A 141514-nucleotide genomic window follows, 5' to 3' on the forward strand; every position below is an offset into this window, starting at 1 on the left:
AGGTTTAGGGTAGTGGTTAGGGTTATTGTACGTGTTAGGGTTAGGGTAGTTATTAAACCTATCCCAGTCTCTAGATACCCCTTAGCACGTAAAGGAATATTATTTGGGGGTCCAGCCATGGAGAAGAGTTTAGACGCTAGGATAAGAAAAGAAACACACCCATTATAAAGAAATCACATTAGGATTCTCTTTTTAAGCTGTTCCTTAAAACACTAGTGCTTTGGAAATCTATTGGAGGCAGAAGCAGTCAAGGGTAGCCTAGGGTTAGGGTTAGGCTTAGGGTTAGGCTTAGGGTACGGCTTAGGGTACGGGTTCGGGGAGGGCTTCGGGTACGGCGTAGGGTATGGGTTAGGGTTAGGGTTAGGGTTAGTGTTAGGGTTAGGGCTCGGTTTAGTTTACGGGTTAGGATTAGGGTACATGTTAGGGTTAGGGTAGGGGTCAGGTTTAGGGTATGTGTTAGGGTTAGGGTAGTTATTAAACCTATCCCACTCTCTAGATACCCCTTAGCACGGAAAGGAATATTATTTGGGGGTCCAGCCATGGAGAAGCGTTTAGACACTAGGATAAGATAAGGAACACACCCATTATTAATAAATCACATTAGGATTCTCTTTTTAAGCTGTGCCTTAAAACACTAGTGCTTAGGAAATCTATTGGAGGCAGAAGCAGTCAAGGGTAGCCTAGGGTTAGGTTTAGGCTTAGGGTTAGGCTTAGGGTACGTCTTCGGGTACGGCGTAGGGTAAGGGTTAGGGTTAGGGTTAGGGTTAGTGTTAGGGTTAGGGCTCGGTTCATTTTACGGGTTAGGATTAGGGTACGTGTTAGGGTTAGGGTAGGGGTTAGGGTTAGGGTACTTGTTAGAGTTAGGGTAATTATTAAACCTATCCCACTCTCTAGATACCCCTTTGCACGTAAAGAATATTATTTGGGGGTCCAGCCATGGAGAAGACTTTAGACACTAGGATAAGATAAGGAACACACCCATTATAAAAAAATCACATTAGGATTCTATTTTTAAGCTGTTCCTTAAAACACTAGTGCTTAGGAAATCTATTGGAGGCAGAAGCACTCAAGGGTAGCCTAGGGTTAGGGTTAGGCTTAGGGTACGGCTTAGGGTACGGGTTCGGGGAGGGCTTCGGGTATGGCGTAGTTTATGGGTTAGGGTTAGGGTTAGGGTTAGTGTTAGGGTTAGGGCTGGGTTTAGGGTACGGGTTAGGATTAGGGTACGTGATAGGTTTAGGGTACTGCTTAGGGTTATTGTACGTGTTAGGGTTAGGGTAGTTATTAAACCTATCCCAGTCTCTAGATACCCCTTAGCACGTAAAGGAATATTATTTGGGGGTCCAGCCATGGAGAAGAGTTTAGACGCTAGGATAAGATAAGGAACACACCCATTATAAAGAAATCACATTAGGATTCTCTTTTTAAGCTGTTCCTTAAAACACTAGTGCTTTGGAAATCTATTGGAGGCAGAAGCAGTCAAGGGTAGCCTAGGGTTAGGGTTAGGCTTAGGGTTAGGCTTAGGGTACGGCTTAGGGTACGGGTTCGGGGAGGGCTTCGGGTATGGCGTAGGGTATGGGTTAGGGTTAGGGTTAGGGTTAGTGTTAGGGTTAGGGCTCGGTTTAGTTTACGGGTTAGGATTAGGGTACGTGTTAGGGTTAGGGTAGGGGTTAGGTTTAGGGTATGTGTTAGGGTTAGGGTAGTTATTAAACCTATCCCACTCTCTAGATACCCCTTAGCACGGAAAGGAATATTATTTGGGGGTCCAGCCATGGAGAAGCGTTTAGACACTAGGATAAGATAAGGAACACACCCATTATTAATAAATCACATTAGGATTCTCTTTTTAAGCTGTTCCTTAAAACACTAGTGCTTAGGAAATCTATTGGAGGCAGAAGCAGTCAAGGGTAGCCTAGGGTTAGGGTTAGGCTTAGGGTTAGGCTTAGGGTACGGCTTAGGGTACGGGTTCGGGGAGGGCTTCGTGTACGGCGTAGGGTAAGGGTTAGGGTTAGGGTTAGGGTTAGTGTTAGGGTTAGGGCTCGGTTTAGTTTACGGGTTAGGATTAGGGTACGTGTTAGGGTTAGGGTAGCGGTTAGGGTTAGGCTACGTGTTAGGGTTAGGGTAGTTATTAAACCTATCCCAGTCTCTAGATACCCCTTAGCACGTAAAGAATATTATTTGGGGGTCCAGCCATGGAGAAGAGTTTAGACGCTAGGATAAGATAAGGAACACACCCATTATAAAGAAATCACATTAGGATTCTCTTTTTAAGCTGTTCCTTAAAACACTAGTGCTTTGGAAATCTATTGGAGGCAGAAGCAGTCAAGGGTAGCCTAGGGTTAGGGTTAGGCTTAGGGTTAGGCTTAGGGTACGGCTTAGGGTACGGGTTCGGGAAGGGCTTCGGGTACGGCGTAGTTTATGGGTTAGGGTTAGGGTTAGGGTTAGTGTTAGGGTTAGGGCTCGGTTTAGGGTACGGGTTAGGATTAGGGTACGTGATAGGTTTAGGGTAGTGGTTAGGGTTATTGTACGTGTTAGGGTTAGGGTAGTTATTAAACCTATCCCAGTCTCTAGATACCCCTTAGCACGTAAAGGAATATTATTTGGGGGTCCAGCCATGGAGAAGCGTTTAGACGCTAGGATAAGATAAGGAACACACCCATTATAAAGAAATCACATTAGGATTCTATTTTTAAGCTGTTCCTTAAAACACTAGTGCTTAGGAAATCTATTGGAGGCAGAAGCAGTCAAGGGTAGCCTAGGGTTAGGGTTAGGCTTAGGGTTAGGCTTAGGGTACGGCTTAGGGTACGGGTTCGAGGAGGGCTTCGTGTACGGCGTAGGGTAAGGGTAAGGGTTAGGGTTAGGGTTAGTGTTAGGGTTAGGGCTCGGTTTAGTTTACGGGTTAGGATTAGGGTACGTGTTAGGGTTAGGGTAGCGGTTAGGGTTAGGCTACGTGTTAGGGTTAGGGTAGTTATTAAACCTATCCCACTCTCTAGATACCCCTTAGCACGTAAAGAATATTATTTGGGGGTCCAGCCATGGAGAAGCGTTTAGACACTAGGATAAGATAAGGAACACACCCATTATTAATAAATCACATTAGGATTCTCTTTTTAAGCTGTTCCTTAAAACACTAGTGCTTAGGAAATCTATTGGAGGCAGAAGCAGTCAAGGGTAGCCTAGGGTTAGGGTTAGGCTTAGGGTTAGGCTTAGGGTACGGCTTAGGGTACGGGTTCGGGGAGGGCTTCAGGTACGGTATAGTTTATGGGTTAGGGTTAGGGTTAGGGTTAGTGTTAGGGTTAGGGCTCGGTTTAGGGTACGGGTTAGGATTAGGGTACGTGATAGGGTTAGGGTAGTGGTTAGGGTTATTGTACGTGTTAGGTTTAGGGTAGTGATTAAACCTATCCCCCTCTCTAGATTCCCCTTAGCACGTAAAGGAATATTATTTGGGGGTCCAACCATGGAGAAGAGTTTAGACACTAGGATAAGATAAGGAACACACCCATTATAAAGAAATCACATTAGGATTCTATTTTTAAGCTGTTCCTTAAAACACTAGTGCTTAGGAAATCTATTGGAGGCAGAAGCAGTCAAGGGTAGCCTAGGGTTAGGGTTAGGCTTAGGGTTAGGCTTAGGGTACGGGTTCGGGGAGGGCTTCGGGTACGGCGTAGTTTATGGGTTAGGGTTAGGGTTAGGGTTAGTGTTAGGGTTAGGGCTCGGTTTAGGGTACGGGTTAGGATTAGGGTACGTGATAGGTTTAGGGTAGTGGTTAGGGTTATTGTACGTGTTAGGGTTAGGGTAGTTATTAAACCTATCCCAGTCTCTAGATACCCCTTAGCACGTAAAGGAATATTATTTGGGGGTCCAGCCATGGAGAAGAGTTTAGACGCTAGGATAAGAAAAGAAACACACCCATTATAAAAAATCACATTAGGATTCTCTTTTTAAGCTGTTCCTTAAAACACTAGTGCTTTGGAAATCTATTGGAGGCAGAAGCAGTCAAGGGTAGCCTAGGGTTAGGGTTAGGCTTAGGGTTAGGCTTAGGGTACGGCTTAGGGTACGGGTTCGGGGAGGGCTTCGGGTACGGCGTAGGGTATGGGTTAGGGTTAGGGTTAGGGTTAGTGTTAGGGTTAGGGCTCGGTTTAGTTTACGGGTTAGGATTAGGGTACGTGTTAGGGTTAGGGTAGGGGTCAGGTTTAGGGTATGTGTTAGGGTTAGGGTTGTTATTAAACCTATCCCACTCTCTAGATACCCCTTAGCACGGAAAGGAATATTATTTGGGGGTCCAGCCATGGAGAAGCGTTTAGACACTAGGATAAGATAAGGAACACACCCATTATTAATAAATCACATTAGGATTCTCTTTTTAAGCTGTGCCTTAAAACACTAGTGCTTAGGAAATCTATTGGAGGCAGAAGCAGTCAAGGGTAGCCTAGGGTTAGGGTTAGGCTTAGGGTTAGGCTTAGGGTACGTCTTCGGGTACGGCGTAGGGTAAGGGTTAGGGTTAGGGTTAGGGTTAGTGTTAGGGTTAGGGCTCGGTTTAGTTTACGGGTTAGGATTAGGGTACGTGTTAGGGTTAGGGTAGGGGTTAGGGTTAGGGTACGTGTTAGAGTTAGGGTAGTTATTAAACCTATCCCACTCTCTAGATACCCCTTAGCACGTAAAGAATATTATTTGGTGGTCCAGCCATGGAGAAGACTTTAGACACTAGGATAAGATAAGGAACACACCCATTATAAAAAAATCACATTAGGATTCTATTTTTAAGCTGTTCCTTAAAACACTAGTGCTTAGGAAATCTATTGGAGGCAGAAGCAGTCAAGGGTAGCCTAGGGTTAGGGTTAGGCTTAGGGTTAGGCTTAGGGTACGGCTTAGGGTACGGGATCGGGGAGGGCTTCGTGTACGGCGTAGGGTAAGGGTTAGGGTTAGGGTTAGGGTTAGTGTTAGGGTTAGGGCTCGGTTTAGTTTACGGGTTAGGATTAGGGTACGTGTTAGGGTTAGGGTAGCGGTTAGGGTTAGGCTACGTGTTAGGGTTAGGGTAGTTATTAAACCTATCCCAGTCTCTAGATACCCCTTAGCACGTAAAGAATATTATTTGGGGGTCCAGCCATGGAGAAGAGTTTAGACACTAGGATAAGATAAGGAACACACCCATTATAAAGAAATCACATTAGGATTCTCTTTTTAAGCTGTTCCTTAAAACACTAGTGCTTTGGAAATCTATTGGAGGCAGAAGCAGTCAAGGGTAGCCTAGGGTTAGGGTTAGGCTTAGGGTTAGGCTTAGGGTACGGCTTAGGGTTCGGGTTCGGGGAGGGCTTCGGGTACGGCGTAGGTTATGGGTTAGGGTTAGGGTTAGGGTTAGTGTTAGGGTTAGGGCTCGGTTTAGTTTACGGGTTAGGATTAGGGTACGTGTTAGGGTGAGGGTAGGGGTTAGGTTTAGGGTATGTGTTAGGGTTAGGGTAGTTATTAAACCTATCCCACTCTCTAGATACCCCTTAGCACGGAAAGGAATATTATTTGGGGGTCCAGCCATGGAGAAGCGTTTAGACACTAGGATAAGATAAGGAACACACCCATTATTAATAAATCACATTAGGATTCTCTTTTTAAGCTGTTCCTTAAAACACTAGTGCTTAGGAAATCTATTGGAGGCAGAAGCAGTCAAGGGTAGCCTAGGGTTAGGGTTAGGCTTAGGGTTAGGCTTAGGGTACGGCTTAGGGTACGGGTTCGAGGAGGGCTTCGTGTACGGCGTAGGGTAAGGGTAAGGGTTAGGGTTAGGGTTAGTGTTAGGGTTAGGGCTCGGTTTAGTTTACGGGTTAGGATTAGGGTACGTGTTAGGGTTAGGGTAGCGGTTAGGGTTAGGCTACGTGTTAGGGTTAGGGTAGTTATTAAACCTATCCCACTCTCTAGATACCCCTTAGCACGTAAAGAATATTATTTGGGGGTCCAGCCATGGAGAAAAGTTTAGACACTAGGATAAGATAAGGAACACACCCATTATAAAGAAATCACATTAGGATTCTATTTTTAAGCTGTTCCTTAAAACACTAGTGCTTAGGAAATCTATTGGAGGCAGAAGCAGTCAAGGGTAGCCTAGGGTTAGGGTTAGGCTTAGGGTTAGGCTTAGGGTACGGGTTCGGGGAGGGCTTCGGGTACGGCGTAGTTTATGGGTTAGGGTTAGGGTTAGGGTTAGTGTTAGGGTTAGGGCTCGGTTTAGGGTACGGGTTAGGATTAGGGTACGTGATAGTTTTAGGGTAGTGGTTAGGGTTATTGTACGTGTTAGGGTTAGGGTAGTTATTAAACCTATCCCAGTCTCTAGATACCCCTTAGCACGTAAAGGAATATTATTTGGGGGTCCAGCCATGGAGAAGAGTTTAGACGCTAGGATAAGAAAAGAAACACACCCATTATAAAGAAATCACATTAGGATTCGCTTTTTAAGCTGTTCCTTAAAACACTAGTGCTTTGGAAATCTATTGGAGGCAGAAGCAGTCAAGGGTAGCCTAGGGTTAGGGTTAGGCTTAGGGTTAGGCTTAGGGTACGGCTTAGGGTACGGGTTCGGGGAGGGCTTCGGGTACGGCGTAGGGTATGGGTTAGGGTTAGGGTTAGGGTTAGTGTTAGGGTTAGGGCTCGGTTTAGTTTACGGGTTAGGATTAGGGTACGTGTTAGGGTTAGGGTAGGGGTCAGGTTTAGGGTATGTGTTAGGGTTAGGGTAGTTATTAAACCTATCCCACTCTCTAGATACCCCTTAGCACGGAAAGGAATATTATTTGGGGGTCCAGCCATGGAGAAGCGTTTAGACTCTAGGATAAGATAAGGAACACACCCATTATTAATAAATCACATTAGGATTCTCTTTTTAAGCTGTGCCTTAAAACACTAGTGCTTAGGAAATCTATTGGAGGCAGAAGCAGTCAAGGGTAGCCTAGGGTTAGGGTTAGGCTTAGGGTTAGGCTTAGGGTACGTCTTCGGGTACGGCGTAGGGTAAGGGTTAGGGTTAGTGTTAGGGTTAGGGCTCGGTTTAGTTTACGGGTTAGGATTAGGGTACGTGTTAGGGTTAGGGTAGGGGTTAGGGTTAGGGTACGTGTTAGAGTTAGGGTAGTTATTAAACCTATCCCACTCTCTAGATACCCCTTAGCACGTAAAGAATATTATTTGGGGGTCCAGCCATGGAGAAGACTTTAGACACTAGGATAAGATAAGGAACACACCCATTATAAAAAAATCACATTAGGATTCTATTTTTAAGCTGTTCCTTAAAACACTAGTGCTTAGGAAATCTATTGGAGGCAGAAGCACTCAAGGGTAGCCTAGGGTTAGGGTTAGGCTTAGGGTACGGCTTAGGGTACGGTTTCGGGGAGGGCTTCGGGTACGGCGTAGTTTATTGGTTAGGGTTAGGGTTAGGGTTAGTGTTAGGGTTAGGGCTGGGTTTAGGGTACGGGTTAGGATTAGGGTACGTGATAGGTTTAGGGTACTGCTTAGGGTTATTGTACGTGTTAGGGTTAGGGTAGTTATTAAACCTATCCCAGTCTCTAGATACCCCTTAGCACGTAAAGGAATATTATTTGGGGGTCCAGCCATGGAGAAGAGTTTAGACGCTAGGATAAGATAAGGAACACACCCATTAGAAAGAAATCACATTAGGATTCTCTTTTTAAGCTGTTCCTTAAAACACTAGTGCTTTGGAAATCTATTGGAGGCAGAAGCAGTCAAGGGTAGCCTAGGGTTAGGGTTAGGCTTAGGGTTAGGCTTAGGGTTCGGCTTCGGGTACGGGTTCGGGGAGGGCTTCGGGTACGGCGTAGGGTATGGGTTAGGGTTAGGGTTAGGGTTAGTGTTAGGGTTAGGGCTCGGTTTAGTTTACGGGTTAGGATTAGGGTACGTGTTAGGGTTAGGGTAGGGGTTAGGTTTAGGGTATGTGTTAGGGTTAGGGTAGTTATTAAACCTATCCCACTCTCTAGATACCCCTTAGCACGGAAAGGAATATTATTTGGGGGTCCAGCCATGGAGAAGCGTTTAGACACTAGGATAAGATAAGGAACACACCCATTATTAATAAATCACATTAGGATTCTCTTTTTAAGCTGTTCCTTAAAACACTAGTGCTTAGGAAATCTATTGGAGGCAGAAGCAGTCAAGGGTAGCCTAGGGTTAGGTTTAGGCTTAGGGTTAGGCTTAGGGTACGGCTTAGGGTACGGGTTCGGGGAGGGCTTCGTGTACGGCGTAGGGTAAGGGTTAGGGTTAGGGTTAGGGTTAGTGTTAGGGTTAGGGCTCGGTTTAGTTTACGGGTTAGGATTAGGATACGTGTTAGGGTTAGGGTAGCGGTTAGGGTTAGGCTACGTGTTAGGGTTAGGGTAGTTATTAAACCTATCCCAGTCTCTAGATACCCCTTAGCACGTAAAGAATATTATTTGGGGGTCCAGCCATGGAGAAGAGTTTAGACGCTAGGATAAGATAAGGAACACACCCATTATAAAGAAATCACATTAGGATTCTCTTTTTAAGCTGTTCCTTAAAACACTAGTGCTTTGGAAATCTATTGGAGGCAGAAGCAGTCAAGGGTAGCCTAGGGTTAGGGTTAGGCTTAGGGTTAGGCTTAGGGTACGGCTTAGGGTACGGGTTCGGGGAGGGCTTCGGGTACGGCGTAGGGTATGGGTTAGGGTTAGGGTTAGGGTTAGTGTTAGGGTTAGGGCTCGGTTTAGTTTACGGGTTAGGATTAGGGTACGTGTTAGGGTTAGGGTAGGGGTTAGGTTTAGGGTATGTGTTAGGGTTAGGGTAGTTATTAAACCTATCCCACTCTCTAGATACCCCTTAGCACGTAAAGAATATTATTTGGGGGTCCAGCCATGGAGAAAAGTTTAGACACTAGGATAAGATAAGGAACACACCCATTATAAAGAAATCACATTAGGATTCTATTTTTAAGCTGTTCCTTAAAACACTAGTGCTTAGGAAATCTATTGGAGGCAGAAGCAGTCAAGGGTAGCCTAGGGTTAGGGTTAGGCTTAGGGTTAGGCTTAGGGTACGGGTTCGGGGAGGGCTTCGGGTACGGCGTAGTTTATGGGTTAGGGTTAGGGTTAGGGTTAGTGTTAGGGTTAGGGCTCGGTTTAGGGTACGGGTTAGGATTAGGGTACGTGATAGGTTTAGGGTAGTGGTTAGGGTTATTGTACGTGTTAGGGTTAGGGTAGTTATTAATCCTATCCCAGACTCTAGATACCCCTTAGCAAGTAAAGGAATATTATTTGGGGGTCCAGCCATGGAGAAGAGTTTAGACGCTAGGATAAGAAAAGAAACACACCCATTATAAAGAAATCACATTAGGATTCTCTTTTTAAGCTGTTCCTTAAAACACTAGTGCTTTGGAAATCTATTGGAGGCAGAAGCAGTCAAGGGTAGCCTAGGGTTAGGGTTAGGCTTAGGGTTAGGCTTAGGGTACGGCTTAGGGTACGGGTTCGGGGAGGGCTTCGGGTACGGCGTAGGGTATGGGTTAGGGTTAGGGTTAGGGTTAGTGTTAGGGTTAGGGCTCGGTTTAGTTTACGGGTTAGGATTAGGGTACGTGTTAGGGTTAGGGTAGGGGTCAGGTTTAGGGTATGTGTTAGGGTTAGGGTAGTTATTAAACCTATCCCACTCTCTAGATACCCCTTAGCACGGAAAGGAATATTATTTGGGGGTCCAGCCATGGAGAAGCGTTTAGACACTAGGATAAGATAAGGAACACACCCATTATTAATAAATCACATTAGGATTCTCTTTTTAAGCTGTGCCTTAAAACACTAGTGCTTAGGAAATCTATTGGAGGCAGAAGCAGTCAAGGGTAGCCTAGGGTTAGGGTTAGGCTTAGGGTTAGGCTTAGGGTACGTCTTCGGGTACGGCGTAGGGTAAGGGTTAGGGTTAGGGTTAGGGTTAGTGTTAGGGTTAGGGCTCGGTTTAGTTTACGGGTTAGGATTAGGGTACGTGTTAGGGTTAGGGTAGGGGTTAGGGTTAGGGTACGTGTTAGAGTTAGGGTAGTTATTAAACCTATCCCACTCTCTAGATACCCCTTAGCACGTAAAGAATATTATTTGGTGGTCCAGCCATGGAGAAGACTTTAGACACTAGGATAAGATAAGGAACACACCCATTATAAAAAAATCACATTAGGATTCTATTTTTAAGCTGTTCCTTAAAACACTAGTGCTTAGGAAATCTATTGGAGGCAGAAGCAGTCAAGGGTAGCCTAGGGTTAGGGTTAGGCTTAGGGTTAGGCTTAGGGTACGGGTTCGGGGAGGGCTTCGGGTACGGCGTAGTTTATGGGTTAGGGTTAGGGTTAGGGTTAGTGTTAGGGTTAGGGCTCGGTTTAGGGTACGGGTTAGGATTAGGGTACGTGATAGTTTTAGGGTAGTGGTTAGGGTTATTGTACGTGTTAGGGTTAGGGTAGTTATTAAACCTATCCCAGTCTCTAGATACCCCTTAGCACGTAAAGGAATATTATTTGGGGGTCCAGCCATGGAGAAGAGTTTAGACGCTAGGATAAGAAAAGAAACACACCCATTATAAAGAAATCACATTAGGATTCGCTTTTTAAGCTGTTCCTTAAAACACTAGTGCTTTGGAAATCTATTGGAGGCAGAAGCAGTCAAGGGTAGCCTAGGGTTAGGGTTAGGCTTAGGGTTAGGCTTAGGGTACGGCTTAGGGTACGGGTTCGGGGAGGGCTTCGGGTACGGCGTAGGGTATGGGTTAGGGTTAGGGTTAGGGTTAGTGTTAGGGTTAGGGCTCGGTTTAGTTTACGGGTTAGGATTAGGGTACGTGTTAGGGTTAGGGTAGGGGTCAGGTTTAGGGTATGTGTTAGGGTTAGGGTAGTTATTAAACCTATCCCACTCTCTAGATACCCCTTAGCACGGAAAGGAATATTATTTGGGGGTCCAGCCATGGAGAAGCGTTTAGATACTAGGATAAGATAAGGAACACACCCATTATTAATAAATCACATTAGGATTCTCTTTTTAAGCTGTGCCTTAAAACACTAGTGCTTAGGAAATCTATTGGAGGCAGAAGCAGTCAAGGGTAGCCTAGGGTTAGGGTTAGGCTTAGGGTTAGGCTTAGGGTACGTCTTCGGGTACGGCGTAGGGTAAGGGTTAGGGTTAGTGTTAGGGTTAGGGCTCGGTTTAGTTTACGGGTTAGGATTAGGGTACGTGTTAGGGTTAGGGTAGGGGTTAGGGTTAGGGTACGTGTTAGAGTTAGGGTAGTTATTAAACCTATCCCACTCTCTAGATACCCCTTAGCACGTAAAGAATATTATTTGGGGGTCCAGCCATGGAGAAGACTTTAGACACTAGGATAAGATAAGGAACACACCCATTATAAAAAAATCACATTAGGATTCTATTTTTAAGCTGTTCCTTAAAACACTAGTGCTTAGGAAATCTATTGGAGGCAGAAGCACTCAAGGGTAGCCTAGGGTTAGGGTTAGGCTTAGGGTACGGCTTAGGGTACGGTTTCGGGGAGGGCTTCGGGTACGGCGTAGTTTATTGGTTAGGGTTAGGGTTAGGGTTAGTGTTAGGGTTAGGGCTGGGTTTAGGGTACGGGTTAGGATTAGGGTACGTGATAGGTTTAGGGTACTGCTTAGGGTTATTGTACGTGTTAGGGTTAGGGTAGTTATTAAACCTATCCCAGTCTCTAGATACCCCTTAGCACGTAAAGGAATATTATTTGGGGGTCCAGCCATGGAGAAGAGTTTAGACGCTAGGATAAGATAAGGAACACACCCATTAGAAAGAAATCACATTAGGATTCTCTTTTTAAGCTGTTCCTTAAAACACTAGTGCTTTGGAAATCTATTGGAGGCAGAAGCAGTCAAGGGTAGCCTAGGGTTAGGGTTAGGCTTAGGGTTAGGCTTAGGGTTCGGCTTCGGGTACGGGTTCGGGGAGGGCTTCGGGTACGGCGTAGGGTATGGGTTAGGGTTAGGGTTAGGGTTAGTGTTAGGGTTAGGGCTCGGTTTAGTTTACGGGTTAGGATTAGGGTACGTGTTAGGGTTAGGGTAGGGGTTAGGTTTAGGGTATGTGTTAGGGTTAGGGTAGTTATTAAACCTATCCCACTCTCTAGATACCCCTTAGCACGGAAAGGAATATTATTTGGGGGTCCAGCCATGGAGAAGCGTTTAGACACTAGGATAAGATAAGGAACACACCCATTATTAATAAATCACATTAGGATTCTCTTTTTAAGCTGTTCCTTAAAACACTAGTGCTTAGGAAATCTATTGGAGGCAGAAGCAGTCAAGGGTAGCCTAGGGTTAGGTTTAGGCTTAGGGTTAGGCTTAGGGTACGGCTTAGGGTACGGGTTCGGGGAGGGCTTCGTGTACGGCGTAGGGTAAGGGTTAGGGTTAGGGTTAGGGTTAGTGTTAGGGTTAGGGCTCGGTTTAGTTTACGGGTTAGGATTAGGATACGTGTTAGGGTTAGGGTAGCGGTTAGGGTTAGGCTACGTGTTAGGGTTAGGGTAGTTATTAAACCTATCCCAGTCTCTAGATACCCCTTAGCACGTAAAGAATATTATTTGGGGGTCCAGCCATGGAGAAGAGTTTAGACGCTAGGATAAGATAAGGAACACACCCATTATAAAGAAATCACATTAGGATTCTCTTTTTAAGCTGTTCCTTAAAACACTAGTGCTTTGGAAATCTATTGGAGGCAGAAGCAGTCAAGGGTAGCCTAGGGTTAGGGTTAGGCTTAGGGTTAGGCTTAGGGTACGGCTTAGGGTACGGGTTCGGGGAGGGCTTCGGGTACGGCGTAGGGTATGGGTTAGGGTTAGGGTTAGGGTTAGTGTTAGGGTTAGGGCTCGGTTTAGTTTACGGGTTAGGATTAGGGTACGTGTTAGGGTTAGGGTAGGGGTTAGGTTTAGGGTATGTGTTAGGGTTAGGGTAGTTATTAAACCTATTCCACTCTCTAGATACCCCTTAGCACGTAAAGAATATTATTTGGGGGTCCAGCCATGGAGAAAAGTTTAGACACTAGGATAAGATAAGGAACACACCCATTATAAAGAAATCACATTAGGATTCTATTTTTAAGCTGTTCCTTAAAACACTAGTGCTTAGGAAATCTATTGGAGGCAGAAGCAGTCAAGGGTAGCCTAGGGTTAGGGTTAGGCTTAGGGTTAGGCTTAGGGTACGGGTTCGGGGAGGGCTTCGGGTACGGCGTAGTTTATGGGTTAGGGTTAGGGTTAGGGTTAGTGTTAGGGTTAGGGCTCGGTTTAGGGTACGGGTTAGGATTAGGGTACGTGATAGGTTTAGGGTAGTGGTTAGGGTTATTGTACGTGTTAGGGTTAGGGTAGTTATTAATCCTATCCCAGACTCTAGATACCCCTTAGCAAGTAAAGGAATATTATTTGGGGGTCCAGCCATGGAGAAGAGTTTAGACGCTAGGATAAGAAAAGAAACACACCCATTATAAAGAAATCACATTAGGATTCTCTTTTTAAGCTGTTCCTTAAAACACTAGTGCTTTGGAAATCTATTGGAGGCAGAAGCAGTCAAGGGTAGCCTAGGGTTAGGGTTAGGCTTAGGGTTAGGCTTAGGGTACGGCTTAGGGTACGGGTTCGGGGAGGGCTTCGGGTACGGCGTAGGGTATGGGTTAGGGTTAGGGTTAGGGTTAGTGTTAGGGTTAGGGCTCGGTTTAGTTTACGGGTTAGGATTAGGGTACGTGTTAGGGTTAGGGTAGGGGTCAGGTTTAGGGTATGTGTTAGGGTTAGGGTAGTTATTAAACCTATCCCACTCTCTAGATACCCCTTAGCACGGAAAGGAATATTATTTGGGGGTCCAGCCATGGAGAAGCGTTTATACACTAGGATAAGATAAGGAACACACCCATTATTAATAAATCACATTAGGATTCTCTTTTTAAGCTGTGCCTTAAAACACTAGTGCTTAGGAAATCTATTGGAGGCAGAAGCAGTCAAGGGTAGCCTAGGGTTAGGGTTAGGCTTAGGGTTAGGCTTAGGGTACGTCTTCAGGTACGGCGTAGGGTAAGGGTTAGGGTTAGGGTTAGGGTTAGTGTTAGGGTTAGGGCTCGGTTTAGTTTACGGGTTAGGATTAGGGTACGTGTTAGGGTTAGGGTAGGGGTTAGGGTTAGGGTACGTGTTAGAGTTAGGGTAGTTATTAAACCTATCCCACTCTCTAGATACCCCTTAGCATGTAAAGAATATTATTTGGGGGTCCAGCCATGGAGAAGACTTTAGACACTAGGATAAGATAAGGAACACACCCATTATAAAAAAATCACATTAGGATTCTATTTTTAAGCTGTTCCTTAAAACACTAGTGCTTAGGAAATCTATTGGAGGCAGAAGCACTCAAGGGTAGCCTAGGGTTAGGGTTAGGCTTAGGGTACGGCTTAGGGTACGGGTTCGGGGAGGGCTTCGGGTACGGCGTAGTTTATGGGTTAGGGTTAGGGTTAGGGTTAGTGTTAGGGTTAGGGCTGGGTTTAGGGTACGGGTTAGGATTAGGGTACGTGATAGGTTTAGGGTACTGCTTAGGGTTATTGTACGTGTTAGGGTTAGGGTAGTTATTAAACCTATCCCAGTCTCTAGATACCCCTTAGCACGTAAAGGAATATTATTTGGGGGTCCAGCCATGGAGAAGAGTTTAGACGCTAGGATAAGATAAGGAACACACCCATTATAAAGAAATCACATTAGGATTCTCTTTTTAAGCTGTTCCTTAAAACACTAGTGCTTTGGAAATCTATTGGAGGCAGAAGCAGTCAAGGGTAGCCTAGGGTTAGGGTTAGGCTTAGGGTTAGGCTTAGGGTACGGCTTAGGGTACGGGTTCGGGGAGGGCTTCGGGTACGGCGTAGGGTATGGGTTAGGTTTAGGTTTAGGGTTAGTGTTAGGGTTAGGGCTAGGTTTAGTTTACGGGTTAGGATTAGGGTACGTGTTAGGGTTAGGGTAGGGGTTAGGTTTAGGGTATGTGTTAGGGTTAGGGTAGTTATTAAACCTATCCCACTCTCTAGATACCCCTTAGCACGGAAAGGAATATTATTTGGGGGTCCAGCCATGGAGAAGCGTTTAGACACTAGGATAAGATAAGGAACACACCCATTATTAATAAATCACATTAGGATTCTCTTTTTAAGCTGTTCCTTAAAACACTAGTGCTTAGGAAATCTATTGGAGGCAGAAGCAGTCAAGGGTAGCCTAGGGTTAGGGTTAGGCTTAGGGTTAGGTTTAGGGTACGGCTTAGGGTACGGGTTCGGGGAGGGCTTCGTGTACGGCGTAGGGTAAGGGTTAGGGTTAGGGTTAGGGTTAGTGTTAGGGTTAGGGCTCGGTTTAGTTTACGGGTTAGGATTAGGGTACGTGTTAGGGTTAGGGTAGCGGTTAGGGTTAGGCTACGTGTTAGGGTTAGGGTAGTTATTAAACCTATCCCAGTCTCTAGATACCCCTTAGCACGTAAAGAATATTATTTGGGGGTCCAGCCATGGAGAAGAGTTTAGACGCTAGGATAAGATAAGGAACACACCCATTATAAAGAAATCACATTAGGATTCTCTTTTTAAGCTGTTCCTTAAAACACTAGTGCTTTGGAAATCTATTGGAGGCAGAAGCAGTCAAGGGTAGCCTAGGGTTAGGGTTAGGCTTAGGGTTAGGCTTAGGGTACGGCTTAGGGTACGGGTTCGGGGAGGGCTTCGGGTACGGCGTAGGGTATGGGTTAGGGTTAGGGTTAGGGTTAGTGTTAGGGTTAGGGCTCGGTTTAGTTTACGGGTTAGGATTAGGGTACGTGTTAGGGTTAGGGTAGGGGTTAGGTTTAGGGTATGTGTTAGGGTTAGGGTAGTTATTAAACCTATCCCACTCTCTAGATACCCCTTAGCACGGAAAGGAATATTATTTGGGGGTCCAGCCATGGAGAAGCGTTTAGACACTAGGATAAGATAAGGAACACACCCACTATAAATAAATCACATTAGGATTCTCTTTTTAAGCTGTTCCTTAAAACACTAGTGCTTAGGAAATCTATTGGAGGCAGAAGCAGTCAAGGGTAGCCTAGGGATAGGGTTAGGCTTAGGGTTAGGCTTAGGCTACGGCTTAGGGTACGGGTTCGGGGAGGGCTTCGTGTACGGCGTAGGGTAAGGGTTAGGGTTAGGGTTAGTGTTAGTGTTAGGGTTAGGGCTCGGTTTAGTTTACGGGTTAGGATTAGGGTACGTGTTAGGGTTAGGGTAGCGGTTAGGGTTAGGCTACGTGTTAGGGTTAGGGTAGTTATTAAACCTATCCCACTCTCTAGATACCCCTTAGCACGTAAAGAATATTATTTGGGGGTCCAGCCATGGAGAAAAGTTTAGACACTAGGATAAGATAAGGAACACACCCATTATAAAGAAATCACATTAGGATTCTATTTTTAAGCTGTTCCTTAAAACACTAGTGCTTAGGAAATCTATTGGAGGCAGAAGCAGTCAAGGGTAGCCTAGGGTTAGGGTTAGGCTTAGGGTTAGGCTTAGGGTACGGGTTCGGGGAGGGCTTCGGGTACGGCGTAGTTTATGGGTTAGGGTTAGGGTTAGGGTTAGTGTTAGGGTTAGGGCTCGGTTTAGGGTACGGGTTAGGATTAGGGTACGTGATAGGTTTAGGGTAGTGGTTAGGGTTATTGTACGTGTTAGGGTTAGGGTAGTTATTAAACCTATCCCAGTCTCTAGATACCCCTTAGCACGTAAAGGAATATTATTTGGGGGTCCAGCCATGGAGAAGAGTTTAGACGCTAGGATAAGAAAAGAAACACACCCATTATAAAGAAATCACATTAGGATTCTCTTTTTAAGCTGTTCCTTAAAACACTAGTGCTTTGGAAATCTATTGGAGGCAGAAGCAGTCAAGGGTAGCCTAGGGTTAGGGTTAGGCTTAGGGTTAGGCTTAGGGTACGGCTTAGGGTACGGGTTCGGGGAGGGCTTCGGGTACGGCGTAGGGTATGGGTTAGGGTTAGGGTTAGGGTTAGTGTTAGGGTTAGGGCTCGGTTTAGTTTACGGGTTAGGATTAGGGTACGTGTTAGGGTTAGGGTAGGGGTCAGGTTTAGGGTATGTGTTAGGGTTAGGTTAGTTATTAAACCTATCCCACTCTCTAGATACCCCTTAGCACGGAAAGGAATATTAATTGGGGGTCCAGCCATGGAGAAGCGTTTAGACACTAGGATAAGATAAGGAACACACCCATTATTAATAAATCACATAAGGATTCTCTTTTTAAGCTGTTCCTTAAAACACTAGTGCTTAGGAAATCTATTGGAGGCAGAAGCAGTCAAGGGTAGCCTAGGGTTAGGGTTAGGCTTAGGGTTAGGCTTAGGGTACGGCTTAGGGTACGGGTTCGGGGAGGGCTTCGTGTACGGCGTAGGGTAAGGGTTAGGGTTAGGGTTAGGGTTAGTGTTAGGGTTAGGGCTCGGTTTAGTTTACGGGTTAGGATTAGGGTACGTGTTAGGGTTAGGGTAGCGGTTAGGGTTAGGCTACGTGTTAGGGTTAGGGTAGTTATTAAACCTATCCCACTCTCTAGATACCCCTTAGCACGTAAAGAATATTATTTGGGGGTCCAGCCATGGAGAAAAGTTTAGACACTAGGATAAGATAAGGAACACACCCATTATAAAGAAATCACATTAGGATTCTCTTTTTAAGCTGTTCCTTAAAACACTAGTGCTTTGGAAATCTATTGGAGGCAGAAGCAGTCAAGGGTAGCCTAGGGTTAGGGTTAGGCTTAGGGTTAGGCTTAGGGTACGGCTTAGGGTACGGGTTCAGGGAGGGCTTCGGGTACGGCGTAGGGTATAGGTTAGGGTTAGGGTTAGGGTTAGTGTTAGGGTTAGGGCTCGGTTTAGTTTACGGGTTAGGATTAGGGTACGTGTTAGGGTTAGGGTAGGGGTTAGGTTTAGGGTATGTGTTAGGGTTAGGGTAGTTATTAAACCTATCCCACTCTCTAGATACCCCTTAGCACGGAAAGGAATATTATTTGGGGGTCCAGCCATGGAGAAGCGTTTAGACACTAGGATAAGATAAGGAACACACCCATTATTAATAAATCACATTAGGATTCTCTTTTTAAGCTGTTCCTTAAAACACTAGTGCTTAGGAAATCTATTGGAGGCAGAAGCAGTCAAGGGTAGCCTAGGGTTAGGGTTAGGCTTAGGGTTAGGCTTAGGGTACGGCTTAGGGTACGGGTTCGGGGAGGGCTTCGGGTACGGCGTAGGGTATGGGTTAGGGTTAGGGTTAGGGTTAGTGTTAGGGTTAGGGCTCGGTTTAGTTTACGGGTTAGGATTAGGGTACGTGTTAGGGTTAGGGTAGGGGTCAGGTTTAGGGTATGTGTTAGGGTTAGGGTAGTTATTAAACCTATCCCAGTCTCTAGATACCCCTTAGCACGGAAAGGAATATTATTTGGGGGTCCAGCCATGGAGAAGCGTTTAGACACTAGGATAAGATAAGGAACACAACCATTATTAATAAATCACATTAGGATTCTCTTTTTAAGCTGTGCCTTAAAACACTAGTGCTTAGGAAATCTATTGGAGGCAGAAGCAGTCAAGGGTAGCCTAGGGTTAGGGTTAGGCTTAGGGTTAGGCTTAGGGTACGTCTTCGGGTACGGCGTAGGGTAAGGGTTAGGGTTAGGGTTAGGGTTAGTGTTAGGGTTAGGGCTCGGTTTAGTTTACGGTTTAGGATTAGGGTACGTGTTAGGGTTAGGGTAGGGGTTAGGGTTAGGGTACGTGTTAGAGTTAGGGTAGTTATTAAACCTATCCCACTCTCTAGATACCCCTTAGCACGTAAAGAATATTATTTGGGGGTCCAGCCATGGAGAAGACTTTAGACACTAGGATAAGATAAGGAACACACCCATTATAAAAAAATCACATTAGGATTCTATTTTTAAGCTGTTCCTTAAAACACTAGTGCTTAGGAAATCTATTGGAGGCAGAAGCAGTCAAGGGTAGCCTAGGGTTAGGGTTAGGCTTAGGGTTAGGCTTAGGGTACGGGTTCGGGGAGGGCTTCGGGTACGGCGTAGTTTATGGGTTAGGGTTAGGGTTAGGGTTAGTGTTAGGGTTAGGGCTCGGTTTAGGGTACGGGTTAGGATTAGGGTACGTGATAGGTTTAGGGTAGTGGTTAGGGTTATTGTACGTGTTAGGGTTAGGGTAGTTATTAAACCTATCCCAGTCTCTAGATACCCCTTAGCACGTAAAGGAATATTATTTGGGGGTCCAGCCATGGAGAAGAGTTTAGACGCTAGGATAAGAAAAGAAACACACCCATTATAAAGAAATCACATTAGGATTCTCTTTTTAAGCTGTTCCTTAAAACACTAGTGCTTTGGAAATCTATTGGAGGCAGAAGCAGTCAAGGGTAGCCTAGGGTTAGGGTTAGGCTTAGGGTTAGGCTTAGGGTACGGCTTAGGGTACGGGTTCGGGGAGGGCTTCGGGTACGGCGTAGGGTATGGGTTAGGGTTAGGGTTAGGGTTAGTGTTAGGGTTAGGGCTCGGTTTAGTTTACGGGTTAGGATTAGGGTACGTGTTAGGGTTAGGGTAGGGGTCAGGTTTAGGGTATGTGTTAGGGTTAGGGTAGTTATTAAACCTATCCCACTCTCTAGATACCCCTTAGCACGGAAAGGAATATTAATTGGGGGTCCAGCCATGGAGAAGCGTTTAGACACTAGGATAAGATAAGGAACACACCCATTATTAATAAATCACATAAGGATTCTCTTTTTAAGCTGTTCCTTAAAACACTAGTGCTTAGGAAATCTATTGGAGGCAGAAGCAGTCAAGGGTAGCCTAGGGTTAGGGTTAGGCTTAGGGTTAGGCTTAGGGTACGGCTTAGGGTACGGGTTCGGGGAGGGCTTCGTGTACGGCGTAGGGTAAGGGTTAGGGTTAGGGTTAGGGTTAGTGTTAGGGTTAGGGCTCGGTTTAGTTTACGGGTTAGGATTAGGGTACGTGTTAGGGTTAGGGTAGCGGTTAGGGTTAGGCTACGTGTTAGGGTTAGGGTAGTTATTAAACCTATCCCACTCTCTAGATACCCCTTAGCACGTAAAGAATATTATTTGGGGGCCCAGCCATGGAGAAAAGTTTAGACACTAGGATAAGATAAGGAACACACCCATTATAAAGAAATCACATTAGGATTCTATTTTTAAGCTGTTCCTTAAAACACTAGTGCTTAGGAAATCTATTGGAGGCAGAAGCAGTCAAGGGTAGCCTAGGGTTAGGGTTAGGCTTAGGGTTAGGCTTAGGGTACGGGTTCGGGGAGGGCTTCGGGTACGGCGTAGTTTATGGGTTAGGGTTAGGGTTAGGGTTAGTGTTAGGGTTAGGGCTCGGTTTAGGGTACGGGTTAGGATTAGGGTACGTGATAGGTTTAGGGTAGTGGTTAGGGTTATTGTACGTGTTAGGGTTAGGGTAGTTATTAAACCTATCCCAGTCTCTAGATACCCCTTAGCACGTAAAGGAATATTATTTGGGGGTCCAGCCATGGAGAAGAGTTTAGACGCTAGGATAAGAAAAGAAACACACCCATTATAAAGAAATCACATTAGGATTCTCTTTTTAAGCTGTTCCTTAAAACACTAGTGCTTTGGAAATCTATTGGAGGCAGAAGCAGTCAAGGGTAGCCTAGGGTTAGGGTTAGGCTTAGGGTTAGGCTTAGGGTACGGCTTAGGGTACGGGTTCGGGGAGGGCTTCGGGTACGGCGTAGGGTATGGGTTAGGGTTAGGGTTAGGGTTAGTGTTAGGGTTAGGGCTCGGTTTAGTTTACGGGTTAGGATTAGGGTACGTGTTAGGGTTAGGGTAGGGGTCAGGTTTAGGGTATGTGTTAGGGTTAGGGTAGTTATTAAACCTATCCCACTCTCTAGATACCCTTTAGCACGGAAAGGAATATTATTTGGGGGTCCAGCCATGGAGAAGCGTTTAGACAGTAGGATAAGATAAGGAACACACCCATTATTAATAAATCACATTAGGATTCACTTTTTAAGCTGTGCCTTAAAACACTAGTGCTTAGGAAATCTATTGGAGGCAGAAGCAGTCAAGGGTAGCCTAGGGTTAGGGTTAGGCTTAGGGTTAGGCTTAGGGTACGTCTTCGGGTACGGCGTAGGGTAAGGGTTAGGGTTAGGGTTAGGGTTAGTGTTAGGGTTAGGGCTCGGTTTAGTTTACGGGTTAGGATTAGGGTACGTGTTAGGGTTAGGGTAGGGGTTAGGGTTAGGGTACGTGTTAGAGTTAGGGTAGTTATTAAACCTATCCCACTCTCTAGATACCCCTTAGCACGTAAAGAATATTATTTGGGGGTCCAGCCATGGAGAAGACTTTAGACACTAGGATAAGATAAGGAACACACCCATTATAAAAAAATCACATTAGGATTCTATTTTTAAGCTGTTCCTTAAAACACTAGTGCTTAGGAAATCTATTGGAGGCAGAAGCACTCAAGGGTAGCCTAGGGTTAGGGTTAGGCTTAGGGTACGGCTTAGGGTACGGGTTCGGGGAGGGCTTCGGGTACGGCGTAGTTTATGGGTTAGGGTTAGGGTTAGGGTTAGTGTTAGGGTTAGGGCTGGGTTTAGGGTACGGGTTAGGATTAGGGTACGTGATAGGTTTAGGGTACTGCTTAGGGTTATTGTACGTGTTAGGGTTAGGGTAGTTATTAAACCTATCCCAGTCTCTAGATACCCCTTAGCACGTAAAGGAATATTATTTGGGGGTCCAGCCATGGAGAAGCGTTTAGACACTAGGATAAGATAAGGAACACACCCATTATTAATAAATCACATTAGGATTCTCTTTTTAAGCTGTTCCTTAAAACACTAGTGCTTAGGAAATCTATTGGAGGCAGAAGCAGTCAAGGGTAGCCTAGGGTTAGGGTTAGGCTTAGGGTTAGGCTTAGGGTACGGCTTAGGGTACGGGTTCGGGGAGGGCTTCCTGTACGGCGTAGGGTAAGGGTTAGGGTTAGGGTTAGGGTTAGTGTTAGGGTTAGGGCTCGGTTTAGTTTACGGGTTAGGATTAGGGTACGTGTTAGGGTTAGGGTAGCGGTTAGGGTTAGGCTACGTGTTAGGGTTAGGGTAGTTATTAAACCTATCCCAGTCTCTAGATACCCCTTAGCACGTAAAGAATATTATTTGGGGGTCCAGCCATGGAGAAGAGTTTAGACGCTAGGATAAGATAAGGAACACACCCATTATAAAGAAATCACATTAGGATTCTCTTTTTAAGCTGTTCCTTAAAACACTAGTGCTTTGGAAATCTATTGGAGGCAGAAGCAGTCAAGGGTAGCCTAGGGTTAGGGTAAGGCTTAGGGTTAGGCTTAGGGTACGGCTTAGGGTACGGGTTCGGGGAGGGCTTCGGGTACGGCGTAGGGTATGGGTTAGGGTTAGGGTTAGGGTTAGTGTTAGGGTTAGGGCTCGGTTTAGTTTACGGGTTAGGATTAGGGTACGTGTTAGGGTTAGGGTAGGGGTTAGGTTTAGGGTATGTGTTAGGGTTAGGGTAGTTATTAAACCTATCCCACTCTCTAGATACCCCTTAGCACGGAAAGGAATATTATTTGGGGGTCCAGCCATGGAGAAGCGTTTAGACACTAGGATAAGATAAGGAACACACCCATTATTAATAAATCACATTAGGATTCTCTTTTTAAGCTGTTCCTTAAAACACTAGTGCTTAGGAAATCTATTGGAGGCAGAAGCAGTCAAGGGTAGCCTAGGGTTAGGGTTAGGCTTAGGGTTAGGCTTAGGGTACGGCTTAGGGTACGGGTTCGGGGAGGGCTTCGTGTACGGCGTAGGGTAAGGGTTAGGGTTAGGGTTAGGGTTAGTGTTAGGGTTAGGGCTCGGTTTAGTTTACGGGTTAGGATTAGGGTACGTGTTAGGGTTAGGGTAGCGGTTAGGGTTAGGCTACGTGTTAGGGTTAGGGTAGTTATTAAACCTATCCCACTCTCTAGATACCCCTTAGCACGTAAAGAATATTATTTGGGGGTCCAGCCATGGAGAAAAGTTTAGACACTAGGATAAGATAAGGAACACACCCATTATAAAGAAATCACATTAGGATTCTATTTTTAAGCTGTTCCTTAAAACACTAGTGCTTAGGAAATCTATTGGAGGCAGAAGCAGTCAAGGGTAGCCTAGGGTTAGGGTTAGGCTTAGGGTTAGGCTTAGGGTACGGGTTCGGGGAGGGCTTCGGGTACGGCGTAGTTTATGGGTTAGGGTTAGGGTTAGGGTTAGTGTTAGGGTTAGGGCTCGGTTTAGGGTACGGGTTAGGATTAGGGTACGTGATAGGTTTAGGGTAGTGGTTAGGGTTATTGTACGTGTTAGGGTTAGGGTAGTTATTAAACCTATCCCAGTCTCTAGATACCCCTTAGCACGTAAAGGAATATTATTTGGGGGTCCAGCCATGGAAAAGAGTTTAGACGCTAGGATAAGAAAAGAAACACACCCATTATAAAGAAATCACATTAGGATTCTCTTTTTAAGCTGTTCCTTAAAACACTAGTGCTTTGGAAATCTATTGGAGGCAGAAGCAGTCAAGGGTAGCCTAGGGTTAGGGTTAGGCTTAGGGTTAGGCTTAGGGTACGGCTTAGGGTACGGGTTCGGGGAGGGCTTCGGGTACGGCGTAGGGTATGGGTTAGGGTTAGGGTTAGGGTTAGTGTTAGGGTTAGGGTTCGGTTTAGTTTACGGGTTAGGATTAGGGTACGTGTTAGGGTTAGGGTAGGGGTCAGGTTTAGGGTATGTGTTAGGGTTAGGGTAGTTATTAAACCTATCCCACTCTCTAGATACCCCTTAGCACGGAAAGGAATATTATTTGGGGGTCGAGCCATGGAGAAGCGTTTAGACACTAGGATAAGATAAGGAACACACCCATTATTAATAAATCACATTAGGATTCTCTTTTTAAGCTGTGCCTTAAAACACTAGTGCTTAGGAAATCTATTGGAGGCAGAAGCAGTCAAGGGTAGCCTAGGGTTAGGGTTAGGCTTAGGGTTAGGCTTAGGGTACATCTTCGGGTACGGCGTAGGGTAAGGGTTAGGGTTAGGGTTAGGGTTAGTGTTAGGGTTAGGGCTCGGTTTAGTTTACGGGTTAGGATTAGGGTACGTGTTAGGGTTAGGGTAGGGGTTAGGGTTAGGGTACGTGTTAGAGTTAGGGTAGTTATTAAACCTATCCCACTCTCTAGATACCCCTTAGCACGTAAAGAATATTATTTGGGGGTCCAGCCATGGAGAAGACTTTAGACACTAGGATAAGATAAGGAACACACCCATTATAAAAAAATCACATTAGGATTCTATTTTTAAGCTGTTCCTTAAAACACTAGTGCTTAGGAAATCTATTGGAGGCAGAAGCACTCAAGGGTAGCCTAGGGTTAGGGTTAGGCTTAGGGTACGGCTTAGGGTACGGGTTCGGGGAGGGCTTCGGGTACGGCGTAGTTTATGGGTTAGGGTTAGGGTTACGGTTAGTGTTAGGGTTAGGGCTGGGTTTAGGGTACGGGTTAGGATTAGGGTACGTGATAGGTTTAGGGTACTGCTTAGGGTTATTGTACGTGTTAGGGTTAGGGTAGTTATTAAACCTATCCCAGTCTCTAGATACCCCTTAGCACGTAAAGGAATATTATTTGGGGGTCCAGCCATGGAGAAGAGTTTAGACGCTAGGATAAGATAAGGAACACACCCATTATAAAGAAATCACATTAGGATTCTCTTTTTAAGCTGTTCCTTAAAACACTAGTGCTTTGGAAATCTATTGGAGGCAGAAGCAGTCAAGGGTAGCCTAGGGTTAGGGTTAGGCTTAGGGTTAGGCTTAGGGTACGGCTTAGGGTACGGGTTCGGGGAGGGCTTCGGGTACGGCGTAGGGTATGGGTTAGGGTTAGGGTTAGGGTTAGTGTTAGGGTTAGGGCTCGGTTTAGTTTACGGGTTAGGATTAGGGTACGTGTTAGGGTTAGGGTAGGGGTTAGGTTTAGGGTATGTGTTAGGGTTAGGGTAGTTATTAAACCTATCCCACTCTCTAGATACCCCTTAGCACGGAAAGGAATATTATTTGGGGGTCCAGCCATGGAGAAGCGTTTAGACACTAGGATAAGATAAGGAACACACCCATTATTAATAAATCACATTAGGATTCTCTTTTTAAGCTGTTCCTTAAAACACTAGTGCTTAGGAAATCTATTGGAGGCAGAAGCAGTCAAGGGTAGCCTAGGGTTAGGGTTAGGCTTAGGGTTAGGCTTAGGGTACGGCTTAGGGTACGGGTTCGGGGAGGGCTTCGTGTACGGCGTAGGGTAAGGTTTAGGGTTAGGGTTAGGGTTAGTGTTAGGGTTAGGGCTCGGTTTAGTTTACGGGTTAGGATTAGGGTACGTGTTAGGGTTAGGGTAGCGGTTAGGGTTAGGCTACGTGTTAGGGTTAGGGTAGTTATTAAACCTATCCCAGTCTCTAGATACCCCTTAGCACGTAAAGAATATTATTTGTGGGTCCAGCCATGGAGAAGAGTTTAGACGCTAGGATAAGATAAGGAACACACCCATTATAAAGAAATCACATTAGGATTCTCTTTTTAAGCTGTTCCTTAAAACACTAGTGCTTTGGAAATCTATTGGAGGCAGAAGCAGTCAAGGGTAGCCTAGGGTTAGGGTTAGGCTTAGGGTTAGGCTTAGGGTACGGCTTAGGGTACGGGTTCGGGGAGGGCTTCGGGTACGGCGTAGGGTATGGGTTAGGGTTAGGGTTAGGGTTAGTGTTAGGGTTAGGGCTCGGTTTAGTTTACGGGTTAGGATTAGGGTACGTGTTAGGGTTAGGGTAGGGGTTAGGTTTAGGGTATGTGTTAGGGTTAGGGTAGTTATTAAACCTATCCCACTCTCTAGATACCCCTTAGCACGGAAAGGAATATTATTTGGGGGTCCAGCCATGGAGAAGCGTTTAGACACTAGGATAAGATAAGGAACACACCCATTATTAATAAATCACATTAGGATTCTCTTTTTAAGCTGTTCCTTAAAACACTAGTGCTTAGGAAATCTATTGGAGGCAGAAGCAGTCAAGGGTAGCCTAGGGTTAGGGTTAGGCTTAGGGTTAGGCTTAGGGTACGGCTTAGGGTACGGGTTCGGGGAGGGCTTCGTGTACGGCGTAGGGTAAGGGTTAGGGTTAGGGTTAGGGTTAGTGTTAGGGTTAGGGCTCGGTTTAGTTTACGGGTTAGGATTAGTGTACGTGTTAGGGTTAGGGTAGCGGTTACGGTTAGGCTACGTGTTAGGGTTAGGGTAGTTATTAAACCTATCCCACTCTCTAGATACCCCTTAGCACGTAAAGAATATTATTTGGGGGTCCTGCCATGGAGAAAAGTTTAGACACTAGGATAAGATAAGGAACACACCCATTATAAAGAAATCACATTAGGATTCTATTTTTAAGCTGTTCCTTAAAACACTAGTGCTTAGGAAATCTATTGGAGGCAGAAGCAGTCAAGGGTAGCCTAGGGTTAGGGTTAGGCTTAGGGTTAGGCTTAGGGTACGGGTTCGGGGAGGGCTTCGGGTACGGCGTAGTTTATGGGTTAGGGTTAGGGTTAGGGTTAGTGTTAGGGTTAGGGCTCGGTTTAGGGTACGGGTTAGGATTAGGGTACGTGATAGGTTTAGGGTAGTGGTTAGGGTTATTGTACGTGTTAGGGTTAGGGTAGTTATTAAACCTATCCCAGTCTCTAGATACCCCTTAGCACGTAAAGGAATATTATTTGGGGGTCCAGCCATGGAGAAGAGTTTAGACGCTAGGATAAGAAAAGAAACACACCCATTATAAAGAAATCACATTAGGATTCTCTTTTTAAGCTGTTCCTTAAAACACTAGTGCTTTGGAAATCTATTGGAGGCAGAAGCAGTCAAGGGTAGCCTAGGGTTAGGGTTAGGCTTAGGGTTAGGCTTATGGTACGGCTTAGGGTACGGGTTCGGGGAGGGCTTCGGGTACGGCGTAGGGTATGGGTTAGGGTTAGGGTTAGGGTTAGTGTTAGGGTTAGGGCTCGGTTTAGTTTACGGGTTAGGATTAGGGTACGTGTTAGGGTTAGGGTAGGGGTCAGGTTTAGGGTATGTGTTAGGGTTAGGGTAGTTATTAAACCTATCCCACTCTCTAGATACCCCTTAGCACGGAAAGGAATATTATTTGGGGGTCCAGCCATGGAGAAGGGTTTAGACACTAGGATAAGATAAGGAACACACCCATTATTAATAAATCACATTAGGATTCTCTTTTTAAGCTGTGCCTTAAAACACTAGTGCTTAGGAAATCTATTGGAGGCAGAAGCAGTCAAGGGTAGCCTAGGGTTAGGGTTAGGCTTAGGGTACGTCTTCGGGTACGTCGTAGGGTAAGGGTTAGGGTTAGGGTTAGGGTTAGTGTTAGGGTTAGGGCTCGGTTTAGTTTACGGGTTAGGATTAGGGTACGTGTTAGGATTAGGGTAGTGGTTAGGGTTAGGGTACGTGTTAGAGTTAGGGTAGTTATTAAACCTATCCCACTCTCTAGATACCCCTTAGCACGTAAAGAATATTATTTGGGGGTCCAGCCATGGAGAAGACTTTAGACACTAGGATAAGATAAGGAACACACCCATTATAAAAAAATCACATTAGGATTCTATTTTTAAGCTGTTCCTTAAAACACTAGTGCTTAGGAAATCTATTGGAGGCAGAAGCACTCAAGGGTAGCCTAGGGTTAGGGTTAGGCTTAGGGTACGGCTTAGGGTACGGGTTCGGGGAGGGCTTCGGGTACGGCGTAGTTTATGGGTTAGGGTTAGGGTTAGGGTTAGTGTTAGGGTTAGGGCTGGGTTTAGGGTACGGGTTAGGATTAGGGTACGTGATAGGTTTAGGGTACTGCTTAGGGTTATTGTACGTGTTAGGGTTAGGGTAGTTATTAAACCTATCCCAGTCTCTAGATACCCCTTAGCACGTAAAGGAATATTATTTGGGGGTCCAGCCATGGAGAAGAGTTTAGACGCTAGGATAAGATAAGGAACACACCCATTATAAAGAAATCACATTAGGATTCTCTTTTTAAGCTGTTCCTTAAAACACTAGTGCTTTGGAAATCTATTGGAGGCAGAAGCAGTCAAGGGTAGCCTAGGGTTAGGGTTAGGCTTAGGGTTAGGCTTAGGGTACGGCTTAGGGTACGGGTTCGGGGAGGGCTTCGGGTACGGCGTAGGGTATGGGTTAGGGTTAGGGTTAGGGTTAGTGTTAGGGTTAGGGCTCGGTTTAGTTTACGGGTTAGGATTAGGTTACGTGTTAGGGTTAGGGTAGGGGTTAGGTTTAGGGTATGTGTTAGGGTTAGGGTAGTTATTAAACCTATCCCACTCTCTAGATACCCCTTAGCACGGAAAGGAATATTATTTGGGGGTCCAGCCATGGAGAAGCGTTTAGACACTAGGATAAGATAAGGAACACACCCATTATTAATAAATCACATTAGGATTCTCTTTTTAAGCTGTTCCTTAAAACACTAGTGCTTAGGAAATCTATTGGAGGCAGAAGCAGTCAAGGGTAGCCTAGGGTTAGGGTTAGGCTTAGGGTTAGGCTTAGGGTACGGCTTAGGGTACGGGTTCGGGGAGGGCTTCGTGTACGGCGTAGGGTAAGGGTTAGGGTTAGGGTTAGGGTTAGTGTTAGGGTTAGGGCTCGGTTTAGTTTACGGGTTAGGATTAGGGTACGTGTTAGGGTTAGGGTAGCGGTTAGGGTTAGGCTACGTGTTAGGGCTAGGGTAGTTATTAAACCTATCCCAGTCTCTAGATACCCCTTAGCACGTAAAGAATATTATTTGGGGGTCCAGCCATGGAGAAGAGTTTAGACGCTAGGATAAGATAAGGAACACACCCATTATAAAGAAATCACATTAGGATTCTCTTTTTAAGCTGTTCCTTAAAACACTAGTGCTTTGGAAATCTATTGGAGGCAGAAGCAGTCAAGGGTAGCCTAGGGTTAGGGTTAGGCTTAGGGTTAGGCTTAGGGTACGGCTTAGGGTACGGGTTCGGGGAGGGCTTCGGGTACGGCGTAGGGTATGGGTTAGGGTTAGGGTTAGGGTTAGTGTTAGGGTTAGGGCTCGGTTTAGTTTACGGGTTAGGATTAGGGTATGTGTTAGGGTTAGGGTAGGGGTTAGGTTTAGGGTATGTGTTAGGGTTAGGGTAGTTATTAAACCTATCCCACTCTCTAGATACCCCTTAGCACGGAAAGGAATATTATTTGGGGGTCCAGCCATGGAGAAGCGTTTAGACACTAGGATAAGGTAAGGAACACACCCATTATTAATAAATCACATTAGGATTCTCTTTTTAAGCTGTTCCTTAAAACACTAGTGCTTAGGAAATCTATTGGAGGCAGAAGCAGTCAAGGGTAGCCTAGGGTTAGGGTTAGGCTTAGGGTTAGGCTTAGGGTACGGCTTAGGGTACGGGTTCGGGGAGGGCTTCGTGTACGGCGTAGGGTAAGGGTTAGTGTTAGGGTTAGGGTTAGTGTTAGGGTTAGGGCTCGGTTTAGTTTACGGGTTAGGATTAGGGTACGTGTTAGGGTTAGGGTAGCGGTTAGGGTTAGGCTACGTGTTAGGGTTAGGGTAGTTATTAAACCTATCCCACTCTCTAGATACCCCTTAGCACGTAAAGAATATTATTTGGGGGTCCAGCCATGGAGAAAAGTTTAGACACTAGGATAAGATAAGGAACACACCCATTATAAAGAAATCACATTAGGATTCTATTTTTAAGCTGTTCCTTAAAACACTAGTGCTTAGGAAATCTATTGGAGGCAGAAGCAGTCAAGGGTAGCCTAGGGTTAGGGTTAGGCTTAGGGTTAGGCTTAGGGTACGGGTTCTGGGAGGGCTTCGGGTACGGCGTAGTTTATGGGTTAGGGTTAGGGTTAGGGTTAGTGTTAGGGTTAGGGCTCGGTTTAGGGTACGGGTTAGGATTAGGGTACGTGATAGGTTTAGGGTAGTGGTTAGGGTTATTGTACGTGTTAGGGTTAGGGTAGTTATTAAACCTATCCCAGTCTCTAGATACCCCTTAGCACGTAAAGGAATATTATTTGGGGGTCCAGCCATGGAGAAGAGTTTAGACGCTAGGATAAGAAAAGAAACACACCCATTATAAAGAAATCACATTAGGATTCTCTTTTTAAGCTGTTCCTTAAAACACTAGTGCTTTGGAAATCTATTGGAGGCAGAAGCAGTCAAGGGTAGCCTAGGGTTAGGGTTAGGCTTAGGGTTAGGCTTAGGGTACGGCTTAGGGTACGGGTTCGGGGAGGGCTTCGGATACGGCGTAGGGTATGGGTTAGGGTTAGGGTTAGGGTTAGTGTTAGGGTTAGGGCTCGGTTTAGTTTACGGGTTAGGATTAGGGTACGTGTTAGGGTTAGGGTAGGGGTCAGGTTTAGGGTATGTCTTAGGGTTAGGGTAGTTATTAAACCTATCCCACTCTCTAGATACCCCTTAGCACGGAAAGGAATATTATTTGGGGGTCCAGCCATGGAGAAGCGTTTAGACACTAGGATAAGATAAGGAACACACCCATTATTAATAAATCACATTAGGATTCTCTTTTTAAGCTGTGCCTTAAAACACTAGTGCTTAGGAAATCTATTGGAGGCAGAAGCAGTCAAGGGTAGCCTAGGGTTAGGGTTAGGCTTAGGGTTAGGCTTAGGGTACGTCTTCGGGTACGGCGTAGGGTAAGGGTTAGGGTTAGGGTTAGGGTTAGTGTTAGGGTTAGGGCTCGGTTTAGTTTACGGGTTAGGATTAGGGTACGTGTTAGGGTTAGGGTAGGGGTTAGGGTTAGGGTACGTGTTAGAGTTAGGGTAGTTATTAAACCTATCCCACTCTCTAGATACCCCTTAGCACGTAAAGAATATTATTTGGGGGTCCAGCCATGGAGAAGACTTTAGACACTAGGATAAGATAAGGAACACACCCATTATAAAAAAATCACATTAGGATTCTATTTTTAAGCTGTTCCTTAAAACACTAGTGCTTAGGAAATCTATTGGAGGCAGAAGCACTCAAGGGTAGCCTAGGGTTAGGGTTAGGCTTAGGGTACGGCTTAGGGTACGGGTTCGGGGAGGGCTTCGGGTACGGCGTAGGGTATGGGTTAGGGTTAGGGTTAGGGTTAGTGTTAGGGTTAGGGCTCGGTTTAGTTTACGGGTTAGGATTAGGTTACGTGTTAGGGTTAGGGTAGGGGTTAGGTTTAGGGTATGTGTTAGGGTTAGGGTAGTTATTAAACCTATCCCACTCTCTAGATACCCCTTAGCACGGAAAGGAATATTATTTGGGGGTCCAGCCATGGAGAAGCGTTTAGACTCTAGGATAAGATAAGGAACACACCCATTATTAATAAATCACATTAGGATTCTCTTTTTAAGCTGTTCCTTAAAACACTAGTGCTTAGGAAATCTATTGGAGGCAGAAGCAGTCAAGGGTAGCCTAGGGTTAGGGTTAGGCTTAGGGTTAGGCTTAGGGTACGGCTTAGGGTACGGGTTCGGGGAGGGCTTCGTGTACGGCGTAGGGTAAGGGTTAGGGTTAGGGTTAGGGTTAGTGTTAGGGTTAGGGCTCGGTTTAGTTTACGGGTTAGGATTAGGGTACGTGTTAGGGTTAGGGTAGCGGTTAGGGTTAGGCTACGTGTTAGGGTTAGGGTAGTTATTAAACCTATCCCAGTCTCTAGATACCCCTTAGCACGTAAAGAATATTATTTGGGGGTCCAGCCATGGAGAAGAGTTTAGACGCTAGGATAAGATAAGGAACACACCCATTATAAAGAAATCACATTAGGATTCTCTTTTTAAGCTGTTCCTTAAAACACTAGTGCTTTGGAAATCTATTGGAGGCAGAAGCAGTCAAGGGTAGCCTAGGGTTAGGGTTAGGCTTAGGGTTAGGCTTAGGGTACGGCTTAGGGTACGGGTTCGGGGAGGGCTTCGGGTACGGCGTAGGGTATGGGTTAGGGTTAGGGTTAGGGTTAGTGTTAGGGTTAGGGCTCGGTTTAGTTTACGGGTTAGGATTAGGGTACGTGTTAGGGTTAGGGTAGGGGTTAGGTTTAGGGTATGTGTTAGGGTTAGGGTAGTTATTAAACCTATCCCACTCTCTAGATACCCCTTAGCACGGAAAGGAATATTATTTGGGGGTCCAGCCATGGAGAAGCGTTTAGACACTAGGATAAGATAAGGAACACACCCATTATTAATAAATCACATTAGGATTCTCTTTTTAAGCTGTTCCTTAAAACACTAGTGCTTAGGAAATCTATTGGAGGCAGAAGCAGTCAAGGGTAGCCTAGGGTTAGGGTTAGGCTTAGGGTTAGGCTTAGGGTACGGCTTAGGGTACGGGTTCGGGGAGGGCTTCGTGTACGGCGTAGGGTAAGGGTTAGGGTTAGGGTTAGGGTTAGTGTTAGGGTTAGGGCTCGGTTTAGTTTACGGGTTAGGATTAGGGTACGTGTTAGGGTTAGGGTAGCGGTTAGGGTTAGGCTACGTGTTAGGGTTAGGGTAGTTATTATAACTATCCCACTCTCTAGATACCCCTTAGCACGTAAAGAATATTATTTGGGGGTCCAGCCATGGAGAAAAGTTTAGACACTAGGATAAGATAAGGAACACACCCATTATAAAGAAATCACATTAGGATTCTATTTTTAAGCTGTTCCTTAAAACACTAGTGCTTAGGAAATCTATTGGAGGCAGAAGCAGTCAAGGGTAGCCTAGGGTTAGGGTTAGGCTTAGGGTTAGGCTTAGGGTACGGGTTCGGGGAGGGCTTCGGGTACGGCGTAGTTTATGGGTTAGGGTTAGGGTTAGGGTTAGTGTTAGGGTTAGGGCTCGGTTTAGGGTACGGGTTAGGATTAGGGTACGTGATAGGTTTAGGGTAGTGGTTAGGGTTATTGTACGTGTTAGGGTTAGGGTAGTTATTAAACCTATCCCAGTCTCTAGATACCCCTTAGCACGTAAAGGAATATTATTTGCGGGTCCAGCCATGGAGAAGAGTTTAGACGCTAGGATAAGAAAAGAAACACACCCATTATAAAGAAATCACATTAGGATTCTCTTTTTAAGCTGTTCCTTAAAACACTAGTGCTTTGGAAATCTATTGGAGGCAGAAGCAGTCAAGGGTAGCCTAGGGTTAGGGTTAGGCTTAGGGTTAGGCTTAGGGTACGGCTTAGGGTACGGGTTCGGGGAGGGCTTCGGGTACGGCGTACGGTATGGGTTAGGGTTAGGGTTAGGGTTAGTGTTAGGGTTAGGGCTCGGTTTAGTTTACGGGTTAGGATTAGGGTACGTGTTAGGGTTAGGGTAGGGGTCAGGTTTAGGGTATGTGTTAGGGTTAGGGTAGTTATTAAACCTATCCCACTCTCTAGATACCCCTTAGCACGGAAAGGAATATTATTTGGGGGTCCAGCCATGGAGAAGCGTTTAGACACTAGGATAAGATAAGGAACACACCCATTATTAATAAATCACATTAGGATTCTCTTTTTAAGCTGTGCCTTAAAACACTAGTGCTTAGGAAATCTATTGGAGGCAGAAGCAGTCAAGGGTAGCCTAGGGTTAGGGTTAGGCTTAGGGTTAGGCTTAGGGTACGTCTTCGGGTACGGCGTAGGGTAAGGGTTAGGGTTAGGGTTAGGGTTAGTGTTAGGGTTAGGGCTCGGTTTAGTTTACGGGTTAGGATTAGGGTACGTGTTAGGGTTAGGGTAGGGGTTAGGGTTAGGGTACGTGTTAGAGTTAGGGTAGTTATTAAACCTATCCCACTCTCTAGATACCCCTTAGCACGTAAAGAATATTATTTGGGGGTCCAGCCATGGAGAAGACTTTAGACACTAGGATAAGATAAGGAACACACCCATTATAAAAAAATCACATTAGGATTCTATTTTTAAGCTGTTCCTTAAAACACTAGTGCTTAGGAAATCTATTGGAGGCAGAAGCACTCAAGGGTAGCCTAGGGTTAGGGTTAGGCTTAGGGTACGGCTTAGGGTACGGGTTCGGGGAGGGCTTCGGGTACGGCGTAGTTTATGGGTTAGGGTTAGGGTTAGGGTTAGTGTTAGGGTTAGGGCTGGGTTTAGGGTACGGGTTAGGATTAGGGTACGTGATAGGTTTAGGGTACTGCTTAGGGTTATTGTACGTGTTAGGGTTAGGGTAGTTATTAAACCTATCCCAGTCTCTAGATACCCCTTAGCACGTAAAGGAATATTATTTGGGGGTCCAGCCATGGAGAAGAGTTTAGACGCTAGGATAAGATAAGGAACACACCCATTATAAAGAAATCACATTAGGATTCTCTTTTTAAGCTGTTCCTTAAAACACTAGTGCTTTGGAAATCTATTGGAGGCAGAAGCAGTCAAGGGTAGCCTAGGGTTAGGGTTAGGCTTAGGGTTAGGCTTAGGGTACGGCTTAGGGTACGGGTTCGGGGAGGGCTTCGGGTACGGCGTAGGGTATGGGTTAGGGTTAGGGTTAGGGTTAGTGTTAGGGTTAGGGCTCGGTTTAGTTTACGGGTTAGGATTAGGTTACGTGTTAGGGTTAGGGTAGGGGTTAGGTTTAGGGTATGTGTTAGGGTTAGGGTAGTTATTAAACCTATCCCACTCTCTAGATACCCCTTAGCACGGAAAGGAATATTATTTGGGGGTCCAGCCATGGAGAAGCGTTTAGACACTAGGATAAGATAAGGAACACACCCATTATTAATAAATCACATTAGGATTCTCTTTTTAAGCTGTTCCTTAAAACACTAGTGCTTAGGAAATCTATTGGAGGCAGAAGCAGTCAAGGGTAGCCTAGGGTTAGGGTTAGGCTTAGGGTTAGGCTTAGGGTACGGCTTAGGGTACGGGTTCGGGGAGGGCTTCGTGTACGGCGTAGGGTAAGGGTTAGGGTTAGGGTTAGGGTTAGTGTTAGGGTTAGGGCTCGGTTTAGTTTACGGGTTAGGATTAGGGTACGTGTTAGGGTTAGGGTAGCGGTTAGGGTTAGGCTACGTGTTAGGGTTAGGGTAGTTATTAAACCTATCCCACTCTCTAGATACCCCTTAGCACGTAAAGAATATTATTTGGGGGTCCAGCCATGGAGAAAAGTTTAGACACTAGGATAAAATAAGGAACACACCCATTATAAAGAAATCACATTAGGATTCTATTTTTAAGCTGTTCCTTAAAACACTAGTGCTTAGGAAATCTATTGGAGGCAGAAGCAGTCAAGGGTAGCCTAGGGTTAGGTTTAGGCTTAGGGTTAGGCTTAGGGTACGGGTTCGGGGAGGGCTTCGGGTACGGCGTAGTTTATGGGTTAGGGTTAGGGTTAGGGTTAGTGTTAGGGTTAGGGCTCGGTTTAGGGTACGGGTTAGGATTAGGGTACGTGATAGGTTTAGGGTAGTGGTTAGGGTTATTGTACGTGTTAGGGTTAGGGTAGTTATTAAACCTATCCCAGTCTCTAGATACCCCTTAGCACGTAAAGGAATATTATTTGGGGGTCCAGCCATGGAGAAGAGTTTAGACGCTAGGATAAGAAAAGAAACACACCCATTATAAAGAAATCACATTAGGATTCTCTTTTTAAGCTGTTCCTTAAAACACTAGTGCTTTGGAAATCTATTGGAGGCAGAAGCAGTCAAGGGTAGCCTAGGGTTAGGGTTAGGCTTAGGGTTAGGCTTAGGGTACGGCTTAGGGTACGGGTTCGGGGAGGGCTTCGGGTACGGCGTAGGGTATGGGTTAGGGTTAGGGTTAGGGTTAGTGTTAGGGTTAGGGCTCGGTTTAGTTTACGGGTTAGGATTAGGGTACGTGTTAGGGTTAGGGTAGGGGTCAGGTTTAGGGTATGTGTTAGGGTTAGGGTAGTTATTAAACCTATCCCACTCTCTAGATACCCCTTAGCACGGAAAGGAATATTATTTGGGGGTCCAGCCATGGAGAAGCGTTTAGACACTAGGATAAGATAAGGAACACACCCATTATTAATAAATCACATTAGGATTCTCTTTTTAAGCTGTGCCTTAAAACACTAGTGCTTAGGAAATCTATTGGAGGCAGAAGCAGTCAAGGGTAGCCTAGGGTTAGGGTTAGGCTTAGGGTTAGGCTTAGGGTACGTCTTCGGGTACGGCGTAGGGTAAGGGTTAGGGTTAGGGTTAGGGTTAGTGTTAGGGTTAGGGCTCGGTTTAGTTTACGGGTTAGGATTAGGGTACGTGTTAGGGTTGGGGTAGGGGTTAGGGTTAGGGTACGTGTTAGATTTAGGGTAGTTATTAAACCTATCCCACTCTCTAGATACCCCTTAGCACGTAAAGAATATTATTTGGGGGTCCAGCCATGGAGAAGACTTTAGACACTAGGATAAGATAAGGAACACACCCATTATAAAAAAATCACATTAGGATTCTATTTTTAAGCTGTTCCTTAAAACACTAGTGCTTAGGAAATCTATTGGAGGCAGAAGCACTCAAGGGTAGCCTAGGGTTAGGGTTAGGCTTAGGGTACGGCTTAGGGTACGGGTTCGGGGAGGGCTTCGGGTACGGCGTAGTTTATGGGTTAGGGTTAGGGTTAGGGTTAGTGTTAGGGTTAGGGCTGGGTTTAGGGTACGGGTTAGGATTAGGGTACGTGATAGGTTTAGGGTACTGCTTAGGGTTATTGTACGTGTTAGGGTTAGGGTAGTTATTAAACCTATCCCAGTCTCTAGATACCCCTTAGCACGTAAAGGAATATTATTTGGGGGTCCAGCCATGGAGAAGAGTTTAGACGCTAGGATAAGATAAGGAACACACCCATTATAAAGAAATCACATTAGGATTCTCTTTTTAAGCTGTTCCTTAAAACACTAGTGCTTTGGAAATCTATTGGAGGCAGAAGCAGTCAAGGGTAGCCTAGGGTTAGGGTTAGGCTTAGGGTTAGGCTTAGGGTACGGCTTAGGGTACGGGTTCGGGGAGGGCTTCGGGTACGGCATAGGGTATGGGTTAGGGTTAGGGTTAGGGTTAGTGTTAGGGTTAGGGCTCGGTTTAGTTTACGGGTTAGGATTAGGTTACGTGTTAGGGTTAGGGTAGGGGTTAGGTTTAGGGTATGTGTTAGGGTTAGGGTAGTTATTAAACCTATCCCACTCTCTAGATACCCCTTAGCACGGAAAGGAATATTATTTGGGGGGTCCAGCCATGGAGAAGCGTTTAGACACTAGGATAAGATAAGGAACACACCCATTATTAATAAATCACATTAGGATTCTCTTTTTAAGCTGTTCCTTAAAACACTAGTGCTTAGGAAATCTATTGGAGGCAGAAGCAGTCAAGGGTAGCCTAGGGTTAGGGATAGGCTGAGGGTTAGGCGTAGGGTACGGCTTAGGGTACGGGTTCGGGGAGGGTTTCGTGTACGGCGTAGGGTAAGGGTTAGGGTTAGGGTTAGGGTTAGTGTTAGGGTTAGGGCTCGGTTTAGTTTACGGGTTAGGATTAGGGTACGTGTTAGGGTTAGGGTAGCGGTTAGGGTTAGGCTACGTGTTAGGGTTAGGGTAGTTATTAAACCTATCCCAGTCTCTAGATACCCCTTAGCACGTAAAGAATATTATTTGGGGGTCCAGCCATGGAGAAGAGTTTAGACGCTAGGATAAGATAAGGAACACACCCATTATAAAGAAATCACATTAGGATTCTCTTTTTAAGCTGTTCCTTAAAACACTAGTGCTTTGGAAATCTATTGGAGGCAGAAGCAGTCAAGGGTAGCCTAGGGTTAGGGTTAGGCTTAGGGTTAGGCTTAGGGTACGGCTTAGGGTACGGGTTCGGGGAGGGCTTCGTGTACGGCGTAGGGTAAGGGTTAGGGTTAGGGTTAGGATTAGTGTTAGGGTTAGGGCTCGGTTTAGTTTACGGGTTAGGATTAGGGTACGTGTTAGGGTTAGGGTAGCGGTTAGGGTTAGGCTACGTGTTAGGGTTAGGGTAGTTATTAAACCTATCCCACTCTCTAGATACCCCTTAGCACGTAAAGAATATTATTTGGGGGTCCAGCCATGGAGAAAAGTTTAGACACTAGGATAAGATAAGGAACACACCCATTATAAAGAAATCACATTAGGATTCTATTTTTAAGCTGTTCCTTAAAACACTAGTGCTTAGGAAATCTATTGGAGGCAGAAGCAGTCAAGGGTAGCCTAGGGTTAGGGTTAGGCTTAGGGTTAGGCTTAGGGTACGGGTTCGGGGAGGGCTTCGGGTACGGCGTAGTTTATGGGTTAGGGTTAGGGTTAGGGTTAGTGTTAGGGTTAGGGCTCGGTTTAGGGTACGGGTTAGGATTAGGGTACGTGATAGGTTTAGGGTAGTGGTTAGGGTTATTGTACGTGTTAGGGTTAGGGTAGTTATTAAACCTATCCCAGTCTCTAGATACCCCTTAGCACGTAAAGGAATATTATTTGGGGGTCCAGCCATGGAGAAGAGTTTAGACGCTAGGATAAGAAAAGAAACACACCCATTATAAAGAAATCACATTAGGATTCTCTTTTTAAGCTGTTCCTTAAAACACTAGTGCTTTGGAAATCTATTGGAGGCAGAAGCAGTCAAGGGTAGCCTAGGGTTAGGGTTAGGCTTAGGGTTAGGCTTAGGGTACGGCTTAGGGTACGGGTTCGGGGAGGGCTTCGGGTACGGCGTAGGGTATGGGTTAGGGTTAGGGTTAGGGTTAGTGTTAGGGTTAGGGCTCGGTTTAGTTTACGGGTTAGGATTAGGGTACGTGTTAGGGTTAGGGTAGGGGTCAGGTTTAGGGTATGTGTTAGGGTTAGGGTAGTTATTAAACCTATCCCACTCTCTAGATACCCCTTAGCACGGAAAGGAATATTATTTGGGGGTCCAGCCATGGAGAAGCGTTTAGACACTAGGATAAGATAAGGAACACACCCATTATTAATAAATCACATTAGGATTCTCTTTTTAAGCTGTGCCTTAAAACACTAGTGCTTAGGAAATCTATTGGAGGCAGAAGCAGTCAAGGGTAGCCTAGGGTTAGGGTTAGGCTTAGGGTTAGGCTTAGGGTACGTCTTCGGGTACGGCGTAGGGTAAGGGTTAGGGTTAGGGTTAGGGTTAGTGTTAGGGTTAGGGCTCGGTTTAGTTTACGGGTTAGGATTAGGGTACGTGTTAGGGTTGGGGTAGGGGTTAGGGTTAGGGTACGTGTTAGAGTTAGGGTAGTTATTAAACCTATCCCACTCTCTAGATACCCCTTAGCACGTAAAGAATATTATTTGGGGGTCCAGCCATGGAGAAGACTTTAGACACTAGGATAAGATAAGGAACACACCCATTATAAAAAAATCACATTAGGATTCTATTTTTAAGCTGTTCCTTAAAACACTAGTGCTTAGGAAATCTATTGGAGGCAGAAGCACTCAAGGGTAGCCTAGGGTTAGGGTTAGGCTTAGGGTACGGCTTAGGGTACGGGTTCGGGGAGGGCTTCGGGTACGGCGTAGTTTATGGGTTAGGGTTAGGGTTAGGGTTAGTGTTAGGGTTAGGGCTGGGTTTAGGGTACGGGTTAGGATTAGGGTACGTGATAGGTTTAGGGTACTGCTTAGGGTTATTGTACGTGTTAGGGTTAGGGTAGTTATTAAACCTATCCCAGTCTCTAGATACCCCTTAGCACGTAAAGGAATATTATTTGGGGGTCCAGCCATGGAGAAGAGTTTAGACGCTAGGATAAGATAAGGAACACACCCATTATAAAGAAATCACATTAGGATTCTCTTTTTAAGCTGTTCCTTAAAACACTAGTGCTTTGGAAATCTATTGGAGGCAGAAGCAGTCAAGGGTAGCCTAGGGTTAGGGTTAGGCTTAGGGTTAGGCTTAGGTTACGGCTTAGGGTACGGGTTCGGGGAGGGCTTCGGGTACGGCGTAGGGTATGGGTTAGGGTTAGGGTTAGGGTTAGTGTTAGGGTTAGGGCTCGGTTTAGTTTACGGGTTAGGATTAGGTTACGTGTTAGGGTTAGGGTAGGGGTTAGGTTTAGGGTATGTGTTAGGGTTAGGGTAGTTATTAAACCTATCCCACTCTCTAGATACCCCTTAGCACGGAAAGGAATATTATTTGGGGGGTCCAGCCATGGAGAAGCGTTTAGACACTAGGATAAGATAAGGAACACACCCATTATTAATAAATCACATTAGGATTCTCTTTTTAAGCTGTTCCTTAAAACACTAGTGCTTAGGAAATCTATTGGAGGCAGAAGCAGTCAAGGGTAGCCTAGGGTTAGGGATAGGCTTAGGGTTAGGCTTAGGGTACGGCTTAGGGTACGGGTTCGGGGAGGGCTTCGTGTACGGCGTAGGGTAAGGGTTAGGGTTAGGGTTAGGGTTAGTGTTAGGGTTAGGGCTCGGTTTAGTTTACGGGTTAGGATTAGGGTACGTGTTAGGGTTAGGGTAGCGGTTAGGGTTAGGCTACGTGTTAGGGTTAGGGTAGTTATTAAACCTATCCCAGTCTCTAGATACCCCTTAGCACGTAAAGAATATTATTTGGGGGTCCAGCCATGGAGAAGAGTTTAGACGCTAGGATAAGATAAGGAACACACCCATTATAAAGAAATCACATTAGGATTCTCTTTTTAAGCTGTTCCTTAAAACACTAGTGCTTTGGAAATCTATTGGAGGCAGAAGCAGTCAAGGGTAGCCTAGGGTTAGGGTTAGGCTTAGGGTTAGGCTTAGGGTACGGCTTAGGGTACGGGTTCGGGGAGGGCTTCGGGTACGGCGTAGGGTATGGGTTAGTGTTAGGGTTAGGGTTAGTGTTAGGGTTAGGGCTCGGTTTAGTTTAAGGGTTAGGATTAGGGTACGTGTTAGGGTTAGGGTAGGGGTTAGGTTTAGGGTATGTGTTAGGGTTAGGGTAGTTATTAAACCTATCCCACTCTCTAGATACCCCTTAGCACGGAAAGGAATATTATTTGGGGGTCCAGCCATGGAGAAGCGTTTAGACACTAGGATAAGATAAGGAACACACCCATTATTAATAAATCACATTAGGATTCTCTTTTTAAGCTGTTCCTTAAAACACTAGTGCTTAGGAAATCTATTGGAGGCAGAAGCAGTCAAGGGTAGCCTAGGGTTAGGGTTAGGCTTAGGGTTAGGCTTAGGGTACGGGTTCGGGGAGGGCTTCGGGTACGGCGTAGTTTATGGGTTAGGGTTAGGGTTAGGGTTAGTGTTAGGGTTAGGGCTCGGTTTAGGGTACGGGTTAGGATTAGGGTACGTGATAGGTTTAGGGTAGTGGTTAGGGTTATTGTACGTGTTAGGGTTAGGGTAGTTATTAAACCTATCCCAGTCTCTAGATACCCCTTAGCACGTAAAGGAATATTATTTGGGGGTCCAGCCATGGAGAAGAGTTTAGACGCTAGGATAAGAAAAGAAACACACCCATTATAAAGAAATCACATTAGGATTCTCTTTTTAAGCTGTTCCTTAAAACACTAGTGCTTTGGAAATCTATTGGAGGCAGAAGCAGTCAAGGGTAGCCTAGGGTTAGGGTTAGGCTTAGGGTTAGGCTTAGGGTACGGCTTAGGGTACGGGTTCGGGGAGGGCTTCGGGTACGGCGTAGGGTATGGGTTAGGGTTAGGGTTAGGGTTAGTGTTAGGGTTAGGGCTCGGTTTAGTTTAAGGGTTAGGATTAGGGTACGTGTTAGGGTTAGGGTAGGGGTCAGGTTTAGGGTATGTGTTAGGGTTAGGGTAGTTATTAAACCTATCCCACTCTCTAGATACCCCTTAGCACGGAAAGGAATATTATTTGGGGGTCCAGCCATGGAGAAGCGTTTAGACACTAGGATAAGATAAGGAACACACCCATTATTAATAAATCACATTAGGATTCTCTTTTTAAGCTGTGCCTTAAAACACTAGTGCTTAGGAAATCTATTGGAGGCAGAAGCAGTCAAGGGTAGCCTAGGGTTAGGGTTAGGCTTAGGGTTAGGCTTAGGGTACGTCTTCGGGTACGGCGTAGGTTAAGGGTTAGGGTTAGGGTTAGGGTTAGTGTTAGGGTTAGGGCTCGGTTTAGTTTACGGGTTAGGATTAGGGTACGTGTTAGGGTTAGGGTAGGGGTTAGGGTTAGAGTACGTGTTAGAGTTAGGGTAGTTATTAAACCTATCCCACTCTCTAGATACCCCTTAGCACGTAAAGAATATTATTTGGGGGTCCAGCCATGGAGAAGACTTTAGACACTAGGATAAGATAAGGAACACACCCATTATAAAAAAATCACATTAGGATTCTATTTTTAAGCTGTTCCTTAAAACACTAGTGCTTAGGAAATCTATTGGAGGCAGAAGCACTCAAGGGTAGCCTAGGGTTAGGTTTAGGCTTAGGGTTAGGCTTAGGGTACGGGTTCGGGGAGGGCTTCGGGTACGGCGTAGTTTATGGGTTAGGGTTAGGGTTAGGGTTAGTGTTAGGGTTAGGGCTCGGTTTAGGGTACGGGTTAGGATTAGGGTACGTGATAGGTTTAGGGTAGTGGTTAGGGTTATTGTACGTGTTAGGGTTAGGGTAGTTATTAAACCTATCCCAGTCTCTAGATACCCCTTAGCATGTAAAGGAATATTATTTGGGGGTCCAGCCATGGAGAAGAGTTTAGACGCTAGGATAAGAAAAGAAACACACCCATTATAAAGAAATCACATTAGGATTCTCTTTTTAAGCTGTTCCTTAAAACACTAGTGCTTTGGAAATCTATTGGAGGCAGAAGCAGTCAAGGGTAGCCTAGGGTTAGGGTTAGGCTTAGGGTTAGGCTTAGGGTACGGCTTAGGGTACGGGTTCGGGGAGGGCTTCGGGTACGGCGTAGGGTATGGGTTAGGGTTAGGGTTAGGGTTAGTGTTAGGGTTAGGGCTCGGTTTAGGGTACGGGTTAGGATTAGGGTACGTGATAGGTTTAGGGTAGTGGTTAGGGTTATTGTACGTGTTAGGGTTAGTGTAGTTATTAAACCTATCCCAGTCTCTAGATACCCCTTAGCACGTAAAGGAATATTATTTGGGGGTCCAGCCATGGAGAAGAGTTTAGACGCTAGGATAAGAAAACAAACACACCCATTATAAAGAAATCACATTAGGATTCTCTTTTTAAGCTGTTCCTTAAAACACTAGTGCTTTGGAAATCTATTGGAGGCAGAAGCAGTCAAGGGTAGCCTAGGGTTAGGGTTAGGCTTAGGGTTAGGCTTAGGGTACGGCTTAGGGTACGGGTTCGGGGAGGGCTTCGGGTACGGCGTAGGGTATGGGTTAGGGTTAGGGTTAGGGTTAGTGTTAGGGTTAGGGCTCGGTTTAGTTTACGGGTTAGGATTAGGGTACGTGTTAGGGTTGGGGTAGGGGTCAGGTTTAGGGTATGTGTTAGGGTTAGGGTAGTTATTAAACCTATCCCACTCTCTAGATACCCCTTAGCACGGAAAGGAATATTATTTGGGGGTCCAGCCATGGAGAAGCGTTTAGACACTAGGATAAGATAAGGAACACACCCATTATTAATAAATCACATTAGGATTCTCTTTTTAAGCTGTGCCTTAAAACACTAGTGCTTAGGAAATCTATTGGAGGCAGAAGCAGTCAAGGGTAGCCTAGGGTTAGGGTTAGGCTTAGGTTTAGGCTTAGGGTACGTCTTCGGGTACGGCGTAGGGTAAGGGTTAGGGTTAGGGTTAGGGTTAGTGTTAGGGTTAGGGCTCGGTTTAGTTTACGGGTTAGGATTAGGGTACGTGTTAGGGTTAGGGTAGGGGTTAGGGTTAGGGTACGTGTTAGAGTTAGGGTAGTTATTAAACCTATCCCACTCTCTAGATACCCCTTAGCACGTAAAGAATATTATTTGGGGGTCCAGCCATGGAGAAGACTTTAGACACTAGGATAAGATAAGGAACACACCCATTATAAAAAAATCACATTAGGATTCTATTTTTAAGCTGTTCCTTAAAACACTAGTGCTTAGGAAATCTATTGGAGGCAGAAGCACTCAAGGGTAGCCTAGGGTTAGGGTTAGTCTTAGGGTACGGCTTAGGGTACGGGTTCGGGGAGGGCTTCGGGTACGGCGTAGTTTATGGGTTAGGGTTAGGGTTAGGGTTAGTGTTAGGGTTAGGGCTGGGTTTAGGGTACGGGTTAGGATTAGGGTACGTGATAGGTTTAGGGTACTGCTTAGGGTTATTGTACGTGTTAGGGTTAGGGTAGTTATTAAACCTATCCCAGTCTCTAGATACCCCTTAGCACGTAAAGGAATATTATTTGGGGGTCCAGCCATGGAGAAGAGTTTAGACGCTAGGATAAGATAAGGAACACACCCATTATAAAGAAATCACATTAGGATTCTCTTTTTAAGCTGTTCCTTAAAACACTAGTGCTTTGGAAATCTATTGGAGGCAGAAGCAGTCAAGGGTAGCCTAGGGTTAGGGTTAGGCTTAGGGTTAGGCTTAGGGTACGGCTTAGGGTACGGGTTCGGGGAGGGCTTCGGGTACGGCGTAGGGTATGGGTTAGGGTTAGGGTTAGGGTTAGTGTTAGGGTTAGGGCTCGGTTTAGTTTACGGGTTAGGATTAGGGTACGTGTTAGGGTTAGGGTAGGGGTTAGGTTTAGGGTATGTGTTAGGGTTAGGGTAGTTATTAAACCTATCCCACTCTCTAGATACCCCTTAGCACGGAAAGGAATATTATTTGGGGGTCCAGCCATGGAGAAGCGTTTAGACACTAGGATAAGATAAGGAACACACCCATTATTAATAAATCACATTAGGATTCTCTTTTTAAGCTGTTCCTTAAAACACTAGTGCTTAGGAAATCTATTGGAGGCAGAAGCAGTCAAGGGTAGCCTAGGGTTAGGGTTAGGCTTAGGGTTAGGCTTAGGGTACGGCTTAGGGTACGGGTTCGGGGAGGGCTTCGTGTACGGCGTAGGGTAAGGGTTAGGGTTAGGGTTAGGGTTAGTGTTAGGGTTAGGGCTCGGTTTAGTTTACGGGTTAGGATTAGGGTACGTGTTAGGGTTAGGGTAGCGGTTAGGGTTAGGCTACGTGTTAGGGTTAGGGTAGTTATTAAACCTATCCCAGTCTCTAGATACCCCTTAGCACGTAAAGAATATTATTTGGGGGTCCAGCCATGGAGAAGAGTTTAGACGCTAGGATAAGATAAGGAACACACCCATTATAAAGAAATCACATTAGGATTCTCTTTTTAAGCTGTTCCTTAAAACACTAGTGCTTTGGAAATCTATTGGAGGCAGAAGCAGTCAAGGGTAGCCTAGGGTTAGGGTTAGGCTTAGGGTTAGGCTTAGGGTACGGCTTAGGGTACGGGTTCGGGGAGGGCTTCGGGTACGGCGTAGGGTATGGGTTAGGGTTAGGGTTAGGGTTAGTGTTAGGGTTAGGGCTCGGTTTAGTTTACGGGTTAGGATTAGGGTACGTGTTAGGGTTAGGGTAGGGGTTAGGTTTAGGGTATGTGTTAGGGTTAGGGTAGTTATTAAACCTATCCCACTCTCTAGATACCCCTTAGCACGGAAAGGAATATTATTTGGGGGTCCAGCCATGGAGAAGCGTTTAGACACTAGGATAAGATAAGGAACACACCCATTATTAATAAATCACATTAGGATTCTCTTTTTAAGCTGTTCCTTAAAACACTAGTGCTTAGGAAATCTATTGGAGGCAGAAGCAGTCAAGGGAAGCCTAGGGTTAGGGTTAGGCTTAGGGTTAGGCTTAGGGTACGGCTTAGGGTACGGGTTCGGGGAGGGCTTCGTGTACGACGTAGGGTAAGGGTTAGGGTTAGGGTTAGGGTTAGTGTTAGGGTTAGGGCTCGGTTTAGTTTACGGGTTAGGATTAGGGTACGTGTTAGGGTTAGGGTATCGGTTAGGGTTAGGCTACGTGTTAGGGTTAGGGTAGTTATTAAACCTATCCCACTCTCTAGATACCCCTTAGCACGTAAAGAATATTATTTGGGGGTCCAGCCATGGAGAAAAGTTTAGACACTAGGATAAGATAAGGAACACACCCATTATAAAGAAATCACATTAGGATTCTATTTTTAAGCTGTTCCTTAAAACACTAGTGCTTAGGAAATCTATTGGAGGCAGAAGCAGTCAAGGGTAGCCTAGGGTTAGGGTTAGGCTTAGGGTTAGGCTTAGGGTACGGGTTCGGGGAGGGCTTCGGGTACGGCGTAGTTTATGGGTTAGGGTTAGGGTTAGGGTTAGTGTTAGGGTTAGGGCTCGGTTTAGGGTACGGGTTAGGATTAGGGTACGTGATAGGTTTAGGGTAGTGGTTAGGGTTATTGTACGTGTTAGGGTTAGGGTAGTTATTAAACCTATCCCAGTCTCTAGATACCACTTAGCACGTAAAGGAATATTATTTGGGGGTCCAGCCATGGAGAAGAGTTTAGACGCTAGGATAAGAAAAGAAACACACCCATTATAAAGAAATCACATTAGGATTCTCGTTTTAAGCTGTTCCTTAAAACACTAGTGCTTTGGAAATCTATTGGAGGCAGAAGCAGTCAAGGGTAGCCTAGGGTTAGGGTTAGGCTTAGGGTTAGGCTTAGGGTACGGCTTAGGGTATGGGTTCGGGGAGGTCTTCGGGTACGGCGTAGGGTATGGGTTAGGGTTAGGGTTAGGGTTAGTGTTAGGGTTAGGGCTCGGTTTAGTTTACGGGTTAGGATTAGGGAACGTGTTAGGGTTAGGGTAGGGGTCAGGTTTAGGGTATGTGTTAGGGTTAGGGTAGTTATTAAACCTATCCCACTCTCTAGATACCCCTTAGCACGGAAAGGAATAGTATTTGGGGGTCCAGCCATGGAGAAGCGTTTAGACACTAGGATAAGATAAGGAACACACCCATTATTAATAAATCACATTAGGATTCTCTTTTTAAGCTGTTCCTTAAAACACTAGTGCTTAGGAAATCTATTGGAGGCAGAAGCAGTCAAGGGTAGCCTAGGGTTAGGGTTAGGCTTAGGGTTAGGCTTAGGGTACGGCTTAGGGTACGGGTTCGGGGAGGGCTTCGTGTACGGCGTAGGGTAAGGGTTAGGGTTAGGGTTAGGGTTAGTGTTAGGGTTAGGGCTCGGTTTAGTTTACGGGTTAGGATTAGGGTACGTGTTAGGGTTAGGGTAGCGGTTAGGGTTAGGCTACGTGTTAGGGTTAGGGTAGTTATTAAACCTATCCCAGTCTCTAGATACCCCTTAGCACGTAAAGAATATTATTTGGGGGTCCAGCCATGGAGAAGAGTTTAGACGCTAGGATAAGATAAGGAACACACCCATTATAAAGAAATCACATTAGGATTCTCTTTTTAAGCTGTTCCTTAAAACACTAGTGCTTTGGAAATCTATTGGAGGCAGAAGCAGTCAAGGGTAGCCTAGGGTTAGGGTTAGGCTTAGGGTTAGGCTTAGGGTACGGCTTAGGGTACGGGTTCGGGGAGGGCTTCGGGTACGGCGTAGGGTATGGGTTAGGGTTAGGGTTAGGGTTAGTGTTAGGGTTAGGGCTCGGTTTAGTTTACGGGTTAGGATTAGGGTACGTGTTAGGGTTAGGGTAGGGGTTAGGTTTAGGGTATGTGTTAGGGTTAGGGTAGTTATTAAACCTATCCCACTCTCTAGATACCCCTTAGCATGGAAAGGAATATTATTTGGGGGTCCAGCCATGGAGAAGCGTTTAGACACTAGGATAAGATAAGGAACACACCCATTATTAATAAATCACATTAGGATTCTCTTTTTAAGCTGTTCCTTAAAACACTAGTGCTTAGGAAATCTATTGGAGGCAGAAGCAGTCAAGGGTAGCCTAGGGTTAGGGTTAGGCTTAGGGTTAGGCTTAGGGTACGGCTTAGGGTACGGGTTCGGGGAGGGCTTCGTGTACGGCGTAGGGTAAGGGTTAGGGTTAGGGTTAGGGTTAGTGTTAGGGTTAGGGCTCGGTTTAGTTTACGGGTTAGGATTAGGGTACGTGTTAGGGTTAGGGTAGCGGTTAGGGTTAGGCTACGTGTTAGGGTTAGGGTAGTTATTATACCTATCCCACTCTCTAGATACCCCTTAGCACGTAAAGAATATTATTTGGGGGTCCAGCCATGGAGAAAAGTTTAGACACTAGGATAAGATAAGGAACACACCCATTATAAAGAAATCACATTAGGATTCTATTTTTAAGCTGTTCCTTAAAACACTAGTGCTTAGGAAATCTATTGGAGGCAGAAGCAGTCAAGGGTAGCCTAGGGTTAGGGTTAGGCTTAGGGTTAGGCTTAGGGTACGGGTTCGGGGAGGGCTTCGGGTACGGCGTAGTTTATGGGTTAGGGTTAGGGTTAGGGTTAGTGTTAGGGTTAGGGCTCGGTTTAGGGTACGGGTTAGGATTAGGGTACGTGATAGGTTTAGGGTAGTGGTTAGGGTTATTGTACGTGTTAGGGTTAGGGTAGTTATTAAACCTATCCCAGTCTCTAGATACCCCTTAGCACGTAAAGGAATATTATTTGGGGGTCCAGCCATGGAGAAGAGTTTAGACGCTAGGATAAGAAAAGAAACACACCCATTATAAAGAAATCACATTAGGATTCTCTTTTTAAGCTGTTCCTTAAAACACTAGTGCTTTGGAAATCTATTGGAGGCAGAAGCAGTCAAGGGTAGCCTAGGGTTAGGGTTAGGCTTAGGGTTAGGCTTAGGGTACGGCTTAGGGTACGGGTTCGGGGAGGGCTTCGGGTACGGCGTAGGGTATGGGTTAGGGTTAGGGTTAGGGTTAGTGTTAGGGTTAGGGCTCGGTTTAGTTTACGGGTTAGGATTAGGGTACGTGTTAGGGTTAGGGTAGGGGTCAGGTTTAGGGTATGTGTTAGGGTTAGGGTAGTTATTAAACCTATCCCACTCTCTAGATACCCCTTAGCACGGAAAGGAATATTATTTGGGGGTCCAGCCATGGAGAAGCGTTTAGACACTAGGATAAGATAAGGAACACACCCATTATTAATAAATCACATTAGGATTCTCTTTTTAAGCTGTGCCTTAAAACACTAGTGCTTAGGAAATCTATTGGAGGCAGAAGCAGTCAAGGGTAGCCTAGGGTTAGGGTTAGGCTTAGGGTTAGGCTTAGGGTACGTCTTCGGGTACGGCGTAGGGTAAGGGTTAGGGTTAGGGTTAGGGTTAGTGTTAGGGTTAGGGCTCGGTTTAGTTTACGGGTTAGGATTAGGGTACGTGTTAGGGTTAGGGTAGGGGTTAGGGTTAGGGTACGTGTTAGAGTTAGGGTAGTTATTAAACCTATCCCACTCTCTAGATACCCCTTAGCACGTAAAGAATATTATTTGGGGGTCCAGCCATGGAGAAGACTTTAGACACTAGGATAAGATAAGGAACACACCCATTATAAAAAAATCACATTAGGATTCTATTTTTAAGCTGTTCCTTAAAACACTAGTGCTTAGGAAATCTATTGGAGGCAGAAGCACTCAAGGGTAGCCTAGGGTTAGGGTTAGGCTTAGGGTACGGCTTAGGGTACGGGTTCGGGGAGGGCTTCGGGTACGGCGTAGTTTATGGGTTAGGGTTAGGGTTAGGGTTAGTGTTAGGGTTAGGGCTGGGTTTAGGGTACGGGTTAGGATTAGGGTACGTGATAGGTTTAGGGTACTGCTTAGGGTTATTGTACGTGTTAGGGTTAGGGTAGTTATTAAACCTATCCCAGTCTCTAGATACCCCTTAGCACGTAAAGGAATATTATTTGGGGGTCCAGCCATGGAGAAGAGTTTAGACGCTAGGATAAGATAAGGAACACACCCATTATAAAGAAATCACATTAGGATTCTCTTTTTAAGCTGTTCCTTAAAACACTAGTGCTTTGGAAATCTATTGGAGGCAGAAGCAGTCAAGGGTAGCCTAGGGTTAGGGTTAGGCTTAGGGTTAGGCTTAGGGTACGGCTTAGGGTACGGGTTCGGGGAGGGCTTCGGGTACGGCGTAGGGTATGGGTTAGGGTTAGGGTTAGGGTTAGTGTTAGGGTTAGGGCTCGGTTTAGTTTACGGGTTAGGATTAGGTTACGTGTTAGGGTTAGGGTAGGGGTTAGGTTTAGGGTATGTGTTAGGGTTAGGGTAGTTATTAAACCTATCCCACTCTCTAGATACCCCTTAGCACGGAAAGGAATATTATTTGGGGGTCCAGCCATGGAGAAGCGTTTAGACACTAGGATAAGATAAGGAACACACCCATTATTAATAAATCACATTAGGATTCTCTTTTTAAGCTGTTCCTTAAAACACTAGTGCTTAGGAAATCTATTGGAGGCAGAAGCAGTCAAGGGTAGCCTAGGGTTAGGGTTAGGCTTAGGGTTAGGCTTAGGGTACGGCTTAGGGTACGGGTTCGGGGAGGGCTTCGTGTACGGCGTAGGGTAAGGGTTAGGGTTAGGGTTAGGGTTAGTGTTAGGGTTAGGTCTCGGTTTAGTTTACGGGTTAGGATTAGGGTACGTGTTAGGGTTAGGGTAGCGGTTAGGGTTAGGCTACGTGTTAGGGTTAGGGTAGTTATTAAACCTATCCCACTCTCTAGATACCCCTTAGCACGTAAAGAATATTATTTGGGGGTCCAGCCATGGAGAAAAGTTTAGACACTAGGATAAAATAAGGAACACACCCATTATAAAGAAATCACATTAGGATTCTATTTTTAAGCTGTTCCTTAAAACACTAGTGCTTAGGAAATCTATTGGAGGCAGAAGCAGTCAAGGGTAGCCTAGGGTTAGGTTTAGGCTTAGGGTTAGGCTTAGGGTACGGGTTCGGGGAGGGCTTCGGGTACGGCGTAGTTTATGGGTTAGGGTTAGGGTTAGGGTTAGTGTTAGGGTTAGGGCTCGGTTTAGTTTACGGGTTAGGATTAGGGTACGTGTTAGGGTTAGGGTATCGGTTAGGGTTAGGCTACGTGTTAGGGTTAGGGTAGTTATTAAACCTATCCCACTCTCTAGATACCCCTTAGCACGTAAAGAATATTATTTGGGGGTCCAGCCATGGAGAAAAGTTTAGACACTAGGATAAGATAAGGAACACACCCATTATAAAGAAATCACATTAGGATTCTATTTTTAAGCTGTTCCTTAAAACACTAGTGCTTAGGAAATCTATTGGAGGCAGAAGCAGTCAAGGGTAGCCTAGGGTTAGGGTTAGGCTTAGGGTTAGGCTTAGGGTACGGGTTCGGGGAGGGCTTCGGGTACGGCGTAGTTTATGGGTTAGGGTTAGGGTTAGGGTTAGTGTTAGGGTTAGGGCTCGGTTTAGGGTACGGGTTAGGATTAGGGTACGTGATAGGTTTAGGGTAGTGGTTAGGGTTATTGTACGTGTTAGGGTTAGGGTAGTTATTAAACCTATCCCAGTCTCTAGATACCACTTAGCACGTAAAGGAATATTATTTGGGGGTCCAGCCATGGAGAAGAGTTTAGACGCTAGGATAAGAAAAGAAACACACCCATTATAAAGAAATCACATTAGGATTCTCGTTTTAAGCTGTTCCTTAAAACACTAGTGCTTTGGAAATCTATTGGAGGCAGAAGCAGTCAAGGGTAGCCTAGGGTTAGGGTTAGGCTTAGGGTTAGGCTTAGGGTACGGCTTAGGGTATGGGTTCGGGGAGGTCTTCGGGTACGGCGTAGGGTATGGGTTAGGGTTAGGGTTAGGGTTAGTGTTAGGGTTAGGGCTCGGTTTAGTTTACGGGTTAGGATTAGGGTACGTGTTAGGGTTAGGGTAGGGGTCAGGTTTAGGGTATGTGTTAGGGTTAGGGTAGTTATTAAACCTATCCCACTCTCTAGATACCCCTTAGCACGGAAAGGAATAGTATTTGGGGGTCCAGCCATGGAGAAGCGTTTAGACACTAGGATAAGATAAGGAACACACCCATTATTAATAAATCACATTAGGATTCTCTTTTTAAGCTGTTCCTTAAAACACTAGTGCTTAGGAAATCTATTGGAGGCAGAAGCAGTCAAGGGTAGCCTAGGGTTAGGGTTAGGCTTAGGGTTAGGCTTAGGGTACGGCTTAGGGTACGGGTTCGGGGAGGGCTTCGTGTACGGCGTAGGGTAAGGGTTAGGGTTAGGGTTAGGGTTAGTGTTAGGGTTAGGGCTCGGTTTAGTTTACGGGTTAGGATTAGGGTACGTGTTAGGGTTAGGGTAGCGGTTAGGGTTAGGCTACGTGTTAGGGTTAGGGTAGTTATTAAACCTATCCCAGTCTCTAGATACCCCTTAGCACGTAAAGAATATTATTTGGGGGTCCAGCCATGGAGAAGAGTTTAGACGCTAGGATAAGATAAGGAACACACCCATTATAAAGAAATCACATTAGGATTCTCTTTTTAAGCTGTTCCTTAAAACACTAGTGCTTTGGAAATCTATTGGAGGCAGAAGCAGTCAAGGGTAGCCTAGGGTTAGGGTTAGGCTTAGGGTTAGGCTTAGGGTACGGCTTAGGGTACGGGTTCGGGGAGGGCTTCGGGTACGGCGTAGGGTATGGGTTAGGGTTAGGGTTAGGGTTAGTGTTAGGGTTAGGGCTCGGTTTAGTTTACGGGTTAGGATTAGGGTACGTGTTAGGGTTAGGGTAGGGGTTAGGTTTAGGGTATGTGTTAGGGTTAGGGTAGTTATTAAACCTATCCCACTCTCTAGATACCCCTTAGCACGGAAAGGAATATTATTTGGGGGTCCAGCCATGGAAAAGCGTTTAGACACTAGGATAAGATAAGGAACACACCCATTATTAATAAATCACATTAGGATTCTCTTTTTAAGCTGTGCCTTAAAACACTAGTGCTTAGGAAATCTATTGGAGGCAGAAGCAGTCAAGGGTAGCCTAGGGTTAGGGTTAGGCTTAGGGTTAGGCTTAGGGTACGTCTTCGGGTACGGCGTAGGGTAAGGGTTAGGGTTAGGGTTAGGGTTAGTGTTAGGGTTAGGGCTCGGTTTAGTTTACGGGTTAGGATTAGGGTACGTGTTAGGGTTAGGGTAGGGGTTAGGGTTAGGGTACGTGTTAGAGTTAGGGTAGTTATTAAACCTATCCCACTCTCTAGATACCCCTTAGCACGTAAAGAATATTATTTGGGGGTCCAGCCATGGAGAAGACTTTAGACACTAGGATAAGATAAGGAACACACCCATTATAAAAAAATCACATTAGGATTCTATTTTTAAGCTGTTCCTTAAAACACTAGTGCTTAGGAAATCTATTGGAGGCAGAAGCACTCAAGGGTAGCCTAGGGTTAGGGTTAGGCTTAGGGTACGGCTTAGGGTACGGGTTCGGGGAGGGCTTCGGGTACGGCGTAGTTTATGGGTTAGGGTTAGGGTTAGGGTTAGTGTTAGGGTTAGGGCTGGGTTTAGGGTACGGGTTAGGATTAGGGTACGTGATAGGTTTAGGGTACTGCTTAGGGTTATTGTACGTGTTAGGGTTAGGGTAGTTATTAAACCTATCCCAGTCTCTAGATACCCCTTAGCACGTAAAGGAATATTATTTGGGGGTCCAGCCATGGAGAAGAGTTTAGACGCTAGGATAAGATAAGGAACACACCCATTATAAAGAAATCACATTAGGATTCTCTTTTTAAGCTGTTCCTTAAAACACTAGTGCTTTGGAAATCTATTGGAGGCAGAAGCAGTCAAGGGTAGCCTAGGGTTAGGGTTAGGCTTAGGGTTAGGCTTAGGGTACGGCTTAGGGTACGGGTTCGGGGAGGGCTTCGGGTACGGCGTAGGGTATGGGTTAGGGTTAGGGTTAGGGTTAGTGTTAGGGTTAGGGCTCGGTTTAGTTTACGGGTTAGGATTAGGTTACGTGTTAGGGTTAGGGTAGGGGTTAGGTTTAGGGTATGTGTTAGGGTTAGGGTAGTTATTAAACCTATCCCACTCTCTAGATACCCCTTAGCACGGAAAGGAATATTATTTGGGGGTCCAGCCATGGAGAAGCGTTTAGACACTAGGATAAGATAAGGAACACACCCATTATTAATAAATCACATTAGGATTCTCTTTTTAAGCTGTTCCTTAAAACACTAGTGCTTAGGAAATCTATTGGAGGCAGAAGCAGTCAAGGGTAGCCTAGGGTTAGGGTTAGGCTTAGGGTTAGGCTTAGGGTACGGCTTAGGGTACGGGTTCGGGGAGGGCTTCGTGTACGGCGTAGGGTAAGGGTTAGGGTTAGGGTTAGGGTTAGTGTTAGGGTTAGGTCTCGGTTTAGTTTACGGGTTAGGATTAGGGTACGTGTTAGGGTTAGGGTAGCGGTTAGGGTTAGGCTACGTGTTAGGGTTAGGGTAGTTATTAAACCTATCCCACTCTCTAGATACCCCTTAGCACGTAAAGAATATTATTTGGGGGTCCAGCCATGGAGAAAAGTTTAGACACTAGGATAAAATAAGGAACACACCCATTATAAAGAAATCACATTAGGATTCTATTTTTAAGCTGTTCCTTAAAACACTAGTGCTTAGGAAATCTATTGGAGGCAGAAGCAGTCAAGGGTAGCCTAGGGTTAGGTTTAGGCTTAGGGTTAGGCTTAGGGTACGGGTTCGGGGAGGGCTTCGGGTACGGCGTAGTTTATGGGTTAAGGTTAGGGTTAGGGTTAGTGTTAGGGTTAGGGCTCGGTTTAGGGTACGGGTTAGGATTAGGGTACGTGATAGGTTTAGGGTAGTGGTTAGGGTTATTGTACGTGTTAGGGTTAGGGTAGTTATTAAACCTATCCCAGTCTCTAGATACCCCTTAGCACGTAAAGGAATATTATTTGGGGGTCCAGCCATGGAGAAGAGTTTAGACGCTAGGATAAGAAAAGAAACACACCCATTATAAAGAAATCACATTAGGATTGTCTTTTTAAGCTGTTCCTTAAAACACTAGTGCTTTGGAAATCTATTGGAGGCAGAAGCAGTCAAGGGTAGCCTAGGGTTAGGGTTAGGCTTAGGGTTAGGCTTAGGGTACGGCTTAGGGTACGGGTTCGGGGAGGGCTTCGGGTACGGCGTAGGGTATGGGTTAGGGTTAGGGTTAGGGTTAGTGTTAGGGTTAGGGCTCGGTTTAGTTTACGGGTTAGGATTAGGGTACGTGTTAGGGTTAGGGTAGGGGTCAGGTTTAGGGTATGTGTTAGGGTTAGGGTAGTTATTAAACCTATCCCACTCTCTAGATACCCCTTAGCACGGAAAGGAATATTATTTGGGGGTCCAGCCATGGAGAAGCGTTTAGACACTAGGATAAGATAAGGAACACACCCATTATTAATAAATCACATTAGGATTCTCTTTTTAAGCTGTGCCTTAAAACACTAGTGCTTAGGAAATCTATTGGAGGCAGAAGCAGTCAAGGGTAGCCTAGGGTTAGGGTTAGGCTTAGGGTTAGGCTTAGGGTACGTCTTCGGGTACGGCGTAGGGTAAGGGTTAGGGTTAGGGTTAGGGTTAGTGTTAGGGTTAGGGCTCGGTTTAGTTTACGCGTTAGGATTAGGGTACGTGTTAGGGTTGGGGTAGGGGTTAGGGTTAGGGTACGTGTTAGAGTTAGGGTAGTTATTAAACCTATCCCACTCTCTAGATACCCCTTAGCACGTAAAGAATATTATTTGGGGGTCCAGCCATGGAGAAGACTTTAGACACTAGGATAAGATAAGGAACACACCCATTATAAAAAAATCACATTAGGATTCTATTTTTAAGCTGTTCCTTAAAACACTAGTGCTTAGGAAATCTATTGGAGGCAGAAGCACTCAAGGGTAGCCTAGGGTTAGGGTTAGGCTTAGGGTACGGCTTAGGGTACGGGTTCGGGGAGGGCTTCGGGTACGGCGTAGTTTATGGGTTAGGGTTAGGGTTAGGGTTAGTGTTAGGGTTAGGGCTGGGTTTAGGGTACGGGTTAGGATTAGGGTACGTGATAGGTTTAGGGTACTGCTTAGGGTTATTGCACGTGTTAGGGTTAGGGTAGTTATTAAACCTATCCCAGTCTCTAGATACCCCTTAGCACGTAAAGGAATATTATTTGGGGGTCCAGCCATGGAGAAGAGTTTAGACGCTAGGATAAGATAAGGAACACACCCATTATAAAGAAATCACATTAGGATTCTCTTTTTAAGCTGTTCCTTAAAACACTAGTGCTTTGGAAATCTATTGGAGGCAGAAGCAGTCAAGGGTAGCCTAGGGTTAGGGTTAGGCTGAGGGTTAGGCTTAGGGTACGGGTTAGGGTACGGGTTCGGGGAGGGCTTCGGGTACGGCGTAGGGTATGGGTTAGGGTTAGGGTTAGGGTTAGTGTTAGGGTTAGGGCTCGGTTTAGTTTACGGGTTAGGATTAGGTTACGTGTTAGGGTTAGGGTAGGGGTTAGGTTTAGGGTATGTGTTAGGGTTAGGGTAGTTATTAAACCTATCCCACTCTCTAGATACCCCTTAGCACGGAAAGGAATATTATTTGGGGGGTCCAGCCATGGAGAAGCGTTTAGACACTAGGATAAGATAAGGAACACACCCATTATTAATAAATCACATTAGGATTCTCTTTTTAAGCTGTTCCTTAAAACACTAGTGCTTAGGAAATCTATTGGAGGCAGAAGCAGTCAAGGGTAGCCTAGGGTTAGGGTTAGGCTTAGGGTTAGGCTTAGGGTACGGCTTAGGGTACGGGTTCGGGGAGGGCTTCGTGTACGGCGTAGGGTAAGGGTTAGGGTTAGGGTTAGGGTTAGTGTTAGGGTTAGGGCTCGGTTTAGTTTACGGGTTAGGATTAGGGTACGTGTTAGGGTTAGGGTAGCGGTTAGGGTTAGGCTACGTGTTAGGGTTAGGGTAGTTATTAAACCTATCCCAGTCTCTAGATACCCCTTAGCACGTAAAGAATATTATTTGGGGGTCCAGCCATGGAGAAGAGTTTAGACGCTAGGATAAGATAAGGAACACACCCATTATAAAGAAATCACATTAGGATTCTCTTTTTAAGCTGTTCCTTAAAACACTAGTGCTTTGGAAATCTATTGGAGGCAGAAGCAGTCAAGGGTAGCCTAGGGTTAGGGTTAGGCTTAGGGTTAGGCTTAGGGTACGGCTTAGGGTACGGGTTCGGGGAGGGCTTCGGGTACGGCGTAGGGTATGGGTTAGTGTTAGGGTTAGGGTTAGTGTTAGGGTTAGGGCTCGGTTTAGTTTACGGGTTAGGATTAGGGTACGTGTTAGGGTTAGGGTAGGGGTTAGGTTTAGGGTATGTGTTAGGGTTAGGGTAGTTATTAAACCTATCCCACTCTCTAGATACCCCTTAGCACGGAAAGGAATATTATTTGGGGGTCCAGCCATGGAGAAGCGTTTAGACACTAGGATAAGATAAGGAACACACCCATTATTAATAAATCACATTAGGATTCTCTTTTTAAGCTGTTCCTTAAAACACTAGTGCTTAGGAAATCTATTGGAGGCAGAAGCAGTCAAGGGTAGCCTAGGGTTAGGGTTAGGCTTAGGGTTAGGCTTAGGGTACGGCTTAGGGTACGGGTTCGGGGAGGGCTTCGTGTACGGCGTAGGGTAAGGGTTAGGGTTAGGGTTAGGATTAGTGTTAGGGTTAGGGCTCGGTTTAGTTTACGGGTTAGGATTAGGGTACGTGTTAGGGTTAGGGTAGCGGTTAGGGTTAGGCTACGTGTTAGGGTTAGGGTAGTTATTAAACCTATCCCACTCTCTAGATACCCCTTAGCACGTAAAGAATATTATTTGGGGGTCCAGCCATGGAGAAAAGTTTAGACACTAGGATAAGATAAGGAACACACCCATTATAAAGAAATCACATTAGGATTCTATTTTTAAGCTGTTCCTTAAAACACTAGTGCTTAGGAAATCTATTGGAGGCAGAAGCAGTCAAGGGTAGCCTAGGGTTAGGGTTAGGCTTAGGGTTAGGCTTAGGGTACGGGTTCGGGGAGGGCTTCGGGTACGGCGTAGTTTATGGGTTAGGGTTAGGGTTAGGGTTAGTGTTAGGGTTAGGGCTGGGTTTAGGGTACGGGTTAGGATTAGGGTACGTGATAGGTTTAGGGTAGTGGTTAGGGTTATTGTACGTGTTAGGGTTAGGGTAGTTATTAAACCTATCCCAGTCTCTAGATACCCCTTAGCACGTAAAGGAATATTATTTGGGGGTCCAGCCATGGAGAAGAGTTTAGACGCTAGGATAAGAAAAGAAACACACCCATTATAAAGAAATCACATTAGGATTCTCTTTTTAAGCTGTTCCTTAAAACACTAGTGCTTTGGAAATCTATTGGAGGCAGAAGCAGTCAAGGGTAGCCTAGGGTTAGGGTTAGGCTTAGGGTTAGGCTTAGGGTACGGCTTAGGGTACGGGTTCGGGGAGGGCTTCGGGTACGGCGTAGGGTATGGGTTAGGGTTAGGGTTAGGGTTAGTGTTAGGGTTAGGGCTCGGTTTAGTTTACGGGTTAGGATTAGGGTACGTGTTAGGGTTAGGGTAGGGGTCAGGTTTAGGGTATGTGTTAGGGTTAGGGTAGTTATTAAACCTATCCCACTCTCTAGATACCCCTTAGCACGGAAAGGAATATTATTTGGGGGTCCAGCCATGGAGAAGCGTTTAGACACTAGGATAAGATAAGGAACACACCCATTATTAATAAATCACATTAGGATTCTCTTTTTAAGCTGTGCCTTAAAACACTAGTGCTTAGGAAATCTATTGGAGGCAGAAGCAGTCAAGGGTAGCCTAGGGTTAGGGTTAGGCTTAGGGTTAGGCTTAGGGTACGTCTTCGGGTACGGCGTAGGGTAAGGGTTAGGGTTAGGGTTAGGGTTAGTGTTAGGGTTAGAGCTCGGTTTAGTTTACGGGTTAGGATTAGGGTACGTGTTAGGGTTGGGGTAGGGGTTAGGGTTAGGGTACGTGTTAGAGTTAGGGTAGTTATTAAACCTATCCCACTCTCTAGATACCCCTTAGCACGTAAAGAATATTATTTGGGGGTCCAGCCATGGAGAAGACTTTAGACACTAGGATAAGATAAGGAACACACCCATTATAAAAAAATCACATTAGGATTCTATTTTTAAGCTGTTCCTTAAAACACTAGTGCTTAGGAAATCTATTGGAGGCAGAAGCACTCAAGGGTAGCCTAGGGTTAGGGTTAGGCTTAGGGTACGGCTTAGGGTACGGGTTCGGGGAGGGCTTCGGGTACGGCGTAGTTTATGGGTTAGGGTTAGGGTTAGGGTTAGTGTTAGGGTTAGGGCTGGGTTTAGGGTACGGGTTAGGATTAGGGTACGTGATAGGTTTAGGGTACTGCTTAGGGTTATTGTACGTGTTAGGGTTAGGGTAGTTATTAAACCTATCCCAGTCTCTAGATACCCCTTAGCACGTAAAGGAATATTATTTGGGGGTCCAGCCATGGAGAAGAGTTTAGACGCTAGGATAAGATAAGGAACACACCCATTATAAAGAAATCACATTAGGATTCTCTTTTTAAGCTGTTCCTTAAAACACTAGTGCTTTGGAAATCTATTGGAGGCAGAAGCAGTCAAGGGTAGCCTAGGGTTAGGGTTAGGCTTAGGGTTAGGCTTAGGGTACGGCTTAGGGTACGGGTTCGGGGAGGGCTTCGGGTACGGCATAGGGTATGGGTTAGGGTTAGGGTTAGGGTTAGTGTTAGGGTTAGGGCTCGGTTTAGTTTACGGGTTAGGATTAGGTTACGTGTTAGGGTTAGGGTAGGGGTTAGGTTTAGGGTATGTGTTAGGGTTAGGGTAGTTATTAAACCTATCCCACTCTCTAGATACCCCTTAGCACGGAAAGGAATATTATTTGGGGGGTCCAGCCATGGAGAAGCGTTTAGACACTAGGATAAGATAAGGAACACACCCATTATTAATAAATCACATTAGGATTCTCTTTTTAAGCTGTTCCTTAAAACACTAGTGCTTAGGAAATCTATTGGAGGCAGAAGCAGTCAAGGGTAGCCTAGGGTTAGGGATAGGCTGAGGGTTAGGCTTAGGGTACGGCTTAGGGTACGGGTTCGGGGAGGGCTTCGTGTACGGCGTAGGGTAAGGGTTAGGGTTAGGGTTAGGGTTAGTGTTAGGGTTAGGGCTCGGTTTAGTTTACGGGTTAGGATTAGGGTACGTGTTAGGGTTAGGGTAGCGGTTAGGGTTAGGCTACGTGTTAGGGTTAGGGTAGTTATTAAACCTATCCCAGTCTCTAGATACCCCTTAGCACGTAAAGAATATTATTTGGGGGTCCAGCCATGGAGAAGAGTTTAGACGCTAGGATAAGATAAGGAACACACCCATTATAAAGAAATCACATTAGGATTCTATTTTTAAGCTGTTCCTTAAAACACTAGTGCTTAGGAAATCTATTGGAGGCAGAAGCAGTCAAGGGTAGCCTAGGGTTAGGGTTAGGCTTAGGGTTAGGCTTAGGGTACGGGTTCGGGGAGGGCTTCGGGTACGGCGTAGTTTATGGGTTAGGGTTAGGGTTAGGGTTAGTGTTAGGGTTAGGGCTCGGTTTAGGGTACGGGTTAGGATTAGGGTACGTGATAGTTTTAGGGTAGTGGTTAGGGTTATTGTACGTGTTAGGGTTAGGGTAGTTATTAAACCTATCCCAGTCTCTAGATACCCCTTAGCACGTAAAGGAATATTATTTGGGGGTCCAGCCATGGAGAAGAGTTTAGACGCTAGGATAAGAAAAGAAACACACCCATTATAAAGAAATCACATTAGGATTCTCTTTTTAAGCTGTTCCTTAAAACACTAGTGCTTTGGAAATCTATTGGAGGCAGAAGCAGTCAAGGGTAGCCTAGGGTTAGGGTTAGGCTTAGGGTTAGGCTTAGGGTACGGCTTAGGGTACGGGTTCGGGGAGGGCTTCGGGTACGGCGTAGGGTATGGGTTAGGGTTAGGGTTAGGGTTAGTGTTAGGGTTAGGGCTCGGTTTAGTTTACGGGTTAGGATTAGGGTACGTGTTAGGGTTAGGGTAGGGGTCAGGTTTAGGGTATGTGTTAGGGTTAGGGTAGTTATTAAACCTATCCCACTCTCTAGATACCCCTTAGCACGGAAAGGAATATTATTTGGGGGTCCAGCCATGGAGAAGCGTTTAGACACTAGGATAAGATAAGGAACACACCCATTATTAATAAATCACATTAGGATTCTCTTTTTAAGCTGTGCCTTAAAACACTAGTGCTTAGGAAATCTATTGGAGGCAGAAGCAGTCAAGGGTAGCCTAGGGTTAGGGTTAGGCTTAGGGTTAGGCTTAGGGTACGTCTTCGGGTACGGCGTAGGGTAAGGGTTAGGGTTAGGGTTAGGGTTAGTGTTAGGGTTAGGGCTCGGTTTAGTTTACGGGTTAGGATTAGGGTACGTGTTAGGGTTGGGGTAGGGGTTAGGGTTAGGGTACGTGTTAGAGTTAGGGTAGTTATTAAACCTATCCCACTCTCTACATACCCCTTAGCACGTAAAGAATATTATTTGGGGGTCCAGCCATGGAGAAGACTTTAGACACTAGGATAAGATAAGGAACACACCCATTATAAAAAAATCACATTAGGATTCTATTTTTAAGCTGTTCCTTAAAACACTAGTGCTTAGGAAATCTATTGGAGGCAGAAGCACTCAAGGGTAGCCTAGGGTTAGGGTTAGGCTTAGGGTACGGCTTAGGGTACGGGTTCGGGGAGGGCTTCGGGTACGGCGTAGTTTATGGGTTAGGGTTAGGGTTAGGGTTAGTGTTAGGGTTAGGGCTGGGTTTAGGGTACGGGTTAGGATTAGGGTACGTGATAGGTTTAGGGTACTGCTTAGGGTTATTGTACGTGTTAGGGTTAGGGTAGTTATTAAACCTATCCCAGTCTCTAGATACCCCTTAGCACGTAAAGGAATATTATTTGGGGGTCCAGCCATGGAGAAGAGTTTAGACGCTAGGATAAGATAAGGAACACACCCATTATTAATAAATCACATTAGGATTCTCTTTTTAAGCTGTGCCTTAAAACACTAGTGCTTAGGAAATCTATTGGAGGCAGAAGCAGTCAAGGGTAGCCTAGGGTTAGGGTTAGGCTTAGGGTTAGGCTTAGGGTACGTCTTCGTGTACGGCGTAGGGTAAGGGTTAGGGTTAGGGTTAGGGTTAGTGTTAGGGTTAGGGCTCGGTTTAGTTTACGGGTTAGGATTAGGGTACGTGTTAGGGTTAGGGTAGCGGTTAGGGTTAGGCTACGTGTTAGGGTTAGGGTAGTTATTAAACCTATCCCAGTCTCTAGATACCCCTTAGCACGTAAAGAATATTATTTGGGGGTCCAGCCATGGAGAAGAGTTTAGACGCTAGGATAAGATAAGGAACACACCCATTATAAAGAAATCACATTAGGATTCTTTTTTAAGCTGTTCCTTAAAACACTAGTGCTTTGGAAATCTATTGGAGGCAGAAGCAGTCAAGGGTAGCCTAGGGTTAGGGTTAGGCTTAGGGTTAGGCTTAGGGTACGGCTTAGGGTACGGGTTCGGGGAGGGCTTCGGGTACGGCGTAGGGTATGGGTTAGTGTTAGGGTTAGGGTTAGTGTTAGGGTTAGGGCTCGGTTTAGTTTACGGGTTAGGATTAGGGTACGTGTTAGGGTTAGGGTAGGGGTTAGGTTTAGGGTATGTGTTAGGGTTAGGGTAGTTATTAAACCTATCCCACTCTCTAGATACCCCTTAGCACGGAAAGGAATATTATTTGGGGGTCCAGCCATGGAGAAGCGTTTAGACACTAGGATAAGATAAGGAACACACCCATTATTAATAAATCACATTAGGATTCTCTTTTTAAGCTGTTCCTTAAAACACTAGTGCTTAGGAAATCTATTGGAGGCAGAAGCAGTCAAGGGTAGCCTAGGGTTAGGGTTAGGCTTAGGGTTAGGCTTAGGGTACGGCTTAGGGTACGGGTTCGGGGAGGGCTTCGTGTACGGCGTAGGGTAAGGGTTAGGGTTAGGGTTAGGATTAGTGTTAGGGTTAGGGCTCGGTTTAGTTTACGGGTTAGGATTAGGGTACGTGTTAGGGTTAGGGTAGCGGTTAGGGTTAGGCTACGTGTTAGGGTTAGGGTAGTTATTAAACCTATCCCACTCTCTAGATACCCCTTAGCACGTAAAGAATATTATTTGGGGCTCCAGCCATGGAGAAAAGTTTAGACACTAGGATAAGGTAAGGAACACACCCATTATAAAGAAATCACATTAGGATTCTATTTTTAAGCTGTTCCTTAAAACACTAGTGCTTAGGAAATCTATTGGAGGCAGAAGCAGTCAAGGGTAGCCTAGGGTTAGGGTTAGGCTTAGGGTTAGGCTTAGGGTACGGGTTCGGGGAGGGCTTCGGGTACGGCGTAGTTTATGGGTTAGGGTTAGGGTTAGGGTTAGTGTTAGGGTTAGGGCTCGGTTTAGGGTACGGGTTAGGATTAGGGTACGTGATAGGTTTAGGGTAGTGGTTAGGGTTATTGTACGTGTTAGGGTTAGGGTAGTTATTAAACCTATCCCAGTCTCTAGATACCCCTTAGCACGTAAAGGAATATTATTTGGGGGTCCAGCCATGGAGAAGAGTTTAGACGCTAGGATAAGAAAAGAAACACACCCATTATAAAGAAATCACATTAGGATTCTCTTTTTAAGCTGTTCCTTAAAACACTAGTGCTTTGGAAATCTATTGGAGGCAGAAGCAGTCAAGGGTAGCCTAGGGTTAGGGTTAGGCTTAGGGTTAGGCTTAGGGTACGGCTTAGGGTACGGGTTCGGGGAGGGCTTCGGGTACGGCGTAGGGTATGGGTTAGGGTTAGGGTTAGGGTTAGTGTTAGGGTTAGGGCTCGGTTTAGTTTACGGGTTAGGATTAGGGTACGTGTTAGGGTTAGGGTAGGGGTCAGGTTTAGGGTATGTGTTAGGGTTAGGGTAGTTATTAAACCTATCCCACTCTCTAGATACCCCTTAGCACGGAAAGGAATATTATTTGGGGGTCCAGCCATGGAGAAGCGTTTAGACACTAGGATAAGATAAGGAACACACCCATTATTAATAAATCACATTAGGATTCTCTTTTTAAGCTGTGCCTTAAAACACTAGTGCTTAGGAAATCTATTGGAGGCAGAAGCAGTCAAGGGTAGCCTAGGGTTAGGGTTAGGCTTAGGGTTAGGCTTAGGGTACGTCTTCGGGTACGGCGTAGGTTAAGGGTTAGGGTTAGGGTTAGGGTTAGTGTTAGGGTTAGGGCTCGGTTTAGTTTACGGGTTAGGATTAGGGTACGTGTTAGGGTTAGGGTAGGGGTTAGGGTTAGAGTACGTGTTAGAGTTAGGGTAGTTATTAAACCTATCCCACTCTCTAGATACCCCTTAGCACGTAAAGAATATTATTTGGGGGTCCAGCCATGGAGAAGACTTTAGACACTAGGATAAGATAAGGAACACACCCATTATAAAAAAATCACATTAGGATTCTATTTTTAAGCTGTTCCTTAAAACACTAGTGCTTAGGAAATCTATTGGAGGCAGAAGCACTCAAGGGTAGCCTAGGGTTAGGTTTAGGCTTAGGGTTAGGCTTAGGGTACGGGTTCGGGGAGGGCTTCGGGTATGGCGTAGTTTATGGGTTAGGGTTAGGGTTAGGGTTAGTGTTAGGGTTAGGGCTCGGTTTAGGGTACGGGTTAGGATTAGGGTACGTGATAGGTTTAGGGTAGTGGTTAGGGTTATTGTACGTGTTAGGGTTAGGGTAGTTATTAAACCTATCCCAGTCTCTAGATACCCCTTAGCACGTAAAGGAATATTATTTGGGGGTCCAGCCATGGAGAAGAGTTTAGACGCTAGGATAAGAAAAGAAACACACCCATTATAAAGAAATCACATTAGGATTCTCTTTTTAAGCTGTTCCTTAAAACACTAGTGCTTTGGAAATCTATTGGAGGCAGAAGCAGTCAAGGGTAGCCTAGGGTTAGGGTTAGGCTTAGGGTTAGGCTTAGGGTACGGCTTAGGGTACGGGTTCGGGGAGGGCTTCGGGTACGGCGTAGGGTATGGGTTAGGGTTAGGGTTAGGGTTAGTGTTAGGGTTAGGGCTCGGTTTAGTTTACGGGTTAGGATTAGGGTACGTGTTAGGGTTGGGGTAGGGGTCAGGTTTAGGGTATGTGTTAGGGTTAGGGTAGTTATTAAACCTATCCCACTCTCTAGATACCCCTTAGCACGGAAAGGAATATTATTTGGGGGTCCAGCCATGGAGAAGCGTTTAGACACTAGGATAAGATAAGGAACACACCCATTATTAATAAATCACATTAGGATTCTCTTTTTAAGCTGTGCCTTAAAACACTAGTGCTTAGGAAATCTATTGGAGGCAGAAGCAGTCAAGGGTAGCCTAGGGTTAGGGTTAGGCTTAGGTTTAGGCTTAGGGTACGTCTTCGGGTACGGCGTAGGGTAAGGGTTAGGGTTAGGGTTAGGGTTAGTGTTAGGGTTAGGGCTCGGTTTAGTTTACGGGTTAGGATTAGGGTACGTGTTAGGGTTAGGGTAGGGGTTAGGGTTAGGGTTAGTGTTAGGGTTAGGGCTGGGTTTAGGGTACGGGTTAGGATTAGGGTACGTGATAGGTTTAGGGTACTGCTTAGGGTTATTGTACGTGTTAGGGTTAGGGTAGTTATTAAACCTATCCCAGTCTCTAGATACCCCTTAGCACGTAAAGGAATATTATTTGGGGGTCCAGCCATGGAGAAGAGTTTAGACGCTAGGATAAGATAAGGAACACACCCATTATAAAGAAATCACATTAGGATTCTCTTTTTAAGCTGTTCCTTAAAACACTAGTGCTTTGGAAATCTATTGGAGGCAGAAGCAGTCAAGGGTAGCCTAGGGTTAGGGTTAGGCTTAGGGTTAGGCTTAGGGTACGGCTTAGGGTACGGGTTCGGGGAGGGCTTCGGGTACGGCGTAGGGTATGGGTTAGGGTTAGGGTTAGGGTTAGTGTTAGGGTTAGGGCTCGGTTTAGTTTACGGGTTAGGATTAGGGTACGTGTTAGGGTTAGGGTAGGGGTTAGGTTTAGGGTATGTGTTAGGGTTAGGGTAGTTATTAAACCTATCCCACTCTCTAGATACCCCTTAGCACGGAAAGGAATATTATTTGGGGGTCCAGCCATGGAGAAGCGTTTAGACACTAGGATAAGATAAGGAACACACCCATTATTAATATATCACATTAGGATTCTCTTTTTAAGCTGTTCCTTAAAACACTAGTGCTTAGGAAATCTATTGGAGGCAGAAGCAGTCAAGGGTAGCCTAGGGTTAGGGTTAGGCTTAGGGTTAGGCTTAGGGTACGGCTTAGGGTACGGGTTCGGGGAGGGCTTCGTGTACGGCGTAGGGTAAGGGTTAGGGTTAGGGTTAGGGTTAGTGTTAGGGTTAGGGCTCGGTTTAGTTTACGGGTTAGGATTAGGGTACGTGTTAGGGTTAGGGTAGCGGTTAGGGTTAGGCTACGTGTTAGGGTTAGGGTAGTTATTGAACCTATCCCAGTCTCTAGATACCCCTTAGCACGTAAAGAATATTATTTGGGGGTCCAGCCATGGAGAAGAGTTTAGACGCTAGGATAAGATAAGGAACACACCCATTATAAAGAAATCACATTAGGATTCTCTTTTTAAGCTGTTCCTTAAAACACTAGTGCTTTGGAAATCTATTGGAGGCAGAAGCAGTCAAGGGTAGCCTAGGGTTAGGGTTAGGCTTAGGGTTAGGCTTAGGGTACGGCTTAGGGTACGGGTTCGGGGAGGGCTTCGGGTACGGCGTAGGGTATGGGTTAGGGTTAGGGTTAGGGTTAGTGTTAGGGTTAGGGCTCGGTTTAGTTTACGGGTTAGGATTAGGGTACGTGTTAGGGTTAGGGTAGGGGTTAGGTTTAGGGTATGTGTTAGGGTTAGGGTAGTTATTAAACCTATCCCACTCTCTAGATACCCCTTAGCACGGAAAGGAATATTATTTGGGGGTCCAGCCATGGAGAAGCGTTTAGACACTAGGATAAGATAAGGAACACACCCATTATTAATAAATCACATTAGGATTCTCTTTTTAAGCTGTTCCTTAAAACACTAGTGCTTAGGAAATCTATTGGAGGCAGAAGCAGTCAAGGGAAGCCTAGGGTTAGGGTTAGGCTTAGGGTTAGGCTTAGGGTACGGCTTAGGGTACGGGTTCGGGGAGGGCTTCGTGTACGACGTAGGGTAAGGGTTAGGGTTAGGGTTAGGGTTAGTGTTAGGGTTAGGTCTCGGTTTAGTTTACGGGTTAGGATTAGGGTACGTGTTAGGGTTAGGGTATCGGTTAGGGTTAGGCTACGTGTTAGGGTTAGGGTAGTTATTAAACCTATCCCACTCTCTAGATACCCCTTAGCACGTAAAGAATATTATTTGGGGGTCCAGCCATGGAGAAAAGTTTAGACACTAGGATAAGATAAGGAACACACCCATTATAAAGAAATCACATTAGGATTCTATTTTTAAGCTGTTCCTTAAAACACTAGTGCTTAGGAAATCTATTGGATGCAGAAGCAGTCAAGGGTAGCCTAGGGTTAGGGTTAGGCTTAGGGTTAGGCTTAGGGTACGGGTTCGGGGAGGGCTTCGGGTACGGCGTAGTTTATGGGTTAGGGTTAGGGTTAGGGTTAGTGTTAGGGTTAGGGCTCGGTTTAGGGTACGGGTTAGGATTAGGGTACGTGATAGGTTTAGGGTAGTGGTTAGGGTTATTGTACGTGTTAGGGTTAGGGTAGTTTTTAAACCTATCCCAGTCTCTAGATACCACTTAGCACGTAAAGGAATATTATTTGGGGGTCCAGCCATGGAGAAGAGTTTAGACGCTAGGATAAGAAAAGAAACACACCCATTATAAAGAAATCACATTAGGATTCTCGTTTTAAGCTGTTCCTTAAAACACTAGTGCTTTGGAAATCTATTGGAGGCAGAAGCAGTCAAGGGTAGCCTAGGGTTAGGGTTAGGCTTAGGGTTAGGCTTAGGGTACGGCTTAGGGTATGGGTTCGGGGAGGTCTTCGGGTACGGCGTAGGGTATGGGTTAGGGTTAGGGTTAGGGTTAGTGTTAGGGTTAGGGCTCGGTTTAGTTTACGGGTTAGGATTAGGGTACGTGTTAGGGTTAGGGTAGGGGTCAGGTTTAGGGTATGTGTTAGGGTTAGGGTAGTTATTAAACCTATCCCACTCTCTAGATACCCCTTAGCACGGAAAGGAATAGTATTTGGGGGTCCAGCCATGGAGAAGCGTTTAGACACTAGGATAAGATAAGGAACACACCCATTATTAATAAATCACATTAGGATTCTCTTTTTAAGCTGTTCCTTAAAACACTAGTGCTTAGGAAATCTATTGGAGGCAGAAGCAGTCAAGGGTAGCCTAGGGTTAGGGTTAGGCTTAGGGTTAGGCTTAGGGTACGGCTTAGGGTACGGGTTCGGGGAGGGCTTCGTGTACGGCGTAGGGTAAGGGTTAGGGTTAGGGTTAGGGTTAGTGTTAGGGTTAGGGCTCGGTTTAGTTTACGGGTTAGGATTAGGGTACGTGTTAGGGTTAGGGTAGCGGTTAGGGTTAGGCTACGTGTTAGGGTTAGGGTAGTTATTAAACCTATCCCAGTCTCTAGATACCCCTTAGCACGTAAAGAATATTATTTGGGGGTCCAGCCATGGAGAAGAGTTTAGACGCTAGGATAAGATAAGGAACACAACCATTATAAAGAAATCACATTAGGATTCTCTTTTTAAGCTGTTCCTTAAAACACTAGTGCTTAGGAAATCTATTGGAGGCAGAGGCAGTCAAGGGTAGCCTAGGGTTAGGGTTAGGCTTAGGGTTAGGCTTAGGGTACGGGTTCGGGGAGGGCTTCGGGTACGGCGTAGTTTATGGGTTAGGGTTAGGGTTAGGGTTAGTGTTAGGGTTAGGGCTCGGTTTAGGGTACGGGTTAGGATTAGGGTACGTGATAGGTTTAGGGTAGTGGTTAGGGTTATTGTACGTGTTAGGGTTAGGGTAGTTATTAAACCTATCCCAGTCTCTAGATACCCCTTAGCACGTAAAGGAATATTATTTGGGGGTCCAGCCATGGAGAAGCGTTTAGACACTAGGATAAGATAAGGAACACACCCATTATTAATAAATCACATTAGGATTCTCTTTTTAAGCTGTGCCTTAAAACACTAGTGCTTAGGAAATCTATTGGAGGCAGAAGCAGTCAAGGGTAGCCTAGGGTTAGGGTTAGGCTTAGGGTTAGGCTTAGGGTACGTCTTCGGGTACGGCGTAGGGTAAGGGTTAGGGTTAGGGTTAGGGTTAGTGTTAGGGTTAGGGCTCGGTTTAGTTTACGGGTTAGGATTAGGGTACGTGTTAGGGTTAGGGTAGGGGTTAGGGTTAGGGTACGTGTTAGAGTTAGGGTAGTTATTAAACCTATCCCACTCTCTAGATACCCCTTAGCACGTAAAGAATATTATTTGGGGGTCCAGCCATGGAGAAGACTTTAGACACTAGGATAAGATAAGGAACACACCCATTATAAAAAAATCACATTAGGATTCTCTTTTTAAGCTGTTCCTTAAAACACTAGTGCTTTGGAAATCTATTGGAGGCAGAAGCAGTCAAGGGTAGCCTAGGGTTAGGGTTAGGCTTAGGGTTAGGCTTAGGGTACGGCTTAGGGTACGGGTTCGGGGAGGGCTTCGGGTACGGCGTAGGGTATGGGTTAGGGTTAGGGTTAGGGTTAGTGTTAGGGTTAGGGCTCGGTTTAGTTTACGGGTTAGGATTAGGTTACGTGTTAGGGTTAGGGTAGGGGTTAGGTTTAGGGTATGTGTTAGGGTTAGGGTAGTTATTAAACCTATCCCACTCTCTAGATACCCCTTAGCACGGAAAGGAATATTATTTGGGGGTCCAGCCATGGAGAAGCGTTTAGACACTAGGATAAGATAAGGAACACACCCATTATTAATAAATCACATTAGGATTCTCTTTTTAAGCTGTTCCTTAAAACACTAGTGCTTAGGAAATCTATTGGAGGCAGAAGCAGTCAAGGGTAGCCTAGGGTTAGGGTTAGGCTTAGGGTTAGGCTTAGGGTACGGCTTAGGGTACGGGTTCGGGGAGGGCTTCGTGTACGGCGTAGGGTAAGGGTTAGGGTTAGGGTTAGGGTTAGTGTTAGGGTTAGGTCTCGGTTTAGTTTACGGGTTAGGATTAGGGTACGTGTTAGGGTTAGGGTAGCGGTTAGGGTTAGGCTACGTGTTAGGGTTAGGGTAGTTATTAAACCTATCCCACTCTCTAGATACCCCTTAGCACGTAAAGAATATTATTTGGGGGTCCAGCCATGGAGAAAAGTTTAGACACTAGGATAAAATAAGGAACACACCCATTATAAAGAAATCACATTAGGATTCTATTTTTAAGCTGTTCCTTAAAACACTAGTGCTTAGGAAATCTATTGGAGGCAGAAGCAGTCAAGGGTAGCCTAGGGTTAGGTTTAGGCTTAGGGTTAGGCTTAGGGTACGGGTTCGGGGAGGGCTTCGGGTACGGCGTAGTTTATGGGTTAGGGTTAGGGTTAGGGTTAGTGTTAGGGTTAGGGCTCGGTTTAGGGTACGGGTTAGGATTAGGGTACGTGATAGGTTTAGGGTAGTGGTTAGGGTTATTGTACGTGTTAGGGTTAGGGTAGTTATTAAACCTATCCCAGTCTCTAGATACCCCTTAGCACGTAAAGGAATATTATTTGGGGGTCCAGCCATGGAGAAGAGTTTAGACGCTAGGATAAGAAAAGAAACACACCCATTATAAAGAAATCACATTAGGATTCTCTTTTTAAGCTGTTCCTTAAAACACTAGTGCTTTGGAAATCTATTGGAGGCAGAAGCAGTCAAGGGTAGCCTAGGGTTAGGGTTAGGCTTAGGGTTAGGCTTAGGGTACGGCTTAGGGTACGGGTTCGGGGAGGGCTTCGGGTACGGCGTAGGGTATGGGTTAGGGTTAGTGTTAGGGTTAGTGTTAGGGTTAGGGCTCGGTTTAGTTTACGGGTTAGGATTAGGGTACGTGTTAGGGTTAGGGTAGGGGTCAGGTTTAGGGTATGTGTTAGGGTTAGGGTAGTTATTAAACCTATCCCACTCTCTAGATACCCCTTAGCACGGAAAGGAATATTATTTGGGGGTCCAGCCATGGAGAAGCGTTTAGACACTAGGATAAGATAAGGAACACACCCATTATTAATAAATCACATTAGGATTCTCTTTTTAAGCTGTGCCTTAAAACACTAGTGCTTAGGAAATCTATTGGAGGCAGAAGCAGTCAAGGGTAGCCTAGGGTTAGGGTTAGGCTTAGGGTTAGGCTTAGGGTACGTCTTCGGGTACGGCGTAGGGTAAGGGTTAGGGTTAGGGTTAGGGTTAGTGTTAGGGTTAGGGCTCGGTTTAGTTTACGGGTTAGGATTAGGGTACGTGTTAGGGTTGGGGTAGGGGTTAGGGTTAGGGTACGTGTTAGAGTTAGGGTAGTTATTAAACCTATCCCACTCTCTAGATACCCCTTAGCACGTAAAGAATATTATTTGGGGGTCCAGCCATGGAGAAGACTTTAGACACTAGGATAAGATAAGGAACACACCCATTATAAAAAAATCACATTAGGATTCTATTTTTAAGCTGTTCCTTAAAACACTAGTGCTTAGGAAATCTATTGGAGGCAGAAGCACTCAAGGGTAGCCTAGGGTTAGGGTTAGGCTTAGGGTACGGCTTAGGGTACGGGTTCGGGGAGGGCTTCGGGTACGGCGTAGTTTATGGGTTAGGGTTAGGGTTAGGGTTAGTGTTAGGGTTAGGGCTGGGTTTAGGGTACGGGTTAGGCTTAGGGTACGTGATAGGTTTAGGGTACTGCTTAGGGTTATTGTACGTGTTAGGGTTAGGGTAGTTATTAAACCTATCCCAGTCTCTAGATACCCCTTAGCACGTAAAGGAATATTATTTGGGGGTCCAGCCATGGAGAAGCGTTTAGACACTAGGATAAGATAAGGAACACTCCCATTATTAATAAATCACATTAGGATTCTCTTTTTAAGCTGTTCCTTAAAACACTAGTGCTTAGGAAATCTATTGGAGGCAGAAGCAGTCAAGGGTAGCCTAGGGTTAGGGTTAGGCTTAGGGTTAGGCTTAGGGTACGGCTTAGGGTACGGGTTCGGGGAGGGCTTCGTGTACGGCGTAGGGTAAGGGTTAGGGTTAGGGTTAGGGTTAGTGTTAGGGTTAGGGCTCGGTTTAGTTTACGGGTTAGGATTAGGGTACGTGTTAGGGTTAGGGTAGGGGTTAGGGTTAGAGTACGTGTTAGAGTTAGGGTAGTTATTAAACCTATCCCACTCTCTAGATACCCCTTAGCACGTAAAGAATATTATTTGGGGGTCCAGCCATGGAGAAGACTTTAGACACTAGGATAAGATAAGGAACACACCCATTATAAAAAAATCACATTAGGATTCTATTTTTAAGCTGTTCCTTAAAACACTAGTGCTTAGGAAATCTATTGGAGGCAGAAGCAGTCAAGGGTAGCCTAGGGTTAGGGTTAGGCTTAGGGTTAGGCTTAGGGTACGGCTTAGGGTACGGGTTCGGGGAGGGCTTCGTGTACGGCGTAGGGTAAGGGTTAGGGTTAGGGTTAGGGTTAGTGTTAGGGTTAGGGCTCGGTTTAGTTTACGGGTTAGGATTAGGGTACGTGTTAGGGTTAGGGTAGCGGTTAGGGTTAGGCTACGTGTTAGGGTTAGGGTAGTTATTAAACCTATCCCAGTCTCTAGATACCCCTTAGCACGTAAAGAATATTATTTGGGGGTCCAGCCATGGAGAAGAGTTTAGACGCTAGGATAAGATAAGGAACACACCCATTATAAAGAAATCACATTAGGATTCTCTTTTTAAGCTGTTCCTTAAAACACTAGTGCTTTGGAAATCTATTGGAGGCAGAAGCAGTCAAGGGTAGCCTAGGGTTAGGGTTAGGCTTAGGGTTAGGCTTAGGGTACGGCTTAGGGTACGGGTTCGGGGAGGGCTTCGGGTACGGCGTAGGGTATGGGTTAGTGTTAGGGTTAGGGTTAGTGTTAGGGTTAGGGCTCGGTTTAGTTTACGGGTTAGGATTAGGGTACGTGTTAGGGTTAGGGTAGGGGTTAGGTTTAGGGTATGTGTTAGGGTTAGGGTAGTTATTAAACCTATCCCACTCTCTAGATACCCCTTAGCACGGAAAGGAATATTATTTGGGGGTCCAGCCATGGAGAAGCGTTTAGACACTAGGATAAGATAAGGAACACACCCATTATTAATAAATCACATTAGGATTCTATTTTTAAGCTGTTCCTTAAAACACTAGTGCTTAGGAAATCTATTGGAGGCAGAAGCAGTCAAGGGTAGCCTAGGGTTAGGGTTAGGCTTAGGGTTAGGCTTAGGGTACGGCTTAGGGTACGGGTTCGGGGAGGGCTTCGTGTACGGCGTAGGGTAAGGGTTAGGGTTAGGGTTAGGGTTAGTGTTAGGGTTAGGGCTCGGTTTAGTTTACGGGTTAGGATTAGGGTACGTGTTAGGGTTAGGGTAGCGGTTAGGGTTAGGCTACGTGTTAGGGTTAGGGTAGTTATTAAACCTATCCCAGTCTCTAGATACCCCTTAGCACGTAAAGAATATTATTTGGGGGTCCAGCCATGGAGAAGAGTTTAGACGCTAGGATAAGATAAGGAACACACCCATTATAAAGAAATCACATTAGGATTCTCTTTTTAAGCTGTTCCTTAAAACACTAGTGCTTTGGAAATCTATTGGAGGCAGAAGCAGTCAAGGGTAGCCTAGGGTTAGGGTTAGGCTTAGGGTTAGGCTTAGGGTACGGCTTAGGGTACGGGTTCGGGGAGGGCTTCGGGTACGGCGTAGGGTATGGGTTAGGGTTAGGGTTAGGGTTAGTGTTAGGGTTAGGGCTCGGTTTAGTTTACGGGTTAGGATTAGGGTACGTGTTAGGGTTAGGGTAGGGGTTAGGTTTAGGGTATGTGTTAGGGTTAGGGTAGTTATTAAACCTATCCCACTCTCTAGATACCCCTTAGCACGGAAAGGAATATTATTTGGGGGTCCAGCCATGGAGAAGCGTTTAGACACTAGGATAAGATAAGGAACACACCCATTATTAATAAATCACATTAGGATTCTATTTTTAAGCTGTTCCTTAAAACACTAGTGCTTAGGAAATCTATTGGAGGCAGAAGCAGTCAAGGGTAGCCTAGGGTTAGGGTTAGGCTTAGGGTTAGGCTTAGGGTACGGCTTAGGGTACGGGTTCGGGGAGGGCTTCGTGTACGGCGTAGGGTAAGGGTTAGGGTTAGGGTTAGGGTTAGTGTTAGGGTTAGGGCTCGGTTTAGTTTACGGGTTAGGATTAGGGTACGTGTTAGGGTTAGGGTAGCGGTTAGGGTTAGGCTACGTGTTAGGGTTAGGGTAGTTATTAAACCTATCCCAGTCTCTAGATACCCCTTAGCACGTAAAGAATATTATTTGGGGGTCCAGCCATGGAGAAGAGTTTAGACGCTAGGATAAGATAAGGAACACACCCATTATAAAGAAATCACATTAGGATTCTCTTTTTAAGCTGTTCCTTAAAACACTAGTGCTTTGGAAATCTATTGGAGGCAGAAGCAGTCAAGGGTAGCCTAGGGTTAGGGTTAGGCTTAGGGTTAGGCTTAGGGTACGGCTTAGGGTACGGGTTCGGGGAGGGCTTCGGGTACGGCGTAGGGTATGGGTTAGGGTTAGGGTTAGGGTTAGTGTTAGGGTTAGGGCTCGGTTTAGTTTACGGGTTAGGATTAGGGTACGTGTTAGGGTTAGGGTAGGGGTTAGGTTTAGGGTATGTGTTAGGGTTAGGGTAGTTATTAAACCTATCCCACTCTCTAGATACCCCTTAGCACGGAAAGGAATATTATTTGGGGGTCCAGCCATGGAGAAGCGTTTAGACACTAGGATAAGATAAGGAACACACCCATTATTAATAAATCACATTAGGATTCTCTTTTTAAGCTGTTCCTTAAAACACTAGTGCTTAGGAAATCTATTGGAGGCAGAAGCAGTCAAGGGAAGCCTAGGGTTAGGGTTAGGCTTAGGGTTAGGCTTAGGGTACGGCTTAGGGTACGGGTTCGGGGAGGGCTTCGTGTACGACGTAGGGTAAGGGTTAGGGTTAGGGTTAGGGTTAGTGTTAGGGTTAGGGTTAGGGTTAGGGTTAGGGTTAGGGTTAGGGTTAGGCTTAGGGTACGTCTTCGGGTACGGCGTAGGGTAAGGGTTAGGGTTAGGGTTAGGGTTAGTGTTAGTGTTAGGGCTCGGTTTAGTTTACGGGTTAGGATTAGGGTACGTGTTAGGGTTAGGGTAGGGGTTAGGGTTAGGGTACGTGTTAGAGTTAGGGTAGTTATTAAACCTATCCCACTCTCTAGATACCCCTTAGCACGTAAAGAATATTATTTGGGGGTCCAGCCATGGAGAAGACTTTAGACACTAGGATAAGATAAGGAACACACCCATTATAAAAAAATCACATTAGGATTCTATTTTTAAGCTGTTCCTTAAAACACTAGTGCTTAGGAAATCTATTGGAGGCAGAAGCAATCAAGGGTAGCCTAGGGTTAGGGTTAGGCTTAGGGTACGGCTTAGGGTACGGGTTCGGGGAGGGCTTCGGGTACGGCGTAGTTTATGGGTTAGGGTTAGGGTTAGGGTTAGTGTTAGGGTTAGGGCTGGGTTTAGGGTACGGGTTAGGATTAGGGTACGTGATAGGTTTAGGGTACTGCTTAGGGTTATTGTACGTGTTAGGGTTAGGGTAGTTATTAAACCTATCCCAGTCTCTAGATACCCCTTAGCACGTAAAGGAATATTATTTGGGGGTTCAGCCATGGAGAAGAGTTTAGACGCTAGGATAAGATAAGGAACACACCCATTATAAAGAAATCACATTAGGATTCTCTTTTTAAGCTGTTCCTTAAAACACTAGAGCTTTGGAAATCTATTGGAGGCAGAAGCAGTCAAGGGTAGCCTAGGGTTAGGGTTAGGCTTAGGGTTAGGCTTAGGGTACGGCTTAGGGTACGGGTTCGGGGAGGGCTTCGGGTACGGCGTAGGGTATGGGTTAGGGTTAGTGTTAGGGTTAGTGTTAGGGTTAGGGCTCGGTTTAGTTTACGGGTTAGGATTAGGGTACGTGTTAGGGTTAGGGTAGGGGTTAGGTTTAGGGTATGTGTTAGGGTTAGGGTAGTTATTAAACCTATCCCACTCTCTAGATACCCCTTAGCACGGAAAGGAATATTATTTGGGGGTCCAGCCATGGAGAAGCGTTTAGACACTAGGATAAGATAAGGAACACACCCATTATTAATAAATCACATTAGGATTCTCTTTGTAAGCTGTTCCTTAAAACACTAGTGCTTAGGAAATCTATTGGAGGCAGAAGCAGTCAAGGGTAGCCTAGGGTTAGGGTTAGGCTTAGGGTTAGGCTTAGGGTACGGCTTAGGGTACGGGTTCGGGGAGGGCTTCGTGTACGGCGTAGGGTAAGGGTTAGGGTTAGGGTTAGGGTTAGTGTTAGGATTAAGGCTCGGTTTAGTTTACGGGTTAGGATTAGGGTACGTGTTAGGGTTAGGGTAGCGGTTAGGGTTAGGCTACGTGTTAGGGTTAGGGTAGTTATTAAACCTATCCCAGTCTCTAGATACCCCTTAGCACGTAAAGAATATTATTTGGGGGTCCAGCCATGGAGAAGAGTTTAGACGCTAGGATAAGATAAGGAACACACCCATTATAAAGAAATCACATTAGGATTCTCTTTTTAAGCTGTTCCTTAAAACACTAGTGCTTTGGAAATCTATTGGAGGCAGAAGCAGTCAAGGGTAGCCTAGGGTTAGGGTTAGGCTTAGGGTTAGGCTTAGGGTACGGCTTAGGGTACGGGTTCGGGGAGGGCTTCGGGTACGGCGTAGGGTAAGGGTTAGGGTTAGGGTTAGGGTTAGTGTTAGGGTTAGGGCTCGGTTTAGTTTACGGGTTAGGATTAGGGTACGTGTTAGGGTTAGGGTAGGGGTTAGGTTTAGGGTATGTGTTAGGGTTAGGGTAGTTATTAAACCTATCCCACTCTCTAGATACCCCTTAGCACGGAAAGGAATATTATTTGGGGGTCCAGCCATGGAGAAGCGTTTAGACACTAGGATAAGATAAGGAACACACCCATTATTAATAAATCACATTAGGATTCTCTTTTTAAGCTGTTCCTTAAAACACTAGTGCTTAGGAAATCTATTGGAGGCAGAAGCAGTCAAGGGTAGCCTAGGGTTAGGGTTAGGCTTAGGGTTAGGCTTAGGGTACGGCTTAGGGTACGGGTTCGGGGAGGGCTTCGTGTACGGCGTAGGGTAAGGGTTAGGGTTAGGGTTAGGGTTAGTGTTAGGGTTAGGGCTCGGTTTAGTTTACGGGTTAGGATTAGGGTACGTGTTAGGGTTAGGGTAGCGGTTAGGGTTAGGCTACGTGTTAGGGTTAGGGTAGTTATTAAACCTATCCCACTCTCTAGATACCCCTTAGCACGTAAAGAATATTATTTGGGGGTCCAGCCATGGAGAAAAGTTTAGACACTAGGATAAGATAAGGAACACACCCATTATAAAGAAATCACATTAGGATTCTATTTTTAAGCTGTTCCTTAAAACACTAGTGCTTAGGAAATCTATTGGAGGCAGAAGCAGTCAAGGGTAGCCTAGGGTTAGGGTTAGGCTTAGGGTTAGGCTTAGGGTACGGGTTCGGGGAGGGCTTCGGGTACGGCGTAGTTTATGGGTTAGGGTTAGGGTTAGGGTTAGTGTTAGGGTTAGGGCTCGGTTTAGGGTACGGGTTAGGATTAGGGTACGTGATAGGTTTAGGGTAGTGGTTAGGGTTATTGTACGTGTTAGGGTTAGGGTAGTTATTAAACCTATCCCAGTCTCAAGATACCCCTTAGCACGTAAAGGAATATTATTTGGGGGTCCAGCCATGGAGAAGAGTTTAGACGCTAGGATAAGAAAAGAAACACACCCATTATAAAGAAATCACATTAGGATTCTCTTTTTAAGCTGTTCCTTAAAACACTAGTGCTTTGGAAATCTATTGGAGGCAGAAGCAGTCAAGGGTAGCCTAGGGTTAGGGTTAGGCTTAGGGTTAGGCTTAGGGTACGGGTTCGGGGAGGGCTTCGGGTACGGCGTAGGGTATGGGTTAGGGTTAGGGTTAGGGTTAGTGTTAGGGTTAGGGCTCGGTTTAGTTTACGGGTTAGGATTAGGGTACATGTTAGGGTTAGGGTAGGGGTCAGGTTTAGGGTATGTGTTAGGGTTAGGGTAGTTATTAAACCTATCCCACTCTCTAGATACCCCTTAGCACGGAAAGGAATATTATTCGGGGGTCCAGCCATGGAGAAGCGTTTAGACACTAGGATAAGATAAGGAACACACCCATTATTAATAAATCACATTAGGATTCTCTTTTTAAGCTGTGCCTTAAAACACTAGTGCTTAGGAAATCTATTGGAGGCAGAAGCAGTCAAGGGTAGCCTAGGGTTAGGTTTAGGCTTAGGGTTAGGCTTAGGGTACGTCTTCGGGTACGGCGTAGGGTAAGGGTTAGGGTTAGGGTTAGGGTTAGTGTTAGGGTTAGGGCTCGGTTCATTTTACGGGTTAGGATTAGGGTACGTGTTAGGGTTAGGGTAGGGGTTAGGGTTAGGGTACTTGTTAGAGTTAGGGTAATTATTAAACCTATCCCACTCTCTAGATACCCCTTAGCACGTAAAGAATATTATTTGGGGGTCCAGCCATGGAGAAAAGTTTAGACACTAGGATAAGATAAGGAACACACCCATTATAAAGAAATCACATTAGGATTCTATTTTTAAGCTGTTCCTTAAAACACTAGTGCTTAGGAAATCTATTGGAGGCAGAAGCAGTCAAGGGTAGCCTAGGGTTAGGGTTAGGCTTAGGGTTAGGCTTAGGGTACGGGTTCGGGGAGGGCTTCGGGTACGGCGTAGTTTATGGGTTAGGGTTAGGGTTAGGGTTAGTGTTAGGGTTAGGGCTCGGTTTAGGGTACGGGTTAGGATTAGGGTACGTGATAGGTTTAGGGTAGTGGTTAGGGTTATTGTACGTGTTAGGGTTAGGGTAGTTATTAAACCTATCCCAGTCTCTAGATACCCCTTAGCACGTAAAGGAATATTATTTGGGGGTCCAGCCATGGAGAAGAGTTTAGACGCTAGGATAAGAAAAGAAACACACCCATTATAAAGAAATCACATTAGGATTCTCTTTTTAAGCTGTTCCTTAAAACACTAGTGCTTTGGAAATCTATTGGAGGCAGAAGCAGTCAAGGGTAGCCTAGGGTTAGGGTTAGGCTTAGGGTTAGGCTTAGGGTACGGCTTAGGATATGGGTTCGGGGAGGTCTTCGGGTACGGCGTAGGGTATGGGTTAGGGTTAGGGTTAGGGTTAGTGTTAGGGTTACGGCTCGGTTTAGTTTACGGGTTAGGATTAGGGTACGTGTTAGGGTTAGGGTAGGGGTCAGGTTTAGGGTATGTGTTAGGGTTAGGGTAGTTATTAAACCTATCCCACTCTCTAGATACCCCTTAGCACGGAAAGGAATAGTATTTGGGGGTCCAGCCATGGAGAAGCGTTTAGACACTAGGATAAGATAAGGAACACACCCATTATTAATAAATCACATTAGGATTCTCTTTTTAAGCTGTGCCTTAAAACACTAGTGCTTAGGAAATCTATTGGAGGCAGAAGCAGTCAAGGGTAGCCTAGGGTTAGGGTTAGGCTTAGGGTTAGGCTTAGGGTACGTCTTCGGGTACGGCGTAGGGTAAGGGTTAGGGTTAGGGTTAGGGTTAGTGTTAGGGTTAGGGCTCGGTTTAGTTTACGGGTTAGGATTAGGGTACGTGTTAGGGTTAGGGTAGGGGTTAGGGTTAGGGTACGTGTTAGAGTTAGGGTAGTTATTAAACCTATCCCACTCTCTAGATACCCCTTAGCACGTAAAGAATATTATTTGGGGGTCCAGCCATGGAGAAGACTTTAGACACTAGGATAAGATAAGGAACACACCCATTATAAAAAAATCACATTAGGATTCTATTTTTAAGCTGTTCCTTAAAACACTAGTGCTTAGGAAATCTATTGGAGGCAGAAGCAATCAAGGGTAGCCTAGGGTTAGGGTTAGGCTTAGGGTACGGCTTAGGGTACGGGTTCGGGGAGGGCTTCGGGTACGGCGTAGTTTATGGGTTAGGGTTAGGGTTAGGGTTAGTGTTAGGGTTAGGGCTGGGTTTAGGGTACGGGTTAGGATTAGGGTACGTGATAGGTTTAGGGTACTGCTTAGGGTTATTGTACGTGTTAGGGTTAGGGTAGTTATTAAACCTATCCCAGTCTCTAGATACCCCTTAGCACGTAAAGGAATATTATTTGGGGGTTCAGCCATGGAGAAGAGTTTAGACGCTAGGATAAGATAAGGAACACACCCATTATAAAGAAATCACATTAGGATTCTCTTTTTAAGCTGTTCCTTAAAACACTAGTGCTTTGGAAATCTATTGGAGGCAGAAGCATTCAAGGGTAGCCTAGGGTTAGGGTTAGGCTTAGGGTTAGGCTTAGGGTACGGCTTAGGGTACGGGTTCGGGGAGGGCTTCGTGTACGGCGTAGGGTATGGGTTAGGGTTAGGGTTAGGGTTAGTGTTAGGGTTAGGGCTCGGTTTAGTTTACGGGTTAGGATTAGGGTACGTGTTAGGGTTAGGGTAGGGGTTAGGTTTAGGGTATGTGTTAGGGTTAGGGTAGTTATTAAACCTATCCCACTCTCTAGATACCCCTTAGCACGGAAAGGAATATTATTTGGGGGTCCAGCCATGGAGAAGCGTTTAGACACTAGGATAAGATAAGGAACACACCCATTATTAATAAATCACATTAGGATTCTCTTTGTAAGCTGTTCCTTAAAACACTAGTGCTTAGGAAATCTATTGGAGGCAGAAGCAGTCAAGGGTAGCCTAGGGTTAGGGTTAGGCTTAGGGTTAGGCTTAGGGTACGGCTTAGGGTACGGGTTCGGGGAGGGCTTCGTGTACGGCGTAGGGTAAGGGTTAGGGTTAGGGTTAGGGTTAGTGTTAGGGTTAAGGCTCGGTTTAGTTTACGGGTTAGGATTAGGGTACGTGTTAGGGTTAGGGTAGCGGTTAGGGTTAGGCTACGTGTTAGGGTTAGGGTAGTTATTAAACCTATCCCAGTCTCTAGATACCCCTTAGCACGTAAAGAATATTATTTGGGGGTCCAGCCATGGAGAAGAGTTTAGACGCTAGGATAAGATAAGGAACACACCCATTATAAAGAAATCACATTAGGATTCTCTTTTTAAGCTGTTCCTTAAAACACTAGTGCTTTGGAAATCTATTGGAGGCAGAAGCAGTCAAGGGTAGCCTAGGGTTAGGGTTAGGCTTAGGGTTAGGCTTAGGGTACGGCTTAGGGTACGGGTTCGGGGAGGGCTTCGGGTACGGCGTAGGGTATGGGTTAGGGTTAGGGTTAGGGTTAGTGTTAGGGTTAGGGCTCGGTTTAGTTTACGGGTTAGGATTAGGGTACGTGTTAGGGTTAGGGTAGGGGTTAGGTTTAGGGTATGTGTTAGGGTTAGGGTAGTTATTAAACCTATCCCACTCTCTAGATACCCCTTAGCACGGAAAGGAATATTATTTGGGGGTCCAGCCATGGAGAAGCGTTTAGACACTAGGATAAGATAAGGAACACACCCATTATTAATAAATCACATTAGGATTCTCTTTTTAAGCTGTTCCTTAAAACACTAGTGCTTAGGAAATCTATTGGAGGCAGAAGCAGTCAAGGGTAGCCTAGGGTTAGGGTTAGGCTTAGGGTTAGGCTTAGGGTACGGCTTAGGGTACGGGTTCGGGGAGGGCTTCGTGTACGGCGTAGGGTAAGGGTTAGGGTTAGGGTTAGGGTTAGTGTTAGGGTTAGGGCTCGGTTTAGTTTACGGGTTAGGATTAGGGTACGTGTTAGGGTTAGGGTAGCGGTTAGGGTTAGGCTACGTGTTAGGGTTAGGGTAGTTATTAAACCTATCCCACTCTCTAGATACCCCTTAGCACGTAAAGAATATTATTTGGGGGTCCAGCCATGGAGAAAAGTTTAGACACTAGGATAAGATAAGGAACACACCCATTATAAAGAAATCACATTAGGATTCTATTTTTAAGCTGTTCCTTAAAACACTAGTGCTTAGGAAATCTATTGGAGGCAGAAGCAGTCAAGGGTAGCCTAGGGTTAGGGTTAGGCTTAGGGTTAGGCTTAGGGTACGGATTCGGGGAGGGCTTCGGGTACGGCGTAGTTTATGGGTTAGGGTTAGGGTTAGGGTTAGTGTTAGGGTTAGGGCTCGGTTTAGGGTACGGGTTAGGATTAGGGTACGTGATAGGTTTAGGGTAGTGGTTAGGGTTATTGTACGTGTTAGGGTTAGGGTAGTTATTAAACCTATCCCAGTCTCTAGATACCCCTTAGCACGTAAAGGAATATTATTTGGGGGTCCAGCCATGGAGAAGAGTTTAGACGCTAGGATAAGAAAAGAAACACACCCATTATAAAGAAATCACATTAGGATTCTCTTTTTAAGCTGTTCCTTAAAACACTAGTGCTTTGGAAATCTATTGGAGGCAGAAGCAGTCAAGGGTAGCCTAGGGTTAGGGTTAGGCTTAGGGTTAGGCTTAGGGTACGGCTTAGGGTACGGGTTCGGGGAGGGCTTCGGGTACGGCGTAGGGTATGGGTTAGGGTTAGGGTTAGGGTTAGTGTTAGGGTTAGGGCTCGGTTTAGTTTACGGGTTAGGATTAGGGTACATGTTAGGGTTAGGGTAGGGGTCAGGTTTAGGGTATGTGTTAGGGTTAGGGTAGTTATTAAACCTATCCCACTCTCTAGATACCCCTTAGCACGGAAAGGAATATTATTTGGGGGTCTAGCCATGGAGAAGCGTTTAGACACTAGGATAAGATAAGGAACACACCCATTATTAATAAATCACATTAGGATTCTCTTTTTAAGCTGTGCCTTAAAACACTAGTGCTTAGGAAATCTATTGGAGGCAGAAGCAGTCAAGGGTAGCCTAGGGTTAGGTTTAGGCTTAGGGTTAGGCTTAGGGTACGTCTTCGGGTACGGCGTAGGGTAAGGGTTAGGGTTAGGGTTAGGGTTAGTGTTAGGGTTAGGGCTCGGTTCATTTTACGGGTTAGGATTAGGGTACGTGTTAGGGTTAGGGTAGGGGTTAGGGTTAGGGTACTTGTTAGAGTTAGGGTAATTATTAAACCTATCCCACTCTCTAGATACCCCTTAGCACGTAAAGAATATTATTTGGGGGTCCAGCCATGGAGAAGACTTTAGACACTAGGATAAGATAAGGAACACACCCATTATAAAAAAATCACATTAGGATTCTATTTTTAAGCTGTTCCTTAAAACACTAGTGCTTAGGAAATCTATTGGAGGCAGAAGCACTCAAGGGTAGCCTAGGGTTAGGGTTAGGCTTAGGGTACGGCTTAGGGTACGGGTTCGGGGAGGGCTTCGGGTATGGCGTAGTTTATGGGTTAGGGTTAGGGTTAGGGTTAGTGTTAGGGTTAGGGCTGGGTTTAGGGTACGGGTTAGGATTAGGGTACGTGATAGGTTTAGGGTACTGCTTAGGGTTATTGTACGTGTTAGGGTTAGGGTAGTTATTAAACCTATCCCAGTCTCTAGATACCCCTTAGCACGTAAAGGAATATTATTTGGGGGTCCAGCCATGGAGAAGAGTTTAGACGCTAGGATAAGATAAGGAACACACCCATTATAAAGAAATCACATTAGGATTCTCTTTTTAAGCTGTTCCTTAAAACACTAGTGCTTTGGAAATCTATTGGAGGCAGAAGCAGTCAAGGGTAGCCTAGGGTTAGGGTTAGGCTTAGGGTTAGGCTTAGGGTACGGCTTAGGGTACGGGTTCGGGGAGGGCTTCGGGTATGGCGTAGGGTATGGGTTAGGGTTAGGGTTAGGGTTAGTGTTAGGGTTAGGGCTCGGTTTAGTTTACGGGTTAGGATTAGGGTACGTGTTAGGGTTAGGGTAGGGGTTAGGTTTAGGGTATGTGTTAGGGTTAGGGTAGTTATTAAACCTATCCCACTCTCTAGATACCCCTTAGCACGGAAAGGAATATTATTTGGGGGTCCAGCCATGGAGAAGCGTTTAGACACTAGGATAAGATAAGGAACACACCCATTATTAATAAATCACATTAGGATTCTCTTTTTAAGCTGTTCCTTAAAACACTAGTGCTTAGGAAATCTATTGGAGGCAGAAGCAGTCAAGGGTAGCCTAGGGTTAGGGTTAGGCTTAGGGTTAGGCTTAGGGTACGGCTTAGGGTACGGGTTCGGGGAGGGCTTCGTGTACGGCGTAGGTTAAGGGTTAGGGTTAGGGTTAGGGTTAGTGTTAGGGTTAGGGCTCGGTTTAGTTTACGGGTTAGGATTAGGGTACGTGTTAGGGTTAGGGTAGCGGTTAGGGTTAGGCTACGTGTTAGGGTTAGGGTAGTTATTAAACCTATCCCAGTCTCTAGATACCCCTTAGCACGTAAAGAATATTATTTGGGGGTCCAGCCATGGAGAAGAGTTTAGACGCTAGGATAAGATAAGGAACACACCCATTATAAAGAAATCACATTAGGATTCTCTTTTTAAGCTGTTCCTTAAAACACTAGTGCTTTGGAAATCTATTGGAGGCAGAAGCAGTCAAGGGTAGCCTAGGGTTAGGGTTAGGCTTAGGGTTAGGCTTAGGGTACGGCTTAGGGTACGGGTTCGGGAAGGGCTTCGGGTATGGCGTAGTTTATGGGTTAGGGTTAGGGTTAGGGTTAGTGTTAGGGTTAGGGCTCGGTTTAGGGTACGGGTTAGGATTAGGGTACGTGATAGGTTTAGGGTAGTGGTTAGGGTTATTGTACGTGTTAGGGTTAGGGTAGTTATTAAACCTATCCCAGTCTCTAGATACCCCTTAGCACGTAAAGGAATATTATTTGGGGGTCCAGCCATGGAGAAGCGTTTAGACGCTAGGATAAGATAAGGAACACACCCATTATAAAGAAATCACATTAGGATTCTATTTTTAAGCTGTTCCTTAAAACACTAGTGCTTAGGAAATCTATTGGAGGCAGAAGCAGTCAAGGGTAGCCTAGGGTTAGGGTTAGGCTTAGGGTTAGGCTTAGGGTACGGCTTAGGGTACGGGTTCGAGGAGGGCTTCGTGTACGGCGTAGGGTAAGGGTAAGGGTTAGGGTTAGGGTTAGTGTTAGGGTTAGGGCTCGGTTTAGTTTACGGGTTAGGATTAGGGTACGTGTTAGGGTTAGGGTAGCGGTTAGGGTTAGGCTACGTGTTAGGGTTAGGGTAGTTATTAAACCTATCCCACTCTCTAGATACCCCTTAGCACGTAAAGAATATTATTTGGGGGTCCAGCCATGGAGAAAAGTTTAGACACTAGGATAAGATAAGGAACACACCCATTATAAAGAAATCACATTAGGATTCTATTTTTAAGCTGTTCCTTAAAACACTAGTGCTTAGGAAATCTATTGGAGGCAGAAGCAGTCAAGGGTAGCCTAGGGTTAGGGTTAGGCTTAGGGTTAGGCTTAGGGTACGGCTTAAGGTACGGGTTCGGGGAGGGCTTCGGGTACGGCGTAGGGTATGGGTTAGGGTTAGGGTTAGGGTTAGTGTTAGGGTTAGGGCTCGGTTTAGTTTACGGGTTAGGATTAGGGTACGTGTTAGGGTTAGGGTAGGGGTTAGGTTTAGGGTATGTGTTAGGGTTAGGGTAGTTATTAAACCTATCCCACTCTCTAGATACCCCTTAGCACGGAAAGGAATATTATTTGGGAGTCCAGCCATGGAGAAGCGTTTAGACACTAGGATAAGATAAGGAACACACCCATTATTAATAAATCACATTAGGATTCTCTTTTTAAGCTGTTCCTTAAAACACTAGTGCTTAGGAAATCTATTGGAGGCAGAAGCAGTCAAGGGTAGCCTAGGGTTAGGGTTAGGCTTAGGGTTAGGCTTAGGGTACGGCTTAGGGTACGGGTTCGGGGAGGGCTTCAGGTACGGTATAGTTTATGGGTTAGGGTTAGGGTTAGGGTTAGTGTTAGGGTTAGGGCTCGGTTTAGGGTACGGGTTAGGATTAGGGTACGTGATAGGGTTAGGGTAGTGGTTAGGGTTATTGTACGTGTTAGGTTTAGGGTAGTGATTAAACCTATCCCCCTCTCTAGATTCCCCTTAGCACGTAAAGGAATATTATTTGGGGGTCCAACCATGGAGAAGAGTTTAGACACTAGGATAAGATAAGGAACACACCCATTATAAAGAAATCACATTAGGATTCTATTTTTAAGCTGTTCCTTAAAACACTAGTGCTTAGGAAATCTATTGGAGGCAGAAGCAGTCAAGGGTAGCCTAGGGTTAGGGTTAGGCTTAGGGTTAGGCTTAGGGTACGGGTTCGGGGAGGGCTTCGGGTACGGCGTAGTTTATGGGTTAGGGTTAGGGTTAGGGTTAGTGTTAGGGTTAGGGCTCGGTTTAGGGTACGGGTTAGGATTAGGGTACGTGATAGGTTTAGGGTAGTGGTTAGGGTTATTGTACGTGTTAGGGTTAGGGTAGTTATTAAACCTATCCCAGTCTCTAGATACCCCTTAGCACGTAAAGGAATATTATTTGGGGGTCCAGCCATGGAGAAGAGTTTAGACGCTAGGATAAGAAAAGAAACACACCCATTATAAAAAATCACATTAGGATTCTCTTTTTAAGCTGTTCCTTAAAACACTAGTGCTTTGGAAATCTATTGGAGGCAGAAGCAGTCAAGGGTAGCCTAGGGTTAGGGTTAGGCTTAGGGTTAGGCTTAGGGTACGGCTTAGGGTACGGGTTCGGGGAGGGCTTCGGGTACGGCGTAGGTTATGGGTTAGGGTTAGGGTTAGGGTTAGTGTTAGGGTTAGGGCTCGGTTTAGTTTACGGGTTAGGATTAGGGTACGTGTTAGGGTTAGGGTAGGGGTCAGGTTTAGGGTATGTGTTAGGGTTAGGGTAGTTATTAAACCTATCCCACTCTCTAGATACCCCTTAGCACGGAAAGGAATATTATTTGGGGGTCCAGCCATGGAGAAGCGTTTAGACACTAGGATAAGATAAGGAACACACCCATTATTAATAAATCACATTAGGATTCTCTTTTTAAGCTGTGCCTTAAAACACTAGTGCTTAGGAAATCTATTGGAGGCAGAAGCAGTCAAGGGTAGCCTAGGGTTAGGGTTAGGCTTAGGGTTAGGCTTAGGGTACGTCTTCGGGTACGGCGTAGGGTAAGGGTTAGGGTTAGGGTTAGGGTTAGTGTTAGGGTTAGGGCTCGGTTTAGTTTACGGGTTAGGATTAGGGTACGTGTTAGGGTTAGGGTAGGGGTTAGGGTTAGGGTACGTGTTAGAGTTAGGGTAGTTATTAAACCTATCCCACTCTCTAGATACCCCTTAGCACGTAAAGAATATTATTTGGGGGTCCAGCCATGGAGAAGACTTTAGACACTAGGATAAGATAAGGAACACACCCATTATAAAAAAATCACATTAGGATTCTATTTTTAAGCTGTTCCTTAAAACACTAGTGCTTAGGAAATCTATTGGAGGCAGAAGCAGTCAAGGGTAGCCTAGGGTTAGGGTTAGGCTTAGGGTTAGGCTTAGGGTACGGCTTAGGGTACGGGTTCGGGGAGGGCTTCGTGTACGGCGTAGGGTAAGGGTTAGGGTTAGGGTTAGGGTTAGTGTTAGGGTTAGGGCTCGGTTTAGTTTACGGGTTAGGATTAGGGTACGTGTTAGGGTTAGGGTAGCGGTTAGGGTTAGGCTACGTGTTAGGGTTAGGGTAGTTATTAAACCTATCCCAGTCTCTAGATACCCCTTAGCACGTAAAGAATATTATTTGGGGGTCCAGCCATGGAGAAGAGTTTAGACGCTAGGATAAGATAAGGAACACACCCATTATTAATAAATCACATTAGGATTCTCTTTTTAAGCTGTTCCTTAAAACACTAGTGCTTAGGAAATCTATTGGAGGCAGAAGCAGTCAAGGGTAGCCTAGGGTTAGGGTTAGGCTTAGGGTTAGGCTTAGGGTACGGCTTAGGGTACGGGTTCGGGGAGGGCTTCGTGTACGGCGTAGGGTAAGGGTTAGGGTTAGGGTTAGGGTTAGTGTTAGGGTTAGGGCTCGGTTTAGTTTACGGGTTAGGATTAGGGTACGTGTTAGGGTTAGGGTAGCGGTTAGGGTTAGGCTACGTGTTAGGGTTAGGGTAGTTATTAAACCTATCCCACTCTCTAGATACCCCTTAGCACGTAAAGAATATTATTTGGGGGTCCAGCCATGGAGAAAAGTTTAGACACTAGGATAAGATAAGGAACACACCCATTATAAAGAAATCACATTAGGATTCTATTTTAAAGCTGTTCCTTAAAACACTAGTGCTTAGGAAATCTATTGGAGGCAGAAGCAGTCAAGGGTAGCCTAGGGTTAGGGTTAGGCTTAGGGTTAGGCTTAGGGTACGGGTTCGGGGAGGGCTTCGGGTACGGCGTAGTTTATGGGTTAGGGTTAGGGTTAGGGTTAGTGTTAGGGTTAGGGCTCGGTTTAGGGTACGGGTTAGGATTAGGGTACGTGATAGGTTTAGGGTAGTGGTTAGGGTTATTGTACGTGTTAGGGTTAGGGTAGTTATTAAACCTATCCCAGTCTCTAGATACCCCTTAGCACGTAAAGGAATATTATTTGGGGGTCCAGCCATGGAGAAGAGTTTAGACGCTAGGATAAGAAAAGAAACACACCCATTATAAAGAAATCACATTAGGATTCTCTTTTTAAGCTGTTCCTTAAAACACTAGTGCTTTGGAAATCTATTGGAGGCAGAAGCAGTCAAGGGTAGCCTAGGGTTAGGGTTAGGCTTAGGGTTAGGCTTAGGGTACGGCTTAGGGTACGGGTTCGGGGAGGGCTTCGGGTACGGCGTAGGGTATGGGTTAGGGTTAGGGTTAGGGTTAGTGTTAGGGTTAGGGCTCGGTTTAGTTTACGGGTTAGGATTAGGGTACGTGTTAGGGTTAGGGTAGGGGTCAGGTTTAGGGTATGTGTTAGGGTTAGGGTAGTTATTAAACCTATCCCACTCTCTAGATACCCCTTAGCACGGAAAGGAATATTATTTGGGGGTCCAGCCATGGAGAAGCGTTTAGATACTAGGATAAGATAAGGAACACACCCATTATTAATAAATCACATTAGGATTCTCTTTTTAAGCTGTGCCTTAAAACACTAGTGCTTAGGAAATCTATTGGAGGCAGAAGCAGTCAAGGGTAGCCTAGGGTTAGGGTTAGGCTTAGGGTTAGGCTTAGGGTACGTCTTCGGGTACGGCGTAGGGTAAGGGTTAGGGTTAGGGTTAGGGTTAGTGTTAGGGTTAGGGCTCGGTTTAGTTTACGGGTTAGGATTAGGGTACGTGTTAGGGTTAGGGTAGGGGTTAGGGTTAGGGTACGTGTTAGAGTTAGGGTAGTTATTAAACCTATCCCACTCTCTAGATACCCCTTAGCACGTAAAGAATATTATTTGGGGGTCCAGCCATGGAGAAGACTTTAGACACTAGGATAAGATAAGGAACACACCCATTATAAAAAAATCACATTAGGATTCTATTTTTAAGCTGTTCCTTAAAACACTAGTGCTTAGGAAATCTATTGGAGGCAGAAGCAGTCAAGGGTAGCCTAGGGTTAGGGTTAGGCTTAGGGTTAGGCTTAGGGTACGGCTTAGGGTACGGGTTCGGGGAGGGCTTCGTGTACGGCGTAGGGTAAGGGTTAGGGTTAGGGTTAGGGTTAGTGTTAGGGTTAGGGCTCGGTTTAGTTTACGGGTTAGGATTAGGGTACGTGTTAGGGTTAGGGTAGCGGTTAGGGTTAGGCTACGTGTTAGGGTTAGGGTAGTTATTAAACCTATCCCAGTCTCTAGATACCCCTTAGCACGTAAAGAATATTATTTGGGGGTCCAGCCATGGAGAAGAGTTTAGACGCTAGGATAAGATAAGGAACACACCCATTATAAAGAAATCACATTAGGATTCTCTTTTTAAGCTGTTCCTTAAAACACTAGTGCTTTGGAAATCTATTGGAGGCAGAAGCAGTCAAGGGTAGCCTAGGGTTAGGGTTAGGCTTAGGGTTAGGCTTAGGGTACGGCTTAGGGTTCGGGTTCGGGGAGGGCTTCGGGTACGGCGTAGGTTATGGGTTAGGGTTAGGGTTAGGGTTAGTGTTAGGGTTAGGGCTCGGTTTAGTTTACGGGTTAGGATTAGGGTACGTGTTAGGGTGAGGGTAGGGGTTAGGTTTAGGGTATGTGTTAGGGTTAGGGTAGTTATTAAACCTATCCCACTCTCTAGATACCCCTTAGCACGGAAAGGAATATTATTTGGGGGTCCAGCCATGGAGAAGCGTTTAGACACTAGGATAAGATAAGGAACACACCCATTATTAATAAATCACATTAGGATTCTCTTTTTAAGCTGTTCCTTAAAACACTAGTGCTTAGGAAATCTATTGGAGGCAGAAGCAGTCAAGGGTAGCCTAGGGTTAGGGTTAGGCTTAGGGTTAGGCTTAGGGTACGGCTTAGGGTACGGGTTCGGGGAGGGCTTCGTGTACGGCGTAGGGTAAGGGTTAGGGTTAGGGTTAGGGTTAGTGTTAGGGTTAGGGCTCGGTTTAGTTTACGGGTTAGGATTAGGGTACGTGTTAGGGTTAGGGTAGCGGTTAGGGTTAGGCTACGTGTTAGGGTTAGGGTAGTTATTAAACCTATCCCACTCTCTAGATACCCCTTAGCACGTAAAGAATATTATTTGGGGGTCCAGCCATGGAGAAAAGTTTAGACACTAGGATAAGATAAGGAACACACCCATTATAAAGAAATCACATTAGGATTCTATTTTTAAGCTGTTCCTTAAAACACTAGTGCTTAGGAAATCTATTGGAGGCAGAAGCAGTCAAGGGTAGCCTAGGGTTAGGGTTAGGCTTAGGGTTAGGCTTAGGGTACGGGTTCGGGGAGGGCTTTGGGTACGGCGTAGTTTATGGGTTAGGGTTAGGGTTAGGGTTAGTGTTAGGGTTAGGGCTCGGTTTAGGGTACGGGTTAGGATTAGGGTACGTGATAGGTTTAGGGTAGTGGTTAGGGTTATTGTACGTGTTAGGGTTAGGGTAGTTATTAAACCTATCCCAGTCTCTAGATACCCCTTAGCACGTAAAGGAATATTATTTGGGGGTCCAGCCATGGAGAAGAGTTTAGACGCTAGGATAAGAAAAGAAACACACCCATTATAAAGAAATCACATTAGGATTCTCTTTTTAAGCTGTTCCTTAAAACACTAGTGCTTTGGAAATCTATTGGAGGCAGAAGCAGTCAAGGGTAGCCTAGGGTTAGGGTTAGGCTTAGGGTTAGGCTTAGGGTACGGCTTAGGGTACGGGTTCGGGGAGGGCTTCGGGTACGGCGTAGGGTATGGGTTAGGGTTAGGGTTAGGGTTAGTGTTAGGGTTAGGGCTCGGTTTAGTTTACGGGTTAGGATTAGGGTACGTGTTAGGGTTAGGGTAGGGGTCAGGTTTAGGGTATGTGTTAGGGTTAGGGTAGTTATTAAACCTATCCCACTCTCTAGATACCCCTTAGCACGGAAAGGAATATTATTTGGGGGTCCAGCCATGGAGAAGCGTTTAGATACTAGGATAAGATAAGGAACACACCCATTATTAATAAATCACATTAGGATTCTCTTTTTAAGCTGTGCCTTAAAACACTAGTGCTTAGGAAATCTATTGGAGGCAGAAGCAGTCAAGGGTAGCCTAGGGTTAGGGTTAGGCTTAGGGTTAGGCTTAGGGTACGTCTTCGGGTACGGCGTAGGGTAAGGGTTAGGGTTAGTGTTAGGGTTAGGGCTCGGTTTAGTTTACGGGTTAGGATTAGGGTACGTGTTAGGGTTAGGGTAGGGGTTAGGGTTAGGGTACGTGTTAGAGTTAGGGTAGTTATTAAACCTATCCCACTCTCTAGATACCCCTTAGCACGTAAAGAATATTATTTGGGGGTCCAGCCATGGAGAAGACTTTAGACACTAGGATAAGATAAGGAACACACCCATTATAAAAAAATCACATTAGGATTCTATTTTTAAGCTGTTCCTTAAAACACTAGTGCTTAGGAAATCTATTGGAGGCAGAAGCACTCAAGGGTAGCCTAGGGTTAGGGTTAGGCTTAGGGTACGGCTTAGGGTACGGTTTCGGGGAGGGCTTCGGGTACGGCGTAGTTTATTGGTTAGGGTTAGGGTTAGGGTTAGTGTTAGGGTTAGGGCTGGGTTTAGGGTACGGGTTAGGATTAGGGTACGTGATAGGTTTAGGGTACTGCTTAGGGTTATTGTACGTGTTAGGGTTAGGGTAGTTATTAAACCTATCCCAGTCTCTAGATACCCCTTAGCACGTAAAGGAATATTATTTGGGGGTCCAGCCATGGAGAAGAGTTTAGACGCTAGGATAAGATAAGGAACACACCCATTAGAAAGAAATCACATTAGGATTCTCTTTTTAAGCTGTTCCTTAAAACACTAGTGCTTTGGAAATCTATTGGAGGCAGAAGCAGTCAAGGGTAGCCTAGGGTTAGGGTTAGGCTTAGGGTTAGGCTTAGGGTTCGGCTTCGGGTACGGGTTCGGGGAGGGCTTCGGGTACGGCGTAGGGTATGGGTTAGGGTTAGGGTTAGGGTTAGTGTTAGGGTTAGGGCTCGGTTTAGTTTACGGGTTAGGATTAGGGTACGTGTTAGGGTTAGGGTAGGGGTTAGGTTTAGGGTATGTGTTAGGGTTAGGGTAGTTATTAAACCTATCCCACTCTCTAGATACCCCTTAGCACGGAAAGGAATATTATTTGGGGGTCCAGCCATGGAGAAGCGTTTAGACACTAGGATAAGATAAGGAACACACCCATTATTAATAAATCACATTAGGATTCTCTTTTTAAGCTGTTCCTTAAAACACTAGTGCTTAGGAAATCTATTGGAGGCAGAAGCAGTCAAGGGTAGCCTAGGGTTAGGGTTAGGCTTAGGGTTAGGCTTAGGGTACGGCTTAGGGTACGGGTTCGGGGAGGGCTTCGTGTACGGCGTAGGGTAAGGGTTAGGGTTAGGGTTAGGGTTAGTGTTAGGGTTAGGGCTCGGTTTAGTTTACGGGTTAGGATTAGGATACGTGTTAGGGTTAGGGTAGCGGTTAGGGTTAGGCTACGTGTTAGGGTTAGGGTAGTTATTAAACCTATCCCAGTCTCTAGATACCCCTTAGCACGTAAAGAATATTATTTGGGGGTCCAGCCATGGAGAAGAGTTTAGACGCTAGGATAAGATAAGGAACACACCCATTATAAAGAAATCACATTAGGATTCTCTTTTTAAGCTGTTCCTTAAAACACTAGTGCTTTGGAAATCTATTGGAGGCAGAAGCAGTCAAGGGTAGCCTAGGGTTAGGGTTAGGCTTAGGGTTAGGCTTAGGGTACGGCTTAGGGTACGGGTTCGGGGAGGGCTTCGGGTACGGCGTAGGGTATGGGTTAGGGTTAGGGTTAGGGTTAGTGTTAGGGTTAGGGCTCGGTTTAGTTTACGGGTTAGGATTAGGGTACGTGTTAGGGTTAGGGTAGGGGTTAGGTTTAGGGTATGTGTTAGGGTTAGGGTAGTTATTAAACCTATCCCACTCTCTAGATACCCCTTAGCACGTAAAGAATATTATTTGGGGGTCCAGCCATGGAGAAAAGTTTAGACACTAGGATAAGATAAGGAACACACCCATTATAAAGAAATCACATTAGGATTCTATTTTTAAGCTGTTCCTTAAAACACTAGTGCTTAGGAAATCTATTGGAGGCAGAAGCAGTCAAGGGTAGCCTAGGGTTAGGGTTAGGCTTAGGGTTAGGCTTAGGGTACGGGTTCGGGGAGGGCTTCGGGTACGGCGTAGTTTATGGGTTAGGGTTAGGGTTAGGGTTAGTGTTAGGGTTAGGGCTCGGTTTAGGGTACGGTTTAGGATTAGGGTACGTGATAGGTTTAGGGTAGTGGTTAGGGTTATTGTACGTGTTAGGGTTAGGGTAGTTATTAAACCTATCCCAGACTCTAGATACCCCTTAGCAAGTAAAGGAATATTATTTGGGGGTCCAGCCATGGAGAAGAGTTTAGACGCTAGGATAAGAAAAGAAACACACCCATTATAAAGAAATCACATTAGGATTCTCTTTTTAAGCTGTTCCTTAAAACACTAGTGCTTTGGAAATCTATTGGAGGCAGAAGCAGTCAAGGGTAGCCTAGGGTTAGGGTTAGGCTTAGGGTTAGGCTTAGGGTACGGCTTAGGGTACGGGTTCGGGGAGGGCTTCGGGTACGGCGTAGGGTATGGGTTAGGGTTAGGGTTAGGGTTAGTGTTAGGGTTAGGGCTCGGTTTAGTTTACGGGTTAGGATTAGGGTACGTGTTAGGGTTAGGGTAGGGGTCAGGTTTAGGGTATGTGTTAGGGTTAGGGTAGTTATTAAACCTATCCCACTCTCTAGATACCCCTTAGCACGGAAAGGAATATTATTTGGGGGTCCAGCCATGGAGAAGCGTTTATACACTAGGATAAGATAAGGAACACACCCATTATTAATAAATCACATTAGGATTCTCTTTTTAAGCTGTGCCTTAAAACACTAGTGCTTAGGAAATCTATTGGAGGCAGAAGCAGTCAAGGGTAGCCTAGGGTTAGGGTTAGGCTTAGGGTTAGGCTTAGGGTACGTCTTCAGGTACGGCGTAGGGTAAGGGTTAGGGTTAGGGTTAGGGTTAGTGTTAGGGTTAGGGCTCGGTTTAGTTTACGGGTTAGGATTAGGGTACGTGTTAGGGTTAGGGTAGGGGTTAGGGTTAGGGTACGTGTTAGAGTTAGGGTAGTTATTAAACCTATCCCACTCTCTAGATACCCCTTAGCACGTAAAGAATATTATTTGGGGGTCCAGCCATGGAGAAGACTTTAGACACTAGGATAAGATAAGGAACACACCCATTATAAAAAAATCACATTAGGATTCTATTTTTAAGCTGTTCCTTAAAACACTAGTGCTTAGGAAATCTATTGGAGGCAGAAGCACTCAAGGGTAGCCTAGGGTTAGGGTTAGGCTTAGGGTACGGCTTAGGGTACGGGTTCGGGGAGGGCTTCGGGTACGGCGTAGTTTATGGGTTAGGGCTAGGGTTAGGGTTAGTGTTAGGGTTAGGGCTGGGTTTAGGGTACGGGTTAGGATTAGGGTACGTGATAGGTTTAGGGTACTGCTTAGGGTTATTGTACGTGTTAGGGTTAGGGTAGTTATTAAACCTATCCCACTCTCTAGATACCCCTTAGCACGTAAAGAATATTATTTGGGGGTCCAGCCATGGAGAAGACTTTAGACACTAGGATAAGATAAGGAACACACCCATTATAAAGAAATCACATTAGGATTCTCTTTTTAAGCTGTTCCTTAAAACACTAGTGCTTTGGAAATCTATTGGAGGCAGAAGCAGTCAAGGGTAGCCTAGGGTTAGGGTTAGGCTTAGGGTTAGGCTTAGGGTACGGCTTAGGGTACGGGTTCAGGGAGGGCTTCGGGTACGGCGTAGGGTATAGGTTAGGGTTAGGGTTAGGGTTAGTGTTAGGGTTAGGGCTCGGTTTAGTTTACGGGTTAGGATTAGGGTACGTGTTAGGGTTAGGGTAGGGGTTAGGTTTAGGGTATGTGTTAGGGTTAGGGTAGTTATTAAACCTATCCCACTCTCTAGATACCCCTTAGCACGGAAAGGAATATTATTTGGGGGTCCAGCCATGGAGAAGCGTTTAGACACTAGGATAAGATAAGGAACACACCCATTATTAATAAATCACATTAGGATTCTCTTTTTAAGCTGTTCCTTAAAACACTAGTGCTTAGGAAATCTATTGGAGGCAGAAGCAGTCAAGGGTAGCCTAGGGTTAGGGTTAGGCTTAGGGTTAGGCTTAGGGTACGGCTTAGGGTACGGGTTCGGGGAGGGCTTCGTGTACGGCGTAGGGTAAGGGTTAGGGTTAGGGTTAGGGTTAGTGTTAGGGTTAGGGCTCGGTTTAGTTTACGGGTTAGGATTAGGGTACGTGTTAGGGTTAGGGTAGCGGTTAGGGTTAGGCTACGTGTTAGGGTTACGGTAGTTATTAAACCTATCCCACTCTCTAGATACCCCTTAGCACGTAAAGAATATTATTTGGGGGTCCAGCCATGGAGAAAAGTTTAGACACTAGGATAAGATAAGGAACACACCCATTATAAAGAAATCACATTAGGATTCTATTTTTAAGCTGTTCCTTAAAACACTAGTGCTTAGGAAATCTATTGGAGGCAGAAGCAGTCAAGGGTAGCCTAGGGTTAGGGTTAGGCTTAGGGTTAGGCTTAGGGTACGGGTTCGGGGAGGGCTTCGGGTACGGCGTAGTTTATGGGTTAGGGTTAGGGTTAGGGTTAGTGTTAGGGTTAGGGCTCGGTTTAGGGTACGGGTTAGGATTAGGGTACGTGATAGGTTTAGGGTAGTGGTTAGGGTTATTGTACGTGTTAGGGTTAGGGTAGTTATTAAACCTATCCCAGTCTCTAGATACCCCTTAGCACGTAAAGGAATATTATTTGGGGGTCCAGCCATGGAGAAGAGTTTAGACGCTAGGATAAGAAAAGAAACACACCCATTATAAAGAAATCACATTAGGATTCTCTTTTTAAGCTGTTCCTTAAAACACTAGTGCTTTGGAAATCTATTGGAGGCAGAAGCAGTCAAGGGTAGCCTAGGGTTAGGGTTAGGCTTAGGGTTAGGCTTAGGGTACGGCTTAGGGTACGGGTTCGGGGAGGGCTTCGGGTACGGCGTAGGGTATGGGTTAGGGTTAGGGTTAGGGTTAGTGTTAGGGTTAGGGCTCGGTTTAGTTTACGGGTTAGGATTAGGGTACGTGTTAGGGTTAGGGTAGGGGTCAGGTTTAGGGTATGTGTTAGGGTTAGGGTAGTTATTAAACCTATCCCAGTCTCTAGATACCCCTTAGCACGGAAAGGAATATTATTTGGGGGTCCAGCCATGGAGAAGCGTTTAGACACTAGGATAAGATAAGGAACACACCCATTATTAATAAATCACATTAGGATTCTCTTTTTAAGCTGTGCCTTAAAACACTAGTGCTTAGGAAATCTATTGGAGGCAGAAGCAGTCAAGGGTAGCCTAGGGTTAGGGTTAGGCTTAGGGTTAGGCTTAGGGTACGTCTTCGGGTACGGCGTAGGGTAAGGGTTAGGGTTAGGGTTAGGGTTAGTGTTAGGGTTAGGGCTCGGTTTAGTTTACGGTTTAGGATTAGGGTACGTGTTAGGGTTAGGGTAGGGGTTAGGGTTAGGGTACGTGTTAGAGTTAAGGTAGTTATTAAACCTATCCCACTCTCTAGATACCCCTTAGCACGTAAAGAATATTATTTGGGGGTCCAGCCATGGAGAAGACTTTAGACACTAGGATAAGATAAGGAACACACCCATTATAAAAAAATCACATTAGGATTCTATTTTTAAGCTGTTCCTTAAAACACTAGTGCTTAGGAAATCTATTGGAGGCAGAAGCAGTCAAGGGTAGCCTAGGGTTAGGGTTAGGCTTAGGGTTAGGCTTAGGGTACGGGTTCGGGGAGGGCTTCGGGTACGGCGTAGTTTATGGGTTAGGGTTAGGGTTAGGGTTAGTGTTAGGGTTAGGGCTCGGTTTAGGGTACGGGTTAGGATTAGGGTACGTGATAGGTTTAGGGTAGTGGTTAGGGTTATTGTACGTGTTAGGGTTAGGGTAGTTATTAAACCTATCCCAGTCTCTAGATACCCCTTAGCACGTAAAGGAATATTATTTGGGGGTCCAGCCATGGAGAAGAGTTTAGACGCTAGGATAAGAAAAGAAACACACCCATTATAAAGAAATCACATTAGGATTCTCTTTTTAAGCTGTTCCTTAAAACACTAGTGCTTTGGAAATCTATTGGAGGCAGAAGCAGTCAAGGGTAGCCTAGGGTTAGGGTTAGGCTTAGGGTTAGGCTTAGGGTACGGCTTAGGGTACGGGTTCGGGGAGGGCTTCGGGTACGGCGTAGGGTATGGGTTAGGGTTAGGGTTAGGGTTAGTGTTAGGGTTAGGGCTCGGTTTAGTTTACGGGTTAGGATTAGGGTACGTGTTAGGGTTAGGGTAGGGGTCAGGTTTAGGGTATGTGTTAGGGTTAGGGTAGTTATTAAACCTATCCCACTCTCTAGATACCCCTTAGCACGGAAAGGAATATTAATTGGGGGTCCAGCCATGGAGAAGCGTTTAGACACTAGGATAAGATAAGGAACACACCCATTATTAATAAATCACATAAGGATTCTCTTTTTAAGCTGTTCCTTAAAACACTAGTGCTTAGGAAATCTATTGGAGGCAGAAGCAGTCAAGGGTAGCCTAGGGTTAGGGTTAGGCTTAGGGTTAGGCTTAGGGTACGGCTTAGGGTACGGGTTCGGGGAGGGCTTCGTGTACGGCGTAGGGTAAGGGTTAGGGTTAGGGTTAGGGTTAGTGTTAGGGTTAGGGCTCGGTTTAGTTTACGGGTTAGGATTAGGGTACATGTTAGGGTTAGGGTAGCGGTTAGGGTTAGGCTACGTGTTAGGGTTAGGGTAGTTATTAAACCTATCCCACTCTCTAGATACCCCTTAGCACGTAAAGAATATTATTTGGGGGTCCAGCCATGGAGAAAAGTTTAGACACTAGGATAAGATAAGGAACACACCCATTATAAAGAAATCACATTAGGATTCTATTTTTAAGCTGTTCCTTAAAACACTAGTGCTTAGGAAATCTATTGGAGGCAGAAGCAGTCAAGGGTAGCCTAGGGTTAGGGTTAGGCTTAGGGTTAGGCTTAGGGTACGGGTTCGGGGAGGGCTTCGGGTACGGCGTAGTTTATGGGTTAGGGTTAGGGTTAGGGTTAGTGTTAGGGTTAGGGCTCGGTTTAGGGTACGGGTTAGGATTAGGGTACGTGATAGGTTTACGGTAGTGGTTAGGGTTATTGTACGTGTTAGGGTTAGGGTAGTTATTAAACCTATCCCAGTCTCTAGATACCCCTTAGCACGTAAAGGAATATTATTTGGGGGTCCAGCCATGGAGAAGAGTTTAGACGCTAGGATAAGAAAAGAAACACACCCATTATAAAGAAATCACATTAGGATTCTCTTTTTAAGCTGTTCCTTAAAACACTAGTGCTTTGGAAATCTATTGGAGGCAGAAGCAGTCAAGGGTAGCCTAGGGTTAGGGTTAGGCTTAGGGTTAGGCTTAGGGTACGGCTTAGGGTACGGGTTCGGGGAGGGCTTCGGGTACGGCGTAGGGTATGGGTTAGGGTTAGGGTTAGGGTTAGTGTTAGGGTTAGGGCTCGGTTTACTTTACGGGTTAGGATTAGGGTACGTGTTAGGGTTAGGGTAGGGGTCAGGTTTAGGGTATGTGTTAGGGTTAGGGTAGTTATTAAACCTATCCCACTCTCTAGATACCCCTTAGCACGGAAAGGAATATTATTTGGGGGTCCAGCCATGGAGAAGCGTTTAGACACTAGGATAAGATAAGGAACACACCCATTATTAATAAATCACATTAGGATTCTCTTTTTAAGCTGTTCCTTAAAACACTAGTGCTTAGGAAATCTATTGGAGGCAGAAGCAGTCAAGGGTAGCCTAGGGTTAGGGTTAGGCTTAGGGTTAGGTTTAGGGTACGGCTTAGGGTACGGGTTCGGGGAGGGCTTCGTGTACGGCGTAGGGTAAGGGTTAGGGTTAGGGTTAGGGTTAGTGTTAGGGTTAGGGCTCGGTTTAGTTTACGGGTTAGGATTAGGGTACGTGTTAGGGTTAGGGTAGCGGTTAGGGTTAGGCTACGTGTTAGGTTTAGGGTAGTTATTAAACCTATCCCAGTCTCTAGATACCCCTTAGCACGTAAAGAATATTATTTGGGGGTCCAGCCATGGAGAAGAGTTTAGACGCTAGGATAAGATAAGGAACACACCCATTATAAAGAAATCACATTAGGATTCTCTTTTTAAGCTGTTCCTTAAAACACTAGTGCTTTGGAAATCTATTGGAGGCAGAAGCAGTCAAGGGTAGCCTAGGGTTAGGGTTAGGCTTAGGGTTAGGCTTAGGGTACGGCTTAGGGTACGGGTTCGGGGAGGGCTTCGGGTACGGCGTAGGGTATGGGTTAGGGTTAGGGTTAGGGTTAGTGTTAGGGTTAGGGCTCGGTTTAGTTTACGGGTTAGGATTAGGGTACGTGTTAGGGTTAGGGTAGGGGTTAGGTTTAGGGTATGTGTTAGGGTTAGGGTAGTTATTAAACCTATCCCACTCTCTAGATACCCCTTAGCACGGAAAGGAATATTATTTGGGGGTCCAGCCATGGAGAAGCGTTTAGACACTAGGATAAGATAAGGAACACACCCATTATTAATAAATCACATTAGGATTCTCTTTTTAAGCTGTTCCTTAAAACACTAGTGCTTAGGAAATCTATTGGAGGCAGAAGCAGTCAAGGGTAGCCTAGGGTTAGGGTTAGGCTTAGGGTTAGGCTTAGGGTACGGCTTAGGGTACGGGTTCGGGGAGGGCTTCGTGTACGGCGTAGGGTAAGGGTTAGGGTTAGGGTTAGGGTTAGTGTTAGGGTTAGGGCTCGGTTTAGTTTACGGGTTAGGATTAGGGTACGTGTTAGGGTTAGGGTAGCGGTTAGGGTTAGGCTACGTGTTAGGGTTAGGGTAGTTATTAAACCTATCCCACTCTCTAGATACCCCTTAGCACGTAAAGAATATTATTTGGGGGTCCAGCCATGGAGAAAAGTTTAGACACTAGGATAAGATAAGGAACACACCCATTATAAAGAAATCACATTAGGATTCTATTTTTAAGCTGTTCCTTAAAACACTAGTGCTTAGGAAATCTATTGGAGGCAGAAGCAGTCAAGGGTAGCCTAGGGTTAGGGTTAGGCTTAGGGTTAGGCTTAGGGTACGGGTTCGGGGAGGGCTTCGGGTACGGCGTAGTTTATGGGTTAGGGTTAGGGTTAGGGTTAGTGTTAGGGTTAGGGCTCGGTTTAGGGTACGGGTTAGGATTAGGGTACGTGATAGGTTTAGGGTAGTGGTTAGGGTTATTGTACGTGTTAGGGTTAGGGTAGTTATTAAACCTATCCCAGTCTCTAGATACCCCTTAGCACGTAAAGGAATATTATTTGGGGGTCCACCCATGGAGAAGAGTTTAGACGCTAGGATAAGAAAAGAAACACACCCATTATAAAGAAATCACATTAGGATTCTCTTTTTAAGCTGTTCCTTAAAACACTAGTGCTTTGGAAATCTATTGGAGGCAGAAGCAGTCAAGGGTAGCCTAGGGTTAGGGTTAGGCTTAGGGTTAGGCTTAGGGTACGGCTTAGGGTACGGGTTCGGGGAGGGCTTCGGGTACGGCGTAGGGTATGGGTTAGGGTTAGGGTTAGGGTTAGTGTTAGGGTTAGGGCTCGGTTTAGTTTACGGGTTAGGATTAGGGTACGTGTTAGGGTTAGGGTAGGGGTCAGGTTTAGGGTATGTGTTAGGGTTAGGGTAGTTATTAAACCTATCCCACTCTCTAGATACCCCTTAGCACGGAAAGGAATATTAATTGGGGGTCCAGCCATGGAGAAGCGTTTAGACACTAGGATAAGATAAGGAACACACCCATTATTAATAAATCACATAAGGATTCTCTTTTTAAGCTGTTCCTTAAAACACTAGTGCTTAGGAAATCTATTGGAGGCAGAAGCAGTCAAGGGTAGCCTAGGGTTAGGGTTAGGCTTAGGGTTAGGCTTAGGGTACGGCTTAGGGTACGGGTTCGGGGAGGGCTTCGTGTACGGCGTAGGGTAAGGGTTAGGGTTAGGGTTAGGGTTAGTGTTAGGGTTAGGGCTCGGTTTAGTTTACGGGTTAGGATTAGGGTACGTGTTAGGGTTAGGGTAGCGGTTAGGGTTAGGCTACGTGTTAGGGTTAGGGTAGTTATTAAACCTATCCCACTCTCTAGATACCCCTTAGCACGTAAAGAATATTATTTGGGGGTCCAGCCATGGAGAAAAGTTTAGACACTAGGATAAGATAAGGAACACACCCATTATAAAGAAATCACATTAGGATTCTATTTTTAAGCTGTTCCTTAAAACACTAGTGCTTAGGAAATCTATTGGAGGCAGAAGCAGTCAAGGGTAGCCTAGGGTTAGGGTTAGGCTTAGGGTTAGGCTTAGGATACGGCTTAGGGTACGGGTTCGGGGAGGGCTTCGGATACGGCGTAGGGTATGGGTTAGGGTTAGGGTTAGGGTTAGTGTTAGGGTTAGGGCTCGGTTTAGTTTACGGGTTAGGATTAGGGTACGTGTTAGGGTTAGGGTAGGGGTCAGGTTTAGGGTATGTGTTAGGGTTAGGGTAGTTATTAAACCTATCCCACTCTCTAGATACCCCTTAGCACGGAAAGGAATATTATTTGGGGGTCCAGCCATGGAGAAGCGTTTAGACACTAGGATAAGATAAGGAACACACCCATTATTAATAAATCACATTAGGATTCTCTTTTTAAGCTGTGCCTTAAAACACTAGTGCTTAGGAAATCTATTGGAGGCAGAAGCAGTCAAGGGTAGCCTAGGGTTAGGGTTAGGCTTAGGGTTAGGCTTAGGGTACGTCTTCGGGTACGGCGTAGGGTAAGGGTTAGGGTTAGGGTTAGGGTTAGTGTTAGGGTTAGGGCTCGGTTTAGTTTACGGGTTAGGATTAGGGTACGTGTTAGGGTTAGGGTAGGGGTTAGGGTTAGGGTACGTGTTAGAGTTAGGGTAGTTATTAAACCTATCCCACTCTCTAGATACCCCTTAGCACGTAAAGAATATTATTTGGGGGTCCAGCCATGGAGAAGACTTTAGACACTAGGATAAGATAAGGAACACACCCATTATAAAAAAATCACATTAGGATTCTATTTTTAAGCTGTTCCTTAAAACACTAGTGCTTAGGAAATCTATTGGAGGCAGAAGCACTCAAGGGTAGCCTAGGGTTAGGGTTAGGCTTAGGGTTAGGCTTAGGGTACGGCTTAGGGTACGGGTTCGGGGAGGGCTTCGTGTACGGCGTAGGGTAAGGGTTAGGGTTAGGGTTAGGGTTAGTGTTAGGGTTAGGGCTCGGTTTAGTTTACGGGTTAGGATTAGGGTACGTGTTAGGGTTAGGGTAGCGGTTAGGGTTAGGCTACGTGTTAGGGTTAGGGTAGTTATTAAACCTATCCCAGTCTCTAGATACCCCTTAGCACGTAAAGAATATTATTTGGGGGTCCAGCCATGGAGAAGAGTTTAGACGCTAGGATAAGATAAGGAACACACCCATTATAAAGAAATCACATTAGGATTCTCTTTTTAAGCTGTTCCTTAAAACACTAGTGCTTTGGAAATCTATTGGAGGCAGAAGCAGTCAAGGGTAGCCTAGGGTTAGGGTTAGGCTTAGGGTTAGGCTTAGGGTACGGCTTAGGGTACGGGTTCAGGGAGGGCTTCGGGTACGGCGTAGGGTATAGGTTAGGGTTAGGGTTAGGGTTAGTGTTAGGGTTAGGGCTCGGTTTAGTTTACGGGTTAGGATTAGGGTACGTGTTAGGGTTAGGGTAGGGGTTAGGTTTAGGGTATGTGTTAGGGTTAGGGTAGTTATTAAACCTATCCCACTCTCTAGATACCCCTTAGCACGGAAAGGAATATTATTTGGGGGTCCAGCCATGGCGAAGCGTTTAGACACTAGGATAAGATAAGGAACACACCCATTATTAATAAATCACATTAGGATTCTCTTTTTAAGCTGTTCCTTAAAACACTAGTGCTTAGGAAATCTATTGGAGGCAGAAGCAGTCAAGGGTAGCCTAGGGTTAGGGTTAGGCTTAGGGTTAGGCTTAGGGTACGGCTTAGGGTACGGGTTCGGGGAGGGCTTCGTGTACGGCGTAGGGTAAGGGTTAGGGTTAGGGTTAGGGTTAGTGTTAGGGTTAGGGCTCGGTTTAGTTTACGGGTTAGGATTAGGGTACGTGTTAGGGTTAGGGTAGCGGTTAGGGTTAGGCTACGTGTTAGGGTTACGGTAGTTATTAAACCTATCCCACTCTCTAGATACCCCTTAGCACGTAAAGAATATTATTTGGGGGTCCAGCCATGGAGAAAAGTTTAGACACTAGGATAAGATAAGGAACACACCCATTATAAAGAAATCACATTAGGATTCTCTTTTTAAGCTGTTCCTTAAAACACTAGTGCTTAGGAAATCTATTGGAGGCAGAAGCAGTCAAGGGTAGCCTAGGGTTAGGGTTAGGCTTAGGGTTAGGCTTAGGGTACGGGTTCGGGGAGGGCTTCGGGTACGGCGTAGTTTATGGGTTAGGGTTAGGGTTAGGGTTAGTGTTAGGGTTAGGGCTCGGTTTAGGGTACGGGTTAGGATTAGGGTACGTGATAGGTTTAGGGTAGTGGTTAGGGTTATTGTACGTGTTAGGGTTAGGGTAGTTATTAAACCTATCCCAGTCTCTAGATACCCCTTAGCACGTAAAGGAATATTATTTGGGGGTCCAGCCATGGAGAAGAGTTTAGACGCTAGGATAAGAAAAGAAACACACCCATTATTAAGAAATCACATTAGGATTCTCTTTTTAAGCTGTTCCTTAAAACACTAGTGCTTTGGAAATCTATTGGAGGCAGAAGCAGTCAAGGGTAGCCTAGGGTTAGGGTTAGGCTTAGGGTTAGGCTTAGGGTACGGCTTAGGGTATGGGTTCGGGGAGGGCTTCGGGTACGGCGTAGGGTATGGGTTAGGGTTAGGGTTAGGGTTAGTGTTAGGGTTAGGGTTCGGTTTAGTTTACGGGTTAGGATTAGGGTACGTGTTAGGGTTAGGGTAGGGGTCAGGTTTAGGGTATGTGTTACGGTTAGGGTAGTTATTAAACCTATCCCAGTCTCTAGATACCCCTTAGCACGGAAAGGAATATTATTTGGGGGTCCAGCCATGGAGAAGCGTTTAGACACTAGGATAAGATAAGGAACACACCCATTATTAATAAATCACATTAGGATTCTCTTTTTAAGCTGTGCCTTAAAACACTAGTGCTTAGGACATCTATTGGAGGCAGAAGCAGTCAAGGGTAGCCTAGGGTTAGGGTTAGGCTTAGGGTTAGGCTTAGGGTACGTCTTCGGGTACGGCGTAGGGTAAGGGTTAGGGTTAGGGTTAGGGTTAGTGTTAGGGTTAGGGCTCGGTTTAGTTTACGGTTTAGGATTAGGGTACGTGTTAGGGTTAGGGTAGGGGTTAGGGTTAGGGTACGTGTTAGAGTTAGGGTAGTTATTAAACCTATCCCACTCTCTAGATACCCCTTAGCACGTAAAGAATATTATTTGGGGGTCCAGCCATGGAGAAGACTTTAGACACTAGGATAAGATAAGGAACACACCCATTATAAAAAAATCACATTAGGATTCTATTTTTAAGCTGTTCCTTAAAACACTAGTGCTTAGGAAATCTATTGGAGGCAGAAGCAGTCAAGGGTAGCCTAGGGTTAGGGTTAGGCTTAGGGTTAGGCTTAGGGTACGGGTTCGGGGAGGGCTTCGGGTACGGCGTAGTTTATGGGTTAGGGTTAGGGTTAGGGTTAGTGTTAGGGTTAGGGCTCGGTTTAGGGTACGGGTTAGGATTAGGGTACGTGATAGGTTTAGGGTAGTGGTTAGGGTTATTGTACGTGTTAGGGTTAGGGTAGTTATTAAACCTATCCCAGTCTCTAGATACCCCTTAGCACGTAAAGGAATATTATTTGGGGGTCCAGCCATGGAGAAGAGTTTAGACGCTAGGATAAGAAAAGAAACACACCCATTATAAAGAAATCACATTAGGATTCTCTTTTTAAGCTGTTCCTTAAAACACTAGTGCTTTGGAAATCTATTGGAGGCAGAAGCAGTCAAGGGTAGCCTAGGGTTAGGGTTAGGCTTAGGGTTAGGCTTAGGGTACGGCTTAGGGTACGGGTTCGGGGAGGGCTTCGGGTACGGCGTAGGGTATGGGTTAGGGTTAGGGTTAGGGTTAGTGTTAGGGTTAGGGCTCGGTTTAGTTTACGGGTTAGGATTAGGGTACGTGTTAGGGTTAGGGTAGGGGTCAGGTTTAGGGTATGTGTTAGGGTTAGGGTAGTTATTAAACCTATCCCACTCTCTAGATACCCCTTAGCACGGAAAGGAATATTAATTGGGGGTCCAGCCATGGAGAAGCGTTTAGACACTAGGATAAGATAAGGAACACACCCATTATTAATAAATCACATAAGGATTCTCTTTTTAAGCTGTTCCTTAAAACACTAGTGCTTAGGAAATCTATTGGAGGCAGAAGCAGTCAAGGGTAGCCTAGGGTTAGGGTTAGGCTTAGGGTTAGGCTTAGGGTACGGCTTAGGGTACGGGTTCGGGGAGGGCTTCGTGTACGGCGTAGGGTAAGGGTTAGGGTTAGGGTTAGGGTTAGTGTTAGGGTTAGGGCTCGGTTTAGTTTACGGGTTAGGATTAGGGTACGTGTTAGGGTTAGGGTAGCGGTTAGGGTTAGGCTACGTGTTAGGGTTAGGGTAGTTATTAAACCTATCCCACTCTCTAGATACCCCTTAGCACGTAAAGAATATTATTTGGGGGCCCAGCCATGGAGAAAAGTTTAGACACTAGGATAAGATAAGGAACACACCCATTATAAAGAAATCACATTAGGATTCTATTTTTAAGCTGTTCCTTAAAACACTAGTGCTTAGGAAATCTATTGGAGGCAGAAGCAGTCAAGGGTAGCCTAGGGTTAGGGTTAGGCTTAGGGTTAGGCTTAGGGTACGGGTTCGGGGAGGGCTTCGGGTACGGCGTAGTTTATGGGTTAGGGTTAGGGTTAGGGTTAGTGTTAGGGTTAGGGCTCGGTTTAGGGTACGGGTTAGGATTAGGGTACGTGATAGGTTTAGGGTAGTGGTTAGGGTTATTGTACGTGTTAGGGTTAGGGTAGTTATTAAACCTATCCCAGTCTCTAGATACCCCTTAGCACGTAAAGGAATATTATTTGGGGGTCCAGCCATGGAGAAGAGTTTAGACGCTAGGATAAGAAAAGAAACACACCCATTATAAAGAAATCACATTAGGATTCTCTTTTTAAGCTGTTCCTTAAAACACTAGTGCTTTGGAAATCTATTGGAGGCAGAAGCAGTCAAGGGTAGCCTAGGGTTAGGGTTAGGCTTAGGGTTAGGCTTAGGGTACGGCTTAGGGTACGGGTTCGGGGAGGGCTTCGGGTACGGCGTAGGGTATGGGTTAGGGTTAGGGTTAGGGTTAGTGTTAGGGTTAGGGCTCGGTTTACTTTACGGGTTAGGATTAGGGTACGTGTTAGGGTTAGGGTAGGGGTCAGGTTTAGGGTATGTGTTAGGGTTAGGGTAGTTATTAAACCTATCCCACTCTCTAGATACCCCTTAGCACGGAAAGGAATATTATTTGGGGGTCCAGCCATGGAGAAGCGTTTAGACACTAGGATAAGATAAGGAACACACCCATTATTAATAAATCACATTAGGATTCTCTTTTTAAGCTGTTCCTTAAAACACTAGTGCTTAGGAAATCTATTGGAGGCAGAAGCAGTCAAGGGTAGCCTAGGGTTAGGTTTAGGCTTAGGGTTAGGTTTAGGGTACGGCTTAGGGTACGGGTTCGGGGAGGGCTTCGTGTACGGCGTAGGGTAAGGGTTAGGGTTAGGGTTAGGGTTAGTGTTAGGGTTAGGGCTCGGTTTAGTTTACGGTTTAGGATTAGGGTACGTGTTAGGGTTAGGGTAGGGGTTAGGGTTAGGGTACGTGTTAGAGTTAGGGTAGTTATTAAACCTATCCCACTCTCTAGATACCCCTTAGCACGTAAAGAATATTATTTGGGGGTCCAGCCATGGAGAAGACTTTAGACACTAGGATAAGATAAGGAACACACCCATTATAAAAAAATCACATTAGGATTCTATTTTTAAGCTGTTCCTTAAAACACTAGTGCTTAGGAAATCTATTGGAGGCAGAAGCAGTCAAGGGTAGCCTAGGGTTAGGGTTAGGCTTAGGGTTAGGCTTAGGGTACGGGTTCGGGGAGGGCTTCGGGTACGGCGTAGTTTATGGGTTAGGGTTAGGGTTAGGGTTAGTGTTAGGGTTAGGGCTCGGTTTAGGGTACGGGTTAGGATTAGGGTACGTGATAGGTTTAGGGTAGTGGTTAGGGTTATTGTACGTGTTAGGGTTAGGGTAGTTATTAAACCTATCCCAGTCTCTAGATACCCCTTAGCACGTAAAGGAATATTATTTGGGGGTCCAGCCATGGAGAAGAGTTTAGACGCTAGGATAAGAAAAGAAACACACCCATTATAAAGAAATCACATTAGGATTCTCTTTTTAAGCTGTTCCTTAAAACACTAGTGCTTTGGAAATCTATTGGAGGCAGAAGCAGTCAAGGGTAGCCTAGGGTTAGGGTTAGGCTTAGGGTTAGGCTTAGGGTACGGCTTAGGGTACGGGTTCGGGGAGGGCTTCGGGTACGGCGTAGGGTATGGGTTAGGGTTAGGGTTAGGGTTAGTGTTAGGGTTAGGGCTCGGTTTAGTTTACGGGTTAGGATTAGGGTACGTGTTAGGGTTAGGGTAGGGGTCAGGTTTAGGGTATGTGTTAGGGTTAGGGTAGTTATTAAACCTATCCCACTCTCTAGATACCCCTTAGCACGGAAAGGAATATTAATTGGGGGTCCAGCCATGGAGAAGCGTTTAGACACTAGGATAAGATAAGGAACACACCCATTATTAATAAATCACATAAGGATTCTCTTTTTAAGCTGTTCCTTAAAACACTAGTGCTTAGGAAATCTATTGGAGGCAGAAGCAGTCAAGGGTAGCCTAGGGTTAGGGTTAGGCTTAGGGTTAGGCTTAGGGTACGGCTTAGGGTACGGGTTCGGGGAGGGCTTCGTGTACGGCGTAGGGTAAGGGTTAGGGTTAGGGTTAGGGTTAGTGTTAGGGTTAGGGCTCGGTTTAGTTTACGGGTTAGGATTAGGGTACGTGTTAGGGTTAGGGTAGCGGTTAGGGTTAGGCTACGTGTTAGGGTTAGGGTAGTTATTAAACCTATCCCACTCTCTAGATACCCCTTAGCACGTAAAGAATATTATTTGGGGGCCCAGCCATGGAGAAAAGTTTAGACACTAGGATAAGATAAGGAACACACCCATTATAAAGAAATCACATTAGGATTCTATTTTTAAGCTGTTCCTTAAAACACTAGTGCTTAGGAAATCTATTGGAGGCAGAAGCAGTCAAGGGTAGCCTAGGGTTAGGGTTAGGCTTAGGGTTAGGCTTAGGGTACGGGTTCGGGGAGGGCTTCGGGTACGGCGTAGTTTATGGGTTAGGGTTAGGGTTAGGGTTAGTGTTAGGGTTAGGGCTCGGTTTAGGGTACGGGTTAGGATTAGGGTACGTGATAGGTTTAGGGTAGTGGTTAGGGTTATTGTACGTGTTAGGGTTAGGGTAGTTATTAAACCTATCCCAGTCTCTAGATACCCCTTAGCACGTAAAGGAATATTATTTGGGGGTCCAGCCATGGAGAAGAGTTTAGACGCTAGGATAAGAAAAGAAACACACCCATTATAAAGAAATCACATTAGGATTCTCTTTTTAAGCTGTTCCTTAAAACACTAGTGCTTTGGAAATCTATTGGAGGCAGAAGCAGTCAAGGGTAGCCTAGGGTTAGGGTTAGGCTTAGGGTTAGGCTTAGGGTACGGCTTAGGGTACGGGTTCGGGGAGGGCTTCGGGTACGGCGTAGGGTATGGGTTAGGGTTAGGGTTAGGGTTAGTGTTAGGGTTAGGGCTCGGTTTAGTTTACGGGTTAGGATTAGGGTACGTGTTAGGGTTAGGGTAGGGGTCAGGTTTAGGGTATGTGTTAGGGTTAGGGTAGTTATTAAACCTATCCCACTCTCTAGATACCCCTTAGCACGGAAAGGAATATTATTTGGGGGTCCAGCCATGGAGAAGCGTTTAGACACTAGGATAAGATAAGGAACACACCCATTATTAATAAATCACATTAGGATTCTCTTTTTAAGCTGTGCCTTAAAACACTAGGGCTTAGGAAATCTATTGGAGGCAGAAGCAGTCAAGGGTAGCCTAGGGTTAGGGTTAGGCTTAGGGTTAGGCTTAGGGTACGTCTTCGGGTACGGCGTAGGGTAAGGGTTAGGGTTAGGGTTAGGGTTAGTGTTAGGGTTAGGGCTCGGTTTAGTTTACGGTTTAGGATTAGGGTACGTGTTAGGGTTAGGGTAGGGGTTAGGGTTAGGGTACGTGTTAGAGTTAGGGTAGTTATTAAACCTATCCCACTCTCTAGATACCCCTTAGCACGTAAAGAATATTATTTGGGGGTCCAGCCATGGAGAAGACTTTAGACACTAGGATAAGATAAGGAACACACCCATTATAAAAAAATCACATTAGGATTCTATTTTTAAGCTGTTCCTTAAAACACTAGTGCTTAGGAAATCTATTGGAGGCAGAAGCACTCAAGGGTAGCCTAGGGTTAGGGTTAGGCTTAAGGTTAGGCTTAGGGTACGGCTTAGGGTACAGGTTCGGGGAGGGCTTCGTGTACGGCGTAGGGTAAGGGTTAGGGTTAGGGTTAGGGTTAGTGTTAGGGTTAGGGCTCGGTTTAGTTTACGGGTTAGGATTAGGGTACGTGTTAGGGTTAGGGTAGCGGTTAGGGTTAGGCTACGTGTTAGGGTTAGGGTAGTTATTAAACCTATCCCAGTCTCTAGATACCCCTTAGCACGTAAAGAATATTATTTGGGGGTCCAGCCATGGAGAAGAGTTTAGACGCTAGGATAAGATAAGGAACACACCCATTAGAAAGAAATCACATTAGGATTCTCTTTTTAAGCTGTTCCTTAAAACACTAGTGCTTTGGAAATCTATTGGAGGCAGAAGCAGTCAAGGGTAGCCTAGGGTTAGGGTTAGGCTTAGGGTACGGCTTAGGGTACGGCTTAGGGTACGGGTTCAGGGAGGGCTTCGGGTACGGCGTAGGGTATAGGTTAGGGTTAGGGTTAGGGTTAGTGTTAGGGTTAGGGCTCGGTTTAGTTTACGGGTTAGGATTAGGGTACGTGTTAGGGTTAGGGTAGGGGTTAGGTTTAGGGTATGTGTTAGGGTTAGGGTAGTTATTAAACCTATCCCACTCTCTAGATACCCCTTAGCACGGAAAGGAATATTATTTGGGGGTCCAGCCATGGAGAAGCGTTTAGACACTAGGATAAGATAAGGAACACACCCATTATTAATAAATCACATTAGGATTCTCTTTTTAAGCTGTTCCTTAAAACACTAGTGCTTAGGAAATCTATTGGAGGCAGAAGCAGTCAAGGGTTGCCTAGGGTTAGGGTTAGGCTTAGGGTTAGGCTTAGGGTACGGCTTAGGGTACGGGTTCGGGGAGAGCTTCGTGTACGGCGTAGGGTAAGGGTTAGGGTTAGGGTTAGGGTTAGTGTTAGGGTTAGGGCTCGGTTTAGTTTACGGGTTAGGATTAGGGTACGTGTTAGGGTTAGGGTAGCGGTTAGGGTTAGGCTACGTGTTAGGGTTAGGGTAGTTATTAAACCTATCCCACTCTCTAGATACCCCTTAGCACGTAAAGAATATTATTTGGGGGTCCAGCCATGGAGAAAAGTTTAGACACTAGGATAAGATAAGGAACACACCCATTATAAAAAAATCACATTAGGATTCTATTTTTAAGCTGTTCCTTAAAACACTAGTGCTTAGGAAATCTATTGGAGGCAGAAGCACTCAAGGGTAGCCTAGGGTTAGGGTTAGGCTTAGGGTACGGCTTAGGGTACGGGTTCGGGGAGGGCTTCGGGTACGGCGTAGTTTATGGGTTAGGGTTAGGGTTAGGGTTAGTGTTAGGGTTAGGGCTGGGTTTAGGGTACGGGTTAGGATTAGGGTACGTGATAGGTTTAGGGTACTGCTTAGGGTTATTGTACGTGTTAGGGTTAGGGTAGTTATTAAACCTATCCCAGTCTCTAGATACCCCTTAGCACATAAAGGAATATTATTTGGGGGTCCAGCCATGGAGAAGAGTTTAGACGCTAGGATAAGATAAGGAACACACCCATTATAAAGAAATCACATTAGGATTCTCTTTTTAAGCTGTTCCTTAAAACACTAGTGCTTTGGAAATCTATTGGAGGCAGAAGCAGTCAAGGGTAGCCTAGGGTTAGGGTTAGGCTTAGGGTTAGGCTTAGGGTACGGCTTAGGGTACGGGTTCGGGGAGGGCTTCGGGTACGGCGTAGGGTATGGGTTAGGGTTAGGGTTAGGGTTAGTGTTAGGGTTAGGGCTCGGTTTAGTTTACGGGTTAGGATTAGGGTACGTGTTAGGGTTAGGGTAGGGGTCAGGTTTAGGGTATGTGTTAGGGTTAGGGTAGTTATTAAACCTATCCCAGTCTCTAGATACCCCTTAGCACGGAAAGGAATATTATTTGGGGGTCCAGCCATGGAGAAGCGTTTAGACACTAGGATAAGATAAGGAACACACCCATTATTAATAAATCACATTAGGATTCTCTTTTTAAGCTGTGCCTTAAAACACTAGGGCTTAGGAAATCTATTGGAGGCAGAAGCAGTCAAGGGTAGCCTAGGGTTAGGGTTAGGCTTAGGGTTAGGCTTAGGGTACGTCTTCGGGTACGGCGTAGGGTAAGGGTTAGGGTTAGGGTTAGGGTTAGTGTTAGGGTTAGGGCTCGGTTTAGTTTACGGTTTAGGATTAGGGTACGTGTTAGGGTTAGGGTAGGGGTTAGGGTTAGGGTACGTGTTAGAGTTAGGGTAGTTATTAAACCTATCCCACTCTCTAGATACCCCTTAGCACGTAAAGAATATTATTTGGGGGTCCAGCCATGGAGAAGACTTTAGACACTAGGATAAGATAAGGAACACACCCATTATAAAAAAATCACATTAGGATTCTATTTTTAAGCTGTTCCTTAAAACACTAGTGCTTAGGAAATCTATTGGAGGCAGAAGCACTCAAGGGTAGCCTAGGGTTAGGGTTAGGCTTAGGGTACGGCTTAGGGTACGGGTTCGGGGAGGGCTTCGGGTACGGCGTAGTTTATGGGTTAGGGTTAGGGTTAGGGTTAGTGTTAGGGTTAGGGCTGGGTTTAGGGTACGGGTTAGGATTAGGGTACGTGATAGGTTTAGGGTACTGCTTAGGGTTATTGTACGTGTTAGGGTTAGGGTAGTTATTAAACCTATCCCAGTCTCTAGATACCCCTTAGCACGTAAAGGAATATTATTTGGGGGTCCAGCCATGGAGAAGAGTTTAGACGCTAGGATAAGATAAGGAACACACCCATTATAAAGAAATCACATTAGGATTCTCTTTTTAAGCTGTTCCTTAAAACACTAGTGCTTTGGAAATCTATTGGAGGCAGAAGCAGTCAAGGGTAGCCTAGCGTTAGGGTTAGGCTTAGGGTTAGGCTTAGGGTACGGCTTAGGGTACGGGTTCGGGGAGGGCTTCGGGTACGGCGTAGGGTATGGGTTAGGGTTAGGGTTAGGGTTAGTGTTAGGGTTAGGGCTCGGTTTAGTTTACGGGTTAGGATTAGGGTACGTGTTAGGGTTAGGGTAGGGGTCAGGTTTAGGGTATGTGTTAGGGTTAGGGTAGTTATTAAACCTATCCCACTCTCTAGATACCCCTTAGCACGGAAAGGAATATTAATTGGGGGTCCAGCCATGGAGAAGCGTTTAGACACTAGGATAAGATAAGGAACACACCCATTATTAATAAATCACATAAGGATTCTCTTTTTAAGCTGTTCCTTAAAACACTAGTGCTTAGGAAATCTATTGGAGGCAGAAGCAGTCAAGGGTAGCCTAGGGTTAGGGTTAGGCTTAGGGTTAGGCTTAGGGTACGGCTTAGGGTACGGGTTCGGGGAGGGCTTCGTGTACGGCGTAGGGTAAGGGTTAGGGTTAGGGTTAGGGTTAGTGTTAGGGTTAGGGCTCGGTTTAGTTTACGGGTTAGGATTAGGGTACGTGTTAGGGTTAGGGTAGCGGTTAGGGTTAGGCTACGTGTTAGGGTTAGGGTAGTTATTAAACCTATCCCAGTCTCTAGATACCCCTTAGCACGTAAAGAATATTATTTGGGGGCCCAGCCATGGAGAAAAGTTTAGACACTAGGATAAGATAAGGAACACACCCATTATAAAGAAATCACATTAGGATTCTATTTTTAAGCTGTTCCTTAAAACACTAGTGCTTAGGAAATCTATTGGAGGCAGAAGCAGTCAAGGGTAGCCTAGGGTTAGGGTTAGGCTTAGGGTTAGGCTTAGGATACGGGTTCGGGGAGGGCTTCGGGTACGGCGTAGTTTATGGGTTAGGGTTAGGGTTAGGGTTAGTGTTAGGGTTAGGGCTCGGTTTAGGGTACGGGTTAGGATTAGGGTACGTGATAGGTTTAGGGTAGTGGTTAGGGTTATTGTACGTGTTAGGGTTAGGGTAGTTATTAAACCTATACCAGTCTCTAGATACCCCTTAGCACGTAAAGGAATATTATTTGGGGGTCCAGCCATGGAGAAGAGTTTAGACGCTAGGATAAGAAAAGAAACACACCCATTATAAAGAAATCACATTAGGATTCTCTTTTTAAGCTGTTCCTTAAAACACTAGTGCTTTGGAAATCTATTGGAGGCAGAAGCAGTCAAGGGTAGCCTAGGGTTAGGGTTAGGCTTAGGGTTAGGCTTAGGGTACGGCTTAGGGTACGGGTTCGGGGAGGGCTTCGGGTACGGCGTAGGGTATGGGTTAGGGTTAGGGTTAGGGTTAGTGTTAGGGTTAGGGCTCGGTTTAGTTTACGGGTTAGGATTAGGGTACGTGTTAGGGTTAGGGTAGGGGTCAGGTTTAGGGTATGTGTTAGGGTTAGGGTAGTTATTAAACCTATCCCACTCTCTAGATACCCCTTAGCACGGAAAGGAATATTATTTGGGGGTCCAGCCATGGAGAAGCGTTTAGACACTAGGATAAGATAAGGAACACACCCATTATTAATAAATCACATTAGGATTCTCTTTTTAAGCTGTGCCTTAAAACACTAGTGCTTAGGAAATCTATTGGAGGCAGAAGCAGTCAAGGGTAGCCTAGGGTTAGGGTTAGGCTTAGGGTTAGGCTTAGGGTACGTCTTCGGGTACGGCGTAGGGTAAGGGTTAGGGTTAGGGTTAGGGTTAGTGTTAGGGTTAGGGCTCGGTTTAGTTTACGGGTTAGGATTAGGGTACGTGTTAGGGTTAGGGTAGCGGTTAGGGTTAGGCTACGTGTTAGGGTTAGGGTAGTTATTAAACCTATCCCACTCTCTAGATACCCCTTAGCACGTAAAGAATATTATTTGGGGGTCCAGCCATGGAGAAAAGTTTAGACACTAGGATAAGATAAGGAACACACCCATTATTAATAAATCACATTAGGATTCTCTTTTTAAGCTGTTCCTTAAAACACTAGTGCTTAGGAAATCTATTGGAGGCAGAAGCAGTCAAGGGTAGCCTAGGGTTAGGGTTAGGCTTAGGGTTAGGCTTAGGGTACGGGTTCGGGGAGGGCTTCGGGTACGGCGTAGTTTATGGGTTAGGGTTAGGGTTAGGGTTAGTGTTAGGGTTAGGGCTCGGTTTAGGGTACGGGTTAGGATTAGGGTACGTGATAGGTTTAGGGTAGTGGTTAGGGTTATTGTACGTGATAGGGTTAGGGTAGTTATTAAACCTATCCCAGTCTCTAGATACCCCTTAGCACGTAAAGGAATATTATTTGGGGGTCCAGCCATGGAGAAGAGTTTAGACGCTAGGATAAGAAAAGAAACACACCCATTATAAAGAAATCACATTAGGATTCTCTTTTTAAGCTGTTCCTTAAAACACTAGTGCTTTGGAAATCTATTGGAGGCAGAAGCAGTCAAGGGTAGCCTAGGGTTAGGTTTAGGCTTAGGGTTAGGCTTAGGGTACGGCTTAGGGTACGGGTTCGGGGAGGGCTTCGGGTACGGCGTAGGGTATGGGTTAGGGTTAGGGTTAGGGTTAGTGTTAGGGTTAGGGCTCGGTTTAGTTTACGGGTTAGGATTAGGGTACGTGTTAGGGTTAGGGTAGGGGTCAGGTTTAGGGTATGTGTTAGGGTTAGGGTAGTTATTAAACCTATCCCAGTCTCTAGATACCCCTTAGCACGGAAAGGAATATTATTTGGGGGTCCAGCCATGGAGAAGCGTTTAGACACTAGGATAAGATAAGGAACACACCCATTATTAATAAATCACATTAGGATTCTCTTTTTAAGCTGTGCCTTAAAACACTAGTGCTTAGGAAATCTATTGGAGGCAGAAGCAGTCAAGGGTAGCCTAGGGTTAGGGTTAGGCTTAGGGTTAGGCTTAGGGTACGTCTTCGGGTACGGCGTAGGGTAAGGGTTAGGGTTAGGGTTAGGGTTAGTGTTAGGGTTAGGGCTCGGTTTAGTTTACGGGTTAGGATTAGGGTACGTGTTAGGGTTAGGGTAGGGGTTAGGGTTAGGGTACGTGTTAGAGTTAGGGTAGTTATTAAACCTATCCCACTCTCTAGATACCCCTTAGCACGTAAAGAATATTATTTGGGGGTCCAGCCATGGAGAAGACTTTAGACAGTAGGATAAGATAAGGAACACACCCATTATAAAAAAATCACATTAGGATTCTATTTTTAAGCTGTTCCTTAAAACACTAGTGCTTAGGAAATCTATTGGAGGCAGAAGCACTCAAGGGTAGCCTAGGGTTAGGGTTAGGCTTAGGGTACGGCTTAGGGTACGGGTTCGGGGAGGGCTTTGGGTACGGCGTAGTATATGGGTTAGGGTTAGGGTTAGGGTTAGTGTTAGGGTTAGGGCTGGGTTTAGGGTACGGGTTAGGATTAGGGTACGTGATAGGTTTAGGGTACTGCTTAGGGTTATTGTACGTGTTAGGGTTAGGGTAGTTATTAAACCTATCCCAGTCTCTAGATACCCCTAAGCACGTAAAGGAATATTATTTGGGCTTCCAGGCATGGAGAAGAGTTTAGACGCTAGGATAAGATAAGGAACACACCCATTATAAAGAAATCACATTAGGATTCTCTTTTTAAGCTGTTCCTTAAAACACTAGTGCTTTGGAAATCTATTGGAGGCAGAAGCAGTCAAGGGTAGCCTAGCGTTAGGGTTAGGCTTAGGGTTAGGCTTAGGGTACGGCTTAGGGTACGGGTTCGGGGAGGGCTTCGGGTACGGCGTAGGGTATGGGTTAGGGTTAGGGTTAGGGTTAGTGTTAGGGTTAGGGCTCGGTTTAGTTTACGGGTTAGGATTAGGGTACGTGTTAGGGTTAGGGTAGGGGTTAGGTTTAGGGTATGTGTTAGGGTTAGGGTAGTTATTAAACCTATCCCACTATCTAGATACCCCTTAGCACGGAAAGGAATATTATTTGGGGGTCCAGCCATGGAGAAGCGTTTAGACACTAGGATAAGATAAGGAACACACCCATTATTAATAAATCACATTAGGATTCTCTTTTTAAACTGTTCCTTAAAACACTAGTGCTTAGGAAATCTATTGGAGGCAGAAGCAGTCAAGGGTAGCCTAGGGTTAGGGTTAGGCTTAGGGTTAGGCTTAGGGTACGGCTTAGGGTACGGGTTCGGGGAGGGCTTCGTGTACGGCGTAGGGTAAGGTTTAGGGTTAGGGTTAGGGTTAGTGTTAGGGTTAGGGCTCGGTTTAGTTTACGGGTTAGGATTAGGGTACGTGTTAGGGTTAGGGTAGGGGTCAGGTTTAGGGTATGTGTTAGGGTTAGGGTAGTTATTAAACCTATCCCACTCTCTAGATACCCCTTAGCACGGAAAGGAATATTAATTGGGGGTCCAGCCATGGAGAAGCGTTTAGACACTAGGATAAGATAAGGAACACACCCATTATTAATAAATCACATAAGGATTCTCTTTTTAAGCTGTTCCTTAAAACACTAGTGCTTAGGAAATCTATTGGAGGCAGAAGCAGTCAAGGGTAGCCTAGGGTTAGGGTTAGGCTTAGGGTTAGGCTTAGGGTACGGCTTAGGGTACGGGTTCGGGGAGGGCTTCGTGTACGGCGTAGGGTAAGGGTTAGGGATAGGGTTAGGGTTAGTGTTAGGGTTAGGGCTCGGTTTAGTTTACGGGTTAGGATTAGGGTACGTGTTAGGGTTAGGGTAGCGGTTAGGGTTAGGCTACGTGTTAGGGTTAGGGTAGTTATTAAACCTATCCCACTCTCTAGATACCCCTTAGCACGTAAAGAATATTATTTGGGGGTCCAGCCATGGAGAAAAGTTTAGACACTAGGATAAGATAAGGAACACACCCATTATTAATAAATCACATTAGGATTCTCTTTTTAAGCTGTTCCTTAAAACACTAGTGCTTAGGAAATCTATTGGAGGCAGAAGCAGTCAAGGGTAGCCTAGGGTTAGGGTTAGGCTTAGGGTTAGGCTTAGGGTACGGGTTCGGGGAGGGCTTCGGGTACGGCGTAGTTTATGGGTTAGGGTTAGGGTTAGGGTTAGTGTTAGGGTTAGGGCTTGGTTTAGGGTACGGGTTAGGATTAGGGTACGTGATAGGTTTAGGGTAGTGGTTAGGGTTATTGTACGTGTTAGGGTTAGGGTAGTTATTAAACCTATCCCAGTCTCTAGATACCCCTTAGCACGTAAAGGAATATTATTTGGGGGTCCAGCCATGGAGAAGAGTTTAGACGCTAGGATAAGAAAAGAAACACACCCATTATAAAGAAATCACATTAGGATTCTCTTTTTAAGCTGTTCCTTAAAACACTAGTGCTTTGGAAATCTATTGGAGGCAGAAGCAGTCAAGGGTAGCCTAGGGTTAGGGTTAGGCTTAGGGTTAGGCTTAGGGTACGGCTTAGGGTACGGGTTCGGGGAGGGCTTCGGGTACGGCGTAGGGTATGGGTTAGGGTTAGGGTTAGGGTTAGTGTTAGGGTTAGGGCTCGGTTTAGTTTACGGGTTAGGATTAGGGTACGTGTTAGGGTTAGGGTAGGGGTCAGGTTTAGGGTATGTGTTAGGGTTAGGGTAGTTATTAAACCTATCCCAGTCTCTAGATACCCCTTAGCACGGAAAGGAATATTATTTGGGGGTCCAGCCATGGAGAAGCGTTTAGACACTAGGATAAGATAAGGAACACACCCATTATTAATAAATCACATTAGGATTCTCTTTTTAAGCTGTGCCTTAAAACACTAGTGCTTAGGAAATCTATTGGAGGCAGAAGCAGTCAAGGGTAGCCTAGGGTTAGGGTTAGGCTTAGGGTTAGGCTTAGGGTACGTCTTCGGGTACGGCGTAGGGTAAGGGTTAGGGTTAGGGTTAGGGTTAGTGTTAGGGTTAGGGCTCGGTTTAGTTTACGGGTTAGGATTAGGGTACGTTTTAGGGTTAGGGTAGGGGTTAGGGTTAGGGTACGTGTTAGAGTTAGGGTAGTTATTAAACCTATCCCACTCTCTAGATACCCCTTAGCACGTAAAGAATATTATTTGGGGGTCCAGCCATGGAGAAGACTTTAGACAGTAGGATAAGATAAGGAACACACCCATTATAAAAAAATCACATTAGGATTCTATTTTTAAGCTGTTCCTTAAAACACTAGTGCTTAGGAAATCTATTGGAGGCAGAAGCACTCAAAGGTAGCCTAGGGTTAGGGTTAGGCTTAGGGTTAGGCTTAGGGTACGGCTTAGGGTACGGGTTCGGGGAGGGCTTCGTGTACGGCGTAGGGTAAGGTTTAGGGTTAGGGTTAGGGTTAGTGTTAGGGTTAGGGCTCGGTTTAGTTTACGGGTTAGGATTAGGGTACGTGTTAGGGTTAGGGTAGTGGTTAGGGTTAGGCTACGTGTTAGGGTTAGGGTAGTTATTAAACCTATCCCAGTCTCTAGATACCCCTTAGCACGTAAAGAATATTATTTGGGGGTCCAGCCATGGAGAAGAGTGTAGACGCTAGGATAAGATAAGGAACACACCCATTAGAAAGAAATCACATTAGGATTCTCTTTTTAAGCTGTTCCTTAAAACACTAGTGCTTTGGAAATCTATTGGAGGCAGAAGCAGTCAAGGGTAGCCTAGGGTTAGGGTTAGGCTTAGGGTTAGGCTTAGGGTACGGCTTAGGGTACGGGTTTGGGGAGGGCTTCGGGTACGGCGTAGGGTATGGGTTAGGGTTAGGGTTAGGGTTAGTGTTAGGGTTAGGGCTCGGTTTAGTTTACGGGTTAGGATTAGGGTACGTGTTAGGGTTAGGGTAGGGGTTAGGTTTAGGGTATGTGTTAGGGTTAGGGTAGTTATTAAACCTATCCCACTCTCTAGATACCCCTTAGCACGGAAAGGAATATTATTTGGGGGTCCAGCCATGGAGAAGCGTTTAGACACTAGGATAAGATAAGGAACACACCCATTATTAATAAATCACATTAGGATTCTCTTTTTAAGCTGTTCCTTAAAACACTAGTGCTTAGGAAATCTATTGGAGGCAGAAGCAGTCAAGGGTAGCCTAGGGTTAGGGTTAGGCTTAGGGTTAGGCTTAGGGTACGGCTTAGGGTACGGGTTCGGGGAGGGCTTCGTGTACGGCGTAGGGTAAGGGTTAGGGTTAGGGTTAGGGTTAGTGTTAGGGTTAGGGCTCGGTTTAGTTTACGGGTTAGGATTAGGGTACGTGTTAGGGTTAGGGTAGCGGTTAGGGTTAGGCTACGTGTTAGGGTTAGGGTAGTTATTAAACCTATCCCACTCTCTAGATACCCCTTAGCACGTAAAGAATATTATTTGGGGGTCCAGCCATGGAGAAAAGTTTAGACACTAGGATAAGATAAGGAACACACCCATTATAAAGAAATCACATTAGGATTCTATTTTTAAGCTGTTCCTTAAAACACTAGTGCTTAGGAAATCTATTGGAGGCAGAAGCAGTCAAGGGTAGCCTAGGGTTAGGGTTAGGCTTAGGGTTAGGCTTAGGGTACGGGTTCGGGGAGGGCTTCGGGTACGGCGTAGTTTATGGGTTAGGGTTAGGGTTAGGGTTAGTGTTAGGGTTAGGGCTCGGTTTAGGGTACGGGTTAGGATTAGGGTACGTGATAGGTTTAGGGTAGTGGTTAGGGTTATTGTACGTGTTAGGGTTAGGGTAGTTATTAAACCTATCCCAGTCTCTAGATACCCCTTAGCACGTAAAGGAATATTATTTGGGGGTCCAGCCATGGAGAAGAGTTTAGACGCTAGGATAAGAAAAGAAACACACCCATTATAAAGAAATCACATTAGGATTCTCTTTTTAAGCTGTTCCTTAAAACACTAGTGCTTTGGAAATCTATTGGAGGCAGAAGCAGTCAAGGGTAGCCTAGGGTTAGGGTTAGGCTTAGGGTTAGGCTTAGGGTACGGCTTAGGGTACGGGTTCGGGGAGGGCTTCGGGTACGGCATAGGGTATGGGTTAGGGTTAGGGTTAGGGTTAGTGTTAGGGTTAGGGCTCGGTTTAGTTTACGGGTTAGGATTAGGGTACGTGTTAGGGTTAGGGTAGGGGTCAGGTTTAGGGTATGTGTTAGGGTTAGGGTAGTTATTAAACCTATCCCACTCTCTAGATACCCCTTAGCACGGAAAGGAATATTATTTGGGGGTCCAGCCATGGAGAAGCGTTTAGACACTAGGATAAGATAAGGAACACACCCATTATTAATAAATCACATTAGGATTCTCTTTTTAAGCTGTGCCTTAAAACACTAGTGCTTAGGAAATCTATTGGAGGCAGAAGCACTCAAGGGTAGCCTAGGGTTAGGGTTAGGCTTAGGGTACGGCTTAGGGTACGGGTTCGGGGAGGGCTTCGGGTACGGCGTAGTTTATGGGTTAGGGTTAGGGTTAGGGTTAGTGTTAGGGTTAGGGCTGGGTTTAGGTTACGGGTTAGGATTAGGGTACGTGATAGGTTTAGGGTACTGCTTAGGGTTATTGTACGTGTTAGGGTTAGGGTAGTTATTAAACCTATCCCAGTCTCTAGATACCCCTTAGCACGTAAAGGAATATTATTTGGGCGTCCAGGCATGGAGAAGAGTTTAGACGCTAGGATAAGATAAGGAACACACCCATTATAAAGAAATCACATTAGGATTCTCTTTTTAAGCTGTTCCTTAAAACACTAGTGCTTTGGAAATCTATTGGAGGCAGAAGCAGTCAAGGGTAGCCTAGGGTTAGGGTTAGGCTTAGGGTTAGGCTTAGGGTACGGCTTAGGGTACGGGTTCGGGGAGGGCTTCGGGTACGGCGTAGGGTATGGGTTAGGGTTAGGGTTAGGGTTAGTGTTAGGGTTAGGGCTCGGTTTAGTTTACGGGTTAGGATTAGGGTACGTGTTAGGGTTAGGGTAGGGGTTAGGTTTAGGGTATGTGTTAGGGTTAGGGTAGTTATTAAACCTATCCCACTCTCTAGATACCCCTTAGCACGGAAAGGAATATTATTTGGGGGTCCAGCCATGGAGAAGCGTTTAGACACTAGGATAAGATAAGGAACACACCCATTATTAATAAATCACATTAGGATTCTCTTTTTAAGCTGTTCCTTAAAACACTAGTGCTTAGGAAATCTATTGGAGGCAGAAGCAGTCAAGGGTAGCCTAGGGTTAGGGTTAGGCTTAGGGTTAGGCTTAGGGTACGGCTTAGGGTACGGGGTCGGGGAGGGCTTCGTGTACGGCGTAGGGTAAGGTTTAGGGTTAGGGTTAGGGTTAGTGTTAGGGTTAGGGCTCGGTTTAGTTTACGGGTTAGGATTAGGGTACGTGTTAGGGTTAGGGTAGCGGTTAGGGTTAGGCTACGTGTTAGGGTCAGGGTAGTTATTAAACCTATCCCAGTCTCTAGATACCCCTTAGCACGTAAAGAATATTATTTGGGGGTCCAGCCATGGAGAAGAGTTTAGACGCTAGGATAAGATAAGGAACACACCCATTATAAAGAAATCACATTAGGATTCTCTTTTTAAGCTGTTCCTTAAAACACTAGTGCTTTGGAAATCTATTGGAGGCAGAAGCAGTCAAGGGTAGCCTAGGGTTAGGGTTAGGCTTAGGGTTAGGCTTAGGGTACGGCTTAGGGCACGGGTTCGGGGAGGGCTTCGGGTACGGCGTAGGGTATGGGTTAGGGTTAGGGTTAGGGTTAGTGTTAGGGTTAGGGCTCGGTTTAGTTTACGGGTTAGGATTAGGGTACGTGTTAGGGTTAGGGTAGGGGTTAGGTTTAGGGTATGTGTTAGGGTTAGGGTAGTTATTAAACCTATCCCACTCTCTAGATACCCCTTAGCACGGAAAGGAATATTATTTGGGGGTCCAGCCATGGAGAAGCGTTTAGACACTAGGATAAGATAAGGAACACACCCATTATTAATAAATCACATTAGGATTCTCTTTTTAAGCTGTTCCTTAAAGCACTAGTGCTTAGGAAATCTATTGGAGGCAGAAGCAGTCAAGGGTAGCCTAGGGTTAGGGTTAGGCTTAGGGTTAGGCTTAGGGTACGGCTTAGGGTACGGGTTCGGGGAGGGCTTCGTGTACGGCGTAGGGTAAGGGTTAGGGTTAGGGTTAGGGTTAGTGTTAGGGTTAGGGCTCGGTTTAGTTTACGGGTTAGGATTAGGGTACGTGTTAGGGTTAGGGTAGCGGTTAGGGTTAGGCTACGTGTTAGGGTTAGGGTAGTTATTAAACCTATCCCACTCTCTAGATACCCCTTAGCACGTAAAGAATATTATTTGGGGGTCCAGCCATGGAGAAAAGTTTAGACACTAGGATAAGATAAGGAACACACCCATTATAAAGAAATCACATTAGGATTCTATTTTTAAGCTGTTCCTTAAAACACTAGTGCTTAGGAAATCTATTGGAGGCAGAAGCAGTCAAGGGTAGCCTAGGGTTAGGGTTAGGCTTAGGGTTAGGCTTAGGTTACGGGTTCGGGGAGGGCTTCGGGTACGGCGTAGTTTATGGGTTAGGGTTAGGGTTAGGGTTAGTGTTAGGGTTAGGGCTCGGTTTAGGGTACGGGTTAGGATTAGGGTACGTGATAGGTTTAGGGTAGTGGTTAGGGTTATTGTACGTGTTAGGATTAGGGTAGTTATTAAACCTATCCCAGTCTCTAGATACCCCTTAGCACGTAAAGGAATATTATTTGGGGGTCCAGCCATGGAGAAGAGTTTAGACGCTAGGATAAGAAAAGAAACACACCCATTATAAAGAAATCACATTAGGATTCTCTTTTTAAGCTGTTCCTTAAAACACTAGTGCTTTGGAAATCTATTGGAGGCAGAAGCAGTCAAGGGTAGCCTAGGGTTAGGGTTAGGCTTAGGGTTAGGCTTAGGGTACGGCTTAGGGTACGGGTTCGGGGAGGGCTTCGGGTACGGCGTAGGGTATGGGTTAGGGTTAGGGTTAGGGTTAGTGTTAGGGTTAGGGCTCGGTTTAGTTTACGGGTTAGGATTAGGGTACGTGTTAGGGTTAGGGTAGGGGTCAGGTTTAGGGTATGTGTTAGGGTTAGGGTAGTTATTAAACCTATCCCACTCTCTAGATACCCCTTAGCACGGAAAGGAATATTATTTGGGGGTCCAGCCATGGAGAAGCGTTTAGACACTAGGATAAGATAAGGAACACACCCATTATTAATAAATCACATTAGGATTCTCTTTTTAAGCTGTTCCTTAAAACACTAGTGCTTAGGAAATCTATTGGAGGCAGAAGCAGTCAAGGGTAGCCTAGGGTTAGGGTTAGGCTTAGGGTTAGGCTTAGGGTACGGCTTAGGGTACGGGTTCGGGGAGGGCTTCGTGTACGGCGTAGGGTAAGGGTTAGGGTTAGGGTTAGGGTTAGTGTTAGGGTTAGGGCTCGGTTTAGTTTACGGGTTAGGATTAGGGTACGTGTTAGGGTTAGGGTAGCGGTTAGGGTTAGGCTACGTGTTAGGGTTAGGGTAGTTATTAAACCTATCCCAGTCTCTAGATACCCCTTAGCACGTAAAGAATATTATTTGGGGGTCCAGCCATGGAGAAGAGTTTAGACGCTAGGATAAGATAAGGAACACACCCATTATAAAGAAATCACATTAGGATTCTATTTTTAAGCTGTTCCTTAAAACACTAGTGCTTAGGAAATCTATTGGAGGCAGAAGCAGTCAAGGGTAGCCTAGGGTTAGGGTTAGGCTTAGGGTTAGGCTTAGGGTACGGGTTCGGGGAGGGCTTCGGGTACGGCGTAGTTTATGGGTTAGGGTTAGGGTTAGGGTTAGTGTTAGGGTTAGGGCTCGGTTTAGGGTACGGGTTAGGATTAGGGTACGTGATAGGTTTAGGGTAGTGGTTAGGGTTATTGTACGTGTTAGGGTTAGGGTAGTTATTAAACCTATCCCAGTCTCTAGATACCCCTTAGCACGTAAAGGAATATTATTTGGGGGTCCAGCCATGGAGAAGAGTTTAGACGCTAGGATAAGAAAAGAAACACACCCATTATAAAGAAATCACATTAGGATTCTCTTTTTAAGCTGTTCCTTAAAACACTAGTGCTTTGGAAATCTATTGGAGGCAGAAGCAGTCAAGGGTAGCCTAGGGTTAGGGTTAGGCTTAGGGTTAGGCTTAGGGTACGGCTTAGGGTACGGGTTCGGGGAGGGCTTCGGGTACGGCATAGGGTATGGGTTAGGGTTAGGGTTAGGGTTAGTGTTAGGGTTAGGGCTCGGTTTAGTTTACGGGTTAGGATTAGGGTACGTGTTAGGGTTAGGGTAGGGGTCAGGTTTAGGGTATGTGTTAGGGTTAGGGTAGTTATTAAACCTATCCCACTCTCTAGATACCCCTTAGCACGGAAAGGAATATTATTTGGGGGTCCAGCCATGGAGAAGCGTTTAGACACTAGGATAAGATAAGGAACACACCCATTATTAATAAATCACATTAGGATTCTCTTTTTAAGCTGTGCCTTAAAACACTAGTGCTTAGGAAATCTATTGGAGGCAGAAGCAGTCAAGGGTAGCCTAGGGTTAGGGTTAGGCTTAGGGTTAGGCTTAGGGTACGTCTTCGGGTACGGCGTAGGGTAAGGGTTAGGGTTAGGGTTAGGGTTAGTGTTAGTGTTAGGGCTCGGTTTAGTTTACGGGTTAGGATTAGGGTACGTGTTAGGGTTAGGGTAGGGGTTAGGGTTAGGGTACGTGTTAGAGTTAGGGTAGTTATTAAACCTATCCCACTCTCTACATACCCCTTAGCACGTAAAGAATATTATTTGGGGGTCCAGCCATGGAGAAGACTTTAGACACTAGGATAAGATAAGGAACACACCCATTATAAAAAAATCACATTAGGATTCTATTTTTAAGCTGTTCCTTAAAACACTAGTGCTTAGGAAACCTATTGGAGGCAGAAGCACTCAAGGGTAGCCTAGGGTTAGGGTTAGGCTTAGGGTACGGCTTAGGGTACGGGTTCGGGGAGGGCTTCGGGTACGGCGTAGTTTATGGGTTAGGGTTAGGGTTAGGGTTAGTGTTAGGGTTAGGGCTGGGTTTAGGTTACGGGTTAGGATTAGGGTACGTGATAGGTTTAGGGTACTGCTTAGGGTTATTGTACGTGTTAGGGTTAGGGTAGTTATTAAACCTATCCCAGTCTCTAGATACCCCTTAGCACGTAAAGGAATATTATTTGGGCGTCCAGGCATGGAGAAGAGTTTAGACGCTAGGATAAGATAAGGAACACACCCATTATAAAGAAATCACATTAGGATTCTCTTTTTAAGCTGTTCCTTAAAACACTAGTGCTTTGGAAATCTATTGGAGGCAGAAGCAGTCAAGGGTAGCCTAGGGTTAGGGTTAGGCTTAGGGTTAGGCTTAGGGTACGGCTTAGGGTACGGGTTCGGGGAGGGCTTCGGGTACGGCGTAGGGTATGGGTTAGGGTTAGGGTTAGGGTTAGTGTTAGGGTTAGGGCTCGGTTTAGTTTACGGGTTAGGATTAGGGTACGTGTTAGGGTTAGGGTAGGGGTTAGGTTTAGGGTATGTGTTAGGGTTAGGGTAGTTATTAAACCTATCCCACTCTCTAGATACCCCTTAGCACGGAAAGGAATATTATTTGGGGGTCCAGCCATGGAGAAGCGTTTAGACACTAGGATAAGATAAGGAACACACCCATTATTAATAAATCACATTAGGATTCTCTTTTTAAGCTGTTCCTTAAAACACTAGTGCTTAGGAAATCTATTGGAGGCAGAAGCAGTCAAGGGTAGCCTAGGGTTAGGGTTAGGCTTAGGGTTAGGCTTAGGGTACGGCTTAGGGTACGGGGTCGGGGAGGGCTTCGTGTACGGCGTAGGGTAAGGTTTAGGGTTAGGGTTAGGGTTAGTGTTAGGGTTAGGGCTCGGTTTAGTTTACGGGTTAGGATTAGGGTACGTGTTAGGGTTAGGGTAGCGGTTAGGGTTAGGCTACGTGTTAGGGTCAGGGTAGTTATTAAACCTATCCCAGTCTCTAGATACCCCTTAGCACGTAAAGAATATTATTTGGGGGTCCAGCCATGGAGAAGCGTTTAGACACTAGGATAAGATAAGGAACACACCCATTATTAATAAATCACATTAGGATTCTCTTTTTAAGCTGTTCCTTAAAGCACTAGTGCTTAGGAAATCTATTGGAGGCAGAAGCAGTCAAGGGTAGCCTAGGGTTAGGGTTAGGCTTAGGGTTAGGCTTAGGGTACGGCTTAGGGTACGGGTTCGGGGAGGGCTTCGTGTACGGCGTAGGGTAAGGGTTAGGGTTAGGGTTAGGGTTAGTGTTAGGGTTAGGGCTCGGTTTAGTTTACGGGTTAGGATTAGGGTACGTGTTAGGGTTAGGGTAGCGGTTAGGGTTAGGCTACGTGTTAGGGTTAGGGTAGTTATTAAACCTATCCCACTCTCTAGATACCCCTTAGCACGTAAAGAATATTATTTGGGGGTCCAGCCATGGAGAAAAGTTTAGACACTAGGATAAGATAAGGAACACACCCATTATAAAGAAATCACATTAGGATTCTATTTTTAAGCTGTTCCTTAAAACACTAGTGCTTAGGAAATCTATTGGAGGCAGAAGCAGTCAAGGGTAGCCTAGGGTTAGGGTTAGGCTTAGGGTTAGGCTTAGGTTACGGGTTCGGGGAGGGCTTCGGGTACGGCGTAGTTTATGGGTTAGGGTTAGGGTTAGGGTTAGTGTTAGGGTTAGGGCTCGGTTTAGGGTACGGGTTAGGATTAGGGTACGTGATAGGTTTAGGGTAGTGGTTAGGGTTATTGTACGTGTTAGGGTTAGGGTAGTTATTAAACCTATCCCAGTCTCTAGATACCCCTTAGCACGTAAAGGAATATTATTTGGGGGTCCAGCCATGGAGAAGAGTTTAGACGCTAGGATAAGAAAAGAAACACACCCATTATAAAGAAATCACATTAGGATTCTCTTTTTAAGCTGTTCCTTAAAACACTAGTGCTTTGGAAATCTATTGGAGGCAGAAGCAGTCAAGGGTAGCCTAGGGTTAGGGTTAGGCTTAGGGTTAGGCTTAGGGTACGGCTTAGGGTACGGGTTCGGGGAGGGCTTCGGGTACGGCGTAGGGTATGGGTTAGGGTTAGGGTTAGGGTTAGTGTTAGGGTTAGGGCTCGGTTTAGTTTACGGGTTAGGATTAGGGTACGTGTTAGGGTTAGGGTAGGGGTCAGGTTTAGGGTATGTGTTAGGGTTAGGGTAGTTATTAAACCTATCCCACTCTCTAGATACCCCTTAGCACGGAAAGGAATATTATTTGGGGGTCCAGCCATGGAGAAGCGTTTAGACACTAGGATAAGATAAGGAACACACCCATTATTAATAAATCACCTTAGGATTCTCTTTTTAAGCTGTTCCTTAAAACACTAGTGCTTAGGAAATCTATTGGAGGCAGAAGCAGTCAAGGGTAGCCTAGGGTTAGGGTTAGGCTTAGGGTTAGGCTTAGGGTACGGCTTAGGGTACGGGTTCGGGGAGGGCTTCGTGTACGGCGTAGGGTAAGGGTTAGGGTTAGGGTTAGGGTTAGTGTTAGGGTTAGGGCTCGGTTTAGTTTACGGGTTAGGATTAGGGTACGTGTTAGGGTTAGGGTAGCGGTTACGGTTAGGCTACGTGTTAGGGTTAGGGTAGTTATTAAACCTATCCCAGTCTCTAGATACCCCTTAGCACGTAAAGAATATTATTTGGGGGTCCAGCCATGGAGAAGAGTTTAGACGCTAGGATAAGATAAGGAACACACCCATTATAAAGAAATCACATTAGGATTCTCTTTTTAAGCTGTTCCTTAAAACACTAGTGCTTAGGAAATCTATTGGAGGCAGAGGCAGTCAAGGGTAGCCTAGGGTTAGGGTTAGGCTTAGGGTTAGGCTTAGGGTACGGGTTCAGGGAGGGCTTCGGGTACGGCGTAGTTTATGGGTTAGGGTTAGGGTTAGGGTTAGTGTTAGGGTTAGGGCTCGGTTTAGGGTACGGGTTAGGATTAGGGTACGTGATAGGTTTAGGGTAGTGGTTAGGGTTATTGTACGTGTTAGGGTTAGGGTAGTTATTAAACCTATCCCAGTCTCTAGATACCCCTTAGCACGTAAAGGAATATTATTTGGGGGTCCAGCCATGGAGAAGAGTTTAGACGCTAGGATAAGAAAAGAAACACACCCATTATAAAGAAATCACATTAGGATTCTCTTTTTAAGCTGTTCCTTAAAACACTAGTGCTTTGGAAATCTATTGGAGGCAGAAGCAGTCAAGGGTAGCCTAGGGTTAGGGTTAGGCTTAGGGTTAGGCTTAGGGTACGGCTTAGGGTACGGGTTCGGGGAGGGCTTCGGGTACGGCGTAGGGTATGGGTTAGGGTTAGGGTTAGGGTTAGTGTTAGGGTTAGGGCTCGGTTTAGTTTACGGGTTAGGATTAGGGTACGTGTTAGGGTTAGGGTAGGGGTCAGGTTTAGGGTATGTGTTAGGGTTAGGGTAGTTATTAAACCTATCCCACTCTCTAGATACCCCTTAGCACGGAAAGGAATATTATTTGGGGGTCCAGCCATGGAGAAGCGTTTAGACACTAGGATAAGATAAGGAACACACCCATTATTAATAAATCACATTAGGATTCTCTTTTTAAGCTGTGCCTTAAAACACTAGTGCTTAGGAAATCTATTGGAGGCAGAAGCAGTCAAGGGTAGCCTAGGGTTAGGGTTAGGCTTAGGGTTAGGCTTAGGGTACGTCTTCGGGTACGGCGTAGGGTAAGGGTTAGGGTTAGGGTTAGGGTTAGTGTTAGGGTTAGGGCTCGGTTTAGTTTACGGGTTAGGATTAGGGTACGTGTTAGGGTTAGGGTAGGGGTTAGGGTTAGGGTACGTGTTAGAGTTAGGGTAGTTATTAAACCTATCCCACTCTCTAGATACCCCTTAGCACGTAAAGAATATTATTTGGGGGTCCAGCCATGGAGAAGACTTTAGACACTAGGATAAGATAAGGAACACACCCATTATAAAAAAATCACATTAGGATTCTATTTTTAAGCTGTTCCTTAAAACACTAGTGCTTAGGAAATCTATTGGAGGCAGAAGCACTCAAGGGTAGCCTAGGGTTAGGGTTAGGCTTAGGGTACGGCTTAGGGTACGGGTTCGGGGAGGGCTTCGGGTACGGCGTAGTTTATGGGTTAGGGTTAGGGTTAGGGTTAGTGTTAGGGTTAGGGCTGGGTTTAGGGTACGGGTTAGGATTAGGGTACGTGATAGGTTTAGGGTACTGCTTAGGGTTATTGTACGTGTTAGGGTTAGGGTAGTTATTAAACCTATCCCAGTCTCTAGATACCCCTTAGCACGTAAAGGAATATTATTTGGGGGTCCAGCCATGGAGAAGAGTTTAGACGCTAGGATAAGATAAGGAACACACCCATTATAAAGAAATCACATTAGGATTCTCTTTTTAAGCTGTTCCTTAAAACACTAGTGCTTTGGAAATCTATTGGAGGCAGAAGCAGTCAAGGGTAGCCTAGGGTTAGGGTTAGGCTTAGGGTTAGGCTTAGGGTACGGCTTAGGGTACGGGTTCGGGGAGGGCTTCGGGTACGGCGTAGGGTATGGGTTAGGGTTAGGGTTAGGGTTAGTGTTAGGGTTAGGGCTCGGTTTAGTTTACGGGTTAGGATTAGGTTACGTGTTAGGGTTAGGGTAGGGGTTAGGTTTAGGGTATGTGTTAGGGTTAGGGTAGTTATTAAACCTATCCCACTCTCTAGATACCCCTTAGCACGGAAAGGAATATTATTTGGGGGTCCAGCCATGGAGAAGCGTTTAGACACTAGGATAAGATAAGGAACACACCCATTATTAATAAATCACATTAGGATTCTCTTTTTAAGCTGTTCCTTAAAACACTAGTGCTTAGGAAATCTATTGGAGGCAGAAGCAGTCAAGGGTAGCCTAGGGTTAGGGTTAGGCTTAGGGTTAGGCTTAGGGTACGGCTTAGGGTACGGGTTCGGGGAGGGCTTCGTGTACGGCGTAGGGTAAGGGTTAGGGTTAGGGTTAGGGTTAGTGTTAGGGTTAGGTCTCGGTTTAGTTTACGGGTTAGGATTAGGGTACGTGTTAGGGTTAGGGTAGCGGTTAGGGTTAGGCTACGTGTTAGGGTTAGGGTAGTTATTAAACCTATCCCACTCTCTAGATACCCCTTAGCACGTAAAGAATATTATTTGGGGGTCCAGCCATGGAGAAAAGTTTAGACACTAGGATAAAATAAGGAACACACCCATTATAAAGAAATCACATTAGGATTCTATTTTTAAGCTGTTCCTTAAAACACTAGTGCTTAGGAAATCTATTGGAGGCAGAAGCAGTCAAGGGTAGCCTAGGGTTAGGTTTAGGCTTAGGGTTAGGCTTAGGGTACGGGTTCGGGGAGGGCTTCGGGTACGGCGTAGTTTATGGGTTAGGGTTAGGGTTAGGTTTAGTGTTAGGGTTAGGGCTCGGTTTAGGGTACGGGTTAGGATTAGGGTACGTGATAGGTTTAGGGTAGTGGTTAGGGTTATTGTACGTGTTAGGGTTAGGGTAGTTATTAAACCTATCCCAGTCTCTAGATACCCCTTAGCACGTAAAGGAATATTATTTGGGGGTCCAGCCATGGAGAAGAGTTTAGACGCTAGGATAAGAAAAGAAACACACCCATTATAAAGAAATCACATTAGGATTCTCTTTTTAAGCTGTTCCTTAAAACACTAGTGCTTTGGAAATCTATTGGAGGCAGAAGCAGTCAAGGGTAGCCTAGGGTTAGGGTTAGGCTTAGGGTTAGGCTTAGGGTACGGCTTAGGGTACGGGTTCGGGGAGGGCTTCGGGTACGGCGTAGGGTATGGGTTAGGGTTAGGGTTAGGGTTAGTGTTAGGGTTAGGGCTCGGTTTAGTTTACGGGTTAGGATTAGGGTACGTGTTAGGGTTAGGGTAGGGGTCAGGTTTAGGGTATGTGTTAGGGTTAGGGTAGTTATTAAACCTATCCCACTCTCTAGATACCCCTTAGCACGGAAAGGAATATTATTTGGGGGTCCAGCCATGGAGAAGCGTTTAGACACTAGGATAAGATAAGGAACACACCCATTATTAATAAATCACATTAGGATTCTCTTTTTAAGCTGTGCCTTAAAACACTAGTGCTTAGGAAATCTATTGGAGGCAGAAGCAGTCAAGGGTAGCCTAGGGTTAGGGTTAGGCTTAGGGTTAGGCTTAGGGTACGTCTTCGGGTACGGCGTAGGGTAAGGGTTAGGGTTAGGGTTAGGGTTAGTGTTAGGGTTAGGGCTCGGTTTAGTTTACGGGTTAGGATTAGGGTACGTGTTAGGGTTGGGGTAGGGGTTAGGGTTAGGGTACGTGTTAGAGTTAGGGTAGTTATTAAACCTATCCCACTCTCTAGATACCCCTTAGCACGTAAAGAATATTATTTGGGGGTCCAGCCATGGAGAAGACTTTAGACACTAGGATAAGATAAGGAACACACCCATTATAAAAAAATCACATTAGGATTCTATTTTTAAGCTGTTCCTTAAAACACTAGTGCTTAGGAAATCTATTGGAGGCAGAAGCACTCAAGGGTAGCCTAGGGTTAGGGTTAGGCTTAGGGTACGGCTTAGGGTACGGGTTCGGGGAGGGCTTCGGGTACGGCGTAGTTTATGGGTTAGGGTTAGGGTTAGGGTTAGTGTTAGGGTTAGGGCTGGGTTTAGGGTACGGGTTAGGATTAGGGTACGTGATAGGTTTAGGGTACTGCTTAGGGTTATTGTACGTGTTAGGGTTAGGGTAGTTATTAAACCTATCCCAGTCTCTAGATACCCCTTAGCACGTAAAGGAATATTATTTGGGGGTCCAGCCATGGAGAAGCGTTTAGACACTAGGATAAGATAAGGAACACTCCCATTATTAATAAATCACATTAGGATTCTCTTTTTAAGCTGTTCCTTAAAACACTAGTGCTTAGGAAATCTATTGGAGGCAGAAGCAGTCAAGGGTAGCCTAGGGTTAGGGTTTGGCTTAGGGTTAGGCTTAGGGTACGGCTTAGGGTACGGGTTCGGGGAGGGCTTCGTGTACGGCGTAGGGTAAGGGTTAGGGTTAGGGTTAGGGTTAGTGTTAGGGTTAGGGCTCGGTTTAGTTTACGGGTTAGGATTAGGGTACGTGTTAGGGTTAGGGTAGCGGTTAGGGTTAGGCTACGTGTTAGGGTTAGGGTAGTTATTAAACCTATCCCAGTCTCTAGATACCCCTTAGCACGTAAAGAATATTATTTGGGGGTCCAGCCATGGAGAAGAGTTTAGACGCTAGGATAAGATAAGGAACACACCCATTATAAAGAAATCACATTAGGATTCTCTTTTTAAGCTGTTCCTTAAAACACTAGTGCTTTGGAAATCTATTGGAGGCAGAAGCAGTCAAGGGTAGCCTAGGGTTAGGGTTAGGCTTAGGGTTAGGCTTAGGGTACGGCTTAGGGTACGGGTTCGGGGAGGGCTTCGGGTACGGCGTAGGGTATGGGTTAGTGTTAGGGTTAGGGTTAGTGTTAGGGTTAGGGCTCGGTTTAGTTTACGGGTTAGGATTAGGGTACGTGTTAGGGTTAGGGTAGGGGTTAGGTTTAGGGTATGTGTTAGGGTTAGGGTAGTTATTAAACCTATCCCACTCTCTAGATACCCCTTAGCACGGAAAGGAATATTATTTGGGGGTCCAGCCATGGAGAAGCGTTTAGACACTAGGATAAGATAAGGAACACACCCATTATTAATAAATCACATTAGGATTCTCTTTTTAAGCTGTTCCTTAAAACACTAGTGCTTAGGAAATCTATTGGAGGCAGAAGCAGTCAAGGGTAGCCTAGGGTTAGGGTTAGGCTTAGGGTTAGGCTTAGGGTACGGCTTAGGGTACGGGTTCGGGGAGGGCTTCGTGTACGGCGTAGGGTAAGGGTTAGGGTTAGGGTTAGGATTAGTGTTAGGGTTAGGGCTCGGTTTAGTTTACGGGTTAGGATTAGGGTACGTGTTAGGGTTAGGGTAGCGGTTAGGGTTAGGCTACGTGTTAGGGTTAGGGTAGTTATTAAACCTATCCCACTCTCTAGATACCCCTTAGCACGTAAAGAATATTATTTGGGGGTCCAGCCATGGAGAAAAGTTTAGACACTAGGATAAGATAAGGAACACACCCATTATAAAGAAATCACTTTAGGATTCTATTTTTAAGCTGTTCCTTAAAACACTAGTGCTTAGGAAATCTATTGGAGGCAGAAGCAGTCAAGGGTAGCCTAGGGTTAGGGTTAGGCTTAGGGTTAGGCTTAGGGTACGGGTTCGGGGAGGGCTTCGGGTACGGCGTAGTTTATGGGTTAGGGTTAGGGTTAGGGTTAGTGTTAGGGTTAGGGCTGGGTTTAGGGTACGGGTTAGGATTAGGGTACGTGATAGGTTTAGGGTAGTGGTTAGGGTTATTGTACGTGTTAGGGTTAGGGTAGTTATTAAACCTATCCCAGTCTCTAGATACCCCTTAGCACGTAAAGGAATATTATTTGGGGGTCCAGCCATGGAGAAGAGTTTAGACGCTAGGATAAGAAAAGAAACACACCCATTATAAAGAAATCACATTAGGATTCTCTTTTTAAGCTGTTCCTTAAAACACTAGTGCTTTGGAAATCTATTGGAGGCAGAAGCAGTCAAGGGTAGCCTAGGGTTAGGGTTAGGCTTAGGGTTAGGCTTAGGGTACGGCTTAGGGTACGGGTTCGGGGAGGGCTTCGGGTACGGCGTAGGGTATGGGTTAGGGTTAGGGTTAGGGTTAGTGTTAGGGTTAGGGCTCGGTTTAGTTTACGGGTTAGGATTAGGGTACGTGTTAGGGTTAGGGTAGGGGTCAGGTTTAGGGTATGTGTTAGGGTTAGGGTAGTTATTAAACCTATCCCACTCTCTAGATACCCCTTAGCACGGAAAGGAATATTATTTGGGGGTCCAGCCATGGAGAAGCGTTTAGACACTAGGATAAGATAAGGAACACACCCATTATTAATAAATCACATTAGGATTCTCTTTTTAAGCTGTTCCTTAAAACACTAGTGCTTAGGAAATCTATTGGAGGCAGAAGCAGTCAAGGGTAGCCTAGGGTTAGGGTTAGGCTTAGGGTTAGGCTTAGGGTACGGCTTAGGGTACGGGGTCGGGGAGGGCTTCGTGTACGGCGTAGGGTAAGGTTTAGGGTTAGGGTTAGGGTTAGTGTTAGGGTTAGGGCTCGGTTTAGTTTACGGGTTAGGATTAGGGTACGTGTTAGGGTTAGGGTAGCGGTTAGGGTTAGGCTACGTGTTAGGGTCAGGGTAGTTATTAAACCTATCCCAGTCTCTAGATACCCCTTAGCACGTAAAGAATATTATTTGGGGGTCCAGCCATGGAGAAGAGTTTAGACGCTAGGATAAGATAAGGAACACACCCATTATAAAGAAATCACATTAGGATTCTCTTTTTAAGCTGTTCCTTAAAACACTAGTGCTTTGGAAATCTATTGGAGGCAGAAGCAGTCAAGGGTAGCCTAGGGTTAGGGTTAGGCTTAGGGTTAGGCTTAGGGTACGGCTTAGGGTACGGGTTCGGGGAGGGCTTCGGGTACGGCGTAGGGTATGGGTTAGGGTTAGGGTTAGGGTTAGTGTTAGGGTTAGGGCTCGGTTTAGTTTACGGGTTAGGATTAGGGTACGTGTTAGGGTTAGGGTAGGGGTTAGGTTTAGGGTATGTGTTAGGGTTAGGGTAGTTATTAAACCTATCCCACTCTCTAGATACCCCTTAGCACGGAAAGGAATATTATTTGGGGGTCCAGCCATGGAGAAGCGTTTAGACACTAGGATAAGATAAGGAACACACCCATTATTAATAAATCACATTAGGATTCTCTTTTTAAGCTGTTCCTTAAAGCACTAGTGCTTAGGAAATCTATTGGAGGCAGAAGCAGTCAAGGGTAGCCTAGGGTTAGGGTTAGGCTTAGGGTTAGGCTTAGGGTACGGCTTAGGGTACGGGTTCGGGGAGGGCTTCGTGTACGGCGTAGGGTAAGGGTTAGGGTTAGGGTTAGGGTTAGTGTTAGGGTTAGGGCTCGGTTTAGTTTACGGGTTAGGATTAGGGTACGTGTTAGGGTTAGGGTAGCGGTTAGGGTTAGGCTACGTGTTAGGGTTAGGGTAGTTATTAAACCTATCCCACTCTCTAGATACCCCTTAGCACGTAAAGAATATTATTTGGGGGTCCAGCCATGGAGAAAAGTTTAGACACTAGGATAAGATAAGGAACACACCCATTATAAAGAAATCACATTAGGATTCTATTTTTAAGCTGTTCCTTAAAACACTAGTGCTTAGGAAATCTATTGGAGGCAGAAGCAGTCAAGGGTAGCCTAGGGTTAGGGTTAGGCTTAGGGTTAGGCTTAGGTTACGGGTTCGGGGAGGGCTTCGGGTACGGCGTAGTTTATGGGTTAGGGTTAGGGTTAGGGTTAGTGTTAGGGTTAGGGCTCGGTTTAGGGTACGGGTTAGGATTAGGGTACGTGATAGGTTTAGGGTAGTGGTTAGGGTTATTGTACGTGTTAGGGTTAGGGTAGTTATTAAACCTATCCCAGTCTCTAGATACCCCTTAGCACGTAAAGGAATATTATTTGGGGGTCCAGCCATGGAGAAGAGTTTAGACGCTAGGATAAGAAAAGAAACACACCCATTATAAAGAAATCACATTAGGATTCTCTTTTTAAGCTGTTCCTTAAAACACTAGTGCTTTGGAAATCTATTGGAGGCAGAAGCAGTCAAGGGTAGCCTAGGGTTAGGGTTAGGCTTAGGGTTAGGCTTAGGGTACGGCTTAGGGTACGGGTTCGGGGAGGGCTTCGGGTACGGCGTAGGGTATGGGTTAGGGTTAGGGTTAGGGTTAGTGTTAGGGTTAGGGCTCGGTTTAGTTTACGGGTTAGGATTAGGGTACGTGTTAGGGTTAGGGTAGGGGTCAGGTTTAGGGTATGTGTTAGGGTTAGGGTAGTTATTAAACCTATCCCACTCTCTAGATACCCCTTAGCACGGAAAGGAATATTATTTGGGGGTCCAGCCATGGAGAAGCGTTTAGACACTAGGATAAGATAAGGAACACACCCATTATTAATAAATCACATTAGGATTCTCTTTTTAAGCTGTTCCTTAAAACACTAGTGCTTAGGAAATCTATTGGAGGCAGAAGCAGTCAAGGGTAGCCTAGGGTTAGGGTTAGGCTTAGGGTTAGGCTTAGGGTACGGCTTAGGGTACGGGTTCGGGGAGGGCTTCGTGTACGGCGTAGGGTAAGGGTTAGGGTTAGGGTTAGGGTTAGTGTTAGGGTTAGGGCTCGGTTTAGTTTACGGGTTAGGATTAGGGTACGTGTTAGGGTTAGGGTAGCGGTTACGGTTAGGCTACGTGTTAGGGTTAGGGTAGTTATTAAACCTATCCCAGTCTCTAGATACCCCTTAGCACGTAAAGAATATTATTTGGGGGTCCAGCCATGGAGAAGAGTTTAGACGCTAGGATAAGATAAGGAACACACCCATTATAAAGAAATCACATTAGGATTCTCTTTTTAAGCTGTTCCTTAAAACACTAGTGCTTAGGAAATCTATTGGAGGCAGAGGCAGTCAAGGGTAGCCTAGGGTTAGGGTTAGGCTTAGGGTTAGGCTTAGGGTACGTGTTCGGGGAGGGCTTCGGGTACGGCGTAGTTTATGGGTTAGGGTTAGGGTTAGGGTTAGTGTTAGGGTTAGGGCTCGGTTTAGGGTACGGGTTAGGATTAGGGTACGTGATAGGTTTAGGGTAGTGGTTAGGGTTATTGTACGTGTTAGGGTTAGGGTAGTTATTAAACCTATCCCAGTCTCTAGATACCCCTTAGCACGTAAAGGAATATTATTTGGGGGTCCAGCCATGGAGAAGAGTTTAGACGCTAGGATAAGAAAAGAAACACACCCATTATAAAGAAATCACATTAGGATTCTCTTTTTAAGCTGTTCCTTAAAACACTAGTGCTTTGGAAATCTATTGGAGGCAGAAGCAGTCAAGGGTAGCCTAGGGTTAGGGTTAGGCTTAGGGTTAGGCTTAGGGTACGGCTTAGGGTACGGGTTCGGGGAGGGCTTCGGGTACGGCGTAGGGTATGGGTTAGGGTTAGGGTTAGGGTTAGTGTTAGGGTTAGGGCTCGGTTTAGTTTACGGGTTAGGATTAGGGTACGTGTTAGGGTTAGGGTAGGGGTCAGGTTTAGGGTATGTGTTAGGGTTAGGGTAGTTATTAAACCTATCCCACTCTCTAGATACCCCTTAGCACGGAAAGGAATATTATTTGGGGGTCCAGCCATGGAGAAGCGTTTAGACACTAGGATAAGATAAGGAACACACCCATTATTAATAAATCACATTAGGATTCTCTTTTTAAGCTGTGCCTTAAAACACTAGTGCTTAGGAAATCTATTGGAGGCAGAAGCAGTCAAGGGTAGCCTAGGGTTAGGGTTAGGCTTAGGGTTAGGCTTAGGGTACGTCTTCGGGTACGGCGTAGGGTAAGGGTTAGGGTTAGGATTAGGGTTAGTGTTAGGGTTAGGGCTCGGTTTAGTTTACGGGTTAGGATTAGGGTACGTGTTAGGGTTGGGGTAGGGGTTAGGTTTAGGGTACGTGTTAGAGTTAGGGTAGTTATTAAACCTATCCCACTCTCTAGATACCCCTTAGCACGTAAAGAATATTATTTGGGGGTCCAGCCATGGAGAAGACTTTAGACACTAGGATAAGATAAGGAACACACCCATTATAAAAAAATCACATTAGGATTCTATTTTTAAGCTGTTCCTTAAAACACTAGTGCTTAGGAAATCTATTGGAGGCAGAAGCACTCAAGGGTAGCCTAGGGTTAGGGTTAGGCTTAGGGTACGGCTTAGGGTACGGGTTCGGGGAGGGCTTCGGGTACGGCGTAGTTTATGGGTTAGGGTTAGGGTTAGGGTTAGTGTTAGGGTTAGGGCTGGGTTTAGGGTACGGGTTAGGATTAGGGTACGTGATAGGTTTAGGGTACTGCTTAGGGTTATTGTACGTGTTAGGGTTAGGGTAGTTATTAAACCTATCCCAGTCTCTAGATACCCCTTAGCACGTAAAGGAATATTATTTGGGGGTCCAGCCATGGAGAAGCGTTTAGACACTAGGATAAGATAAGGAACACTCCCATTATTAATAAATCACATTAGGATTCTCTTTTTAAGCTGTTCCTTAAAACACTAGTGCTTAGGAAATCTATTGGAGGCAGAAGCAGTCAAGGGTAGCCTAGGGTTAGGGTTTGGCTTAGGGTTAGGCTTAGGGTACGGCTTAGGGTACGGGTTCGGGGAGGGCTTCGTGTACGGCGTAGGGTAAGGGTTAGGGTTAGGGTTAGGGTTAGTGTTAGGGTTAGGGCTCGGTTTAGTTTACGGGTTAGGATTAGGGTACGTGTTAGGGTTAGGGTAGCGGTTAGGGTTAGGCTACGTGTTAGGGTTAGGGTAGTTATTAAACCTATCCCAGTCTCTAGATACCCCTTAGCACGTAAAGAATATTATTTGGGGGTCCAGCCATGGAGAAGAGTTTAGACGCTAGGATAAGATAAGGAACACACCCATTATAAAGAAATCACATTAGGATTCTCTTTTTAAGCTGTTCCTTAAAACACTAGTGCTTTGGAAATCTATTGGAGGCAGAAGCAGTCAAGGGTAGCCTAGGGTTAGGGTTAGGCTTAGGGTTAGGCTTAGGGTACGGCTTAGGGTACGGGTTCGGGGAGGGCTTCGGGTACGGCGTAGGGTATGGGTTAGTGTTAGGGTTAGGGTTAGTGTTAGGGTTAGGGCTCGGTTTAGTTTACGGGTTAGGATTAGGGTACGTGTTAGGGTTAGGGTAGGGGTTAGGTTTAGGGTATGTGTTAGGGTTAGGGTAGTTATTAAACCTATCCCACTCTCTAGATACCCCTTAGCACGGAAAGGAATATTATTTGGGGGTCCAGCCATGGAGAAGCGTTTAGACACTAGGATAAGATAAGGAACACACCCATTATTAATAAATCACATTAGGATTCTCTTTTTAAGCTGTTCCTTAAAACACTAGTGCTTAGGAAATCTATTGGAGGCAGAAGCAGTCAAGGGTAGCCTAGGGTTAGGGTTAGGCTTAGGGTTAGGCTTAGGGTACGGCTTAGGGTACGGGTTCGGGGAGGGCTTCGTGTACGGCGTAGGGTAAGGGTTAGGGTTAGGGTTAGGATTAGTGTTAGGGTTAGGGCTCGGTTTAGTTTACGGGTTAGGATTAGGGTACGTGTTAGGGTTAGGGTAGCGGTTAGGGTTAGGCTACGTGTTAGGGTTAGGGTAGTTATTAAACCTATCCCACTCTCTAGATACCCCTTAGCACGTAAAGAATATTATTTGGGGGTCCAGCCATGGAGAAAAGTTTAGACACTAGGATAAGATAAGGAACACACCCATTATAAAGAAATCACTTTAGGATTCTATTTTTAAGCTGTTCCTTAAAACACTAGTGCTTAGGAAATCTATTGGAGGCAGAAGCAGTCAAGGGTAGCCTAGGGTTAGGGTTAGGCTTAGGGTTAGGCTTAGGGTACGGGTTCGGGGAGGGCTTCGGGTACGGCGTAGTTTATGGGTTAGGGTTAGGGTTAGGGTTAGTGTTAGGGTTAGGGCTGGGTTTAGGGTACGGGTTAGGATTAGGGTACGTGATAGGTTTAGGGTAGTGGTTAGGGTTATTGTACGTGTTAGGGTTAGGGTAGTTATTAAACCTATCCCAGTCTCTAGATACCCCTTAGCACGTAAAGGAATATTATTTGGGGGTCCAGCCATGGAGAAGAGTTTAGACGCTAGGATAAGAAAAGAAACACACCCATTATAAAGAAATCACATTAGGATTCTCTTTTTAAGCTGTTCCTTAAAACACTAGTGCTTTGGAAATCTATTGGAGGCAGAAGCAGTCAAGGGTAGCCTAGGGTTAGGGTTAGGCTTAGGGTTAGGCTTAGGGTACGGCTTAGGGTACGGGTTCGGGGAGGGCTTCGGGTACGGCGTAGGGTATGGGTTAGGGTTAGGGTTAGGGTTAGTGTTAGGGTTAGGGCTCGGTTTAGTTTACGGGTTAGGATTAGGGTACGTGTTAGGGTTAGGGTAGGGGTCAGGTTTAGGGTATGTGTTAGGGTTAGGGTAGTTATTAAACCTATCCCACTCTCTAGATACCCCTTAGCACGGAAAGGAATATTATTTGGGGGTCCAGCCATGGAGAAGCGTTTAGACACTAGGATAAGATAAGGAACACACCCATTATTAATAAATCACATTAGGATTCTCTTTTTAAGCTGTTCCTTAAAACACTAGTGCTTAGGAAATCTATTGGAGGCAGAAGCAGTCAAGGGTAGCCTAGGGTTAGGGTTAGGCTTAGGGTTAGGCTTAGGGTACGGCTTAGGGTACGGGGTCGGGGAGGGCTTCGTGTACGGCGTAGGGTAAGGTTTAGGGTTAGGGTTAGGGTTAGTGTTAGGGTTAGGGCTCGGTTTAGTTTACGGGTTAGGATTAGGGTACGTGTTAGGGTTAGGGTAGCGGTTAGGGTTAGGCTACGTGTTAGGGTCAGGGTAGTTATTAAACCTATCCCAGTCTCTAGATACCCCTTAGCACGTAAAGAATATTATTTGGGGGTCCAGCCATGGAGAAGAGTTTAGACGCTAGGATAAGATAAGGAACACACCCATTATAAAG

This window comes from Balaenoptera physalus (assembly GCF_965194825.1).
Source record: "Balaenoptera physalus genome assembly, chromosome: 16".
Taxonomy (NCBI): Eukaryota; Metazoa; Chordata; class Mammalia; order Artiodactyla; family Balaenopteridae; genus Balaenoptera; species Balaenoptera physalus.